Source organism: Periophthalmus magnuspinnatus, chromosome 19, assembly GCF_009829125.3.
Source record: "Periophthalmus magnuspinnatus isolate fPerMag1 chromosome 19, fPerMag1.2.pri, whole genome shotgun sequence".
Taxonomy (NCBI): Eukaryota; Metazoa; Chordata; class Actinopteri; order Gobiiformes; family Gobiidae; genus Periophthalmus; species Periophthalmus magnuspinnatus.
In genome coordinates, this window is record NC_047144.1 from 11,920,799 (window position 1) to 12,064,977 (window position 144,179).

Sequence of the window (144,179 nt, forward strand, 5' to 3'; positions counted from 1 at the left end):
TGCTTTTTGATTGGCAAGCAAATGGTTAAACCTCAACAATCTGTGAAGTTCTCTGGGTTTTTATTTTGTTTTTGGTTTTTTTAATATATTTTTACTCTGTTTATCTCAAGGACTAAGTTGAGCTGGTCTGTTTCTCACACACAAACGTGACTTCGGAGAAAATCTATCCAAAAACCAGCAGCCGCTAATATACAGTATATAGATCTATATGTAAAGACGTATATAGCCTCTGATACCAACAACCACAAAGCTAGCTATAATCGTTCACCACCACAATAACTTTGACGTCCTTTCAGATATTTATATTTTTTGTACGGCTCCTTAAAGAGTTCCCTTGCTTCACTGTGACGGTGGCAAAGGCTGCTGGGAGACGAAAAACGAAAATAGTGAGAGTTACAGGAGATACTCAGGGCCCACGATAACAGGTCTTGCTTGGGTCGGCGTTAAGCAGGTGCCAAAGACAGGATCTTCTTGTTGGTTATGAATGAAGTTAAGTCTGGAGATTTTCGTTACAAAATGTCAGACTGGACCTAAACAGGCGTTGTTGCGTGTGGTGGTTGAGAATGTGAAACCAAAGGCAACGTGGATCCACATAATAATGAGTGAAAGCAGAGGAGAGTGATCAAGTTCACCTTAGGCTACAAACCCACGGACAGTGAGTACAGTGTGCGGACGAAGCATGCCATTTACCATAAAAAGACAAGGCTGCGGCCATCTTGGATAGGAACGGCTGATCTATCTTAATCTTGCGACCAGATTCCATTAAGTCTTTCACGGAAAAACCCGGAAAACAGAGCTGGTCTTGTGCTGCCTCCATTGTCTGGTACTGAGTGACTTCTCCACCTCACAAGAGCCATAGGCAGTGGAAGAATGGAGGGCTGTGGTTGTAGCCAAAAAGGACAAGGAAATCAACTCAAGGGTAGGCTGCGTATCCCTGATTGGAATTTTAATAAGCTACTTTATATTATAGACTGAAGCAATTTCACTTCCAGTTTTAAAGCACATTTATGACGCTTTTTGCTACATTTAAAGAGTAGGCCTATCAATGACCTAATCCGTTCTAATGACATTTCCCGGTGACTGGCCGGCACGGGAAGTTTAAAGCAGACCTATTACGCGAAATCGATTTTTCAGAACTTTTAATTATAGTTGTTTTACCCTCTCGAAGTTGGATTTAGAGTGATTCGCGCATGTCTTTAATCGTTTATTTTCAAGACGCCATATTGCCGAACAATCCCCGTTTTCATGCGTCCATTGCTCTGTACTTACTGCGTTTGTCAGTTTTATTTTCTTAAGCTGTGATACGCGTAGGATTCAGGCAGCGTCGCGTAGCCATTTTGGTACAATTTTTTTTTTTTATCTGATCTGTAGCTATCCATACGACGGGCGAAGGCTACATGGCTCGTCGTGATGGCGTTTACGATTTCTAACGCAGAGTTGTTTGTTTTATTAAGTCGTTTTAGATGAATATTACAGTTTAAAATGTTCAAATTATAGCAGAATGATCCACAGGTGTCATTATTATAACTATATAGTAGATACAATTGGCATTTTTATAGTTTGGGTTTAATAATTAGACAAATATAGCCAAAGAAATACAAATTATGACGACTACGCTACAAGTTTTTGGGCAGTAGGTATCCCAAGTGTGCAAAATTTTGTCTAAACACTAATCCATTGGTTAGCTTAGCAAGGTATTAGCTACAAAGTCTCGCTCTTCTACTGTCTATGGCCAAATCAGTTTAATTCCTGTAGAAGGTAAAGTCTAAAGCAATACACGACAACTCAAATAGTGGCAGATGGTTGTATTACAGTGTGAATTATCAGTAAAGGACAATGGCCGGCACACATAACCAGTTTACGTTTTTTATTTTTATTCCAGTAACTAAACGGGACTCTTCAAAACAAAGCACATTGGCAACCGACATGCAAGGACGTACCGAAAAGCTTTAGGCGACGCTCTGGGCTAAAAAAATTCACAAACCTAAAATGAAAATCAGTTTAATAACAATAATAATAAGCTCCGAATACCTACTGTGATTTCCTCTCGCACCACCCACTCGTCATTTCACCATTCACCACTGGACCTGTCCCTTAGCCCCGCCCAGCCCACTCCCCTTGCCCAATAGCAATCCACTCCTGTCCTTAAGCACCACCCCTTTTTCACAAGCCCCTCCCCCTGCCCCGTGGGTGGTGTGACGTCAGGTTTTTGTGGTGGGCTGCTTCTGACAGGTCCAGACAATCAGCGTGTTTGTAAATGTCAATTCTGTGTGTGACTTTTCAAATTCTTTGTTTATGGTCAGGGTTTTAAAAGGCAGATATTTTTATGGTAATTGTCGCCGGGTCTATTTTACTATATATTTATGTAATAAATATGTGACTAAATTGACATCTCACTGGCTCTTTGGTCTGTTATTGGTTTTGATTCTTCAACCAGGTACAACATTTGCTGGAAGATTTTCATTAATGGACTAATAAATGAAAACACAAAAAATATCTCTGTCTCTTGAATTTTTTTTGTAAGTATTTATTTCTTCTGTATAAGGAATCGTCCAAAGCTAAAGCTAACTATGGCCCTGGACTTTAATTAGACAGATCATTCACTGTCACTATCATCGTTTATGAATTTAGAAGAGGGTCTAAACAGGTGATATCATTACTTTGGCTGAAAAGTTCCACAGTATGGCATTAAACATACCTATCTCCATGCAGGCAAGACAAGTTTTGTATAGCACAATTTGTACACAAAGTAATTCAAAGTACTTTTCAGAATAAGAAACACACTCAAATCACAATACAAACAATTCAAAACTTGACTATTCATCATAATTCATACTTAAGACAAGCCAAAGTTACAGGTCAGATCTATGGAGAGGCTACCATTCTATTCTACGCTATGCTGCTTAATGTTCAACATCTCCATGGAGACAGTCACGGTTTTGCAGGAAAGTTACATGAGCCTTTAATAGTGGCTTATAATATGTGAAAGTCATCTATACTGTGTTATTAGGTGAAGGGTATATGAATGTTACTTTTTCTTTCAAAATGTTCTAATGCGATTATCGTTGGGTTTTTTGTTTGTTTTTTTTTTAGAGAGGATTAAGATGTAAGTAGAGCAATTTCTTTGTTTTGACAGTAGCAAAAAAAAAAAAAAACCCTAAGTCGTTACTGCGCACACTGCAACAAAACAAGGCCGTGGACGACACAGTTCTTCATATTGATTTCATTATATTTAGTGACAATAAAAGCTTTAACATTGGAAATTAAACCTTATTTACTCATAAAAGAACAGCTGCGGGCGGCATTATCAAATTTACCCGAGATTAGCTTGTGATAGCCTTTAGCACAATCTCCAAATCGTTATCCAGCGATAGTTCAACTGTACTATATTTAACATTTCTCATTAAATATGTTGTGGACAGATCCTCTAGGCATGAGCGTGACCTTAATCAGTGCTTGTCAACAGCTCTGCACTTATCAGGAATAAGACGGAAAAAGCTAAGGACTTCTGTCTCATATGTTGCCATGGAAACCCTCTGATTGGCTATGGGCAATTTGTAAATAGCTGAGTTTGACTGCATTGGTAGTCATTAGTGATATATAGAATCACTTGAAGTTACAGTAGTAATTAAATAACATACTAGTTTATGGCTTATAAGTCGTCAAATACGGGGAAACTTTAAAGGGCTCGTATTACGCTGTTTTCTGATCAGTGTTGTAATGTTTCCTCATCACAAACAGACCTGGAGTTGTGTTTTGTTTCATTCACATGTTTAACACACAAATCCTGCATATTTAGGCTGAGTTCTTCACTCAAACTGAAAACACTCTGTTCCACTTTGTGATGTCATCATGTGGTAATACAGGAAGTGCTCCACTGCGTTTTAAACTCCATACACTTTCACTAGAATAATAAGGATGATTACAGTCCTACAATTTTCCATCTACTGAACTGGAGCTAAAAGGTAGATGTTAACTTGAAAAATACTGAGTCATGACATCACAAGGTGCTTTTGAGTGTTGGAGATGTTACAGACTAATAATAACGGATTACTCAAACATGTATGAATGAAACAAAACACAGCTCCAGGTCTGTTTTTGGGGAGGTAACACCATTCTAACACGGCTAAAAGCTCACAAGAGACTATTTTGCGTAATACAGGACCTTTAAGGTGTAAAATTATGCAAGAAAATATAACACCACTACCCACCTCTGACAGTAATGTGATGTAGATATCTTTATAATCCACGATGAATACTTAATCTCAGTTAGATTGGGGGCCGTCATGTCACTGGAGGAGTGGATTTGCATAATAGAAAACAATACGAGCTGCTGCAGCACAGAGACGACTCCACTGGGCTTTGGTGATGAACAGATGAGGAGTAAACAGACTTTGTCCCGTAACACCAGCCCCCGCCTCAGCACGTGTCCGGGAACTTCCCACCTGATTTACTGATACGCCAGATCGCCTGTCACTTTATACAGGGGAGATGTGTCTATTCACCTGGAGAGATACAGCTGCTGTGGAGGTAAGGAACTGTTAATGGCCCAGTGCAGAGCTGTGTGTACGGGGGGTTCTGTTTATGTGCCGTCTCTACATGAGGCTGACTCGAAGTGGTGAAAAATGACCACTGTTGGCATGGCGATAAACGATTCAAAACAAAATATGATGGCAGTCGTTACCATGCATTGAAGCGAAGATAGTTTAAAGAAGACTTAATGTGTGTTCTTTTTCTCAGGTGTTTTGTATTAGATTATAACATATATCATGGTTTTACATTTTATCTAATGTAAACCCCGATATTGGTATAAAATGGCTGAACGGGTGGATTTTTTGTACTTTAAGTCATGTTAGAATGTTGTTACGTACTGAAACAAAACACAACTGCAGGTATGTATGATGAGGAAACAACATTATAACAGATCAGAAAATAGCGTGATTTCGGCTTTAATAGAAACATATTTATTAACTTATTGTTCTAACTTACAGATGTGACCTTCCCCACACCTGACACCATAACGAGCTTTGCCTTTTTTGAACCATAAAGTCAGATTTTTTACTTACTTACAAATGAGCACAGAGCTGTGGCCGGGGGATAAGGGGTAGGTGAAAACAATCATTTTCTAAGCACTCACGCCTGCAGGTTTGAGTAATTCAGGATTACTCAAACCTGCATGAATCAATCAATATGCAACTGTGAGTAAGGAAACGCTGAAGAAACATTGTTAGCTCATAGAAGTTAAAGTTATGTAATAGCGTGTGGTTTAAGGAAGTGGGTGCACAAACCTCACCGTATGTGTTACAGGTAAACGTTTAGTTAAGCAGTCCAAAATGACACCTTTTTTGACGCTTTAGTGACAAAATGACACTATTAAACTTTGAATTTGGTACTGGCTTCTTTAATTTCATGCGGATTGGCCCTTTAATATTAACCTCAAACCAGATCAAAACTTCTACATCGCTGCAAAAGGTAATAATCTGCCCTTTCAAATTTCTAATGTTGATTTTTAATAATGTTATGACGTCTGCTCGTATGGAGTTTAGTTTACATCAGGTGTTGTTTTCACATAATGAGGATCAGTACTGCGAGGGTCAGGAAGTTAAAGTCCGTAAGCCAGCTCGGACGTAGAGGTAGCTCACAGGGCACTGGGGGAAAGGTAACCACAGATGGACAGGTCAAATAAGGTCACTCCTCCTAGGCTAACAGTGTACTCCCATCTGCTGGACAAATATCTCTACTCGATAGTTATCCGTACTTCTCCAAAACAATGGATCAAAATTATAACCGCGGCATACACGTCAACAAATACAATCTGTTTTTACTTTACATTTGTTGCACAGACATCCAGACAGGCTCGACTCCATGGGAACCGTTTTATCTGATTATCCCAGAAATCTAAAACATGTGACATTCACCAGTCCCTAAAGTTATTCCCAAAACAACATTTAAGAGTCGCATATAGGGGCGTTTTTCTCAACATACAGTCAGCCGAGTGTTGCATTAGCAGTAGTGTTTGTAGCGTGCCCTCTTTCTGATTATAAAAGGAACTACAATGCAACTCAGAAGTTAATACCATCAGCGGCCATGCACTGAGAGTAGAAGTTGGTTTTAGAATATGTCAACCCAAAACAAGGAGTTTAAGTGTCTGACAATACACTTGAGAACTGAAAAAGTAGTGCAAAAACTGTTATTACTGTGTATAAACCAACACTTATGACTATTTATATTTATCTGGAAAAGGACATTGCCCAAGTTAGCTGATTTATCATTAAATATTTATTCATTTTACCGTAGCTCTGCAAAAACCCCATAGAGATACAACTAGACAGGAAGTAGTGACGCTAACAGTGAGGTTACTAGGCGCTGTTGTGCACTGAACCTATTATCTGTTGCATGTTTTATAGTGTTAACACGTTACATTACAGAATACACAGTGTAATAAAGGCATAATAACTATTAACAAGTCCTGCTCAGTAGTCAGGTGGCCAAAGGTGCAGCACAAAATTAATTTCCTGAATGTCCTCCTCGCTCTTCACCCCCGTTTCATTCTATATTGTCTGGTAGATTTGAGCTCACAAGCCAAAAAATAACAACAGAAACATTCAGAAACAAAATGCAAAGTTGAAACAAGTTCATGTAACCACAAGCTGGCTTTTAGCTACACTATTTCCTCTGAACATTGTATGCCCATTATCCTACACAAACCAAGCCCATGTTGTGTGCACTGAGTACAAGGAAGAGGAAGTCCATAGCTTTAAGTGTCCAGGCGAGTAGCAGCAGATTGTAGATGATGGATCCATTTAGACTTCTTTAAAGCAGTGTAAAAAGCATGTAATTGGTCCATTAGTGCAGAGTGGTATAGTATGTTCATAACTGCCGGGGTGTTTCATGTGAACTGCTCTGGTCAAGTCCAACATGTGGGAGGATGCTGTTGTGGGGGCTGTGAGCTCACAAAGGCAGCTTTCCTTTCCTCCAATCACACGTCAGAATATTTGCACGGAGACCCGCCCACTCTGGTCTGTGCCCGCCCCCTTCTCTCCCGCCCTCTCCCTGTCTCCTCCATGTGTCATGCATACCCTCCCCATGCGCTCGCTCTTCATGCTTCATGATCCATACGCCGTCATAGCAGGAATTTTCCACTCTGCACAAGAACATTGAAGCCTGCTGTGCTGTCAATACCAGTTTTCGCTTCCACATGTGAAACAATGCATCTGTAGTCAAATCAAATAGTATGCATTCTATATTCTTTTGTTGTGATTGTGCCTTTTTTAAATTGCAAACACATTCACTTGTGCTTTGGTTGATTTAGCTGAACAGTGGAGCAGAAGAAAAACAACACCAGAGTCCCACAGGAGTTAGTTTGGCCTACAAAATGCATGTCCTCCTTTTGGAAATACATTCTGTACCTTAGGAATTTCACACGCAACCAACCATAACCCCTCTCCAAGTCCTTCTTTGCCCTGACTGGCCTCTCTCTTCAGCCCTGTCCTCAGCCTGTGTCGTGCATGCGCAAACACATCAATAGTCGCCGTGGCAGCGCGTACCATGTGTTCAGTATACATTAGAGGACTGTTATATAAGTGGTGGCCCGCTCCCCCTCCCACTCTTCCCGCTTGCACATACATTTCCCTGCCTGTGCTGAATCAGGTCAGGTGAGGACGGCACTGGAGAGGACAACATTATTAAACCGCCCAGTCAGTGAAAATATATACATAGAGATGAAAACCTACTCTACGCATGGAAAGTATGGGGTCTAATTTGTGAAATGTAGGAAGAGTTGCATTGTGGTTGCATGGAAAAATATATGAAAACTTGAATCTTGCATATGTCTTTAAAACTACAGGCTATGGTCACAGTGGTGTTGGTTACACTGAGCTAGTTTCAAAGGACATTTTGTCTTTCAAACGTATGGTGTGAACTTTTCTTTGGCAAAACGTCGTATTAACCTTGGCAGAAAAGCAGGTTTTATAAATTTGCAAGTGACTATTTGAATTTTTTTTTTTTTTTTTTTTTTTGCAAACCCGTTGATGACTTATCACACAGTATAACACCTAAATAAATAGCAGATCAGATTTTGAAGAGTGCAAAGGGGATAGGCTTCAAATACATGCACTAATATGGAAGGAGACGTGGGAGCGCAGACAAGAGTGGCTTCCTGAGAAAATGCCTTCCAATTTAACTTAAGTCTATATGTGAGCAGTGCATTAAAGCAGAATGGAACTTGGTAAATGTCAAAGTAATTACTGTAACAGCAGACGATTCTATGGAGTTGATAATGGCAAGATTTTTTATTTTTTTGTAGATTCACTGGTGACCAATTAATAATTATGAATCATATAAATAAAATAAAATCTTACTGTTATAAATAGGCCAACTACTTTGAAATATACTAAGTAAGTAAACATTATTTATATAACACTTTTCACAAATAAATATCACAAAGGATTTTACAGAGAATAAGCACACCAAATAAACAACAATAACAAATATATAAAAATATCAAATAGCATGGCTAAAATACTTCACAGTACGCCTTAGTATGTTGCATCCATGCAACAAAGATGGAGCACAGTCTAGACATGCAGTTTTGTTGCGTGGGCTGTTGTTTAGACCCTAGGGAGTTTCTTATTAAAACAAAGACCTTATCTGTCTGAACATAATTATACAGGGCTTAGTTGCGCAACATTAGCATATGCACAATACATATAGCACACGTGAACGCCCAGGGAAAAATACATTATTACTTAGTTTAGCAGAGATCATCGCCATCGTGTGGTTTGAATAGGAATTTTTGTCTACATTTGAAAAAAAAAAAAAGTCTACCGTTAACGTACTTCCGGTAGAGACGGAAGCGGAAGTAGTCCTTAACAAATATGTCCGCTGTAGCTTTACGTTGTTGAACAAAAACAACACTCGTGGATCATGGCTGAAGGCGGAGTGGACGAACTTTCGCAGCTTGAATATCTGTCCTTGGTGTCTAAAGTGTGCACGGAACTCGACAACCATCTGGGAATAAACGACAAAGATTTAGGTACGTGTGATTGCTGTGAAAACCGTAGATCCATGCTCCCACAACTGTCTCGGCTAACTATGCTAAAGCTAAACATCAACTTGCTATTCCACCTCTCTAACCTTGCTTCATGATCTTTTTGATTTGTAGCTGAGTTTGTTATAAGTCTTGCCGAAAAACAACCTTCATTTGACGGATTTAAAGCTCTTTTGACACAAAATGGAGCCGAATTTACAGTAAGTACTAGCTATACTTCTTCGTTAGCACTAGTACTGCTAAAACTGTAAACAGTAGATTTGTTATAACGTGTGTATTTTGTTTATAGGATTCTCTCATCAGTAACCTGCTCAGGCTTATCCAAACCATGCGACCACAATCTAAAGCCTCCACTAGTAAAGGTACTTGATTAATATAGTTTTGCTTTTGTTGTTGAAGCTGGAATCTCGTTTAACCATCTCATGTTTTATTGCTTTAGCCCCCGAGGTTGTGGTCAAACCAAAGTCTGAGAAAGACCGGCTGAAGGAACTGTTCCCGGCTCTGTGCAGGCCCAACGAACCAGAGCCAAAGGTACTAGTCATGTTTTTAACACTTGTAATTGTCTTCTGTGTCAACCAGATCTAACTTGATATTTATTGACTCTACAGAAGCTACTTGATGAAGAAGATGTGAAGATCGCAGCAGAAGCAATGAAAGAGCTTGAGATGTTTATGCCCAGTGTCAGTGCTGTCAAACCTGAAAGTAGCAAAAGCAGGTAAAGACTCGGTAAAGAGTCAGTGTGCATCATGAAATGAATACAGCTGTATGAATACTGTATTTATTTTTTAATCAGTGATTTTGACCAATGTAGTCCTCTTTATAAGCTTATAATAAAACAATGAGCAACAAATACTGAAAATAATCTGGACTATGTTGGCATAACAAAATTAGACTCGAATTTTAGACTATGTTGGGCCACCATAATCTCCTGTATTAATGGGAAACACTGTGTCTACTGTACCTCCTTACATCTGCACTTCAGTGAAGCAGCTACCAAGAATCCATACCTGGCAATACACATTTCTGCTATCCACACTAGACCACATCCACAAACTTGTTTTACCGTATTTTATTTTAACTCGGCTAATGCATTTATTTTTCTTATTTACAGATCTGACAAGAGCAGACGTCACAGCCGAAGCCGCAGTCGGAGCAGAGACCGAGACAGACACAGAGATCGGGACAGGGACAGAAGAAGACGACACAGATCTCGCTCCAGGTCCAGATCTCGCTCCAGAGACAGGGACCGGCACCGTGACAGAGAGAGGGACAGAGACAGAGACAGAGACAGGGGTAAGAGGAGGGACAAGTCCTCTCGCTGGAGTGAACGATCCCCAAGCCCCCGCAAAGAGGACAGAGAATGGAAAGAGAAACACGTGGACCGCCCCCCGCCCGAAGAGCCCTCTGTAGGCGATATCTACAACGGCAAAGTCACCAGCATCATGCAGTTTGGCTGTTTTGTTCAGCTGGAGGGGCTACGGTAAGATATTATAATTGAATACCGATTGCTATTTAAAATTTTTTTACTGAATTGGCTTGATAATTGCATCTAGCCATTAGCATGCTGAACATAGAGCAGTTGAAAACAAAAATATACTATCTGTGTATGCACAGTAGGCTATTCTCCAGCTAAGTAGTTCTGATAATGATCCAAACTCAAGCTGCTTTTGAGGTGCTAAATTTAGATACAGGGGCAGTATAATGAGTCTTATTCTTAGTGTACCTATTGTGGGGAAACTGTACAGTTGGAAGATATTGTTAAAACATAGATTATTGCAGTCATCATACACATAAGGGCTTTTAATATGTGGTTAGAAAATTTACAAAATTGCATCAAAAAAGAAGTACAGTTGTAATTAAAAACAAATTAATAACTTAACTAACAAATTGTGTGTTTGCAGAAAACGTTGGGAGGGTTTGGTCCACATTTCTGAACTGCGAAGAGAAGGTCGAGTGGCCAATGTGGCTGATGTCGTCACTAAAGGTCAAAGGGTCAAAGTCAAGGTCTTGTCATTTACGGGCTCCAAAACCAGCCTCAGTATGAAGGTAAAGAGATACAGATTTATGAAGTAGTGCAATATAATCTGGATTTCCAGTTTCTACATGAATTAACGTGATCTTCTACACTAGGATGTGGACCAGGACACTGGGGAAGACTTGAACCCAAACAGGAGGAGGAACATGGGCCCAGATGGAGGTGAAGAGACTTCCATGAGAAACCCAGACCGCCCCAGCAACCTGAATCTAGGCCACGCCCCCGAAATGGAGCAGGACGACACACTGGAACGCAAAAGGCTCACCAAGATCTCGGACCCAGAGAAATGGGAGATCAAGCAGGTATGTGTCTATATATGGGTTTCAGCTTCCTGTTATAGTCTGCATTTTGAGGACTTTTCACCATTCAATGATGGGGTGTAGTTAAAAATAGTTCATTTCTATGGAATTAGTTTAATTTTCAAGCATTCTGAAACTCATGGATATATGGAGTATATTGAATTAAATGCATTAACATTTCAAACTATACTAATTTTGTTTCTTTTTGTTCTTTCATTAGATGATCGCTGCCAATGTTTTATCAAAAGAGGAGTTTCCTGATTTTGATGATGAAACAGGAATTCTACCAAAAGTGGATGATGAAGAAGGTACATGCTGCCCTAGTTTTTTTTCTCTGTGCAATTTCCTGTATTTTAATAGTATTTGAATGGTGCATTTCTGTAATAATGTACAGAATGGTTTTACATGAATGCTGAGGTTTCAGTATATTAAAACTGCTATTCTGTCAACAACATATTGGAGTTGCTGTAATTTTTAGTGTACTAATTGTGTATGATGTATTCAGATGAGGACCTTGAAATCGAACTTGTGGAAGAGGAGCCTCCGTTCCTGAGAGGTCACACCAAACAGAGTATGGATATGAGTCCTGTAAAAATAGTGAAGGTGGGCTGTTTGGTCACTTTTAATGCTTTATCACAGAACTAATTAATCTCATGAACCAAATTTTACAAAAATGCGCTGTGTCTGTTCTTCAGAATCCAGATGGCTCGCTATCGCAGGCAGCCATGATGCAGAGTGCTCTGGCGAAGGAGCGGCGTGAGCTAAAGCAGGCGGCGCGAGAGGCAGAAATGGACTCCATCCCCATGGGCCTGAACAAGCACTGGGTCGATCCACTGCCTGACGGTACGACATTTATTACATAAGATCATGAGTAAGACACCAGCTGGTTCTGCTTAAACTCACTTTATTCAATCTAATGGTGTCAATTTAAAACATCTGCAGACTGGAAATTAGCACTTTAATATTCTCAAACTCCAGATGAAGTTTTAATCAGTTTGACTTCATATGGAATGAATGTTAAAGCCATAGCGTAGTATGCGTCACACATGTCCACAATAACAGGCCCTCGGGCTTTACTGGTGGAGATGCTTATCTGGTTTCCTGCAGAGCTCCGGATGCAAACGTCTTGAATGAGATCTGTGCTCTGCTCAGTCCAGGGTGGTCCAGGTCTATCCTGCCGTAACCCTGCAGAGGTTTTCGTTATCGGAAAGTCTCAGTCTATATTTCTCTTCCTTTTGTGCAGCTGATGGGAGGCAGATTGCTGCTAACATGAGAGGCATTGGCATGATGCCCAATGATATCCCAGAATGGAAGAAGCACGCCTTTGGGGGCAACAAGGCATCTTACGGAAAGAAGACCCAGCTCTCCATCCTGGAGCAGAGAGAGAGTCTGCCCATCTACAAACTGAAGGAGCAGCTCATTCAGGTGACTATGAAAATGTGTTTGTGATTGTAATGAGCTAAACAACAGGACTAAACTCGGAGCAGCTGCTTCATGCTCATTATCACATTTAAAAGCACTTATTTTCCTTTAGTTGTGGTTATTCACATATCTCCCATTGCCCTCTAGAAACATGCAGCTGTTCCAATGATTCGGCTCTAATGGGGCTTTTACTGTCTGTGTCCTAGGCCGTGCATGATAACCAGATCCTGATTGTCATTGGGGAGACAGGCTCTGGTAAGACCACCCAGATCACGCAGTACCTGGCCGAGGCGGGCTACACCAGCCGTGGGAAGATCGGCTGCACTCAGCCTCGTCGTGTGGCCGCCATGTCTGTGGCCAAAAGGGTCTCAGAGGAGTATGGATGCTGTTTAGGACAAGAGGTGTGTTTTGTTACTGTAAAGAAAAAATATTACTGTAAAGAATGTGTTACTATGTTACTGTAAAGAAAAAATATTGTCTAAAAGAAATGCATTATCCACATCTCTAATAATGTTATGGGCTGCCATCTTACCATCTGAATTGTGACTGAATACAAAGAAACATTTTGTATTCAGTCACTTTTTTAGTTTTTCTTAATAATTTAATTTCAACTGTATAATCCTTTCATTACATTGAGTACATGTCTGTATACTTTCTCAGGTCGGTTATACGATCCGTTTTGAGGACTGCACGAGCCCAGAGACGGTGATCAAATACATGACAGACGGTATGTTACTGAGGGAGTGTCTGATCGACTCTGAGCTGGGACAGTACTCCATCATCATGTTGGATGAGGCTCACGAGAGGACCATCCACACTGACGTCCTCTTTGGCTTGCTCAAAAAGGTAAGACATGACAAACTGTAAGACTTACTGCACAAAATTTCACTCAGTAGACTAAAATGCAATTATGTTTTTTATGACTATAAAATTGTTTGAAAACTTTACTGTAAATGGGCTCACCTCTTCCCACACCTGACTCATAATTTGTCCTTGATTTAAGATCCTTTCTGTGTGTTTTAATTATTCATAAACGTAAACCTTTTCTTGCACAAAAGTGAATGGGCACTCAAATTGTATTATAGTACTACCTATATAGTCTTTTTGGATGATTACACAGCACGCTTATGTTTTTATTTCAGATTATTTTTAATATGCAACGTTAGTATATCTAGAATATATTAATAAACATATCTCCAAAAACAATATATATATATTTTTTATATATCTCTAATTCTTGCAAAAACATGTTTGTCACTGGTTAGTTTGGTTTAGCTGAATTATTAGTTCATGTACTGGTATTTTGTCTAACCCTAGATAACCTGAAATTTTCCACAGTATAGCCTTAACTGTATTTCTGAAAAAACTAGTAGTAAACAATAGACCATTCCTAAAAATAACCTATGCCTATTGTAGACTGTACAAAAGCGCACGGACATGAAGTTGATCGTCACATCCGCCACACTGGACGCTGTGAAGTTCTCCCAGTATTTCTACGAAGCTCCCATCTTCACCATCCCAGGACGAACCTACCCCGTGGAGGTCCTGTACACCAAAGAGCCAGAGACGGACTACCTCGACGCCAGCCTCATCACCGTCATGCAGATCCACCTCACCGAGCCGCCCGGTATGTCATCCAGCAGTAGTATTTTTTTCAGTATATATTTTTAGAGGAGAGATTATAGTTACTCCTTTAGTCTCAAAATAAGTGTAAAAACAATGGATTTTATTACTTGTATTGTATGGTAAATGTAAAAATCTATACTGCTCAAAAAAGTGTCACTCAAAAATGTAATTGAATCTGCAAGGGAAAAAAATGTAATTTTTTAACCGTACAAATTAGTGTATTAAAAAAGTTCTGCCATAATCTCGGCAGAAATCATTTGTCAGTTTCAGTTTTAAATTAACTTTAAATAAAACTGAATCAACACGGTTATTGTAATAGTGTTATTGTATTATTCAAAATGGAAAGCATAAAACAAAACATGATAAATCGCCCAGAAATTCATGCTTAAAATAAAGTATAAAATTGCAAAGATTATTCCTTTGTTACTTAACTTTTACTTTAACTTTTTTTTTACTGTCCTTTTTGTAGGTGATATTCTGGTGTTTCTGACGGGTCAGGAGGAGATCGACACGGCCTGTGAAATCCTTTATGAGAGGATGAAGTCTCTGGGGCCCGATGTACCTGAACTCATCATCCTGCCCGTGTACTCCGCTCTGCCCAGTGAGATGCAGACACGGATCTTTGACCCGGCTCCTCCAGGCAGCAGAAAGGTACAGAGATTTTTATTTACTACAGTGGTATTTTTGTGTTTTTACCAGTTAGACAGAGGATGGCTCACACATCAGTTTGAAATTCACAATTAATTTCTATCATGTTTTGTTTTTTTTCCTTAAAGAGGGCGCAATACACTTCTATTCAGTATTAATCCTAAAACATAACATATTTAGATAACCATGTTACTTTTTGTTAGTTGGAAAACGCCATTTGATGTAAGGATTCAAATAGTGCCTGTGAGAGACTGCAAGATCGTGCAACAGTGCAGATTGAGAAAACCATTTAAGACATGTTTTTGATGAAACAAGATTATAACATAGTAGAAAGCAAAAAGATGATTTACATAATACCCCAACTTTAAGAAAAATGTAATATAAGTTTTAGAATCGACTGGGTTTAACCTTCCTGTTATATGCAACGTTTTTAGGGCTTTTTCCCCAGATATTATATTTTGTTTTAAATGAATTGCTTTGGTATCCATTATATTCCTTTACCACGCTGAAACCCATGGATAAGTATGTTTAAATGTATATAAGTAACCATATTATTTTCTGGATTTCCAATTTTGTGTTGTATTTTAGGTCGTCATTGCTACAAACATTGCAGAAACATCTTTGACCATCGATGGAATCTATTATGTCGTTGATCCTGGATTCGTGAAGCAAAAAGTTTACAACTCCAAGACTGGTATTGATCAACTTGTAGTCACTCCCATTTCACAGGTACTTGAAACTTCATACAGAACATTCAAACAACTATTTAGACAGTTTAACATGTTGTTGTTGTTTACACATTTTAATGTCTTCTCTTAGGCTCAAGCCAAGCAGCGGGCGGGGCGTGCCGGCAGGACAGGACCAGGGAAGTGCTACCGTCTGTACACAGAAAGAGCGTACAGAGACGAAATGTTGACAACAAATGTGCCTGAGATCCAGAGAACCAACTTGGCCAGCACTGTGCTCTCACTGAAGGTGTGTGTGACTTCTTAAAATGTATGACCTGTAGTTTGAATTATTTTTAATATTCACAAGTAAATACAGAAAAGAGGGCAGGGATAGGTGAAGACAGGAATTTTTCTGAGCACTCAAGCCTCAAATGCAGAACAATACAGGATTACTCAAACATGCATTGTAAAAGCTAAATTTAAATCTGTCAACTAGACAAAAAGTAGGAGTGAAGATATTTCATTGGTCAGACCTGGACGACTGAGGGATTACACAGGCATCAAACATGCATGAGTAATTTTGAGTAAACTAATGATTAGGGAAGACTTTTATGAGCTTGTAAAGATGTTATAAAACTCCATTTCACATAAAGTCTTGTGACACATCTGTCTTTCACTCCAGGCCATGGGTATCAATGACCTCCTCTCCTTCGACTTCATGGACGCTCCTCCGATGGAGACTCTGATCACAGCCATGGAGCAGCTGTACACTCTGGGAGCGCTAGACGACGAAGGCCTGCTCACAAGACTGGGAAGAAGGGTAAGGCATAAACACTTTTTATATAACCAAGCCATTTATTTGGTAACATTTTAGTTGGTTAAAATGCGTAAAGTTAAGGAAAATAAATGGTGTTAATGTTTCTGTGTTGTCTGCAGATGGCGGAGTTCCCCCTGGAGCCCATGTTGTGTAAAATGCTGATCATGTCGGTCCATTTGGGCTGCAGCGAAGAAATGCTCACTATTGTGTCCATGCTGTCTGTACAAAATGTCTTCTACAGACCCAAGGTAAAATATCCTTACCTAGTAGATATATGTATAAGAGATTTTTGGACAAACTGGTTTCAGTGCTTCTTTCTTTATCTTTATTTATATAGGGGAACCCAATGAGAGCATTTAGGCTCTTTTTCATGGGTGCCCTGTTTAAAATACAATACAAGCAGAAAAACCAACAAAACAAATTGGTATAGTCTATATAAAACATTAAAACAGGCGCAGGTGTGTGTATAAAAGTTTGTTGTCAGATTTTAGATTGTGTCACGAACGTATCCAATTTAACTTTTCCTCGAAGTGTTAGTTTCCACTGTAAAAGTTTCCAAGAAAACTCGCGATTTTAACAGTTTTCAGCTTGATGTACTTAAAGGCACAATTAGGAACTTTTCTAAATTTAGAAGGCCACCTGCTTTCCTCCACGGAGTTGTTTTGCTCAATTAGCGCTTGAAAAACACGGAAAAAACATCGTTAGTGAAGTCACCTTTCCACAGACCTCACTTGTAATTTGAGCTGGTTGCATCACCGCTTGAATCCACTGAGATATGACACGTGATTTGTGGAAAATTCCCAGCAGACACAACATCTCCATGGAGACAAGCAGATGGGACCAGTCAAAGTTACATAGTGCACCTTTAAGTCCTTTACTACAGAAATATTTGTGTCTAAACAAGCCAAGTTGCCACGGTACCAGCAGGGTTATAATTATCGACTTAAATTCCTCAAGAGTATTATGTGACCTATAAAAGTGCTTGTAATCTCTTTTATAGGACAAGCAGGCATTGGCCGACCAGAAGAAGGCCAAGTTTCACCAACCTGAGGGCGATCACCTGACCTTACTGGCTGTGTACAACTCCTGGAAAAACAACAAGTTCTCTAATCCCTGGTGCTACGAGAACTTCATCCAAGCCCGCTCCCTACGCCGAGCTCAGGACATCCGAAAGCAGATGTTGGGGATCATGGACAGGTGTGTAAAGAACAGACAAATAAATAACTCTCAACAGCACCTTTGCAGATCTCCTCATAATCAGATTACATTTGTGAAACCTGTTTCCAAATGTGCTAAAATATGCTTGAAGATTTCTCATAAAGGTTACACTGCAATTTTCAACTATTTTAGCAGCTTTTTTTGGTCAGTTTTCTTATTCTAAACAATATACTTTATATTCTCATTTTGCATAAAGAGCTTGGGATTGTGTTGTTGTACCTCATGCAATTTTTTATTAGCCTAATGTTAAACCAGTTGAAATCTGAATACTACATGGCATTTGTTCAATAAAATTCTATAGTGTAATGTGTTTTGCTAATGCATCTGTATGGATTTTGCACTGGGGATAACCTTGTAGACATTATATGAAACTTCACTGTGCAGCTTAATGTGGGTAATGTATTAACAGCTTGAATTGTTTTCTTTCAGGCATAAACTGGACGTAGTGTCTTGTGGTAAAGCAACGGTCCGCGTCCAGAAGGCCATTTGCAGCGGTTTCTTCAGAAATGCGGCTAAAAAGGACCCACAGGAGGGATACCGCACCCTGATCGACCAGCAGGTGGTGTACATCCACCCCTCCAGTGCCCTCTTCAACAGACAGCCCGAATGGTATGGGGAGTGTTTGTGTTGCTGACTTTTTATGGTATCACCTATAGGGATTTATGCTGCTTTAGTTCTCTAAATTCACATGAAGTTGTTTAGCTATTATTAATCGATTTTGATGTTTGTTTTTTTTTCCCCGACATTAAAACATATGTAAAATCGCAAAAAGAAACATAATAAGCGACAGATGTGATTTGTAAAATGCATAGTGTCCTGGAGGTACAAGCATGTCATTAGTCCAAATGGCTGTAAACCGTCGTAAACAAGGGAAAGATGTGCTATTTGTTGTGTTGGAAATGTGGTTTTGATCTGCTGTCCCACCAGTTTAGTTTATTTTTAGTTCAGATAATGTATTTAATCACGCCTAACCAATGACTTAATGTGATTAGAACTCGTTGGTTCCAGTTGATCATGTAATAATAATGGCTTACACTTGTAATGCACTTTTTCAAAGCCTCTCAAAGCGCTACACTATAGTCACACTATAGTGTACCAGTGGAAGCCTGGATTATTTGTCCAGCATATTTCTCTAATTATGATTTCTCATTTTGTTTTGTCTTCAGGGTTGTGTACCACGAGCTGGTCCTCACCACCAAAGAGTACATGCGCGAGGTGACCACCATCGACCCGCGCTGGCTCGTCGAATTCGCCCCCGCCTTCTTCAAAGTGTCCGACCCTACGCGCCTCAGCAAACAGAAGAAACAGCAGCGCCTGGAGCCACTGTACAACCGCTACGAGGAGCCAAACGCGTGGAGGATATCCCGGGCTTTCCGACGCAGATGAGAGGTCTATTCTTTACAATGGAGGATAGTTCAAATCTGAGAGACAATTTTGTTCTCATGACAACGCATTCTTACTATGTCTGTTTTATAAAGCAACTGTGTAACTTTTCTGATGACTGGCCTGCCATCTGTTTTCAGTGAAGGTGTTTTGCTTTGCCGGAAATGTTTTACAGTATGACGTTAAAGGTATCTTGCGTTTATTCAATTAGAGTCATGTATATAGCAAAACAAAATGCATTGAAAAGCATTTATTATCAGTGGGGTCGCCTCTCCACAGATGTAACCTGTACCTTGGCCTGATAGCGTCACCTGTTTGTCCCTATGTAGAAAAATGCCTTTGACGCCATACTGTGGAAACTTCCATCCAAAGGTATCCACGGAGACAAGCAGGTGGCAGATCCTCCAGCAGTGAAATTACACAGTGCACCTGTAATTTATGTTTGGGAGCGTCAAAGGACCATTTTATTACTTTAGATGAAAACGGTGATGCCATCGTGGTGATTAAACGTGAGGTCGTTGCTTTTTAGCTGACAGGGAGCCGTATAAGTTTTACTACATCGAACCAGACACAAAAATAAAACTTTACTATTTGTCCTTCATGCTTGAAATCCAAGGTTAGTCTGGGAGATTTTATTAGGTTTTTATTTGAGCATATAAAACGTTTTTGCATCATTTGTGCCCAGTATTTAATTCCCCTTTCACACATTTTGTAGCCATGTACTTATTATTCCCTTTTGTACTTGTAAATGGAACAATTATAGCGTCATTTTCAATGTATATAGCAACAGCGCTGGACTTTACCCAGAAAGATTGTATGATGGCCCTATAAAAAAGTATATTTTTTAGATTTATAATTTTACCATCCCTCATTTAATTTGGAAGTGTTATGAAAGATAATTGTTGAAACCCCTGATTTAAAGAGCCTAGTCCACTTTAAACCGTTACACACACAAAGCACAAAAACCCATAAAAACTGTAAAAGAATAAAACAAAAAAAAAAAGTCTTGTCTTGTTTGATTTCAGTTTTTTTTTGTGAATTAACACCAGATATTTGTTCTAATTTTTTATTTAGTTACTTAATAGCCATGATTACATATGTAGAGGATTAACCTAAGATGTACGGCTGAACGAATTGCAATTTTTCTGACAAGCATTGGAATTCTGATTAGATTTGCCTTTTATGTTTTTTTCTGTGCAGGAGAAAGGATATTTTGTTTGAAGAGGACGATTTTATGGTACTTAGGCAGGGGTCACCAAAAGGCTGTCACGAATAATTTGAGTTTGAAATCAAATGTGTATATGTATTTAAGTACTACAACTTAAAGGTCCTATATTACACAAAATTGACTCTTGTTTTGGCCTCCTCAAATATGTGTGTTTTGTTTCATTCACACATATTTGAGGAGGTATTAATTCTGTCCCTCTTTATTCTTTATTCTAGGTCTGTCTGCATCTCCAAAGCTCAAAATGCTCTGTTCCACCTCGTGATGTCATGTAGTTTTCAAGTTAACAGCTAAATTTTATCTTTCAGTTCAGTAGAGATTGTCAATTCCAGGGCTGAAATTATCCAAATGACTTTAAAAACACAGTGGAATGTTTTTAGTTTGAGAGAAGAACTCAACCTAAAATATGCAGGGTTTGTGTGTTAAACATGTGTGAATGAAACAAAACACAACTCCAGGTCTGTTTGTGACGAGGAAACAACATAACATGATATTTTTAAGTTTAATTTGAAAAGGAAAAACTTAACATATTGTGAATAAAGTTAGGATTGTCATTGGGGGGTCTGTAGTGATCTTTGGGTGGGTAAGAGGGACTGAGACACAGCGTACTTTGAGAACAGATGGATTATTTATGTTGTTGATGTACATAAAGTTCCCTATAGATTTTGCTAGGAGCCATAGCTTATCTGGATTCTATTAAATGTGATCTACAGAGAATAAACAGATTTAAACAACAGCTATGACAGTACTTTGGACCCAAACGAGCGTATTTAAAGCGTGTCTGTTTTGTGGCCTCTCTGTTACAATGCGGCAGTGTTTTTAGGTTGGACTGGAGATGGTTATCACCTGTCGGGATGAATTGACTATGACATAACCCACTGTGTCTCTATCCATGCTGTTTTCTCTGTAGCTTCAGGGCCAAGGGGAGGTTAGTGTGCTGACCGAGTTCTGCCAGCCTCTGACTCATGGTTGAGGGGAAAAACTATTTTGGAAAGTTGACTTAGCTACAGTGTGGTCCGTTAGAGAATGTTTTTGATTAGAATTGTGTTTTTAATTTTAATGCATTTAAAGGGTCTATATTGTGCTATTTTCCCGTCTGTTATAATGTTGTTTCCTCATCACAAACAGACCTGGAGTTGTTTTGTTTCATTCACACATATTTAACACAGAAACTGCATATTTAGGCTGCGTTCTTCTTTCAAACAGAAAACACTCTGTTCCACCTTGTGATGTCATGTGGTAATACAGGAAGTGCTCCACTGTGTTTTTAAACTCTATACACCTTCGCTAGAATCAATTCAGAATGGATGATTTCAGCCCTAGAACTGCCAGTCGCTACTGAACAAAAGGTAAAAGGTAGATGTTAACTTGAAAACTACCTCTTCATGACATCACAAGGTGGAACAGAGCATTTTGAGCTTTGGAGATGTGGACACACTAAGAATAAAGGATTACTCAAATGTAACTTTTTTTTTTTTAATGTTATATATGACCTTTAAAACTTTATGAAGGACTTGCTTTTCTCTATGTAGGTGTTACAATTTTACATGAAATGTTCCACAGTATGGCATTTAATCATTTGTGTATCTTCATGGAGATGAGCAAGAGGCGCCAACAAGCCAAGATCTGTAGAGAGGTAACCCCGCTCACAGTAAGAATGTGTGTAAATGTGTAATAAGGATAGGTTTAATGCCATATTGTGGGACATTCCAAGCAAAGTAACAACACCACGGATTGTTAGTTTATTAGCAATTTATCTTTGTGTATGCATATCAAAACTACTGAAATCATTTGCATTAGTAGAACAGGACTATAGCGATATTTAGTCGTAGTTTAGTTCTATTGCAAGATAGGGCCTCTGCGTGTTCCCATCTAATTTCAAGCATATTCACAATTTTACTATTGACTTGACTTGCGTTGGTAAACCGCTCTCACAAACCCTTTAGTTACTCTTATTGACTCTCCACAATCTAATTTAAAAAGCAGCTCCAGTCATGGTACAGATACTCTCTGGGGAGGCTTAGCCGTTCCCAGGCCTTGTCATTTGGCGGCCATGTTTGTGGTTAAAGCCCTTACCGGAATTATCCTCCCTGTCTGTGCCATCCACCACTCTCTCTGCTGGATATTCACATTGAGAAAGAGTTTTAATATGTGGATAAGCTACTGTGGTGTTTTTTGTTGTTCTGTTTTATGGAGTTGGAACACTGTAATCAAATCCTCATGGTACACTGAAAAGGAATAGTCTATAATGAGAAATTGTGCACTTATTTGGTTGAGTGAGTGACAGTGCGCATTACGTTGGCAAGTAAAACCAGTGTAATTTAATTTGTCTGTAATTACTTGATTAAAATAGAGCAGGCATAACTGTATGATCTTTTATTGCCCTTTTTATTTTAATCCACTGTTTCTGTCCCATTTTTATTTAATTATTTTAAGGATGTCCCAAATCGCACCTACTCTCGCTTGTAGACATGTATTTGAAATTGACAACAAATGTGTATAGGCCTATGTATTTTTAGAAGTGCTAGCTACTTAAATACCACTATTTACAACTTTAAGGTCCTATATTATACAAAATGGACTCTTGTGAGCTTTAAGCTGTGTTATAATGTTCTTACCTCATCAAAAACAGACCTGGAGTTGTGTTTTGTTTCATTCACATTGTTTGAGTAACATTTTATTATTAGTCTGTCTACAACTCCAAAGCTCAAAATGCTCTGTTCCACCTTGTGATGTCATGCAGTGGTAGTTTTCAAGTTAACAGCTACATTTTACCTTTCGTTTGTCGAGATTGTCGTAGAGATTGTCAATTCCAGGGCTGAAATTGTCCAAATGATTCTAGTGAAGGTGTATGGAGTTTAAAAACACAATGGAGCACTTCCTGTATTACCTCATGACATCACAAGGTGGAACAGAGTGATTTCAGTTTGAGAGAAGAGCTCAGCCTAAATATACAGCGTTTATGTGTTAAAATGAAACAAAACACAACTCCAGGTCTGTTTGTGATGAGGAAACCACATTATAACATAGATCAGAAAATGGTGTAATATGGGACTTTTAAACGACTGGAACTGTCACTTTTTTCTGACCCGTGAAGAGAATTAAAATGGTGAATATTCATACGGAAACAAGGAACTCTTTCATCACAACATTTGATTTCAACGGACCATAGACGTTTACCCAGACATTCAGACATTATTTTAAATGTAGCCTTAAATGTAATTATAGAAATCAATCCTCCTTCTGAATTCGATGTGGTTGAACTGGTTGTGCTTCAGTGCAGGTCCAGAATATAATTCATGGTTTCATCTCAGCCAGATCTTTACAAGGCAGATTACCATCCCCGGAGAGTACAGCAGGTGGCGTCATAGCTCAAGTAAAAAAGGTGAGTCATCATTAAAACTTGCAGGGCTGACTTGAATTTGTATTTTTTATTGAATTATTATGTATGAGATGCTGAAGGGTTTTTGGCATTTTGTAAATAATGGATATATTGGACATACCTTGAGAATACCTCATCTCCTCTCATTTGTCAAACTAAACAGCCTTGTTAGTGCTAGAATGACAGACCACTGAATACCATGTGTCAGGGGAGGTGCAACCAGTCCAGTGTGTATTGTTGTGTCCTTAAGCAAGACACTCCACCCTCTTTGCCCAGTATGAATGCGATGAAGGCATACAATTATAAAGTCTGGCTAAATCTGGCTTATTTAATGATTTGTTTTTATTAGCCAAAAATCTCATCATATTCCAGATTGCACATTGTTTTAATACATGTAGTTTAAGTAGTTTACATGGAACATTGACCTATGACCTTTATGATAGATGAATCCTCAAATAACAAACAGAAAGCAGCCAGGTTTGGTATCATAATGGGTGTTTATTAAGCAATCTCTTCAACCACAGTCATGTTTATGGATTGAATAATTCTCTTATATGAGAGGAATGCAGCTCTTAAAAACTCAAAGAAAAAAAATCCCTAATAATGAGATTAATTTAAAACAAAAAAACACCATAGCCTTATATACAAGTGGGAGGGGCCTGTGCAAGAGGTGCGTGGGGCGTCGGGGCGTATGATTGGTCGGTCTGTAGATGAGGAGGTGGGCGGGGCTAGCTTTAGTACATGTAGCCTTTGGAGTAGGGCTGCTGGGGGCCCATGGTGTGAGGGGGCTGTTCGGGGGGGTAGGACACGCCCTCGTCCAGGTGGGACAGGGGCACCGTGTCCTCTTCGTTGACGTAACGCTCGAATTCGGACTTGAGGCTGGGCCGCTGATTGTCGGGGAAGGCCAGAGAGATGAGCGCTTCAGGCTCACACACAAACTTGTAAACGTAGCGCTCCCCAGCAACCTAGAACAATACAAAAACAACGGGTTAGTGAAGGAAGAGGATTGTTTTTATTGTTATAAGCTTTTGTTTGGTTGAATTTAGTGAGACAAATTTATTAGTATTGGAATTATGATGCAACAACAGCTGGTTTAAAGGTGCACTGTGTAACTTTTCTGGCGAAGGACCCACCGCCTGCTTGTCTTGTTTATTTGTCGTTAATGTTCTTCAGTATGACATTAAACTTCCCAGGTAAGTTACAGGTCAGATCTGTGGAGAGATGACCCTGCTAACTGTGAGAATGTGTGTTTTTTCAAGGATTTATCTAAGCAATAAAACTTAACGTAACTGAGTAAATTGAAGATACGTTTAATGCCATACTGTGGAACATTCAGATAAAGCAGCATCTTTATGGAGACACGGAAGTCACTAGAAAAGTTACCTAGTTCATCTTTAGAATACTATTGTTTGCATTCACTGTTTCATTTGCAGATGTTTGAGTAACTCTTTAACTCTGAGTCTGTCCACATCTCCAAAGCTCAAAATGCTCTGTTCCACCTTGTGATGTCATGAAGTGATAGTTTTCAACTTAACAGCTACTGTTTACCTTTAGTTTAGAAAAGACTGACAATTCCAGGGCTGAAATCATCCAAATGATTCTAGTGAAGGTGTATAGAGTTTAAAAACACAGTGGAGCACTTCCTGTTTTATCACATGACATCACAAGGTGGAACAGAGTGTTTTCTGTTTGAGAGAAAAAACTCAGCCTAAATATGTAGGGTTTGTGTGTTAAACATGAAACAAAACACAACTCCAGGTCTGTTTGTGATGAGGAAATAATATAATAACACAGACCAGAAAATAGTGTGATACAGGCCCTTTAACGCTGACATATTTATTGTTACTTTACCTTTTGCATGATTCCCTTCTCGTAGTAGTAGCGCAGAGAGCGGCTCAGCTTGTCGTAGTTCATGGCCGGACGGTTCTTCTGCATCCCCCACAGCCGGGCCACCTGAACATAAGACACAACTACTTAAACTAATGTAAAAACACAGCTCCAGGGAGGTGTAATGCATACGTATAACCACAAGGGGTCCTCATTGACAAGTTAACGGCCCTTTCTCTTAACACAATCCACATGTAGAGACCAGGGCCAGTATCCATATGTATTCACTTCCTCGTAACCTATTACCACTTGAATGCAGCCATAGTCCCGCAGTGTTTTGAGTGAAATAGGAGTGATTGCAGGGGTGCCGGCACGGGCCAAACACAACACCACTTTAACACTAACTGGGACCACTAACGCTAATAGAAAATGTGTGTTAACCGACTTAAAGCTATCTCGCCTTCTAACAATTTGAAAATTCTAGTTTTCATTTTAACAATAAGTTTGAATTATGTCCAAATGAATGATTCAGTTTTAGCACGGATACGGTGCAATGTTGCTTTTAAGTTCCTTTATTTAAATTCCTTTTATTTTTTCTTTTTGCCTCACTGAAACGTCATGCTAATCAACTAAATCCATAACACATTTTGGTGAGCAAAGAGTATCATTTTCTTTGGGCATTATGTTTGTATATGGCCTGGGTTCAACTTCTGTGATTAAAAGAATATGTTAAAATTGTACTTGGAAGCTTGAACTTTGACCCCACACTACTTTGATTTATTTTTGTTACATTTTTAATTAGTTGACAGAAAATTTCCAGTGGTGGAAGGTAACAGAGTAAAAGTATAAAAGTATCTGTACTTGAGTAAAGTACAGATACTCAAAAATTCTACTTGAGTACATCTGACAGTGGATACTTTTTACTTTTACTTCACTACATTTGAGAGAAGTATCTGTACTTTCTACTCCACTACATTTTTGAACAGGACTGAAAAGCAAAAAGTACTTTTCATATGATTTGAGGGGTTATTTTTACCATGTTCGTGGTAAAATAACCCCTAAAGTTTTCGAGTTCAAGTTTCGGCTTTGAGCAAACAAAAATAAATACACAAAATTCATAAGAAAAATGAAGAAATTGATTTGTTTTGCAACTGTTGACCAAAATATGTATCATTTCTATCATGTCATTTCTCTACATTAAAACAATTCAAAACACTTAAAATCAAAATAGGTTTACTTTTTACTCTTTAAGTACATTTTTAAACTGGTACTTAAATACTTTTTTCTCAAGCAGATTATTTGATGTGATATTTTTACTTTTACTTGAGTTTTTTTGTTTTTTTTCTGCTCTAGAATCTGTACTTTTACTTAAGTAACACAACTGAGTACTTCTTCCACCACTGAAAATATATTTACTTTACTTTTTTTTTGTGCTCATTTTGTATATATTTTTTGTAACCTGCTCACATAAATGACCTCACCAGGACACAGGCAGTTACATTATCAACATTACCAAAAACTATGACAAAACACCAGCTGACCAAAGGAACAGTCCATCATCATTTTCCATGTAAAGTGCATTGGGTCAGCTGACAGTTTTGGGGGCGGGGCTTAAGCATGACTCAGGACACTACGATTCCCCCAGCGTCCATCCTATTTGATCTGTGAGTGCACTCTCAGCTCTAATTGCTCTTGTAAAAACTCCATTCATATTTAATGTACAGTAAAAGATAGTGGGAAACACACTATAGGTTTTATCTGGACTTGGCTAAAAGCATGCAGCCAACTGACTCTACCGGAGACTTAAACATCACACGAATTGTTGGTAGAAATACGAGATTTTGGGGGGCTATGGTACGATTCGGTGTCTGTATGTGCTCTTTTTTTTCAGTGAGTTTCATGTGTTGAATAATGAATGGACAGATAATGGAGGAGGGAGAGGAGACCACGAGGGAAGAGCCTGAATCACGCTTCTAATCCGAGTCAGGTTTGAACTCAGAACGTCTAAAGTACAAAAGTTCAAACGGGAATAAATGGAAAATGTATTTGAGGGACGTAAGTTAGTACGAGTGGTTTATAATTATGCTAAAGGAAAAGAATCTTATTTATATACTGTCAAATAGACGTTATAAATGGTAAATTGTCACGTTTTTATATAGCAGACACTGGGGGCCAGGTGGGTTAAGTGTCTTGCCCAAGGACACAATAAAAGCATTCATCTGTGGGAGCTGGAAACGCACCGTCAACCTTCGCTTCTATAAATTATGTTTTGATTGACACTATAGTTTGGACATAATTTGGGTTTTTATTCACAATTTATTGGATAGGAATAATTATAATCGCAATTAGAATGTGTTTAACTGTCCACCTGCAATATTTGATCAGTATTATAAACATTTAAAGTCCCTATAGCGAGTATAACCACACTCACTATTAGTATCTCAATAGTCTCAATGATTTTGCACGTAACATGTATCGTACTGTATACTATCCTGGGTTTCGAAACTAGAACAAATATCGAAGTATTTTACATTACAACTTAGGCTGAGAACGTTTTGGAGTTTTCACAATACAAAACCTGTACGTTATCTGAAGCTATACATATGATATTATACAGCAAATCAAGTATAACATTTTAAATATACTGGTAAATATGTTTTGTACTGGAATTCTGAAGCACTTTTTGCTTTAATGCTCAAAATGTATCGTATAGGAGCTCATCACATTTGAATGATTCTGGTGCTGAAACCTATATATTCATTTTTATACTATTCACACACAGAACTGGTAAAACTGAACTATTTTTTGTAATAATAACAGCAAAAAATGTATTCATTCAAAGCAAATAATCTGTATCAAGGCTTTTTGTAGAATTTTATGACTCAACATTTTAAAATTTCTCTTCATTTATTTATTATTTTTTGGCATCTAACTATAATTCATCTTTTGGTATTGAAAATCGTACATCCTCTCCCTCTCCACGTACAGAACAGGACCACAGCACATTGCAGCGTTGCCATGGAAACCTAACATAACGTTCTCTTTACCTCTTCAGGCTCGATGAGTTTGAACTCCATGCCCCGCCCCGTCCAGGCGATGAAGTGCGCGTTGCCGGGGTCGTCCAGAAGAGCCACCAGAAACTGCCACAGCTGCAGGGAGCCGCGGCGCTGGTAAGGCGTGCCCTCCCGGAACACTCCGCTGGCCCCGCCCTCCTGCTTCACCTCACCTATACACAGGGAAATACCATGTTATAGTCTATTGACCTTATTCCACCCCACGTTCCTTACAATGGAGAATTTGGGAATAGTTTCGGCGCTAAAATATTATATAAAGTAGGTTGGCTTGTGTTAAATGTTCTATGGTTATGTGCAGCAACAAGTCAACACTGAACCGATTCTCCGGAGGCTTTAAAACGGCTCCAGTCCATCTAAAACTTATTTGCTGTCAAGATCGGCAGCTCCGTACAAAATAATACAACCCAAATAACAATGGCGGCGCCCACGACAACTCCCAGAATAAGATGAATAGTGTGGACAGATGGATACATACTACTGCAACTATTACTACTCCTGTACCACTGGTTTAGACAAGTTTATTTATGACTAAGTAAATGCTCCTTTAGCATAAAGTATGACTCAACCAGTGGGAGATAAAGTACTCAATTTTGTAAAGTGAAAGTACAAATACAGAGGTAAAAAGGTCACTCAAGTAAAAGTGAAAAAAAAGTATTTCACAAAAGGGTTGTTAATTTGTTGAAGTGTAAATGTTGTGATATTGATAAAAAATGAGGCATATTTTGGTCAACAGTAGCAAAACAAATCTATTTCTTCATTTTTCATATAATTTTTGTGTATTTATTTTTGTTTTGCTCAAAGCTGAAGGTTAAACTCAAACCATTAGTCAGGATGTTTCCACGAACATGGTACAAATAACCCCTCAAATCATATGAAAAGTACTTTTTACTTTTCAGTTCAGTTCAAAAATGTAGTGGAGTAGAACGTACAGATACCTGCTCTCAAGTTTATTGAAGTAAAAGTAAAAAGTATCCACAGTAAAATCTACTTAAGTAAAGTACAGATACCTACAAATTCTACTTCAGCACAGTACTTTACCACTTGTGCTTCGTTACCTTCTATTACTGGACGTAACTTGTCTTGTTTAATCCTAAATTCGAGTCCAGTTTAGTCCTGATGTAGCTTTGGTTTAGGCTCAGTTTTAATGTAGAAATAATAAAATACAGAAAATATATGCATAGAAATAATGTCAAAGATAAAATGTATTTATTTGGGGAAACAAGATGCTGCATGACTGTGTTTTATCCCACCTCACCCTTGTACTGTAGAAACTTCATGTGTTGATTATTCACTTTTCTGACCCAAACTGAAAGCAAATATTTGACTGAGTGCAGAGCCTTGAAACTAAGATAATTTTCTATTGGAATTTAGTTTTATGAGGTTTTTAAACTAAAGGTAGACATCGTTTCATTCACTTTCAAACTCATTCAATCAGGTAAACATAGACGCTCCATAAAAAAAACAGAGATTCAAAAGTAAGAGAGAAATTGACTGAAATGTGAAAAGTAATCCTTAGTTCATCTTCCATACCTTTCTCAATGACCTCTGACCTTCCTCCTAATTTTCTTTTTTAAAACCGGTGTTGCTACACCCCCTGTAGTTGGTACAGTATTTTGTCTCATCTAACTCTACCATTACAAACTATGACTTAAGACCTCCCGTAAGACTCACATTCAGTTCAAATGCTTCTTACGTTTCGTGTTCAGAGGGAGACAAACAGCAGATGGAAGAGAGTGGGTTTAGGTAGTGCCAGGACATCTGGACGTTTCACATGCAGTGGACACAGTCAAATGCTTTCTGACCATTTTTATTAAAGCCAGTCTAATATTTCAGCTGTAAATGCCAAGATATTTGATTAAAAGGCTGCCGGGGAAATTCAGGGGAAGTTTAAAAGTAACTGGACTCCAATTTGTGTAAAATGATGTTTTTGTATGTACACACTGCCCAAACAGAACAATGCTGTAGGTACACAGTTACAGTTTATGATCGCAAGTCTAGCTATAAATAATGTAAATCTAACCATTATATTTCCTCTTTGGGCTTTCTCATAAGTGTGTTTTCATCAGTGGTGGAAGGTAACGAAGTACAAGTAGTAAAATTACTGTGCTTTGGTATCTGTACTTTACCTCAGTACATTTTACAGTGGATTCTTTTTACTTTTACTTCACTACATTTGAGAGCAGGTGTTTGTACTTTCTACTCCACTGCATTTTTAACTGGACTGATATTTCTACCCATCCAGTCACTAGCTCACCTCTATACTCATGTCCAAACCAGCTTAACTCTGACTCTACCACCAAACCCACATGACGGGCTACTGTTTCCTTATGTTATCATCTTCATGAACAGTAACTGAATTAGACGTCCTCCCTCATGTAATTCATTCTGAAACACTCCTACAACCTCCTGTTTTATCTGCAGCTTTTTAACATCTAAAAAGATTGCAAAAATCTAAGCTTTACTGTCAAAACCAAATTTAGAGAGACTCCAGCTGCAGTACATCCAGAACGCTGCTGCTCAGGTAGCAGCTAGAACCAGGAAGTACGAGCTCATGTGTCCTGTGCTCAGGTCTGTGGCTCCTGTGGCTCAGAGAATAGACTTTAAAGTAGCTCTGTGTGAACAAGTCTCTCCATGGACCAGCACCAAAGTACATCTCTGACATGTTAGTGCCATATGAACCATCTCACACTCTGTGGACTTCAGGGACCGGCCTCCTGCTGGTCCCAGAGTCAGGACTAAACACGGGGAAACATCAGTGTTTCAGTTTTATGCAGCGAAAACCTGGAACAGTCTTCCTGAAGATGTGAGACAGGCCTTTACTTTGACAATGTTTAAGTCCAGGCTCAAAACAGTTCTGTTTAGCTGTGCATGTGACTGAAAGGTTTTTATTCTGCACTCTTCTCTTAATGTTAATTTTAAGATGATTATTTATGTTTTGATTGATTTGTATTATGATTTTAATGCCTTTCTTATTCTGTAAAGCACTTTGAATTACTTTGTGTACAGATTGTGTTATACTGATAAAGTTTCCTTGTGAAACAACATGAATGAAGTTTCACTTTTAAAACCACTTCATATTTCCAATGACCAAATTTCCCCAAATTACGGTACCTAATTTTAGTTTTCAGTTTTTCAATTGACCTCCTGGATATATTTATAATCTGATTGAAGAGGCATCAAAATGTCAAGTGTTATGATGAACAGCAGTGTTGTGATTTTCACTGAGGGCCACATCAACAGAATGGTCACTCTCAAAGGGCCAGATGTAACTGTAAGACAGTAACTAAATGTAACCAAATGTAATGTAAAATAAATGCAACTACTTTTTAATCTTGTTAATTAACTGTTTCTATATGTATTACTTATTCAAGTTACAAATATTGCGTATGTATTTGCATATGAAAAAATGATATGTAACTGTGTATTTCCTGATAAACTGATATTTTAAGACAGTCAGACCTTTTAATTTAGCTTCTCGCGGGCACATGAGTTTGACACATGTGATGTACAGGGTGAAAAGAAAATCATAGTTTTCCAATACTACAAACTAAATTAGACTTTTGCTGCTAAGGCTGTAATGATACTTGAATGATAATGATACTACTGAGCGTAACTAGCAAGAAACAAGTGACCTGTTGCTGTGTTTACATTACAGGTCATGGATAGCCCCTGTCCAGAGCACTTGGGGACAACCTAAACATGAGAGTGACGCATTGCAGCTCTTCCAGAAATGAGCCCAAACTGGAGTCGCAGCTAAGTGTAAGTAAACAGAAACTGATTGGTGTTAGTGTTAGTTGTTTACTGGTCACTGGATATGTTGTACACAAGTTTAGCAACATGAGACAGTGTGCCGAGTTACTCCCAGTACTTCCAACCTAAATCGGTCAATCCTTATAGTCCCCTTATCCACTCAAATTTGTTTTAGCATCAATCACCTCCAGCGACACCGCGAAACCAAACCTACGTGCTAAGCTGTAAAACAAAGGCTCTGACTAGAATCCATATAACTTGATAGTGGGAGCTAGAGATTGGGACTAGTGACAGTATGGCTAGTGTTTCGTGATTACTGCGTGCCGACACCTTGCCAAATGGGCCACCGCGTGCGAATGAAACAGAGAGTAAAACAAACTCACCTTCGAACTTCTCTGGCACCACGCGGGAGTCGTTTTCAAACAGATAGCCTGGAACACACAAAGAACAGGGCTGTGAGTTTAAGGAGGACGGGACAGAGGAGAGGGTTAAGAATTTGAAAACAGAGCGTTGAATCGCTGAGATAGGGGGTAATTGTTACAGTAAGTATAGTTTATTGTTATGTCATGATTTTACTTGAGGAAATATTGTGTGATAATGATACAATGAGCTGTTGTACGTAGAAGTGGAAATGGTATTACATGCAGTATTATAGGCAGTAAGCGAGGTATAAAAACATGTACACAAAGTAATATAAATTGCTTTAGACAATACATAGTGTTATGTATTATTATTATTATTATTATTAGTAGTAGTAGTAGTAGTAGTAGTAATAGCAGTAGTAGAAGTAGTAAATAAAATATAGGCACAAAATATTTTAAAATAACATAAATAATAAGTAGAATGGACCCAAGACATGAATTCCCATGACAGGGTAAATAGCATCTTAGCAATATTTGTTCCTTATAATCAGTGATGTAACGTAACAAAGTAAAAAGTACTGTACTTGAGTAAAAATTTTAGGTATCTGTACTTTACTTATGTAGATTTATACACCTGAGAGCAGGTATGTGTACTTTCTACTCCACTGAAAAGTAAAAGTATTTTTTGATACTTGCTGAAATGTCTGGTGGGTTTATTTTTTATCAACTTCATAATAAAATAAAAAAAAATAAAATAAAAATAAAAACAGCTACTATTAATAATAATAATAATAAAAGGTACCTAACCAGCTTTGACTTCCTTACCCCACATCAAGTTAAAGTGCATGTGACAGATTTGTGTATTACTATTTGATGGGGTATAGTGCCTGTGGTAAATATTTATCACAGTTTTACAACAGTTAAGTTTGTGAAGAAAAGTTCAAAAATAAAAGTTATAAAAAAATACAGGAAGTAGCGTTGAGTTCAAAAACAGAATCCCTCCACCTAGGTCATCACTACACAAAATTACATTCAAAATGTACACACTAGGAGAAGACTTTACTGTCAGTTTATACCTTCATTTAACAAAATAAAGGTATAACAATGCATTGTTATATGTTGAGTAATAACTATTGTGTACCTTAGACGACGTTGGTCCTTGTTTACAGTATGGTTGCTAGGCAACAGTTATGGAATTACCTCAATGTATGTCTTATTGAAATAGAGATAACAAGGCATATACAGGCATTTAAACTAAAGTAAATAAAACTATATTCACTGTAATATATGTATTTGAGGACTACTGGACAAACACACACCCCAAAAATGTCACATCTATCTTACTCCATTGTCTACACTACAGTGACACTCTGCCTCAACAGTCACTTTGATTGGCAGAATTTCCTCTTTTTGCTGTAGGAAAAGTGTGGTCTTTTTCCATAGGTTTTGTTTATTCAGAGATTCTTGAGGCCGGGGAGAGGCGCGCTCCGAGCCAATAACAACATGAACACAGAGGACTGCAGCCAATGGAAACACACGACACTCCAATGACCACAACCAGAGACGGCGCATAGAATGGATACACACAATTAACACAATGTACACTCCAACTCTCCAAAATACAACAGAATTTAAACGCTTTTCAAAATTTCATCATAAATGTTTATATATCTGACGATGAAAAGCAGATTTTATTTACTACATGAGCCGAACGAGCACTGGAAAAGAAAGTAAACACTGCATTTTAATTGGATGTAATTTGAAATATATATTCTTAAAGGTACACTATGTAACTTTTCGGGTGGATCCGTTACCATAGAGATGTTTATGCGTTGCCTGGAATATTTCGCTGAATGGTTTTAAACTTACCTAACATGCAATAATTTTACCGAGCGGGTTTTTGCAGCTCAAAACATGCCTCCTGACTGTGAGAGCTAGGTCGCCTCTCCACAGATCTGACCTGTAACGTGGCCTGATAGCATTAACTGCTTGTCTCCATGGAGATGAAGTTAAAACCCATACTGTGGAACATCCCAGGCAAAGCAATAACATCTCCACACAGCAGCAAGAGTGACATTTTGACCATTTTTAGATTTGATTTTGGTTCATGTAGGTTTTAGTCCAAATGTATAACACAATGGGGTGAAGATTGGGAGAGACATTCGGCTAGCAATAATACCTTCATTGCTGTGTTGTGGATTTGGATAGCCATCGTTGTGGTGGTACATAGAGGGACATCCAGGCACATCTGCAAAAAAAAAAAAAGATAAAAACTTCAACGTTTTTACTACCAAATATTTCAAACCTCATATTTGACTAAACCGTACACAAATTAGTTCCTGAAAATGCTTGGAGCTACAATATGCACGACTTCCTATCGCTCCAAGGGCAAGCGTTACATTTGTCATATCGCTTCTCCTCTTCGGCTGCTGGTATTTTTAGGCTGTGAGCGAGCCCCTTCACCAGACCAGAAAAACAGAAAAGTATACAATGTCTGCGCTGTCTGGGCACATAGCAAACTGAATCCATACAGTTCACTCAAATAGAAATGAATCTTCATAAAGCCTAAAGAGAGCCCTCCTGCAAGTCTGAGCTCATAATGGACAGAGCGGGAACAAGTACTTCATGTCAGGAGTTAAGTTACTGCAAAATTATACCAATCTAATGGTAAATAGTATTATGCTAGGTCTATGTTAAGTGTAAGTACTTGAAGATTGCATTTAAAGAGATTAAGAATTACACAACATCAATTACTACTACTACTACTACTACTACTTCTAATACAACTACTACTACTTCTATTACAACTACTACTACTTCTATTACAACTAGGTCAAGGTCGACTTTATTTCTATAGCTCATTTACAACAACCTAGGTCATCCAATGTGCTGTACGGTACAAAACGATAGATAATTACAATGTGAAAGACTACTACTGCTACTGCTACTACTACTACTACTACTACTACTACTACTACTACTACTAGTACTTCTTCAACTATAGGTCAAGGTCAGCTTTATTTATACAACACATTTACAACAACCTATGGCACCCAATGTGCTGTACAGTACAAAAAAATAATTACAAAGTGATAAAAACTACTACTACTACTACTACTACTACTACTACTACGACAACTACTTTTTAATGTCTTTTTAGTCTGTAAAGCACTTTGAATTACTGTGTACAAATTGCACTATACAAATAAACTTGCCTTACCTTACCTACTATTACTATGACTATTATTTGTATCTCTCGCACAATGCTATACTACTGCCATACTGTCACTACTACTCCCACTACTACTACTACTACTACTACAACTATTAGTACTACTGCTACCACTACTACTGCAAGCATTACTATCAACTTCGCCATCAATACCGCCAGTAACTCCAATAAATGTAATAGACAATTTCTACTGGTATTGAAATAAATATTCTAACTATCTAACTTGTACTTGTACTACTTTTCTCACCCCACCCTTGGAGTACTTACATGAGAAAATTGACCTTACTAACACTGACCTCCTAACCCCACATCAGGTTTTCTCGTCTCATAAAAGGCGTGTCTCGTAATCTTTCATACATACAACTGTTTGTCTATTATCACCGTGTTTTTCAATGGCAGAAACATGATCTTAAAAAGGTGTAGCTCCACTGCCTCCAGCTCTGTACATGACTCACCGGTGGAGAATGCAGCCACTGTGATAAGATGCCATAGGGACTAATCAAAGCTCCAATCACACTGTACAACAATATCCTTAGTCTGGCACTGGCAGCAGGCCGCAGAGCACACGCCCGCTAGACCAGAGCTGGGCGAGTTAGTTAATTGTATCCTGTTTATTGTGGGGCATTGGGTGTCTTTCACATGCGACAATAGATGTGATTAGTGATGGTATGCCAATTTGCTTGTGAAACTCCAAAGACCCATTCACAGAACCGGCAGCCGGCTTTGTCTGCGTTTTGAAAAGATGAAACGGAAGAGGTAGTAGTTTCAGGTTGTGTTGTGTACGATGTGTGTAGCGAACGGGACACGCCTGTTTGAAAATGTAGTCAAAAAAATAATAATTAGTTCAAAGAAAGGAGGCGATCAGTCATTCATAAATACGCAGTGAGCCTGGACTGAATGAGCGTGAAGTTGTGGTAGCTAAATGAGTAAAAATAATATTACGTAACGGCTAAGATGTGCGTCGAGCCGATTTGATTTGTGGATGTTTTCCTAAAGCTAACGCCCGAGGTCATCGTCTATTTAGATTCTATGACAGCAGTTAGCAGAGGCGCAAAGTCGTTCGTCACTCTCTTCGCACCAGTGTTACAATACAAATGTTAAAGTTAACTTAAACTGTGGGAAAAATATCAGGTACAGAGTCTAAAACTGAAAGAAAAAAAGGAAATAGATTAAAAAATGATAATCCAAATACTATAATTTCTTGAGTATTTGCAGAAAACGTCGTATGCATGTTTGTACTGTAGTATTTGTAGTATAGAGGTACATTTTATATATACTTTTTTGAAGTTAAAGTAGTCCCTAACTAACTAAAAACTCATTGTAAATTTATAATAGAATGAATAAACTTCTCTGTAGCATCTTCAGTTTTGGCGAACGACTTCACCGCGATCAGCTAAGTGTTAAATTTCTCACTCCTGGTCCATATAACCATCCGCTGTACACTTCTCCAGCTATAGCAGCGCTTATGTTGTTTAAAAAACCCTGGCTACTCCACCCTGTGCCCCCTCTCTATCACCCCCCACCCCCCCCACTCCTCTCCTCACAGCACCGTCCAGTGAGAGGCTCAAGTTACCGCGGCGACGCTCATTTTTCCATTATGAGTTCATCTGCCTGCACAAAAAGGAAGCCACGAGTGCAACCTGAAACCTGCGCTCACTCCACTGGGGACTCTAGTCTTTCCAGTGCCCTCCATTTTCTCAATGAAATTCCTCTGCCTCTCTCTTTCACCGAGCGCATTGCACAAGGGAGGGAGGGCGGAGAGAGGGAAGGAGGAAAGGAGGGAGGAGAGGAGCGGCCGCAAGTTTAGAAAAAATACACAATTTTTTTTTCTACAAAGTGTCAGAGAGTTGAAGGGAGGAGTTTTTGGGGAGGAGGAGGGAGGGAGTGGGCAGGGTGGATACAGTGAATACATTTGTTTTGCCTTTTTGGACATTTTGTTCTTTGGTTAGCTACGCACACCAGGGAGACTTGGATTTGAAAGGCCTTCTGAGAGAGTGGAACAGATTAGCCAGTGATAGCCATAATATATCATTATTGTTTTGGGCTGACTGGGTCTTTAAATGCTTGTCAAAAGGTTAAGGAAACTTGTGATTTTTTTTTTTTTTTTTTGATGTAAGAAGATCCAATTTCACACACACACACACACACACACACACACATACATTCATACACCAATCTCCGCAGAGACTGGGGGCAAGGAGGGTTAAGTGTTTTGCCCAACAACAGCATTCATCTGTAAGTGTTGAGAGCGGGATTTGAACCACCAATCTTCAGATCAGTGGGTAAACGCTCTACCAACTACCACCTACCAACTGTCAGCACCTTGTAATTATTAAAGTGAGACAGAAAAATAAACTATAGAGCGTATAGTATAGAGTACGTGTGTCAAACTCAAGGCCCACGGGCAAAATGCGGCCCTCCACGTAATTTTATGTGGCCCGCGACAAGGTAAATTAAAGTGTATGACTGTCTTAAAATGTCAGTTTATCAGGAGATACGCAATTATACAACTACATTTTTTACATCTATGGCAATGCATAAGCAATATTTGTAATTTTATTGAGTAATAAATACAGAAACAGTGAATGAACAAGTTAAAAAAGTAAAAAATCTGGCCCTTTGAGAGCAAACATTTCGCTGATATGGCCCTCGGTGAAAATGTGTTTGACACCCCTGGTACAGAGTATAGAGATATAATTTTGGGAAAAAAAAAAAAAAAAGTGTTAATCAAAGTAATGTTCAGAGCCAGGTGTAAAATTCTTGGTTCATTTTGTTTACATAATAGATTTTGCGTATACAAAAAGTACATAACTATAGTACACATTGTGTAGACTATGGATCCACTCACCAGGTTCGTAGGTGTAGTCTGTGGGCTCCTGCTTGACCATCATGTGGGCGGGGGGAAATCGGTGCTGATGTGGGTGAGGGTGCGCTGGGTGTGGATGAGGGTGCGCTGGGTGTGGATGCGGATGGGGGTGCGGATGCGCTCTGTGCCCGTGTCCCGGGCCCGTCATGCCCTGAGCGGCCCTCTCGTACATGGGGTCCAGGTACTCCTGCTTAAAGCTCTGCTGCAGGTAGGGCATGCAGGGGTCAGAGTGCTGTCGGTGGTACCCTCCGCCTGGACCTCCTCCTCCACCCCCTCCTCCTCCGGGACCCCCGCCCCCTCCCACTCCTGTCCCGCTGCTGCCGCCGTGTCCTGACGGGGCAGAGGGCATGCGCTGGAACGCCGGGGTGGGAGGGGGGAACTGAGGGGGGCCCATGGGGTCTCCTGAATGGCCCTGGTACCTGGAGCTGGGGAGGAATAAGATGATGTTTTAATGGTTTTGAATATGTGGATGGAAATACATATACTAATTTATATTTAGAACAGTTTTTGGAGACGATTCTTCTTTATGGTGTGGTTTCAATATGATCTTTTATCATCTATATTCACTTCTACTTCTACTTAAATTTTTTTTATTGTGACAGGCCTACTTCAAACTGCAAAATATAGTGAGAAAGATAAAAAAACTGTGCTCTAATGGTGACCGTGTTTGTGGTTTTACCTTCTATAATCAATATTTAAGTAAATGATGGTGCAATTTCACATAAAGCTGTTTTTAATCCCATGTTACATTTTTTTACACTACGATCTGACGCAACTCAACATGAAGTATTTGAAGTATTCAGTATCCATGTAGGACCTGCCAAGGCCATTTTTCTTATCTTGCAGTAGTAAAGCCGTCATAAACACTCTTAGACCTAATCATTAGCAACTGACCGTTCAAACCGTCATAACAAAAATATATTATAAAATGTTTTCAGTAGAATGTTCCACCCCGCACTGTACCTGGGGTTGAGGTGGTAGCTGTTGCTAGGCAGTGGCTGCGTTGCCGGGGCGTGATTGATGTAGCCTGCGTCGGGCCGTCCGGTGGCTGCAGTGGCTTTGGGGGAGTAATGCTGCTGCTGCTGCTGCTGTGGTGTCAGGGGGGACATGGGGGTCCCGGGACAAGAGCTCTTGGCCCCCGCTGCAGCCCTCTTCTGCTCATAGGCACTGTGGAGCACGAACACATCACATATTAGACATACTGTTTTAGACCACGGCTGTCCTGAGGGCTTGTGTTAGCTTGTTTCACTCAATAAAGCTAACAGTACAGATATAGGCCCGCTGCTGTGGAATTGGTGTCAATATATCATGTGGTCAGAGTTAGTGATGGATGACCAGAGCAGCTTCAGTGTCACTATGTGTTTGAGTGTAGGATTAAAGGCGCACTTTGTAACTTTTCTAGCGGAGAGTCTGCCAGTAAGAATACTTGTTTTGTTTTTGTTCAAGGCATTTTTGAGAAACTATACTTGAAGAAATGCAGTTGTTGTACTGATTTAGACCTGGTTTAGGAGTTCTTTTAGTGATTCTCTGGTTCATAGGAATACATTTGTGAGAGAGTACCAGTCGGGCCTAGGTATGCAGTCACTGGGGGCGACGTGGGTTAAGTGTTTTGCCCAAGAACACAATGACAGCTTCATCTGTGGGAGCTGTAATCTGCCAACATGTGGGCCAGTGGATCTGACTGCTCCACCAATAATGTTTTTTTTTTTTTTATGTTGAGGGCTGGATTCGAACTGCCAACCTTCCGATCAGTGGACGAACACACACCAACTGACGCACTAGTTTCATTTCTTACCATTCATGAAATTGTCATAACAAATTGTCCAATATTACAACTGACTTATGGAATATTTTAGTCTTCAATCTTGCTAACATCTGTTTTTTTTATGGCGATTTGAAGCTGAACTAACCTGGCATAAAGGCACTGCTCTCCGCTGGGGTAGGTGAAGGTCTGCTTGTGGCTACAGGACTGACTGGGGTCTGACCCGGGGCTCTGAGGTTCCTTCTTTATGGTAACTGGAGGGCTGTGAAATGCCACTGCTGTAAAACACAACACAACAAAACCAACACATGACATTTGAGTACTCATAACATATTATTGCTTTGTCTGCCAGTCTTATTCAAAGTTCATATGGCAGGTCAGTCTGCTCATTGCACAAAAACATGATTAAGAATGAAATCCAGCCTTGTTTTTTCCTTAGTTTGACCAATTTTAGTGAAGTTAATAATTTGACTTCCTGGGCATGGACATGGTCAGCAGATGTGACATACATTGTCATACTTCCATAACTGTTCCTTAGCAACCATACTATAAACAAGGACCAAAAGTCACCAGACTTACACAATAGTTATCATTTGACAAATATATGATGATTTTGTTAAATTAATGTTAAAACTGTCAGAAAATGTGTCCCTTGCATGCATATTGTCTACTTTTTAAATAGAATTTTGTTTAATAAATGCATTTTTATATAACACTTTTCCAACCTCTAGACACTCAAGGCGCTTTACATCTAGAAACCACTCACCCATTCACGCACACATTCATACATCAGTGTACACAGACACTAGGGACGAGGTAGGTTCAGTGTCTTGCCCAAGGACACAACGGCAGCATTCGTTTGTGAGAGCTGGAATCGCACCGCCAACGCTCTTCCAGTGACGTTTATGTCGAGAGCGGGATTCGAACCACCAACCTTCGGATCAGTGGACAAACACCCTTTACTAACTTTACAACTAAGCTTTACTTCCTGTAATTTAACTTGCCAAACTGCCTCTTGAGAGATAAAAAAAAGTAGAATAAATATTTATCACAGGCACTATCCCGCCAAATAAAATAATAACTAGATTAACATAAAAACCTGTCACTTTAAGCCCTTCCCTGATGCTACATAAAGGCAAATACTTGAGTCTTGCTGGAATCTTTTTTACGTGCCAGCCAAAATGCTTAAGACGCTGTCAGCTGCACCACACCGAGGAGCGAAGGGAAGGAGGGGGGAGGCAGACAGACGTGAATAAACATAGCACTTTTTACAAACACACGTCCCTACTTATATAGGACGCACACACACAAGCTCACACACGACCGCATTCCAACCAGGTCCTCGCCCAATTCTCCTCCTCCTCCTCCTCCTCCTCCTCCTCCTCCTCCTCCTCCTCCTCCTCCTCCTGTCTCTAGACACAACAACAGCCCAACAGCCCCAGTCAAAGTCAAGGGCACTTCTGTTATTGGCACTAGTGCATGACAGAAATCTAAAGAGTAGGATTAACGCAGGTTTAAGTTCATTCATAAAAATACTTTCACTGTATCTCCCTTCTTCACAGTAAAAAAAAAATAAAAAATTAATTGAGCGCTTTGCTTTTGGTTGTCAGAATCGAAACACATCAGTGAGTGTTTGTGACAAAAGGTTACTTATACTAACTATTTCATATAACACAACACTGGATACTTTTTATTTTTACTTCACTACATTTGAGAGCAGTATCTGTACTTTCTACTCCGTTACATTTTGAACGGGGCTGAAAAGTAAAAGTATTTTTGAAGCTTTACAAGACCTCAAAATCTTTACTTTTTACTCTTTAAGTACATTTTGGAACAGGTACTTTAAGACCTTTACTTAAGTAGATTTTCCATGTGATACTTTTACTTTTACTTCAGTATTTTTTGCTCTAGTATCTGTACTTTTTCTTAAGTAACAAAACTGAGGACTTGTTCTTCCACCACTGTTGATTACATATTTGGAGCTCCCTTTGGTCATTGTAACTTCTAGAAATGCTTACTCAAGAAATTCTGAGTTTTCTCCTCATTAACAGTGACACATTTTCCTAGTGCTATATGGCCACTCCCTTTTGACGTTTTTGCTAAAAGTTGACAATTTTTGCTTTTGTTATGAAACCAAGTATTCCGTTAGAAAGGCAAATGAGCTCTTTGCTTTTGGCTGCCAGATTCAAGAGCTTAAATATTTGCTATTTTCTGATCTATTTTCTAATGTTGTTTCCTCATCACAAACAGACCTGGAGTTTCATTCACATGTTTAACACACAAATCCTGTATATTTAGTTTTCTGAGCTCTTTTTCTCTATTCCACCTTGTGATGTCATGTGGTAATACAGGAAGTGCTCCACTGTGATTTTAAACTCCACACATCTTCACTAGAATCATTTGGATGATTTCAGCTCTGGAATTGTCCATCTCTGCTGAAGTAAAGCTAAAAGTAAGCTGTTAACTTGAAAACTACTGCTTCATGACATCATAAGGTGGAACAGAGCATTTTGAGCTTTGGAGATGTAGACAGACTAATAAAAGTGTTACTCAAACATGTATGAATGGAACAAAACACAACTCCAGGTATGTTTTTGATGAGGTAAAGACATTAACTTGGCTTAAAGCTCACAAGAGTCCATTTTGTGTAATATAGGACCTTTAAGTTACGATTGTGGTAGTTTGAGCTGTGTATGAGAGTTCATTTGCAAAAACAGATATATTCCATTTGAAAAACTCATCAGAGGCTTTGCAGTTTACTCTTATGTAACTACAATACTGCCAAGAGCCAAACACATTTTTCTGCTATCATAATATAATCCTGCCTTGAGAAAATCCACTATACATTACTGTCAAAAAATAAAACAACTTTTTTGCATTTTTTTAAACGGAGATATCTGCTTTTGCCATAGAGCTTTTCATATACAAACTTTAAATATTGTTTGATACAGCACTGATCTACCAACTGATCTAGGCTAGCATGGATTTGTACATACTCTTTCTAATGTTTCACTAATACTATACTATACTATACTATACTATACTATACTATACTATACTATACTATACTATACTATACTATACTATACTATACTATACTATACTATACTATACTATACTATACTATACTATACTATTCTATACTATACTATACTATACTATACTATACTATACTATACTATACTATACTATACTATACTATACTGTTTTATTAACTCCCTTTTTCACAATTTAAAGTGGCAGTACCAGAGTTTTTTTCTTCTTCAAGTCTTGCCCTAGTGCAGATATATTGTAAAAGCAGCTCTTAGGCTCAAATGAGATGTGCTGTTTGTATCTAATAATATAGCATCTGTTTTGTTGTCCGCGAACCAGGAAGTGCGCTGTTTGCATGCTAGTTTGTGTTTGCATTACGCTGATGGCAAAACTCTGATGTGTTGTAAAAAGCACTTATAAACTCATTGCGGTTAGTAATTATGATGAGGAGCAAAAGGAGACGTTAAGATGAGCTAGTTCTGTTCCTGTTTTTTAAAACTGTGGAAATTCGGTACAGCACCTTTAAGTAAATCAGAAACAAAACTAATCTGTAGTTCCCTATTTCCAATATTGCTTACTCAAGAAATTCAGAGTTTCTATTTTACCCCTCCTCACTGAAACATTCCAATCACGTCCTATCGTCTCTGTCCACATCACCCACCCAGTGTAGCTTCAAACTGCGCCGCTGGCTTGTGTTTATTATCTGAGGGGAGATTTTCACCCGGAGAACTGTACAGGATGTTTTTCTGGTCTCGACAGGGTAAACAGGAGCAGCTGTGCACTTCCAGCTGGGAGGAGGCCTGCATGTGCGTGTGTATGTGTGAGTGGGAGCGTGCACGTGGACCCAGGGGCGCGCACATGGCCAGTCTCTTTATGTGTGTGTGTGTGCGTTCATAGTAATGTGCGCTGCGGGTGTGGAGCTGACAGAGCAGGCCACACTGAATAGCTCGGCCCAGGTAATTATATGCTCCAGTCCATTCACAAAAAGGAGAGTCTGGCTCCGCACACATGGATGGCCCCCTTTTTCAGAGAGGGAAGTTATGTGGAAAATAATTACAGCTATAGATTACACACCTCAAATTCGGATGTTTTAAAGGTGCGCTGTGTAACTTTTCTGAAAGGGATTTGCTACGTGCTTGTGTCTATGAAGACGTCATTGCTTTGGCGTTAAACGTTTCTATGTTTGCACTGGGACGAGATCCAATTTCCACGAGGCAAAACACGGGATTGGGTCCACGAGAACGAGATAAGACGAGATTTTAACATAATTCATAGTGTATAAATTAAGTGACTCGTGATTTTCGCCTCAAACATTTACGATGTTTTTGGAACTGCAAAAGAAATTTAACTTTCCAGTCTTGCCCTAACTCTTTTTGTCCAATCCAAATGTAAAAACATAAGCGGAAAATCTCACAAAGTCATTTTTTTAATCATCTTGTCTCGTGAGATCTTGTGGTACGAGATCTTTTGCGATCCATTGTCTTACTATGAGCAGGCTTGCCTCTCCACAGATCTTGTGCCTGAACGAGGTCAGAGATGTGCGTGCCATAGACTGTATATATAAATGGACATAGCTACCGTGCTAGCTGTTGTGTTCCAAATAGGAAGTGATCATGTGCGCGCTTCCGGCTTCATCGACTCTGGCTCCGATTCACTTTACATTGAAAAACTGTCACCTCATTTTCTATAACTGCAGCAGTGAGCCTCGTCATTTTGGTCTTAAAATATTCATATTAACCAACTCTACAACGTGAATGTGCGCACCTCCTCGCAACCTCTAGAGCTGGCCTACACCATACGTACTTTTCAGAGATGAAGAGAGCTGAGAGGAGCCATAATGGAAGAGGGTTTGAGGAAGTCATGTTTGGTAGAAGTTTTACGCTCTTTATTTTTGACTTTATTTGCCCAGAAAAAGAAACTAAATCTAACTGAACTGTGAGCACTTAGCTACATTTGAGTTTTATTTGAGTATCATCATTTTAGAAGCCGGTGGTGGACCCTCTAGAGAAGTTACATTGTACACCTTTATTATGTCGCTGATTACACTGTGGGATCGCTTTCCAAAATGAGAATCCTGGATGCCCTTCCCAGATCAACTCTCTCCTTTAGCCCGAGAATGTAAGAGATTAGCAACACAAAACGAAAATTGATGAACAAACACAAACTCTTGGCATGTTTCAAAGGCGAGTTTGACAAAAAAAGTTAGCTACTCCATAACTGTGGTACGCGCTACCAAACATATCGGACCGCTCTTTGCCTTCTGATCAGTGAAGTTTAACCTTTGTCGGCCCCGCCCACTTTTGCCTCTAAACGCTCCAAACCGAACTTTCTTTGTGGTAGCCCTCCTGGTTAAGAGGGAATCCCAATCGTTTAAATGGGAAATTCGGGAAAAGTTTCGCCTCAAAAATATGATATAAAGTGTCCGGTTGTGTAAAATGTTCTATGTTCAAGTCAACACCTCATTGATTCCCTGGGAGGCTATAAAACAGCTCTGAACTTATTTGCCGTGAAAATCGCCAGCCCGATACAAAATAATACAACCCAAATGGCAATGGTGACGCCCACAGCACCTTAAAGTGAATATGTTCTGAAAAATTCCTTTGCAAATAACTCAAATTCTTTCTTGTGTTTGACTATAGAACAAAGTCAGTTGCGACATCAAACTGTGCTCGAGTTATTAATAATCTAATTTAGGCTTTGCTCACTCTCCCACGACTCAGAGGCAGGTGAGGAAGTGTCAGCTTTAGCAGCAGCTCAATGGGATTAAAGTGCATTTAAGCAGATTTCCCTGTCAGACATTGCGGATCCCAGCCTCCTCCTGTCTCCTGCTCGGCTCTGCTTGTACACTCCATGGGGTGGCACCTGACCCGCTAACACTGACAATGCTAGTGTGTGCTTGTAGATTGGTATTGGCGCTTTCCTGTGCGATAGGGTCATGACCTGCAAACAAGCCTTACAGACAGTGCACACAGCTCCAGTCGCAAAGCTGATAACGCCATAGACAGCAGCAGACCTTCACTACGTAAGGTTTTTCTATTTTAGACGCTTCGGTCAACTGGACTACTTTGCGTGTGTGGGTTCTTTATCAAATTAAGAACTAGAATTTTGTACGTTGTCTGCTTATACAAACAGGTTGGACTGGGAGATATGCTAAATACGTTAGGTCATATATTACACAAAATGGACTTGTGTGACGTTTAAGACATTTTATAAAGTTGTTACCTCCTCAAAAACATACCCGGAGTTGCGTTTTGTTTCATTCACACTTTTATTATTAGTCTGTCTACATCTCCAAAGATTAAAATGCTCTGTTCCACCTTGTGATGTCATGTAGTGGTATTTTCCAACAGCCACTTTTTCCCTTTTGTTCAGTAGAGATCGCCGATTCCAGTTCTGAAATCATCCAAATGATCTTAGCGAAGGTGTACGGAGTTTAAAAATGCAGTGGAGCTTCTCTTGTATTACAAAATGACACATGAGGCGGAGTGTTTTCCGTATGAGAGAAAAAGCCCAGCCTCAGCCTAATTATGCAGGATTTGTGTCTGGATTTCTGTTGGCGTTCGCCCACTAATCTGAAGATTGTTGGTTTTGACCTTTGTTCCTACCACTGCGCTGTCACGATAAGTACTACAGTATATCGATTTCAATTTCGAATTCGCTCAATACATGACAGATGGAGCGGTAATTTTTTTTTTCTTTTACTTTTTCGGTTCTACAATGAGATTTGTGCTGTAGAAGGTGGATTCTGCTGTTTATTGGCATTCGTTTTAACAATATTGTACAGTTAGAATATGTTTTGGGGATAGTTCTGCTTTATGGTTTGGTTTCAATATTATAATTTATCATCTATATTTACTTTAGCCATATATCGCACTTCATTTTTTTTTTTTTTTTTGTATTATGACAGGCCTACACCCATTAGTCTCCATTTTCTGTGTATAATGGTGAATTTGTACGTGAATCGTTCTTTGCTATAAATGACTTTAGGTCCCCTGTAGAGGTCGAGGTCGTGCTTTTTGTTGTCTAGTAATGCCCTGCACCTTTCTGCTGCTTCATTTCACCCACACTTCATTACCCATAATACACTTTTTCTTTTTTTTTTGTCCAGGCCCATAACGCTCTTCAATTTAAACTTTCTTTCGCCAAGTTTGGTCTACATCTGTTTAACCTAAAATGTTTAAAAAAGCGAATCCTGACTTGTAAAACCATGACTGATGCTCCGATTAACTACATATTATTTGCAAACGACTCAGCTACATTTACAGGAAACAGAGCTATATCAAATATTATCAAACATTTTCAAAACCTCCATGACATATGACCATTTATCTCCATGCACCGATTCCACCATTTTGTTTAACTTAATGTCTGTGGTGTAAACGAATCCGGCTCTCTGCGCTCCAACCAGACCTCCTGTTGACTCCTTGTTAAAAGTTACATCACCTGTTGCTACAGATCTTCATATTTTATTGTTTCAAGAGGAAGCGGCCCGGTTCATGACCCCAAATGTGACGCGTGAAAGATCGGGGATGTGTTTAGAAGTGCAGAGACAGCTCCAGTACACAATCGCTGTAGCCTCTCGAAGCATTTGAGATAACGCAGGTCAGCACTGAAGGATACACGTATGATTTAATATGATAGTACAAAGTAAAGCTGTGCAATATTGAAAAAAAGACATTTAATAAACATTTTGTATTAGAAATGATGTCTGTGTGTAATCTGTCAGGTCCAGGTTGGTTTCATCGCAGACGAAAATTGAATTCTGTCAACTGGACAAAAGTTTGTTTTTTGTTTATTTTTTAAAACTTTTATCTGGACAGAATTCAATTTTCTTTTGCGATATTAGCAACTAAATCAGCTAAAATAAAAATAAGTTCACAGATGAGATTCCAGTATTGCACAAATGTGAAGGAGAAATATGTTTTTGAAAGACTATGGAACTAAGACTATTCTTTTTAATTTCAGATGATATTTTAGCAGCTTTTTAATACTTTTAATACTTTTTAGTACAATTTTGGAAGCAGTACAGTTGTCCCTCGGTATAACACGGTTCACCTTTTTGTGGTCTCACTGTTATGATGATTTTTTAGTGCAATTTGACATGCTTTCTTAGAGCGTATGAATGCGCATTGGGTTCTGCGTCCTGATTGGCTAAGGGACTGTAGACCATTGTCCATCAGTCTCCTCCGTGCCCTGTCTCCTGTACTGTACAGTGTTCAGCCAAATTTACATAAATGTTCAATCGCAGTGTGACTCTGAAGTGCTGTACGTTTGCAAGTTTTCTCCCCGACAAAACCCACAATGTCGGTGAAACGTTCTGCACCGACAAAGGTTTGAACTTTGAGAGAGTTTATACAAGAGAAATGTGAAAAAATGTTAATGCTTGTCTGAGAAAAGTGTATAAAGTGTGTGGTGAGGGGGTTTACAGCTGCAAAACATATAGAATAAATATAAAAAATGAAGCTGACTACTTTGCAGATTTCGCCTATTGCAGGTTATTTTTAGAACGTAACCCCCGCGATAAACGAGGGGCTGCTGTACTTGTACTTGTGACTGTAGTAAAAGAAAAATTCAGATCTATCAACTTTGAATTTCTCTTTTACTATGGATCATACATGGACAACTGAGGGATTACACAGATATCTAACTGTACTTTGTCGTATTCTTTCCGCCAATGTGTTCACAACAAATGAATGATTCACGCTATAATAAAAAGTAGATGCGTGACTTGTGCAAACGTGTAATTTAAACATCTTTTACTTTTGCTTGTTGGTGACTTATTGCCAATGGCTACCAACAAGTGCTACTGAAATTCTGACATCCTTAGCATCTGAACACCTACGTTAATTTTTACAAACCAGTCTATTTATGTCATAACTCTGCTTTGGATTCACGTTTTTATAACAATCCAAAGCGTCTCCTCCGCTGATAAGGTCACCGAGCTTCCTCACAGCTAACATCTTATCCCCTCCTTCCTTATTTTGCGGCATTCTTTGGCGTCTCCCTTTGACACTCTATTGGGAGCAGTTCGTTTAGGGATGACCCCCGCTATAGTCGGGCTGGAGATGTCCCCTTACATATGTAAATGTGCGCTGTTAAGGGGGAGGGCCTGGGGTGAAAGGTGATGGCCATGGTTGAGTGCTTTAGGAAGTAGAGGGATCATTACAGGAGGGGGGGTGTTTCCTATTCAACAGACGCCCACCACAAACAAATCGCAGGAGGAGGAAAAGGGAAGGTACGCCCCCCCTATACAAACACACACACAAACACACACACGCAAGCAGTACGTACAATGGTTTTCTAGGAACATGTGCGAAAATGTATGGGACTTAATGTAGGGCCCTGGGGAACTCCTTTGGAAGAATTTTAAATTATATTAAGAAGCTGTATTGAAGCGATTTAGATGTCTGCATACATAATGTCAATCTACGGATACTCCTGAACTTATGGTAGTAACGGTAGAATCCAATGGAACTTTTTAAAAATAAAGCCAGCAATGCCAATTAAATCTGTCCAAGTATTGGCAGTGGGTGATAGAATTTGTTTAAATATCTCAACAAAAAACAAAAAAAAAACACAAGCAAAAAAACAAAAAAACAAATGGAAAAACAAACACATGGGCATTTTCTTGTTTTTTATATCAATTCTGCAATTATAATTTTGTTGGGAATTACCAATTCTAAAAAACACTATGATATCAGATTATTATTTTTTTCACATGTTTATTTTATAGATTAGTTTGAGAAGATAATCTGTTTGTTGTATTTTCCCCCTTTCAAAGAAACAGTTAATAAATATAGAGCTATTTTGGAAAATGTATGGGGCCCAAGGTAGAGCCCTGAGGGACTCCTGACAACATATCTACCAACAACTGAAGCAATTTCTCTTCTTTTTAAAAATAAATTATCAATATTTGACAAGCTAGCAAGTATGTGTCTAAATATCTATAGATATATAGAACTTGTTATGACCGAAAGCGCATCTGGTGTAATACTTGTACTAAATTAATATGCAACTTAAGTGTAATTTCTCAACCTTAAATGACGCATTGAGGTAAGGGAAACTCAACTAAATCTTTTAAGCAGACTAAACCTTGAAATGAACTCCAATGTCTTATTTTAGACACACAAAATTTCCAACCATTAAAATCTTCGCCTTTGGGACAGCAGTCTTCATACAATAGTGGATCTGGACAGTCTTATGCTCCATGTTTATATGTAACTTGGCCAACTCGCAAGCGTCTGGATAATAACTCAATGTACATCAGGTCTAGTGTCAAACAAGGTGACTGGATATCGCAGAAGCAAAGGACATGTAAATACACACTTAATAATTGGACACATTGTACAAATAACATTGAAGGGACAACGCTAACAGTATCTGGAAGTCTGGTTCATATCTAGAGTGATATGAACTGTGCATGTGTAATGTTATCCAACGCGACACGTGGCTTAGCTGGCTACACCTGGTTCTGCACTAGACAATGGATCCCTTATGTGGATCAATGGAGACAAGGATGCCAATAACTAGAATAGTGTGAGGGGTTTAAGGGAAGATTTTGATTCATAAAATTTGTTTTTCAAAGTTAAAAATCTGGTGCCAAAATGGTGTGACCAGTTATAGGGAATGTGACAATGCGAGGGGTACTGCCAGGGCTGTCCAGATACTCAGATTTCTCAGGTTTAATATATGAACTTACGCAATATTGGTTTTGATACGACAATGATAATTAAACATGAACTTTTTATTATATTTATACTTTTCAACTCAAATTAGTTTGTAGGATTTTTTTTAAATATCACTATGTGTTATTATACTTTTACTATAGATCAAGACCATTCTAAAAAGATAACAGAAAGGTTCATTTATGTGATTTTTTAATGTTTCCTTTTATTTTATGTTTTTTTTACCAGTGTCAATACTTGTTCAAATAAATACAAATGCAAATTAATAATCTGATGACGAACTTTTATACTGAATCCTGTACCTGTTTTTAATGTTTTAAATTGACTTTTTTCTCAAACCCGAACGTGAAACTTGAACGTGAAAACTTTAGTCACCACAAAAATGGTAAAAAATAACCCCTCAAATCATATGAAAAGTACTTTTTACTTTTCAGTGCTGTTTACAAATGTAGTGGAGTAAAAAGTACACATACCTGCTCTCAAATGTAGTGAAGAAAAAGTAAAAAGTATCCACTGCAAAATGTACTTAAGTAAAGTACAGATAACTAAACAAAATCTACTTAAGTGCAGTACTTTACTACTTTTACTTCATTACCTTCCACCACTGTAGAGACAAAGATAAAATACTATTGTCTTTGTGGCTGGGGTTAACTTGTCCATATTTGAAAATAGCACAGAGTTATTGATGTTTGTGTCCTAAAACTACATCAGTTACTTTTTGGCTCGTCTTGCTCAAGGGCAACAGACCAGTCAGCAAACATAGATCACATCCTTCTTGGCAACAGCAACAAACCATTAAAATCCAAAGGAGAATGACTTTGTATCTGTCGAGGGACAAAAAGAGGAAGGAAATATTGATGATGCAGTGTGATCTGTTTGGAGAGTGTATAGTGCTGTTTCAATCGTGCATGGAAACATATGTCCAACATGTGTGCGAATGTCTCCGGTCACCGCGCACAGCAAAAAACAAAAAAACACAACCAAATATTACACAACGAAGCTTATGACAATAGTTTGTAAATGTGGCGTTTTCATACTTAGACCCTCGCACAATTTTTAGACTAAAAGTAGATTTTTTTGTAAGATATGCTTGTGTAAAAATGCATTGTGTAACTTTTCTGGTGGGGATTCTTCTTTCTTGCTTGTTTCCATGGAGAAAAATAAGTTCCAAGCAAAGGAGAATGACATCTCCATGGAGACGTGCGACCTACTGCAGAAAAGTTACATAGTGCATCTACTATCTTCCACTGAAGTATTTTTGGCTGCTTAATTATTATGAATGTAGGAAAAGTAACTGATGTTTTGATGTTTTTGTGATTTACGTTAAAGGGCCCATATTACACTACTCTCTGATCTATGTTATAATGTTGTTTCCTCATCACAAACAGACCTGGAGTTGTGTTTTGTCTCATTGACACATATTTAGGCTCAAGGATGGAGTATTTTTAAACTCCATGCACCTTCACTAGAATCATTTCAGTCATTTCAGCTCTGGAATTGCCAACCTCTACAGAACAAAAGATAAAATGTAGCTGTTAACTTGAAAACTACCACTTCATGACATCACAAGGTGGAATAGAGCATTTTACGCTTTGGAGATGTAGACAGACTAATAATAAAGTGGTACTCAAACATATGTGAATGAAACAAAACATAACTGTGGGTATGTTTTTGATGAGGTAACAACATTATAACATGACTTGAAGCTCACAAGAGTCACTTTTGAATAATATCGAACCTTTAAATTCAGAATTCAGTTTGCATTGCCCATTTAAACACATCTAGATAGAAAAAACTGAAATATGAACTGCTAATCTAATATAAGAATCACTAAATTATATAAAATGTTCACAAACATTTTACATAATTACATTGAATAAAACTGCTAAATAAACACATGCTGTTTTCTAACTTCCCATAAGTTTTGATTTGAAATTAATTCATATAAAATGCATGGCTGTCTAGCTTTATTGCACCATTAATATATATCAGCTCTATTTACGAACACTAAAAGGATCTATAGCGTAGCCTGCTAACCCTATTCATCCAGGAGAGGTTGGTATGATTCTTAAAAGCTTAATTTGATCTGGAGAGGCAGGCTCGTGACACAGGCCCAAGAGTGTTGCCTCCATTAGTGTCTTCTCTATCTGATTTACAGGTCAGCCTCCCTCATCTGATAATGCCTCAGGCTCCTTGAATATTTAAAGAATGGTTGTCAGATAGCTGCCAAACGAGCCTAACGAGACTGATGGAAAGTACAATCATATAAGCAGGACACAGAGCTCCACCAACACAATCTGCATTTGTCTATATATATGATTTAGTACTGGTCAACAGGATGGGCATTAGGGGAGTGCGTTTTGCAATGATCAAAGTTTCAGTTCTGCTTTCTCAATTGTGGGAAGTGTTGCGACTTGAAATCAAGAGTTTCCCATGTAGAAGATAGTGAACAAAATACTACACATATATATATATACAAATACCATTTACTACTACTATGATTGCTATTGTTACTACTACTGCTGCTAACAACGCTGCAATTACTTCAACTTCAACTTCACTTATTTGTGTCCCCCATGGGGCAATTAGTTTTACAGCAGAGAGAATACAAAAAAGACAAACACATATAAAAACATTGAAAGGACACAAAAAACAAAACAAAAAACAAAACAGTACATATTAAAAGAAAAAGATCACATAAGAAAAAAGATCGACAGGCGATGAACTTTCCCACTGCAGAAGAAATTCTCTGCTGTACTGGATCCGGAATGATACCGAGGGGCTGGAAACTCAAAGCGGTATGTAGCACTGTCCCCAGTACAAACAGGACGATAAACTCCATTGCCCCACAGCACAGCCGAGCAAAGGTGACACAACAGTCCCCCACCACCCCCAGACAAACATGCACTGTGATCTGTGTCCTGTCAAACCTATAAAACAGGCACAATCATCCAAAAACGAGACAATTTTCTCTCTGCTGCCGGTCGCTGCATGAGCATGTGCCCCCGGTTTAGTTCTGATTCAGTCCTCAGTTACTACTGCTATACACTTTTCTACTATTTTCAGTACCAATATCTAGTACTGCTGCTACTACTACTACTACTACTACTACTACTACTACTACTACTACTACTACTACTACTAAAACTACTACAACAACAATAACTTATTCTACTAACACTACTGCTGTTTGCATTCCCATCTCTCCCATAATTCTATACTACTGTTACTTCTGCAATTACGACCACGACTACTACTATTACTACCTCTACTACTACTACTACTACTACTCCAGCTTCTACACTGCTACTACTTCAACTACTGCAACAGCAACTACTTATTCTACTATTCTATACTACTGTTACTGCGATTACTGCTACTACTACTACTTGGCTACTACAACTGCTACTACTATTTGTACTCCCATCTCTCCCACAATTCTATACCACTGTTACTGCTACTGCAATTAGGATTATGATTACTACTATTACTGCTACTATTACTGCTACTACTACTACTACTACTACTACTACTACAAATATGTCTTCTTCTACTTGGCTACTACTACTACTACAACTGCTACTACTATTTGTACTCCCATCTCTCCCACAATTCTATACCACTGTTACTGCTACTGCAATTAGGATTATGATTACTACTATTACTGCTACTATTACTGCTACTACTATTACTACAACAACTATGTCTTCTTCTACTTGGCTACTACTACTACTACTACTACTATTTGTACTCCTATCTCTTCCACAATTCTAAACCACTGTCACTACTACAACCCCACCAACTACTACCACCACTACTATTCCTACTTTGATACTCCTGTTACCTCTAACCCCCCTGGAGTTACATCACTTTTAGCACCACTTTACAACCAATGAAGCCGAGGTATTTTTCCCTCAAAAACATAAGTCAAATGTACACAGAGAGAACCCATTATTTCAAAAAGTACCGGTTGAAGTATCTAGTTACCATCCACACATCTGCTTTCAACCTATCTGTCACTGTAAAGCCCCTGAAGTACAATGTGGTCTAAATTTCATCTACACCACTGGGGTCAATAACTCATAACTCTACTATCTGTAAATGCTATGACATCTCTCTTTCTCCCTCTTGTCCACTTCACTTTCATTTGTGCCACGTTTGCTTTTTATAAAACGGTCATAGACTGGTCGTAAATCTGGCCAGTTCCGTAGCTGTTTTGTGCGGCCCATACAATACATCCTTGTCCCGGGACATGTGCGCGAGGGGGACATCTCGAGAAGAGGCCGAGCTGGTGGTAATTAATCTCAACCAATATTGACTCTGCTCTCTCAATCTTTTCAAAGCCCTAATATAACTGCCCCCTTCTTAATGTTTAATGCGCGGGATCGATTTACCCGCGTACTGTTACTCAAATGATGAAACGACTTTGGAAAATTGAAAACGGGATCTCGCGCGTCTTATCCAAAACTGATAACTTAGAACGAGAGTAGTCCAGACACCTTGCGTGACTTATCAGCGCTAACGCCACATCTGCAGGTCGCGCTCCGTTGATCTCGCGCTCTCTCTTTCTAGATCCGAATCGCGGACCGTAATGCCCCTCTAGCCCCCCTTCCCCTCCTCTTTCTGCCCCTCGCTCTGATTTATCTGAGCTTTATCTTTATCAAGTCGTTTATCAATGCTCCTCATCGCGTCTTGGCTCGCGATGGATGGGTCCCGGGTCGATATGGACATACTTCGCCTCTGAGATCGCACCTTTAGTGGCCTGTGTCAGCAGGTTGGAGCGGCACCCGGACCCCCCCCTCTATTCATTATGGACCATCTCATATGTGGAGTCAGAGTGAAATACATCTATACATTATTTTTTTATATATTTGAAGTACTAGTATGGATTCTAGATGAATAACATTGGGATGAACTTGGTAAGACTCTGTTAAAAATTGACACGGCCCAACATCTTCCCGTATTGTTTTGAATTTGAATTTACCAAGCTTTGCCATCATGCCAATCAAAGCAACACTGTGGAGCATTTCAGATTTCTGAGGATACACCACTTGCTTGTATCCATGGAGATGTTGTTTTGTCTGTTTTGTCTAGAATGGCATATCGATAAAGATAAGTTGGTGTCGCCAACAGGGCCCCCCCCCCTTGTGTTTGCTCCCCCATTCACCAGTCCAGGTTACAAGTCAGATCTATGAAGAGCAGACCCGACTCAGAAGAGGGTATTTTTTAGCAATGAACACCTGTACGGCATGAAATAACTGCGAAAATAGATAAGTTTGAAGTTATAGCGTGGAACAGTCCAGGCAAAGTAATAACATCTCCATGGAAACAAACAGGTGGCTTACCCTCCACCAGAAAAGTTGCAATCTGGCTTTCTGTCTTTCTCTATTCAGAAGAACTTAAACCATTTACTTCTACTTCATGAAGCTGCATATCTCACTCCAGCTATTCTTCTGTTAAACTGTTAAGATATCAGTGCTAAATGTACATTCACATGCCATAAAGTACCACTGAGTATACTACTAGAGCCGGTCCTTTTCCTCTCTCTTCTCCGCTGGCCTCTCTCGTTCACCTCCCTAATAAAACACACACTGCCTTCCATTCACAAAGCTGTACTGACCCCCCTCTCCACCTCTCTCCACCTCTCCCTCCCGCTCCCTCCCTCCCTCTCTCCTTTTGCCCTGAGTCAACACACAGCAGTTCAGCTTTTACTTCTCCACTGGAAGCTGTTAAATGCCTATTACGCCGCACGCCTGGTCTTTAAAAATCACACTTTCATTTGATTCGATCGGGTTGAAATGACTACATTCTGTACTGAAATGGTAGAAAGACAGGCAATAAAAAGTTCTCTGATTTGCTATAGGAAACTTTCACATAGTTAGCTGGTATAATTAGCTTTAGCATATTATAGGTTTGTAAGGTAGATCATAACTGAATCGAATGTCAGAGTCAGCAAATCGCAAATGCATGGGATTCTAGTAATAGTTTAGCCATTAGCATGTTTCAGTTTACTCACCAAATGCTGGATCTTTATTTACTCAAGTTTTTAGGCGGGTCCAAAACCATGAAGATGCTGTTTTTGCCTGGAATGTTCATCAACGTAGTGATCTCCAACTCGAAATCATTGTGATATTTTAAAGGTCCCATATTACTGCTATTTTCTGTTGTTTCCTCATCACAAACATACCCGGAGTTGTGTTTTGTTTCATGCACACGTGTCTGTCTGCACCCCCAAAGCCCAAAATGCTCTGTTCCACCTTGTGATGTCATGAAGTGGTAGTTTTCAAGTTATCATCTATTTTTAACCTTTTGTTCAGTAGAGAATGGCATCTCCAGGGCTGAAATTATCCAAATGATTCTAGCGAAGGTGTATGGAGTTTAAAAACATAATGGAGCGCTTCCTGTATCACCACATGACATCACAAAGTGGAACAGAGTGTTTTCTATTTGAGAGAAAAACTAAGATCACAGTGATTTCAAGATTGTATCCTAAACCGTGTTCTTATTTCATGAATGAAGACTCGATTTCAATGCACAACCCAACCTCAGCCAACCGCTCGTCCACAACCGCCCCATTCATAAAACTCATGCGAGCGCGTAGTCTATACACTGTTTATGTACGTGCGCACGAACCCTGTCACACCAAATCAGCCCCTGAGATTTGTTGAACCATTTTACGTAAACTGAAGATGGAAGTGGCACAAATAGCAGCTCTGCAGGCTGAGAGACGGAGCCGCGTGGATGTGCTGGCACCTGGATGTTTTCACACTTTTGTTGCGTAGCAGCTGTATTTTGGAAAGTGGAGCGAGAACACAGAGGCATGTTTCTGTTTAGGGCAGAAGAGAGGAGAAGAGAAGGAGGAAAGGAGAGGAAAGGAGAGGGAGGGGCAGAGTTTACCCATCAGGCCGTGCTCCAAGAGGGGACGATCGGGCCAAACAACAGGACGGCTGTGAATTCATGACCAAGCACAACACAGTGGACGTGTCGATGAGGTTTTTGCACTTTTCTTGAGTTGCCATGTTTGGACTTGTTGACCACATATTTTCTATTGGCTTTTTTATACCTTTTTATACCCTATTGGCTTTTTAAATACCTTTTTTATACGTTGGATGCCTTGAACTACAAAAAAATCACATTCTTCCAATTCTATGTATTAAAACAACAGGCTTTATGAACTGCAAGATACTACATATTTTTAGTAGGCAGGAGTGTAGCACCTAATTCTGGGCCCCTCCCTGCACTGGGCCCTACGTAAACAGTACCCTTTACCCCCCCCCCCCCCAGTCCGACACCCCTGTTAGTAGGCTGTATTGATGTCATGATACAAAAAGTTTAAATTCAACATGAAGAAAAAGATAGTAGAAGATAATAGATAACAATTTCAAGAAAAACTCACTTTTGTTACTTATAAATAATAGTATAAAATAAAAGTGCAGATACAAAGAACACATGAAAAATCTAGTAATCAAGTTAAAGTATTAAAGTGCCTCTTTTAAAATGTACTTAAAGAGTAAAAAGTAAAAGTATTTCATGCAGATTTTAATATCTTCAAAAGTAGTGATTTTGATACAGATTTGCACAGATTTTTTTTCAATATAAACCATTTTTTTCTGTTTTTTTTTTAAATATATATATATATTTCTGTTTGCTCAAATTATGAAAGTGTTAAAATAAACCCCTCAGACTTTTCAGCAACTCTCAAACAATAATAAAAAAAATACTTTTACTTTTTAAGCCTGTTCAAAACTGTAGCGGAGTAGAAAGTACAGATACCTGCTTTCAAGTGTAGTAAAAGTAAAAATTATCCACTTAAAATGTACTCAAGTAAAGTACAGACATCTATTTTTTACTTAAGTACAGTACTTTACCACTGTACTAAACTCTATTGGTTTACAGGTCTCTTAGTTAACTCCAAAAGTCTATGGTTAGACTTTTCAGCTCAGTAACGGACCAAAGACAAACTGGAAAACCACTTGGATCCAAGACTAAACCATAAGTTATGTTTTCACTGGCAAAATAGTGCTGAAGATACTACCAACTACATTTAAGCACTGTTTTATTTCAGTTCCTTCTACTCCTTTAACCCTTTTCTACAGCCTATTTTCCCTTCATTCTTTTCGTACAGTGAGCTGCGTTCTCCTCAGACACACATCTGTAATTAGACCTCACACCAGCCCTCTGTAAATCACTGCAACTCCGGCTGCTCACAACATGTCCGCGTTCAGAACAGAGAGAACAGAGAGAGGAAGAAATGGAGGTATAGAGATTCTTAAATTCAACTAAGTTTGTCCAGAGACAGGAAGAGGGGGCGGAGCTTGGAGCAGTTTGCTGTGTTACTGTAGGGCTTTTTTTATGAATGGAGAGCGCAGGGGGGAGGGGCAGCCACACTTCCTCTTACGCACACAAGCCAGGGAAGAGATTTTGTGAATGGGTCCGATCTCTTGAACAAGTGTAAACAACATACTTGGACAAAGGACGGGGCGCTATGGGGTTTTAGAATGAAAAGTACTTAAGTGCATGTGAAGCTTGTTGCAGATTATATCATTAGGAAAAGTAGGAATAGTTAGAGTGAAATTATACATCGTGTGTGTACCTTAGAGAAATATTTGCACACACACACACACATTACTTCTCACTAAACCTAGACTAGGACTAAACCAGGCCCTAACAAAGTTTACGTCTAGATTAAACCAGGATCAAACCAGGAACAACTGTAATGTCATATGGTAACTTTTAGTAGTACAATCACTTTTACTGTACTTGAACCATGTGTAGCAGTAGTAATCGTAGTGGCCTTATTAGTAGCAGTAGTAGTTGCAGTAGCCCACTTGGAAAACATATTTACTGCCAAAAAAAAATAAAAAAAATAAAAAAATCAATCTCCATGGGGAATATTTTTAACTTTCAATTTCATTTCATGCTTCCATTTCTAGAAAGTTACTTAAGATGAGATAAGATAAACGTTTTTTTTTTGTTACGTGCACATTTCTGTTTGCTCTGCCTCCAATAGCAATGTAGAAATCATTTAAATACTGAACTAGTAAAGTAACACTTTATAATAACGACTACACATTGTTAGCCTTGAATAGATTAGGGTCTTGATAACTGTGCCACCATTTTATGAAGTACTTTCCCGACGCCTCTGCTGTGCTCCTTCAGGCTACAGATTACAGAAGATCCACTCTCTGCACTGGTCCCAACAGCCTCAGGTCTCTGCTGTCTCTGCTGTGTGCTCAAATCCCTGGAAGAAAACTATCTACCACTAATGACTCCCCAGGACACAGGTCAGCTGCTCCATGTCACTGCCTTTCTCAATAGCACAAGCACAGACAGCACTTTTAGCTGGGATAGGTCTAACAGATGTGCAGGTATGTTGCACAACCACTTCTAAATACTTTTTTGCAGTGCAAGCTTCAAGTGCACTCCGCTCCATGGGATTTTTAATATTCTTAAGTTTTCGAAAGGATTTTTTTGTATTGGTAATCTAGTCACATAAGGCTACAAATTCATACACTGATGGTGCTATTCCCAATTTCCCAAACCTGGATAAATATAATGTTTTTAATTAATTCAAATTTACTGAGTATTTTACAGTTTATTATTATTGACATTATTATTATTATTATTATTATTATTATTATTATTATTATTATTATTATTATTATTATTATTATTATTATATTTTAATGTATATTTATGAGTCTTGTGTTAAATGTAAAATTGATACATTTTATTTGAATTTATCTGACAGTAACTGGACCCCAGGAAAAAAAGTGACAGCTCCAATGGGAATAAAGATGGAATGACATCTGGCATCTTGATTTTTACTACTTTCTACATTTTATATACATACAGAAGACATCTAATATATGAAGTAAGGTATATGGAATTATGTTGTAAAGAAAAAAAGCTAAAAAGTCTTTAAAAACACTTTTTAAAAAAACCCAATTATATTCCAGTCCTAAAAGGAGCTACCCTTTGCTTTGTCGAGTTATTTAACTTTTTTTTCTTCACTACATAATTCTTACATTTGACTTCATATATTTGATGTCTTCTATATGTGTATAAAATGTAGAAAGTAGTAAAAAAAAAAGCAAAATAAATAAATTAAATGAGAGGGTGTGTCCAAACTTTAGACTGGCAGTGTAAGCAAAGCAAAGCAAACTCACTGACTGACCAAGTAAAGGCAAGTTTATAAAGCAAACAAAAGGAAAAACACATTATAGAAACAATACACATGAACAGTGAGATATAGAGTAAATAAATACGTAAAAAATGATGGACTGTCTAGGTAACAGACACTTGTCCATTATGTGCAATGTAATCCTCATGTGTCTGCTGTGGCATCTATCTACGAGCCCAATCTTCCCTGTGGCATTTTCACACTACGCAGTTGGCTCCAGTCCATGTATGTCACATATCTATAACGCTTTGTCAACCTCCATTTTCCCATCACTCACACTTTGAATGGAGATGTTTCCCTTCCGCGGCGTTAACAGCAGGCTACTGAACGCGCCCTATAAGTGAACTGTCCGTCAAATGCGTGCCCCCCTGACCCCGCGCGTCGCACCGGGGTCAATCGCTCGCCGTGCTCTGACAGCTGATTGGCTCACAGTGCAGGGGGTTAAGTAGACATGACCCCGCGTTGGCCCTAGGGTTCACGCGCACTTCCTCCCCGGGCATTGTTGGACGACACTCTGCGACGGCTGTGGTGACACGGGGAGGGGACGGTCACGTGATGTGTACGCACAAAAAAGATACAGGAAGTGCTACTGAATAGGGTTGTCAAAAGGATCGAAAATCAGATACTAATCGATATGAAAAGTAGTATTGAAACTAGATACTCATTTGAGCAAGGAGCGATTCTGAAAGGTCACATTCACGGGACAGAAATGAATCTTTCCTGAATAGATTTAGACCACAGAGACTAGTATGTGCCCATGGACCACTACAGAACCAACTGAGGGATTAAACATATAATATAAAGCCACATGGTAATATAAAAGAAAATAGAAAAATGACCTTCTATTATCGAAATCGAGTTTAATAATTTTAGTATGGTGACACTATATACTATTGAATAACGGCAAATACTCACAAAACGGCCACTAAAAACTACACAGCACATGACTAGTGCTCATTTTGTACTTGTGTTCTTATGAATGGAGAAGTAAAAATACAATTAAAAGGAGTGTAGTACCAGGAAATCAGTTAGTAAGTTTCAAAGCTCATTCTTTCGTCATTTTAAAAACAACTGCGTATGTCAGTTTTTTCACTTTAACGACTTATTTTTCATTTTAACATGCGGGGGGATGTGCATGTATGTCTATGGTGCAATGTTCAGCAGTTAAGAGACACAATCCGCACGTTAGCAAACACGCAAAAAGTCTAAAATTACAAGCGTAATCCTAAACTACTAAATCAGTATAGTTGGATTGTTAACATAAACTCTTGAGTAACAGAGCTTGAGACGGAGCAGTGCCTCCAGTTAGCATCACCTCCAGAGAATGTTGATGACATCAGCTGCAAAGTCTCAATAGAAGTTCGCACATTACTTAAATATTACATTACTCAAATATGGCTCCGATCTCTTTCCAGTTCAGTGCATTTATATGTCAACATAGTGCCAGTGAATAAAGGATTACTCCATTAGGCCCCTGTATATTCCACTACACTTCACCACAAACGGCAAAAAAGATCAGAGAGATTATTTCTGATTTGTCTTCAGCCATCCTTTGTACCATTTCAGTGCCACAGTCTTTGATAACGATGCAAAGACTTCAACTTGAATAGTAAAAAAACAAACAAAAAAACTGTTTGTCTGGACGTCCACCCAGATCCTGAGTCACTATTGTTTCGGCTTTGAACAAGAAAAAGGGAAACACATTCAAATTGCCGTTCAGTTGTGCAGCCCAGGAATTTGCTTTTCTGTTTGGCACCTTCCGACGCTCACAAAAGACCACCTTTGTACCTGCGCCCTCCGTCATGTTTTTACCGGTTTCCTGGGCTAGACCCTTTTCAGCCTTTCACATGTATGCAAATGCCTCATGGGGCGCACAATGACCATACAAATGTACTACATGACCAGGATTCAAAGGATTACTGTATCCAAATTGAGGGATAGGAGCGACCACTATGGGCCTCTGGCAATTTAACTGGAAACAACTGTCCCGAGTCTGGATTTTTACTTCAGTGCGTTAAAGGTCCCATATTACACAAAACTGACTCGTGTGACTTTTAACCCATGTTGGAACGTTGTTACGTCATCAAAAACAGACCTGGAGTCGTGTTTTGTTTCATTCGCACTTGTTTGAGTAATCTTTTATTATTAGTCTGTCCACATCTCCAAAGCTCAAAATGCTCTGTTCCACCTTGTGATGTCATGAAGTGGTAGTTTTCAAGTTAACAGCTACATTTTACCTTTAGTTCAGTAGATACCTGCAAGCTCAGGGCTGAAATCATCCAATTGATTCTAGTGACGGTGTGTGGAGTTTAAAAACACAGTGGAGCACTTCCTGTTTTACCACATGACATCACAAAGTGGAACAGAGTGTTTTCTGTTTAAGAGAAGAACTCAGCTTAAATATGCAGAGTTTTTGTGTGAACCTGTGTGAACAACATGTGTGAATGAAACAAAACACAACTCCAGGAACAGTGTATTTGTGATGAGGAAACAACACACAGATCAGTAATATCGGCCTTTAAAGTTGCAGAAGTTGCGAGAAATGATGAAATTGAAAGCTTGTACTTACAGTTTTCAGAATGGAAATCAGGAACAAATTGCTCATCGCTGTCAGGAACCTGAGCTGAAATCAACAAGAAAAAAACGGGTGAGAATTTGAGCACACGTAGTACAAGGTTTGTGCTATTTCATTACATGGAATAACATCAATTTACAGGTTTTATTGTATATTTAAGAGTGACATAATGTGATAATGATTTGACATGTTCACCTCAGACTTTTTTTTTTTTATCCAGGCTTAGAACTGGCCCCTAACATTAGATTTCATATTTTCTTGCTCAATTGTTTACACTCTACCAACTGAGCCACTGTGGCACCACTGAGCTCTTCGCATACCTTAACCTAAACCTTCCAGTAACTACAATTAAAAGAACTGAGCTGTTATTAAAGTAGTGACTCATGTCGTAACATTGTTTTGACTGTACGAAAAAAAAAAAGAAAAAAACCTCCATAAAGATAATCCATACTTGTTACAACTGCTACTATTGTGTTTAGAGTAAAGTGGCATTTAGCAAAACAAGAAAACAATTGTATCGTTTTGCAGTTTGGTTTCCATTCTGGGGCTGCAGACACACCAAACAGGCCGGTCTGGATCAGCGAGTGAGCCAATATGTCACGTCAAAATAGGGACGCGAGCCAAAAGACGTTGGGGACCGTAACCATGGAGAAGGTTGTCTGGGTTGGATCAGTTTTAAGCGTGAACATTAAACAAGAGGCAGATGGAACATGCCAAAGGAAATGGAGAGGTGAAAAATGGACTATACGCAATTGGACAAGATATTTATAAATATATATATATATGAGAATCTAGTTTTAGTCAGTGGTGGATGAAGTAAAAGTACAGATACAGAGGCAAAAAATACTCAAGTAAAAGTAAAAATATCACATGAAAAATCTACAAAGTTTAAAAATGTACTTTAAGAGTAAAAAGCATGTGTTAATTTGTTAAAGTATAAATGTAGTGATATTCATTTTCAAAAGATACATGCAGATGCAATTAACTTTTTAATGAATTTTTAATGAAGTTTATTTTTGTTTGCTCAAAGTCAAAGCTTGGACTCGAAAACTTAAGTCAGGATGTTTCCACGAACATGGTAAATATAACCCCTAAAATCATATGAAAAGTACTTTTTACTTTTCTGATACTGCTCTCAAATGTAGTGAAGTAAAAGTAAAAAGTATCCACTGTAAAATGTACTAAAGATACCTAAAAATTCTACTTAAGTGCAATACTTTACTACTTGTACTTCGTTACCTTCCACCTGTGCTGTCACTTCAGCCCCAGTTTCAGTTTTAGTTTGGCGCTTGGATATTTTTTATGCAATGGTGGTGGGTGTGTTTGTTTTACATTGTGGCGACTAAAATCTCCACACACACTCACACTTTATTATTAGATCAACAACATAGTTTTAATTTGACATATGTGTTAAAATAGGTCAAATGTTAGTCAAGTAGCAATTATGGTTAAGGTCTCTAAGAAATTAAAGTAATGAAATGTAATTCCCCAAGAAGCATAGAAACCCAACAATTGTGTGCGTGCATGTGTGAACGCATCCATTATGTCAGGTGTAATGACATAATGGCGCAGTTTGAAAATAAATACAAGACGGACCATTTTACTACAATTAGTGCTAACTCATCTATATTAAAGGGACGATATTACACTGTTTTCTGATCTATGTTATAATGTTGTTTCCTCATCACAAACAGACCTGGAGTTGTGTTTTGTTTCACTCACATGTTTAACACACAAACCCGGCATGTTTAGGCAGAGTTCTGCTCTCAAAACACTCTATTCCACCTTGTGATGTCATCATGTGTTAATACAGGAAGTGCTTCATAGTGTTTTCAAACTCCACACAACTTCACTAGTATCATTTGGATGATTTCAGCCCTGAACTTGTGAATTTCCACTGAACTAAAGGTAAAAAGTAGCTGCTAACTTGAAAACTACCACTTGATGACACAAGGTGGAACAGAGCGTTTTGCGCTTTGGAGATGTAGACAGACTCATAATAAAAGGTTATTTAAACGTGTGTGAATGAAACAAAACACAAGTCCAGGTATGTTTTTGATGAGATAACAGCATTAGAACATGGCTTAAAACTCACATAAGTCATTTTTGCGTAATATGGGACCTTTAAGTAGCATAAAAAGTCTACCAAAAGTTTTAAATCATTACATAAATTAAGCCAATAAATTAAGTCATAGCAACTGTTTATTTATTTATTTATTTATTGGATTTTTGTATATAACTGTGAGATACAAAGGTCAACGGGAGCAGCATTTACCCACACTAATCTTCCCCTTGTAGTCTGATTAAAATGACATGTCATGACATCACATGTGCTGTTATGAGTCCAGTCTCCTCAAAACAAGTTATAAAAAAACAAGTGCTCGTCTCGTACACATTCATTCATGCTCTAGTGACAGATGCCCAACCCAGGTGCTGTGCAGACATGCCACCACTGCACGCCTCTTTTTTATAGAAACCCTAATCCTTATACAATTGTAGCCTAAAGCTCTGGACTTCGACTCAAACAAACAGATTAGAAAAGCCAAAATCGTTTGACTGCCAAGTGCCAACTCCCCATGCGGCGGGTCAAAGGGTCACGGTGCACCCACTGAGCTCATGGTATATGTCAATCTCACTGTGTTAAATAGTCGCAACATGGACCCAGTGGAGGAGCCAAGATACAAGTTTGTTTTTAAGGGTTTTTAAGTGTTTCCATTCTACAAGATCACACTTACGTCATGGTAAATTGGTGGGGAAAAACTAATGCCGCTCATTAAATATTATGACCCTAATCTGGGTTATGTAATGAGCAACACAAACAAAATGGCAACAGAAATTAGAAGAGAAAGTCAATTTTAACTGGTTTTGTATCATGGAAATCAATGGTTGAGGTTTGGAATCAAGTTGTTTTAGTCGATTTATTTTTACAACAACTCATTTATTTGAAGTCATGTTGGTGCCTTTTTGTATTTTTGAAAATTTACTCCAGACATCTTTCTTGGCAGAATTTTATGCGTGACTCAGATTAAAGGTTTAAATGTAAGTATTCAAGTCGGCTTTATGGGTACACCTCGTAACTTTGCGGGAATGTTCCACAGCATGGCATTAAACGTATCTATATCTTCATAGAGACAAACAGGTGACACAACCGGGCCAAGATTGTAGGTCAGATCTGTGAAGAGGCGACCCCGTTCACAGTAACAATGCGTGTTTTTCAAGTTTTTTCTTTACAGTGAAGTCAATCAAAAGATGTGCGCTGTACCAGAAAAGTTACACAGTTCAACTTTAAGTGCTACAAGTTACTACCATAGATTGTATAAAGAAGTGGACTAAGTGAGTGTGACGTCAGCCATAGCGTTCAGCTCTAGTCAAAAGTTTGTTGAAGCTAGCAGTTACGGGGACGAATTTGCAGCCGATTTCCAACCTGGAGTATCATAGCAACCAAAGAGCCAATCCTGAGCCCCGTCCTGTCTGCAGCGCTGTGTTTTAACAGGGAGCGGTCGCCTAGCTACGCTGTTAATCAAACCTGTTGCTAACGTTACCTGGTGCGACCTCGAGGAAAGACGGCGCCTGATTTGTCTGTTATTAATGTTCCCGTCTTGACAAACACCAGGATCATGTAGAGCGAGTTTATACGAACATTTTAAGACCAAATTGATGAGACTGACAGCAGCGGTTGCAAAGAGGTGCGACAGTTTTTCAATGTAAACTGAATTGGAGCCAGAATCAATGAAGCCTGAAGCGCGCTCATGCTCACTTCCTATTTAGAACGCGGCGGCGGTGGCTAGCAGGTTCACTATGTCCATTTATATATACAGTCTATGATTACTACACAGCTGAGCTCACCTCAAATCTGGGTTTATATTGAGGTAAGAGTAAACTATTTTTACTTGTTCAAACAAAATGAACTTCACCTCTCCTTCCTCTCTCAGCAACTTGAAAATAGCCGCTTTTGCAGTATTTTCTGTAACCCCAGCCACTCTTTCCACCACAATAATGAATTTCTGACCCAGCCATCGACCCCAACGGCCTCTCCTCCGCCTCTCTCCTCCAGTCCGCTCTTCAGACCCCGACGCTCAAACAAAAAAAACAACAACAAAAAAATATATAAATAAATAAAATAAAATGAAATCATAACGAGTCCACTTTCTCTGCATGGCCACGGTCCTGCTTCCTGCACAGAGGAAACCGGATAACGCAGCATGTTCAGATAAACCCCATTGATTCCTTATGTAATATCTGCACATCCTGTCACTTACTATACGCTAATAATGTTAAGGCTTTTTAACTTTGTGCCTTTGGGCCAGAGGGGGGAAGTCAAGCGGTTGCGTAAGAGCGACGCAGAGCAGAGGCCAATACAAAAGATCTGGAGATGTGCCGATTAATCTGTTTCTTTCAACAAAACAGAGCATGTCAGACGATAGGAGAAATACATGATTTGGATTGTCTTTCTAAAACTAAAAAGTAAGTTTACTTTCTGTGTTTTGGGAGGGAAAAGTACTTTTACTATTACCGAGACTATTTCATATATTTTAATTATATGTTCTTCAAAATAGTAGTTGCCTTACAAGACTTTCACAAAATTTCTGATTTGAGAGAACAAACAAAAAACTGGTAGAGAACTGGCCTTATACAAAGAAACAAGCAAATGCATAAATGCCATTAGACTCTCCATCTTAAAGCTACACTGTGTAACTTTTTCCCTACAGTATGGTATTCAATTTGTTTATACAGGCAAAACAGTAACATCTCCATGGAAACAAGATGACAGACCCTGCATTATAAAGAGTTATTAGTGCTCCTTCATAAAGTAGTAGCATTAGTAGTAGAAGTAGTAGTAGTAGTAGTACTTCAGTTCAGTTCAGTTCATTTTTGTACAGCCCAAAATCCCAACCGCAGTAGACTCACAGGATTTAACAAAATTGTTGATTTAACCAACAGAAAGTTTGAAAATCCAATAATAAAAGAGCCCGGTCAATAACAGACAACTTATGTAGTTATGTAGTAAGTTACAGTTGTACTATATAAAGAATTCTCCAATATTCCAAAATGTTGCAGTATTAGTGTAGTGAGAGAATGTAAATTTTGAGCACTTTCACTTCCCTTATCCTGCAGCAGCAAACTGTCATACTTTTACTCAAGTACTCATTACGTGTACTTTTCTCACTTCTTTTTCCTGGAACCTCTCGAAGGGCCTTTTGGACACAAGTCGGCACACGACGCCAGCGAGCGCGCTTCACTTCCAGGCACCTCGGATGACTTTTTCTTTTTTTTTTACTCTCAGCGGGAGACGAGGGGGCGGAGTCTGAACCAGCCAGAAGTCATATAAACCAACAGACAAGACATGACTAGCTCTGAGCGGGTGCCATTCACTCCTTTACCCTTCCGTTCTGCTTATAGATGCAAAGAAAGAGCAAAAAACACATCCCCCCATCGTAGCGTTTTACTATCTGAATCCCTCACAGGCGCACACAGTCATCAAGAGGCCTTTCATTAATGCAACAGGAAAGGATAGGGTCTTAGCAAGCCCCTACTTATACGTACATTCACTTTGATACAGTTTACACGTCAATCTTTTGGTCATGTTTGACTTGTTGGCTAAACCGTAAACACAAAATTATAACATGCGAAATATATAATCTGAAAGGTGAACTACTGCGTGTAACTTTCCGCTACCTGCTTGTCTCCATGGCGATGTTATTGCTTTGCTTCGAAATATTCTAAAATGGCACTGAGCTTATCTCTATATTTCCATGGAGATACGCAGGTGCCAGCAAAGCCAAGCTGCGGGTCAGATCTGCGGAGAGGCAACCCACTCACGTCACATCTCGAGGGATTTTTGCAGCAATAAACGCCTCTAATTTAGTTCAAATCGGATACGTTTAACGCCATATTGCTCATTTAAAGTAGTTCAAATACGCTCTCCGAATGTTTAAGAATAATAAAATAAAATAACATGTCGATTGCATTTACAATAGTCTATTTCACTACTAATTTCTAGATTCGTGGACACCAGTTTCGTCAACATTCTAGTATAACTTCACATTTCAAAACTTCATTCTCTTCTTTCTAAATCCACTGCACTCCACTGCATTTGGATAATGGTTTTAATAAATCAATAAACCCAAAACAACTGAATAACAACTACAAAACATCTCTACCCTCTTCCCGGCATCAAAAGTATTTTAACAGGAGTAAGTGTCTCTGAGGGTGGCCCCGTGCCAAAATGTGTTAATTCAAATGTGCCACTGCTGCTGCTTCTTCCATTGTTTTGTTTTATGGGCTGGAGTCTTTGTAGCTGGTGTGAAGTCAGTTGGCTGGTTTTCTTCTTGCTGCATTAGAAAAGGGGTGAGAATTCTGACAGGGATACAGCAGAGCAGCTATAAACCAAGCCCTGTAAATTGTATCAGCGACGGATCATGTTTACTGCTGTCATATAGTACTGTAACGCATGAGGCAAACTGGAAAATCTTACGTTTTTTTAAGCCAAAAAAAATAGTTCAACTGGTTTTATAATAGTATTTAGATAAATACATGGAATGGGTTGTGTTAGGGAGGGCATCTAGCATAAAAAGATCAAAATATTAGCCATGACAGAATGAATAATACACAAGAACACATAGAACACAGTGATTATGAGTTGTACTTTTCACAAACACAGTGTAAGATTGGAGACAGAATCTGAACTGTTACCGGGGCCAACCAGCTTTGCTATGTTCCAGATCAAGATAAACGTAATGGGTTGTGTTAGGGAGGGCATCTGGCATAAAAACTCAAACTGTTAACCATGACTACTGCACAGTAAACAACACAACAACACAGACGACTATCTCGGTGCTGAGTAAAATGGAACAATGGTTTTGGTTTGAGTGTTGTCACTAGATTATAGTTTCAAAATGTACTTTTCACAGCCACAGCACAAGATTGGAGACAGAACCTAAACAGTTTCCAGGGCCAATCAGGACTAAACCGGCTACGCCAAGACATGGGGATTGTCAAAATGCAATCTTACGAAAATACCAAATCAAAATGGCAAAAAAGAGTAAACAAACTGTAATTTTCAACTATAATGCACAAATATTCCCTAGAAACGTCCGGTTAGCTACATTTCTTGGTTAAAATGTATCGCAAGTTTAGATTTTATACAAAAAATGTACTTGATTTCTGCTAAAATAACATGTTTTTAACCTGAAATCCAGCAATGCTCAACCAGGAGTTCAAAAGTCAACCAAAACCAACCACTCCTACTTATACAACAGTGCAACGTAAGCAAATATTACATTCAAACAATTACATTTCTACCAGTTTATTACATTTTCATCACAACGGCTTTACCATATAACGCAAAACCACGAAATTTCACAATCTTCAGAAAATCTTACCCCTCATAGCACAACTCCCTAATACCATTTCACCTCTCCTGCCTTCACTTCACACAGGGTTGATAATGACATTGGACACGTGCTGTTTTCTACCCCGCGTCCTACAGTGTAATTACTCCATTAGGTTTCACGTCATCACTGCTCTTATTAAGTCTATAGCTGACAATTGCCTGCGACTCGGCCCCTCTTCCACTGCAGTGCTCCTTTTGAGTGACACGGGCCGGATTGCATGTTTGTTTGGCTTGGCTCTGGACTGGCACGCACCGCAACATGGCCAAAATAGGGCACGCACAAGAGAATAATGAGTCTCTGTGTATGTGTGTGTGTGTGTGTGGACTGCTTTGGGTTATAAAAGTGATTGTAAATTATGAACCTACATAGAGGTACATAGAGGTATTTGACACTTGCAAATACCATAGTCTACGCTTCATTTTTGGGGGGTAATTGCAATGGAAATACACAAGTCTCTGGATTGGGGTTGCGTCAGGGAGGGCATCTGGCATTTAAAATGAAAAAAATCTAAATATTAACCATGATGACTACACAGAAGACTATTGTGTAAAGGCTGAAGCAGGACCACAGTTTGAGAAGCGTTGTCAAGTCCGATGAAACAATGAGTGATTACGAATTCTACTTTTTTTTTTTTTTTTTTTTACAATAACAGCACAATTTTTGGGACAGAACTTGAACTGATCTGAACTGAACTGTTTCCCAGGGCCAATCAGGACTAAACCAGCAAAATCGAAACTTACAAAAAAACTACATAAAAATGGTAAAAACGCATAAACAGATTTCAGATTTGCAGACACAGATACATTGTCACAGATGATATTTCTATAAGACAATATTGCAAACCCAATTTTGCATTTCTTTTAAAATCTTGCTACTTCCACGCCAAACCCACTCTATTTCACTTCTGCTATTTATACTTAGATTGCAGATGTATGCATAAGGCAATATTGAAAAAATGGCAACCCAAATGGACCCAAAACATGTTGTTAATCCTAATCTGCAACACTTTACACCACAACAGGGCACAACCAAATTGATTCTCATGGTGTAGATGTGTACCACAGCATTTTTTTTTCTATTTCAGCTTATTCGTGTAAAGCACTTTAGGATTTTTGTCTGTGAAAAGTGGTATACAAATAAAATTACCTACTTGCTATGGTAAAATTGCAGTGATCAGATCTGGACTCAATCTTGTAATTTGGGGTCAAATACTTTCCCATTGTCAAACCATCACATCAGATATTCAACCACTGGTCCTTTTACATTTTCCCCATGTCAAATTGTCATCTGATACCTCAACAAAACCTGTAAATGCTCTGAATGGCTTGCTCCATAAGCATAATTTGAAAGCAGGTCACTGTTATATCTTAAAAAAAAAAAGTCTAACCTTCTGTGAGCCACGTCTCCTGGAGTTGGCTTAAATCCTGGAAGAGGTCTGTTTGGAAATGAGAAAAAAACGGGTCAAATGAGCTGATGTTCATGTAATATTTAAACTTTAACAGGTCAAAATCTGCATGCGTGCGGTTGTGTGTTACATAGCGCATAGCGTTAACATGTCAGTTAATGAGGCCACGGGGCTGACTTTTGCCTGTACCTTCGGATTCCTGAGGGGGTAATTCTGTGTCCATGTATTTCCTTTTCGCTGCCATCAACAGTCTATTTAGGGGTCCATTTCCTTGCGACTTCTGCAAAACGCATACATGTTAGAGAGAGAGAAAAAGTGAGTCTCTTAAGGCATCGCGTGCGTCAGGAGAAGTCAAAACAACAGCGCTGAATACACGTTTTTTTGAAAGTTGAACAATCACGTTATGGTGCGAGATGTTTCTTGAAATCTACGCGTTGTGCATTGCAAACAAGCTGCTCGGAAATCAACATATTTGTGGAGGCAATCTTAGAAAAACAATGTGCGTTTGTGCGCGATAAAGTGACCATTTGGCACACTCCGGACTCCGTTAGCTTTGTGCGAAACTTCACGATAAATGCAACTGTTATAGCGCTACGTTTACATTGCACAGTTCAACATTTCACTTTAAAATCAGATAAAATGCTTATATTTTTTCGTGCACACGCGTCTAAACTACGCAGAGAAAACCAAAGCGTATGACATAGCGCATAGAAAAAGCATTGAATTCATATACGCACATTTGCTAAAGTGTAAGGCACTTGTTGGTCCAAATATCCATCCATCTTATAATCCATCCCGTTAGCCGTTCGTGGTCATTTAGGCTGCTGTTGGGAGTTGAAGACCAGTCCACGCAAAGTCCGCCTTGCACCGCGCGCACACACCAACGCCACTGTGAGGAGACGCAGCGCCGCTCGTGAATGGGCTGCGTGGAAGCTGCATACATAATGAGCCCCATTCACAAAAAATGCCGAGAAGGGAAGTGATGGCGAGTGATTACCCAGCGGGCTGCAGGCGCTCCACGCAAGCCCCCTTTCGTATTTTCTGTCCTTTCTCATGGATAGAGACTTGTTTTGGAGTTGTAAGTTACTTAGTTGCGCGCAAGGTTAGAGGTCTATTGCGGGGGAATGTTAGAGAGTTAGGGGTAGTCATTAGGGCGCAGATAGGATAGCAAAGTAGGGCTGTGGTTCACCTCACAAACTAACTAAAATATGCTGGCTAAATGCAGCACTTAACCATTTTACGCACACATTGGCGAGCCTTATCCAAACGCCATTTTACGCATTGCCACGTCTGCCCACTTTGTAAGCATGAAGGAAATTGCTTACTGTACAGAACTTGACCAAAACCAGATGTTGTGAACGCACCTTAACCAATATGTTGCGCTCTTGGTTTATGTTTTGACTGGAGTGTTTGAGAGTTGAGAGTTTTGGGAATACTTTTCAACCACTGCCATGTTAGTTTAATGCAGAATGTTGCTTTGGGATGTTATTCCAACTCGTTCTTCTCAATCTTTCCCCAGTGAAGCCCCGTGATTGGATGATTTCCTCTTTCAAGGGCTCGAATTTCGTTGCCTTTGTCCCCGTGAATACACAGACTTATGAATGAAGTCTGGCTCTCACTCTCTGCGCCAATCAGAAGCGCCAAATCCTGAGTCTTAGCAACCATGGGCGGAGGTTACAGTCGCAGTAACCAATCCCCTTGCGCCTGTTTTATACTGGATTTTCTAGTTGTTTTTCATTCACAAAAAGGGAGAGAGGGAAAGTTGGGGAGAGAGGAAAAAAAAACTTCCATTCATAAAAACTTGCCCTGGCACGAACGTCCTGTCATGTTTTTCTTTTCCTGCCCAGACGCACTCAAAGTTTGTTTACGTGGTTGCATGGTCCAAACTGGCCACGTTTACAAGGCAACACGAAGTTTTAAAAGAAAGGCAAACTTTTTTTTTCTATCCAAGCGTAATCTGACGTATGTAGGTTCAGTTGAGCTTGTGGTTCTATCTATTTTGCGCACAAAGACCTAACTTTCTGTAAAACAAAAGCTAGTTATATTACACTTCCCTGTAATGTCGATTCTCTCTATGTTTAATGACACAGGAAATAAAGTTGATCTGGAGTAATCAGATTGTAAAGGAGACATTTTAGGCGCTACACTGTCTGATATTGTCTACACATGGCTTTCTTCCTCTCTTTAGATCCATTTTGATTTCCATAACAGGTGATGGTCTACATGTGTTTCCTGCTTTAATGACATTTAGATGCAAGTTTAGATGAAGGCAGAGGTCTAATGCTGCAGCTCAGGACAAGCTCAAGCATGGGTCAAATGTGGATACAAGTACAGTGCTGTCAACTAAACCGGTCTGCAGTTCTATAACCAGTTTGTTTAGGCTACTCTTGAAAGTGAGCTAGGCTATATTCAACTTGAAGGTCCTATATCACGCAAAATTGACTCTTGTGAGCTGTAAGCCACGCTAGAATATTGTTACCTCATCAAAACATACCCGGAGTTGTGTTTTGTTTCATTCACACATGTTTGGTTAATCCTGGGTTATTAGGCTGTCTGCATTCCCTAAGTTGAAGACGCTCTGTTCCACTTTGTGATGTCATGAAGTGGTAGTTTTCAAGTTAACAGCTATGTTTTACCTTTAGTTCAGTAGAGATTCGCAATTCCAGGGCTGAAATTATCAAGTGAAGGTGTATAGAGATTAAAAAGTGGAGCACTTCCTGTATTATCACATGACTCCAGGTCTGTTTGTGAGGAGGAAACATTATAACATAGATCAGAAAACAGCGCAATGTGGGCATTTTTAAACTAAATAAAAATGTTTAGCTTGATCAAAACTATTCTGACCCTTTAGTGTAATAAATGTATTTCCCAGAAGTGACCAGCAGCTTATTAGGTTGTCCATGAAGGCTCTTTTACTTCTTTTTTCTTACATTGTTTTTGCTCGTGTATCTCTATGGACATTTTTAACATCTGGCCGCAAACGTTAAGTATTTATCATTTCATCCCAAGCTCTATAGTCAGTATCTGTGATGAAGGTAATATACATAGTAGACTATTGATTTAGTAGGTTATAAAGAACATTTCAAAGTATATTTCCACTCTTATTCCAAGCATGATTGTCGGTAGCAAGACAGGTTGTCATTGGAGATAGGTTTGGTAGCCTTCACTGCGTACTGTATAGCATAGATAGAATGTCACCTATGAAGTCAATGCTCAGAGAACTTGTTTTTGAAAGAATGTATTCCGAGAAGTGCTAAGTGGCAGGTTGACGATGTGACAAATTGGCTAACTGCATTTGCTTTTGTCTAAGAAGCTTATAAAATTAAGCTAGAGACACTTAGAAGCCAAAGCTTTACAGTTCAACGCAGAATGACATTTTAAAAAGGTTAGATATCTTGGTAAACACTACGTAAATGTTCATAGTATTAGTTTTGTCATTCCATGTGACTTTCCTAAGAATCTGACTCCATCGTTCGGTTCGGCTTGGCTTGGAATTTTTGTTTTATTACTCATCTTTCTATCCGAATCTCTAAACTACTGTGGGGGCACCAGCTACATAAAAAATAATACATTCGTGATTTTTATTTATTACATGTTCACAGACTCTGCCCTTAAAGTGATGTCAGTGAGATTATTTATTTTTTATATATATATTTTTTTTTACCAGCAGATGTGAAACCTGTTTCCCCCCTCCCCTCCCTTGGCCTTCAGATCAGACAGCAGTAACGCAGACATCATCTAGTGGTGAAGTGTGAGAATACAACAGGGGCGTGTCAACCAGTCGAATTACAGATGTTGACTAAGTCCTTATTTAGTCTCGCTTAACAGTCGCCATCTTCATTATCAGGCCCGAGAAGGAGAAAAATACAAAAACTGCCTTGTAATTCCCTCCTGTAATGTTTTATAGTTCATTGGATTTTCATAGCGTCTACACCCTCCTGTCTCTTACACTTTGACCACTCTGTCTCCATAACTAGCACAGTAGAGGCTATAATAACATTTGAGGCATCCATCAGGCCAGCGCAGTGTGATCAATAAGCACTTTGAGTTCGCTCCACAGCTGCTCGGGACCTAAAATGTCTCCCCTCAGTCTGTGTCAGTACTTATCACTCTGCTGACCAAGCTCACATCTACTATATACTATTACAATACATCCAGCCGTACCATTGGGCCATGGCATGTGGCTATACTAGAATGAAATATAAAGAGTTTATGAAGAATTATAGTTGTGGAAGTGGGTGTTTTATTCATATTTTTTAATCTCTTTGAATGGTAAACGGTCATATTTTTATATAGCGCTTTTCCACCTTCAAGACATTCGAAGGAACCACTCACACACACACACACACACCCACACACACACCCACACACTGGGGGCCGAGGTGGGTTAACAACAACAGCAACAGCATTCGTCTGTGGGAGCTGGAATAACACCGCCAACCTACGGGTCAGCGGACAAACACTCTACCAACCAGTAAAAGTACTGTTGACTTTGGCTGCAAATAGGTAGAGCTTGTAGTAATTGTATAGAGAAGTACTATTGCAGCAGGTTTTTGTTTTTAGACTGTATTAAGTTTAATTTACACTTTATAGTCCCAGTTTTCATTTATCGCTGGGGCAATCTGTCAGGAGCGATCGTTGCCACAAATAGACTGTATATAAATGGACGTAGCTAACCTGCTAGCTGCCCCGTTCCAAATAGGAGGTGATCATGGGCTGCGCTTCCGGCTTCATCGACTCTGGCTCCAATTCACTTTCTATTGAATAACTGTCACCCCTCTCTCCATAACTGCTGCTGTCAGACTCATCATTTTTCTCTTAAAATGTTCCTATTAACCCACTCTAGATGATCCTGGTGGGCGTTTTTTTTGGCTATTTTGTCTGTAAATCTAGCCACCGTTAACCGCAGATTTGATTGACAGTGTTGCTAAGCATTAACCTCAACTGTTTTGCTCCGCATTGGGTCTTTGGTTGTTATAATACTCAAATATGAACTCAGCTCCAAATTCTCCCCTATAGCTGCTAGCCTCGATGAGCTTCATTTGGCTGGAGTCGAACGCTATGGGTGACGTCACGCTCGCTTAGTCCACTTCTTTATACAGTGTATGATGCCACAGTGCTGCACCCGGGGGACCCATCTTCAGATCTTGGTCAGGACTACCTCAGCTCGATGACTGTTCCTACGTATTTTGTGCAAGCATCAGCTCTTTCCATAGTGTAGCTTGCATATTATATTTCTACTTGCAAGTCTTTGTCAGGGCTACTGGTCCTTACTGTATCTAATTCAGGGAAAGTCTATACCATATCGCTAGCATCTATACACGTTATTTATTTAGCAAAACGGTGTCAAAAATTGGTTTAAAAATCTAAAAGTATTTCACGAAGTAGACATTTCAAGTCCCTTTTCTTTCCCTGCTTTGAAGCGCGGTGGCAGTTTGCAGTTTGGTCATTGGCTCGTCTTCAGTGTGTGACAAGTATTAGGTTCACTTTGTACTGACAGGTTCACATTGTTCCCACTGCGTCAGCGGCTCTGTGTACAAGAACTGGTTTAAGAGCAGCTCAGATGAGAGGGAAGCAGCCTTTGTAACTGTGGCAGATCTGTAAGCAAATCACAACATCAAAACAACTCGGGTTTCACTGTTTGTCATGTTGCGTTTTATTAAAGGTTAAATGTTTGTGAAGTTCCACTGTCTGAGAGGCTGTAAACGCAACTGCTGTCAGAATCGCTATCGTGAGAAAAATTACAATCGGCTAACCACATTTTGTACCTCTGATACGATTCCAACCTACTTCAAGCCTGAATCGAAACAAACGAGTGAGGTGCATGAAACATATTATTAAATAAGCAATGCAATAGATAGAAATGTGATGGTGAAGGAGAAAATGGACAAGGCTGTTGGTTGTACTGTGGTAGAAATGAAATAAAAATGAGTTTTATCACACTTCCATGGTTTTGTAGAATAAATTAAAGTAGTTTGAGACTTGGAAGAGGAGGCATGAGGCAGGAGTTCTAACGTAGGAGAAGTATATTTACCATTAGTACAGGACCTGGAGACATGAACCCTTAAGACATTGCGATAGTCCTTTCCAGTCTAGTTCAGTCCAGTCTGGCTATGCTTCTATTGTAGGGAGTATTATACCTCTGATGATGTATGGTGCTTGGAAACTGCAAGTTTATTCCGATTCTCAATAACATCTCCATTTGATACTAGCCAGTGGAAGTACCCCCACCAGTTAGCTTTAAAGACCACATATAGTGTTTGTGTCGCTCTATAGCTATAATCTATCGCACCCGTGGATCATTATGTTATAATTTGCACATTTTAAATCGCAATATTAAAGAAACAAATCCACTGACTTCTGTGTTATAAAACTGCGGTGCCCAATGGGAGCAGACGTCGCCGTAAACGTGATCACAACAAAGAGTCGGCACCTCCTATAAATAGCTGCAGATCACACTAATGAGTAGCAGATTTTTTCTTAATTTCTACCAAAATGACTAGCCAATGCTGCCAAATCTTACATGTAACACTGACTAAGAAAATTAAATGGAAGAACGGAGTACTTACCAAGTCGTGGAAAAACGAGGATTGATCGGCAATATGGCGTCTTGAAAATAAGTGATTAAAGATCAATCAATCAATCAATCAACATTTATTTGTAGAGCACTTTACAACACTCAAAGTGACCAAAGTGCTTCCCAGTAAAATCAAATTAAAACAAGTTAAAAAGTTAAAGATGGCTCAAACATGCACGAATCAATCACAGGAAGCAACTATAACGCGGTTCAGAGCTCTGATAATTTTGCATGATAGGTTTGCTTTAAGCTTGCAAAGGACCAAATATGTTAACTGCTCGTGCTGGTTGATGTCAAAAGTCTGTTGTCAGTTGCTAGAAATCTTTGAACTATTTATGAACTCATTGTTTTAAGAGGAACAGTGGGACTTATATGCCCTTCCTGCACCATCTGGAAAAAAGGCTCACACTGATGCTCTGATTTACTGCTGTTTTCGATTTAACTTGAACAATTTTAATGTCTCTTTGTGATCAAAATAATATTATTACGCAAAGGCCCTTAATTGACGTCCTACCCTTTCCTGTGTGGCCAATTTGTATCTCCTGCCTCCTGTCCTGCCTCCTGTCCTTGAAATACTAAGAGCTGATAGACCTATTCGTCACAATACACAACAATACAAAGCTAAATAAGTTGACAGAATCACATATGGTTTGTCTGTCAAGCATATTTTAAACCAAAAAGCGGATTTGTGACAGTCAATTGACCTTTCATCTTTCCTGAATCACAGTAAACACCTTTATCCTCATCCTACCTCCCACATATGTTCCCTGCCAGATCTGTGCTCACATGATTTCCTGGATTTTGGTTCACACCTCTTCTTGTTGGCCTTTTTGCTCCAGGTCTTACGATTGTTACTGCCTGCTGTGGATCTAACCACACACACACACACACCCATACACACACACACAGACACACAGACACCATCAAACGATTTCCCACAATGCAACAGCCCTGAGGAATTCCTGGCAGTGATGATGTTCAATCAGGGGAAGGCCAGACGACCCCCCACATTTCACTAACGGGAGCACCAACCTCAACTGTACATGTGGCAAATGAGGTCATCCTAATTTCATCCTAACGTCTGTGATACTTAAGTATAAATTCAGTTACTTCAACGAGTACTTTTTAATTTCATTCAACTTCAAAGGTGTACTATGTAACTGTTCCGAGGGAGGATCTACCACGTGCTTGTCTCCATGAAGATGTAATTCGTTTGCCTTGAATTTCACACATTACAGCACTTAAATTTTGTATCTCCGTGGAGACAAGAAAGTGACATCACCAGGTCAAGTTACAGGTTAGATCTTTGGAGTGGCAAGCTGCATGTTTTTCAAGTTAGATGCAATAAATTACCTGTAACTGAATAAGAAATCTCCATGGAATCAAGCAGGTGGCGTACTGTCCACCAGAAAAAACATGTTTTCTAACCATAAACATATATATAATGCTTATGTCGGCTCTATATTTATAATCTATGAAACCCGTGGATCATTATGTTATAATTTGCACATTTTATAATCGCAATATTCATCTAAAACGACTCAATAAAGGAAACAAGTTCACTGATTTTCGATTTAGAAAACTACGGTGCCCAATGGGAGCTGACATCACCGTAAATGTCATCACAACAAAGAGCCGTGTAGCTGTCGGGCCCTCGTATGAATAGCTGCAGCTTGTACTAAAAAAATGACTACACTGCGGCCGAATCCTTACACGTATCACAGATTAAGAAAATAGAATTGGAGAACAAAGTAAGTACAGAGCAGTGAGCGTACACCGGTGACAGGAGAAAGCAATATGGCGTCTTGAAAGTAAGTGGCTAAAGATTGCTCAAACATGCATGAATCAGTCCATATAAAACTTCTAGAAGGGGAAACAACTAAGCTCTGAGAAGTCGCTTTTGTAGATCTGCTTTAATACAATTTGATCAACGTTGGCTCAAGGGTTAAGCAATCAACCAATAACTTCAAAGTTTATGGTTCACATCCCCTCCTTCCCTTTCTATCACTGTGTCACTGTGCAAGACCCTTCATTCACCGAGCCACAGGTAAAGCAGTCTCTCCAAATTTGACCACCATTTTGACTGTGTGACTGAAGCTGTAAAAGAATATATCAAATAGTGAAGCAACCCTGAGTTTCTTGAGTATATACGTATGACTTTTCTCCTTTCCTTGCTTCTCATTCTCAGCAGGGGCCAGACCGTTGCTTGGATGCGTCCGTGTGTACGTCCACAGTCAGGAAATGTCAACGCTGGCATGTGATGAGTACCCGCGAGCCAACCCAACGTACCCCCATAGCCACCTGCGCCGGGTACCCTCTCTCCCATCTCTCGCCATACACTAGAGCGCTTGTTTGCTCGCCAGCCCGCTCCTCGCCATCGCCCCTGCTCTGCGCGCCTGTCTGGGCCTCTGTGGACTTGTGAAAGATCAATCAGGTGAGCACAATAGCATTTATTGGGCTGTTTTTGGAGCGGCGGTCGGCCTGTCGGAGAGGCCGTGCAGCTGCATTGGCCCAGCTGAGCGCTCAGGACCAACACAAAAGACCAGTATGTGTGTCCGCGACGTGAGAGCGGTCTCAACCAACCTCTGCTCCAACAAGGTTTTACTGGGGAATTTCTTGTACGTGCTAACCAATATTTGTGGTTTTATTTATCAGTTTTATTCAATTAATATTATCAATTTATTTTGCTTTTCATGTGAGGGGAGATAGGGAGTGTATATTTGAGCCTTGTTTCCATTTTTTTTTTACTGCAAAAGCCAAATAAACCGGACAGAACCTGAAGGAGCTGTTCTCCATTTGCTTTATGTAGTACAGTACAATTAGTTTTGCCGCCGACAGATATAATGTAGGGTTAAAATGAGACAGCTGTGTTCCATCAGCATGTAATTATAAAGTGTTTTTATCCTCGGTAAACCCGGGAATAAGGCTAGTGCGCTGTTAGCATGCTAGTTGTTGTTGAGGAATAACTGCTTACAATGAACTATTGCTTTTTACTCAATTATAAGCCTTTAACCTTATCATCCCCGGTCCAACTGCCACATTTTCATACGTTTCTGCGACGGGGCAACAGTAGCTCAGTTGCGTGTTTGTCCACTGATCCGAAGGTTGAAGGTTCGAACCCCGCTTGCGACATAAACATCATTGGTAGAGCGGTCAGATCCACTGACCTACAGGATGACAGCGCAATTCCAGCTCCCACTGGTGAATAATGTTGTTGTTGTTGTTGTGTCCTTGGGCAAGACACTTAACCCACCTCGCCCCCAGTGTCTGTGTACCTGGTGTATGAATGTGTGTGCGAATATGTGAGTGGTTTCTTGATGTAAAGCGCTTTGAATGAAACCTTGAAATTTGTCATTTATCATTCATTGCGAGATAAAGCCAATGCCTCGGTGGAAGTCTGCGCTCATGGCTTCCCTTCCCTTCTGTTTGGACATAAGAAGTAACCTAAGAAAAAGATGTTTAAATGTCATAAATGTCTTAATGCACATGATACTTTCTATTCATGGTATAGACCTAGTAGTAGTAGTAGTAGTTGTTGTTGTTGTAGTAATAGCAGTAACCATTAGCCCCTAATTGTTCTGCATAGTCCATTTACCATCAGAATCTAAATGTATACACAGACACAGTGGCCTAGTGTTGTAGTGGACATTGTTGGTTTAATGGAGGAACACAGAGCATCTTTGTATGACTTCTGCTATTGTCGCCACCAGGCCCCACTCTCCAAGCCCACCATTCACAAACCCCTTTTCTACTTTATCACCATGGTAATTTGAGGGCACTAAAAACCCCATCTTATGTCATTTATAGTGATGCAGCTGGTTTGTTTATCCAGAAAGGGGGAATACCGAGAGGGTGTACCGGGGGAGAGAGGGGGCGGGGCCGGAGCCTCCATCAAAACCTCTACTGTTGCATCAAAGGCCGGATGTGTCAAAGGCTCTAGTCAGTGTTTTCTGAAGATGTCGTTTTATGAATGGGTTTGAAATCAAAACAAGAATTACTACCGAGTTATTTCTGTTGCTGTTATGTCAGAGTATTTTTACATCTAAGAACTTGTATCCTTTGTGATGTAAACAGTGTGGTGAAGTCATTGCGAAATATCTACTTTGGAGGTTTAAAAAATCGTGCTCGTATTTGGCTTGGTCGCAATGGAAAACATGAAGCAACTTGACTCTTCAAAATTTAGTCAAGTCCAAATTAATATTCAAAATAGATTAATGGTTAAAGGTCCTATATTATGCAGAATGGATACCTGGAATTGTGTTTTGTTTCACTCACACATGCTTGACTAACCCTTTATTATTAGTCTGTCTACATCTCCAAAGCTCAAAACGCTCTGTTCCACCTTGTGATGTCATGAAGCTGTAGTTTTCAAGTTAACAGCTCCTTTTACGTTTAGTTTAGTAGAGATTGTCAATTCCAGGGCTGAAATTCATCCAAATGATTCTAATGAAGGTGTATGTATGTAGGAGCACTTCCTGTATTACCACATGATGACATCACAAGGTGGAACAGAGTGTTTTCTGTTTGAGAGAAGAACTCAGCCTAAATATGCAGAGTTTGTGCATTAAACATATGAATGAAATAAAACACAACTCCAAGTATGTTTGGGATGAGGAAACAGCATTAGAACATTGATCAAAAAATATTATAATATGGGCCCTTTAAATTAAAGCTGCACTGTGTAACTTCTTCTTGTTTCCATGGCGATGTTATTGCATTGCCTGAAATTTTCCGCAGTATGATATTACACTTATCTATCTCCATCAAGACAAACAGTTGATAATATCGGGTCAAGTTTCAGGTCAAATCAAGGTGTTAACAATGAAACACCTGTGATTGAATAAATGCAAGATGGACAAGTTTAATGCCATACTCTGAATTATTCCTAGTAATTACTGCCAGATTCACCCCCTGAAAAGCTACATATTGCTGCTTTGTGTTAATGTTTCAAGACTCCGTTACTTTCTATGTCTGATTGAACTAATTATATGTACCTCCCAGTATAACAAATGCAATTCTCTCTGTTCTACACCATGAAAGTACTTTTGGCAGTACTCACCATGTAGCAGAACTTAGCATGACCTTGTACTGTTTAAACCTCTTTACAACATTACACGATATCCTGTGTATTTAATGTGGTCTGTATGATTCATATGAGGTGGTTGGCAGTTGCTGTGTTGCGTGGTGCCAAGACTACTACAGTGTTTGGTTTTACATGGAAAGAGCGGGCTTATATAATCTCATATGTACACAGTGGTACCACATCTTAGCTCTGATTGCATTACAGTACAGCAAACATTTCAAAGAGAATAGTGATCAAGTCAAGGTTAAGAAAATAAAAATATACTGCAGTACTTCCCTTACTACTACTCCTTCTGCAATTACAACTGTAGTACTAGTACCGTACTCCAACTACTACTTTTGAGGACCATCTGCCAACAGCCACCTCTTTTTATGGGTTTTAGTCACACTACTTTTTCCTGTTATGTACTCCATTTTGAAGACCATCTGAAATATATAGTTATTTAGTTTTGAATTGTTAATTGCTGTGGCAATTTTTTATTACATTATTTGTCACTCAGAAACCCACAGGTACTTATTTCACATACTGTCATTATCCCTTATTTCACCCTTCTTTTTCTTCATAAAATCAACATAATGTAAAATGATATACTGCCCTGGAAAACCATCATACTGGTTAATGTGCTGTGATGTGATGTGTTGTTTTTTGTTTTCCAAGTACATTATTGCAGCTATAGGAGTTTAAGGTATGACATAATAAAAACATTATCCCATTGGTCTCCCCCCTCTCCCCCTGTACCCTGTCCCATGTCTGCACAGGTACTGTGTGCTGTGTGGGACCTGTCGGAGTCGGTCCTGTTTGGAGCAGTGACCTCATGTTTCCATTGGAGTAGTAGGGCAGTGTAAAGGACACCTTGGACATGGACGTCATGTTTACAACACAAGCTGGCCAATGTACACATGTACTAAACCACGTTAACAACACTGGCTCATTTGGATAATGAATGTTACTGTAATTAACACTAAAGGTTTGTGCAGATGGGTCTGCCAAGTCTTTTCTCTGTGGAGATGGTATTGTTTTGCCTAGTATGTTCCATAAAGTGTTAAGCTTATAAAGTGAATTTATTCCCCAATTCAGACATAAAAGTAGGAAATATGAGGAAGCACTTCGTATCCAGTCCACCTTATCTTTACAGGAAGAAAAACCTGCTTGGGTCATGTGTATCTGAAACTCAACAGTAACTGTTCATGGGCTTCAACTTCCTGTTATAGATTCAAAGACTATGCAAAAGATGAAATATTAATTGCTATGGCAATGGTTCTTTGAAACCCATGAATAGTATTTAATGGAGACACTGTGTGCAGTGTGAAACTATCAGATTTTGTATGTTTGTTTTGGGAGCAGCTGGTATGTAAGAGTAATAGTACTTTAATATTTATTTGAAACTACTCTGGGGGAAGATTAGATTAGATTAGATTAGATTAGATTAGATGAGTCTAGATTCAGTATTTTCATTACTGAATGATCTGTGCCATATACACACATGTATTTTGTGGATGGTCTGAATGATGTTTATGAATGAACAAACACAGTCTTATAGTAAGTCTGTGAGCGTGACTACACTCACTCACCCATAGAGCCACACAGCACTAACAAGTTACACCTGTGTCCGCCAAGAGCTAGACTGAGCAAAACACCTCAACTGTGCCAAACATGCAGTACCGAGTACACAAGAGTACACGCAACAAGTACACAAAGAATTACATCATATGGTCCACGGGCGCTTTTCGTCATTCTTGGTTTTTCTGTGTCTCCGAGGGGCAAGAAGATCACACTTTCACACACAAACCAGTAATGAATCAGTGGGGCAGTATATGGTACAGTGCAGTTTTCCTTGGCCCATTTGGGGATGACATCAGCGCGTCCTGGGTTACTCGGACTCCCCAGTGTACCGATGCCTCTGATAAGGACAGGACAGCCACCGGTGCAGGGAATCTCATTACAACAAAAGCAATGGATCCCTCCCTCCCTAATAAGTGACGTGCCACTTCTTAGACAAAGCTCGAGTTCAGAGGAATTATATTGTATTGCATTGTTTGAGTTTTTGGAAAGTTAGTAGAAAGGAAAGGGAGAAGGTTACGCTCCATAGGGATACTGAGAAGGTCCAGGGCCGTATAGAGACTTTTTTTCACTGGGGTGGTCCAAGGGCGGCCCCAAGGCTGATTTTTGAGTCTTTAGGGCTGTAAGCAATGTTTTTATTGAGAATTTAAAGCTTACATTTCTGCATTAATAATTTAACATGATATATATATATATCATGTTAAATTAAACACACCCACACACCCACACACTTTTTTCATTGCACTGGTCAATCATAATTATAATTCAATTTGATTTAACTTTTTCTTATCAAGTCACATAAAGTACTTTCAATATTAAATTCATGACTTTTTATCTTTCCCATTTAACCGCACAAATGATTCTTTTGAAGACTGAACTTTGCTCCAAACCAGGATTGGCTCTAAACCTCTCGATTCAAAAGCTACAAAAGCGACAGTAGCTCAGGTGGTACAGTGTTTATCCACCGATCCGAAGGTTGGCAGTTCAAATCCCACTCTCAACATAAACATCATTGGTTGCGCGGTCAGATCCAGTGAGCCACATATTAACGGTGCGAATCCATCTCCTACACATGACTGCTGTTGTTGTGTTCGGGTGCCATGAAGGCGGAAAAAATATTAAAATATGATCATGTGGACCTCAGTTTGATTCAAATTCGATGAAGATCCCAGGTGTGGCCTCTGCTGTCCCTGGCCATTTTACGTCTCAAGTCCAGTTTCGTTCAATTCTAAGGACAAAGACGAAGCAACGTATATTTATTTTTGTTCTTGTGTATGCCACTATTATTTAGTGATAGATTTTATAATTCACACAATGAGAAATATGCATTATTGTGTGGCACATAATCAGGCTTCATTATGTCGGCACTGTCCTTTGTGTTAATGGTATTTGGAAAAAAAAAAGAACATGCGTCATATATACAACAAGAACAATAATTCAGCTTTTGTAAGTTGTCACGCCATGCAAGGAAAAAACTGTTTGGAAACTCGTCCTATTTTGGAGCAGGCTAGCATAAAGAATGAGAATTATGCTAATACACTAATACAACTTAAATACTACTCAAAATAAAACTACTTCTACTACTACTGTCACGTCATCTGTTTTCTTCTGTTTATCCAGGGCAGGGTCAAAGGGGCAGCAGTCTAAACAGGGACTCCCAGACTTCCCACACCCCAGACACTTCCTCCAGCGTCCTTGATATTGTCCCTCAAGTTACTTACTTAAACGTGCACTATGTAACCTTTTTAGTGGAGAGCACGCCACCTGCTTGTCTGCACAGAGATGTTATTGCCTTGCCTTAAGGTCCTAAAGTATGTCATTACATTTATTTAAAAAAAGTAGTCCTATTTATCATCAAGACCTGTTTTATGTAATCTGCAATGAGAACTAGGACAGTACTTCTCTCACCCCAGCTTCTCTGTTACTATCCCTTATTTTATAACGTGTTTTTGATACATTTTGAAATGTCCTCGCTAAAGATTTATTCAAAACGGGTGTTAGTATGTAAGGGGGTCCGAAACCTCCATCGTTTTGTTTGGAAATTTCCTCAAACTGGCATCAAACTTTGAAATCTCCATGGAGACGAGCAGCAGACAAGCAGGTGATTCCAAACACCTTACTACGGAACATTCCAACAAGTCACGTATAGTGCACCATTCAAATACACTTTTTACATGTGTCAATAGTCCAGGTTTTAACAGATTATGAATGAATAAAAACATTGTAAACATTTCCTGGAGATGCTGCAGGACTCATCGTCGTCTTCTCGCTCGTCTGACCCTTTTGTTTTGTCACAATAACAGCTAACGTCTACACGAGGAGACCCTTTAAGACTGGACTGGTCTTCACTGAGGTCCACTGACCCAGAAAACAGGTCTCCACGTGGACAGGAAATGATAGCAGCCAGCTTCAGCTCAGTTGGAATGTGCCCTGAAAACACAGCCGCTGATGGAGTGATACGAAATCATCTCCATAATGCCAACTTCATAAAGAGTGTAAACCAGTTTGTGCGTTCGTGTGTGTTCTCACGCTGTGTGCTGGGGTGTTGTTTACAGTTGGTTCACACACATTCCTCTCATATGTGCCGAATACAAGAGCTCAGAGCAGGTGGATCAGGTGTCTCTTTCTCTCTCATCTTCTCATGCATCTCCAAGGGAAAGGCACATTCTGAAATCTGATATTGTTCCTCAGCTTATTTACTTAAACGTGCACTATGTAATCTTGCCACTTACTTGTCTGCACGGAGATATTATTACTTGGCCTCAAATGTTCCACAGTATGGCATTACATTTATTTATCTTGTGCAATAGCAGGCATTCAAGTTCAAAAATACTCTCCACAGTTCTGATCTGTAACTTGGCCTCATAGCGCCACTTTCATGTCTCCATGGAGATAGGTGAGGGATCATACTGTGGAACATTTCAGGCAAAATTACATAATGCATCTTTAAGTAAATATAAACTAGCAGTAGGGCTGTTTTTACGGTAAAAAGTGTGTTTGTTCCCACATCAAATCTCAATGGGGACTAATCTCACCTGGGACTAAACTTAGACCTAAACCAGAACTACACCAGAACTACATCAGGACTAAACCAGAACTACATCAGAACTAAACCAGGACTACACCAGGACTAAACCAGGACTATGTCAGGACTACATCAGGACTAAACCAGGACTAAACCAGAACTACATCAGAACTAAACCAGGACTAAACCAGAACTACATCAGAACTAAACCAGGACTAAACCAGAACTACATCAGAACTAAACCAGGACTAAACCAGAAGGCAAGGCAAGTTTATTTGTATATCACAATTCGTACACAAAGTAATTCAAAGTGCTTTACAGAATAAGAAAGACACAAAATCACACAAATCAAAACATAAATAATCACAAATAATCATCATAAAATTAACATTAAAACAGAAGAGTGCAGAATAAAAACCTTTCAGTCATATGCACAGCTGAACAGAACCATTTTGAGCCTGGATTTAAACATTGTCAAAGTAGAGGCCTGTCTCACATCTTCAGGAAGACTGTTCCAAGTTTTAGCTGCATAAAACTTAAACGCTGATTCCCCATGTTTAGTCCTGACTCTGGGCACCAGCAGGAGGCCGGACCCTGAAGTCCTCAAATTGCGAGATGGTTCATATGGCACTAACATGTCGGAGATATACTTTGGACCTAGGCCATGGAGAGACTTATACACAAGCAGAGCTGCTTTAAAGTCTATTCTCTGAGCCACAGGAGTCAGTGCAGAGACCTGAGCACAGGACTTATGTGCTCATACTTCCTGGTTCTAGTCAGGACCTGAGCAGCAGTGTTCTGGATGTACTGCAGCTGTGTTAAGGCTCGTTTGGAGAGGCCAGTGAGCAGAACGTTACAGTAGTCTAACCTACTGGAGACAAATGCATGGATAAGTCTCTCTAAGTCTGGCTTTGACAGTTTACCTTTGATTTGTGCAATGTTTTTTAGGTGGTAAAAAGCTGCAGATGTTATTGATTTGATGTGGCTGTTAAAGTTCAAGTCTGTCCATTATTACCCCTAGATTTCTAGCCTGATTTGAAGGTTTTAGAGAGAGAGACTGGAGGTGACTGCTGACACTTTCTGTATGTTTTTGTGGCCGAAGTTATGACTTCAGTCTTGTCTGAGTTTAGCTGGAGAAAGTTGTGTTGCATCCACACACTGATCTGTTGGATGCAGTGAGTGAATCCACTGGTCCATATTCACCTGCTGCCAGTGAGACAGATCTGAGTGGCATCTGCATAGTTGTGGTAAGACACATTATTGCTGCGTATTAACTGGCCTAACGAACTACAGAACTACATCAGAACTAAACCAGGACTAAACCTGATAATAAATAATATTGCAAAGTTTATACCAAATATCTACATCAGGGGTGTCCAACTTTTTGCAAAGAGGGCCACATTTGGTGAGGTGAAAATGTTTAGGGGCCGAATATTCAGCCTGATCATTTAATATTAAATGCAAATTAACTATTTAATTATTTTTGTACACGTTGAGAGGAACCAGTTGAGGTGGCTCGGGCATCTGCTCAGGATGCCTCCTGGACGCCTCCCTAGGGAGGTGTTCTGGGCATGTCCCACCGGGAGGAGGCCCCGGGGAAGACCCAGGACACGCTGGAGGGACTATGTCTCTCGGCTGGCCTGGGAACGCCTTGGGGTCCCACCGGAGGAGCTGGAGGACGTGTCCGGGGTGAGGGAAGTCTGGGAGTCCCTGCTTAGACTGCTGCCCCCGCGACCCGGCCCCGGATAAGCGGAAGAAAATGGATGGATGGATGGATGGATGATTTTTGTTTTACTTTTTATTTATTTATGGCTTTCACCTTTCCCTACATTGTTTCTGACCCACATTTTTCAAATCTAAATTTGTCAGTATTTCCGGTAAAACAATAGCACTGAAATACCTCTACACATATTTCTACAATGTGCAAATTCCCAGGCTATCATCTGCATCCTGATCTGGCACCCGTATCATCATATTCACCATCATTACATTCTTGTATTTCCTTTGATGCCCTGTGTTTGAAAAGTGTGCACTGTGAGCCCTGCAGTGAACAGTATCCTGACAGTGTTCATACGATAAGGGAGGGTCACTTATCCTGGACGTCTCTCATAACCATTACATAATCCTGCGATGCTAAATAGGTCATAAAGTGCAGTTTCACATCTAACCTGTTCGGACACCTCTGTCACGGATGCAGGCCTAGCTCTGATTTCACGTGGGAATCAATGAACAGATAAAGAAGAAGAAGAAATGATAGTGTGAGTCAGCGAGTGGAAGCGTTGCTCGGTAACACATTTTGAATTACAAATATACGATTTAGGATTGAAATTTTAAAAAGATGTTGATTTGTCGAGGCCTCCTTCCCCTCTCCGCTGGCTGAGGTCCCACCGGAGGAGCTGGAGCTGAAGTGTCTGGGGTGAGGGAAGTGTGGGAGTCCCCGTTTAGACCGCTGTTCCCATATTATAACATTACTGCTACTGTTGTGATTGGGGCGGAGTGGTTTCAGTGCCAGCTTTTTGAAAACCAATAAAAACAGATTTATTTTTGAAATGAAATAAATACATTAAATAAAATAAAAATGTAAAAAAACAAAAACAAATAAGGTCTGAGTAAATAATAATAAATACACAATTCATAAGAAAAAATAAGACATTAATGCACATTGCTGCTGTTGACCAAAATGTGCACCATTTTTAAACCAATATCACTACATTTAATACTTAATCAAAATCTACGTGAAATGCTTTTGTATTTATTTATTTATTTGAGGGACAAGTATGTAGGCCACATTAAACATAGACAATATAGCTCATTTGCAACCAAGGCTAATTTTTACTCTTTTAATATGGTACTTTCATACTTTTGTTTAAGTTTTTTTTCTTTTTTTTTCCATGTGATGCTTCTACATTTACTTGAGTATTTCTTTTTTTTTCCTTAAGAGCTGCTTTTACTTTTACTTGAGTATTTTTTCATGTTTTTTTTCTACATTTACTTGAGTATTTTTTTCATGTCATGCTTTTACTTTTACTTGAGTATTTCTTTCTTATGAGATGCTTTTACTTTTACTTGAGTATCTTTTTCATGTGTTTTTTCCATATTTACTTGAGTATTTTTTCATGTCATGCTTTAACTTTTACTTGAGTATTTTTCATGTGTTTTTTCTACATTTACTTGAGTATTTTTTATGTGATGCTTTTACTTGAGTATTTTTTTTTTCTTATGAGATACTTTTACTTTTGCTAGAGTATTTTTTCCATGTGATGCTTTTACTTGAGTTTGTTTTTTACTTGAAAATTATTATTATTATTATTATTATTATTATTATTATTATTATTATTATTATTATTATTTATATATATATATGATGCTGTTACTTTTACTTGAATATATTTTGTTATGACATGGTTTACTAGATTTTTTTTTAATTTTTTTTATTTAATTTATTTTTTGACCTATTATCTGTACTTTTTCCTTAAATTACCAAACGTGAGTACTTGACGCTGCCATATACACCGACACAAATCTCTCCCCTCATGAGCAGGTCACCCTTCTCTAATCCATCCGTTTTATAGATCCCATTAGCTAAATATGTTTTGTGAGTTGTGCTATCACATTACGTACTTGAATACCTTTTATTATCACGCAGCTACCGCATTATCGCTGCTGTTAATTCAAAATGCACTTTCTGGCACAAAGGAAGCCCCAAACCGAACAAAGCGTGCAGATATAGTAATATGTTTATAACTGCAGCCGCACTCTTTCCATTTGGCACACTGCGCATTCACACCGCACTTTAAGAGACAGCAGATGGCGAGGTGATGGAAGAAAAGACTAAGATAAGCTTTTATTGAGACGTCCCCGGGCAACACGCTCTGCTCCAGATAAACCCACGTCCTCTTTCCTTTGAGTCAATATTTTAGACGGAAAGAGCTGGGAATAATTATAAACAGGGATATGGTTGAACTAAACATTTTACACTTTATATAAATGTAAACTAAACATGATTCGAACTGTGTGAAGACCTACGGAAAAATAATGAAATAAAACGAAGGAAGAGAGGAGCGAGAAATGATTAATGTCGTAGTGACGGACGCCATCTTGTGGTTGGATGCGGTAATGCAGCACAAGGCAAATTCAGCGTATTATTCTTGGAAAGTTTTCTTTCTTTCTTTCTGTCTTTCTTTCTTTGTTTCTTTCTTTCTTTCTCTCTTTCTTTCTTTCTGTCTTTCTTTTTGTCTTTCTTTCTTTCTTTCTGTATTTCTTTCCTTCTGTATTTCTTTCCTTCTCTCTTTCTTTCTTTCTTTCTGTCTTTCTTTTTGTCTTTCTTTCTTTCTTTCTTTCTTTCTTTCTGTCTTTCTTTTTGTCTTTCTTTCTTTCTGTCATTCTTTCTTTCCTTCTTTCTTTCTTTCTTTCTTTCTATCTATCCATCTATCTATTTGTTTTTCTTTCTTTCTGTCTGTCTGTCTTTCTTTCTTTATTTCTGTCTTTCTTTTTGTCTTTCTTTCTGTCTTTCTTTCTTTATTTCTGTCTTTCTTTTTGTCTTTCTTTCTTTCTTTCTTTCTTTCTGTCTTTCTCTCTTTCTGTCTTTCTTTCTTTCTGTCGTTCTTTCTTTCCTTCTTTCTTTCTTTCTGTCTCTTTCTTTCTGTCTTTTTTTCTGACTTTATTTCTTTTTCTTTCTTTCTGTCGTTCTTTCTTTCCTTCTTTCTTTCTTTCTGTCTCTTTCTTTCTGTCTTTCTTTCTTTCTGACTTTCTTTCTTTTTCTTTCTTTCTTTCTTTCTTTCTGTCTTTCTTTCTGTCGTTCTTTCTTTCTTTCCTTCTTTCTTTCTTTCTTTCTTTCTTTCTTTCTCTTTCTTTCTGACTTTCTTTCTTTCTTTCTTTCTTTCTTTCCTTCTTTCTTTCTTTCTGTCTTTTTCTTTCTTTCTTTCTTTCTTTCTTTCTATCTGTCTTTCCTTCTTTCTTTCTTTCTTTCTTTCTCTTTCTTTCTGACTTTCTTTCTTTTTCTTTCTTTCTTTCTTTCTTTCTTTCTATCTGTCTTTCCTTCTTTCTTTCTTTCTTTCTTTCTCTTTCTTTCTGACTTTCTTTCTTTTTCTTTCTTTCTTTCTTTCTTTCTTTCTTTCTTTCTATCTATCTATCTGTCTTTCCTTCGTTCTTTCTTTCTTTCTTTTTCTACTTTTAATACTGTTTCTACCAATATACTCCCACTAATACAGCTCATCATAATCAAACAGCGTCTCATAGTACAAATCATAGTTTTTAGTCGTAGTTTAGTTAGTTTCATAGTTTTATCAAAGTAATAAAAAGATTCACACACCTTTGGTTTAGAGCAGACGTCATGGCAACAATGATCAGTGATATCATTAAATATCCAGGTCTATAAGGACCAGTCTGAATCCACAGATGGGTCTGTTTATTTTACAACATTAAAAGCCAAAGTTAAATGTGTCAACTGGACAGATTTCATGTATGTTTAGAGATACTTCATTATGCGTATTCTGCAGGCAAATATCTTGGGATACTTTACATATATGCAGTGGTAGAAGGTAAAGAACTACAAGTATGAAGAATTTTTTAGGTATCTGTACTTTACTTAAGTACATTTTACAGTGGATACGTTTTACTTCACTACATTTGAGAGCAGATATCTGTACATTCTACTCCACTACATTTTTTAACTGGACTGAAAAGTAAAAAGTACATTTCATTTGATTTGAGAGGTTATTTTATGAGTTTGTCGTAACATCCTGACTAAAATTTTCAAGTTCAAGCTTCAGTTTTAAGTCAAAACAAAAATAAATACACAAAATTCATAAGAAAAATTAAGAAATTGATTTTTTATTGCTGCTGTTGACTAAGTGCATCTGTAATATTTAGACTCTGGTTTAAAGGCGGTGTCAATAATGATCAGTGATATAATTTCCTAGTAGTAGTAGTAGTAGTAGTAGTACACAGGCCTATAAGGACCTGCTCAAATCCATAGATAGGTCTGTTTACTGTGCAACAACATACATATAAATGAGATCATATATTCCATACACCTTTATTTGGGGAGTATGTGTACGATAGGAGTATTAGTAGTAGTCAGTTTGTTTTTTTCGTCGCCGCTGAATGGAAACAGTGACGTGTGCACTGGAGTTTTGAAGGAAAGATAAACATTAGCTGTTACTGTAAATGGGGCAGTTATATTACAGTTATGGGAACTGTTTGATCTGACAGGATTTCCCATCATGCATTGAACAGTTTATATAAGGCTAATATCATGACGTGGTCCTGATAAATTAATAAGAACAAGGATTAATAATAATCTACAACATGATAACAGAAAGTGAACATTTCTATGAGTCTTGATGCTGACAGTGTACACTAGAGGGGGCCAAAGTGTCATTTTTAGCAGATGGTCAAATTTAAAAAGCTCAGATGAGGAAGTTTGGGCAGAGTAAAAATGAACAAGAACCTGAACTTTATATTATTCTTCAAAACGTGAAAACTAAAGTGACATGTAATGAAATACAGTAACCCTGAGATAGTTTTGGCTTAGTAAAAATGACTTGATGATGAACTGATCAGGCAAATTGAAGGTAAAAAGTTACTCAAGTGGAAGGAAAAGTACCACGTAAAAAATCGACATAAGTAAAAGTATTAAAGTACCTGTTTAAAAATGTACTTAAAGAGTGAAAAGTTAAAGTATTTCACACAAGTGTTTCTAATTTAAGAGTTAAGTGTAGTGATATTGATTAAAAGATGATACATAGTTTGGTCAACTGTAGCAAAATAAATCAGTTTCTTAACTTTTCTCATGAATATTGTTTACGCAAAAACTTGAACTCGTAAACTTTAGTCAGGATGTTACCACAAACACGGTAAAAATAACCTTTCGAATCATATGAAAAGTACTTTTTACTTTTCAGTCCTGTTCAAAAATGTAGTAGAGTCGAAAGTACAGACACTGCTCTCAAATGTAGTGAAGTAAAAGTAAAAAATATCCACTGTACCTACAAATTCTACTTAAGTACAATACTTTACTACTACTTTTCGTTACTTTCCGCCAGTGTAAACATTATATAACTTAGATTGTTGATGCGCTGACCTGGGCGTTTAGGTGGTTTTCATATTTGAGAACGTGCCAGTTTTCTCTATTGATCACATTGTACTTTGCCATGAAATATCCAAAAGGTAAAATCACAAATGTTAAACCTGATCATTTCACTTAATACTAGACCCAAGAACTCGCTGTACTACAAGACAATCAGCATTTTAACAATATTCACTTTAGCCTCGTCTGTATTAAATATTATTGTCCTATAGAAGCACACTCAAGAGGACATTTTAATATTTCACTCAGCCTGTTACTTTCTTTGCTTAGATTCAGCCCAGTGACTTTATTCCATCGCAGACGTCGCCAATTTTTTTCCTCAAAGTTACCCCTGCGATTGTTACTCTTCCATTTGACTGATTTTCAATGCGGCGCCTCACACTTCAGCGGATCATATAGGTCAGGAGTACCTAGCTGGAGGAATAGTGTGTATGTTTTACATTGTGGAAATAGAAAGTTGAAACCATACAGTCTCCATTATGAAGATAGATAGGTTTTAAGCCATATAGTGGAATATTACAGCCAAAGGAACAACATTTCCATAGAAACAAGCAGGAAGAGCTAAGTAAGAGTCAGGTTTGTGGAGATCCAAGCCCACTCACATTAAGGATGCTTGTTTTTCTTGAGTTTTAAGTACAGTAAAACATCCATAATGAAAAAAAAAAAAGCTTTTATTTTAGAAAGTTACATACTATGGCTTTAACACTCAGCAAATAAGTGATTGTATTGAGTGACCACTTTGTCACTTTAACTACTTTTTGATTAAGTTGCATTTTTTATTTATACAGAAATTACGTATATACAGTAGCACAAACATTTAACTAGTTTTGTTATATTTAGCACAGTTCAATGTACGCTTTCCCTGTGCTGTAAATTCCTCGCGCTCACCGCTAAAGGCTTCTGTTTCTTGTCTTTCAGATGAATATTTTCACCAGACCGTAATAAAAATAAATCTCTTAAAGTCCCAAATTATTCCATACAATAAATCAAAACAAACGCTAAATAAAAAATCACCTCCAGCTGTGCGCATACATTACTTTACGTAATCGCATTTTTGACGGGGTTCCACATGGCTCAGTCTTCGCTCCGATGCACTTTTCAACCATAGATCAGTCTCTTTCTTCACCCGTCTACAATTCGGTCTGGGTTTGACCTCTGGGGAACAAAACAGACGACCCCATAATGATGTCACTTTTCAAAAACCCATCACCACCAATTAGCGTACAGCCCAAGGTCGCGATAAACGCCATACACGAGCATAATTAAGAAATAAGCTAGCGTAAACATTGTAACGCGATATCTTAAAACCCATTTAGACGCGGCCGTGGAATAAACTGGTCTTATTGCATTTGTCAGCTCTCTTAAACTGATCGGCCTGCTGAAATATCACACAGGGGATGAGTGAAATCTTTCCTCTCTGACATAAGAAAGTACTTGGACAAAAAGCAGGTAGAGGGGTTGTTTTTTGGGACAGGCCTCACCAGGGTCCTGAGTGGTGGGTGTATAGAATAACAGGGAATAACAGGGCTCTGGTGTAAATGACAGATTGACAGAAGCACGGCGTCTCAAATAGATCGCTCTTTTTTAATGAGAAAGTGAGAAATGAAGAAGCAGAGCAGAGCAGGTCAAGGGATATTGATTTCAAGAGCGAACAGGAAGTCCACACAAATCTTATTACTGTCATCTGAATACTGGAGACAGGACTCGGTTTCAGACGGTGTTGTAGTGTGTCATATTTTATACAAAGATTTAAACTTTATTGATCCAAGAGGACACTAGGACACAGTAGCTCAGTAATACAATAAAAATGTCAAAATGCAAGTAAAAAGAAAAAATATAACTGTTATAATAAAATGGGAATACAAGAACGTTTAGCGATAGGAACGAATATTGAAGATTTGTGTTTGTGGAATGTAAAATCCAAGAGAACTTCAAACTTAGACTTGGACGGATGAAAAGTAATGATAAAAAAGTGTATTAACTGTACAAATGTTGATGAGGAACATTCATAAACGTCATTTTCAGTATTGGTTTGCAATTAAAACATGCAAATTAAAGAGATTACAGTGTTATACAAGCGGCTAAAACACTACGCAAGTGTTTAAAAGTAAGTGTGACTGGATTTAGGCATAGCGTGTGCGTTTTGAACTACGCAAAATATATATTAAAAAAACACAACTTCATGTGTTTTGGCAGTGCAACAAGGTGTCACCATTTTAGGATACTTTGGGCAAAGAAATGGGGAAAATATTTGTCTACACACTACCAAGAACATGCATAATGATGTATTTTGGGCAAACCACTGACACACACATCATAAAAAACGACTATTATTTAATCAAGATGTTATTGGCAGCATAAAAAAAAGCCGTTACACGCAAATGGCATAAGGAAGACGCCCCCTATGCTTGGCAACTGGAAGGACATTATGTAAGAAATTCACGTTATGGAGAGACTTACATATATGTTAATGTTACAAAAAGAAAAATATGAGGAACACTGGGAAAAATGGACATTGTATTTAAATGACAGCTGACTGATTGTTCATTGTTCTAATGTTATGTCTTTTGAAAACATTAAAATATAAGTTAAAAAAACACAACTTACCTGATCTCTGAAATATATTGTAAAGTGTTTTGTGCAGGAAATCACACTTTTAAGAGCAAGTCAGTCAGGTTTGAATACTTTGATATACAGTACTTGTTATACTACCTATTTAAGTGAACTTTTTTTTTTTTTTTTTTGCATTTTTAACAACTAGATTCCGTCTTAATTCGCATTAGATAGGTGAATAACATTTACACTTATTCTTTGTAATGGTTTTGTACAATATGTTTCTATACCCTCTTCATAAACGTAGCGTGCCAAACCAGGCCACAGCATCAAGAAAACAATCCAACTGATTCCAAGCCCAAAACCTCAGTTAAAACACTCTTTGCAACGATCTAATTTTATTTGACGGCAGTTTCATATTTTTATGTTATCAAGCACGCTCATGACTTCCTTAAAGCGGGGGTGTTTTTATGCGGTAACTGCTAACCCATAACATATTTAGATCACCGTGTTACCTTTTATTGTTTTGAAAATGCTATATTCACCGAAAACAACGAATCCCCTTTCTTTGCTCTCTACGCTAAGTCACTCCCCCTTCAGAGCACCGTCACAATACAATCAGCGTGCATCCCGTTAATTAAACTACCGCACATCGCTTCAGGTTTGTCAAGTTGCTGCGTGTAGTTTTGTATCATGTTTGTGTATATTTATGGAGAGTTGTCATGTGGGAGCGTTGGTGACGGAGGCTTGTGGGCGGAGCTTTGGACAAAATCTTACAGTTAACCGTAAGGAGGGTTCGAACAGAGCCCAGGAGAGATCGCTAAATTACTGAAACATGCATGGATGACATCTATAACCTCTTCACGCATGTTTTTGACCAGGGAACAACGTTATAACATGGCACAAAGCTAAAAAAAAAAAGGACTTTGCATAATACTCCCTCTTTAAAACCTCTTGTTTCCGACTGTGTTTGTGCTTCTGTCCAGAGCGGAGGAATGCAGATTTACAAGCGTCCTGGTCCGTGCAGATGTGGAACCAAAGAGCAAGTGTTATGGCGTATCCCCCGGTGGGTCGGTCCACCTCCTCACCCCTCCCTCACCCCTCCCTCACCCCTCCTCCCTTCCCCCCATCCCGCGGTGCTGTTGTGGATCTGCGTGCTGCCTTCCCTGCTGGGTCTTGCCTGTTTATCTCTTCCGAAGCTCCTGTGATTAATGGGACCCTGAACACATCGTCTCCTCTTGCTGGGAGCACAGCTGAGTAAACAGGCCAAGCGGGACACTACTGCTGCTGCGCCTGTCTGATCCCCGGCATGAGGTACACTGCCCACCGGGAGGCTCCCATGAACAGGTAACCATAGCAATTAACAATTCAAAACAAAACATTATATCTTTTAAATGGTTATCTTAAAAATGGCACTATATAAAAAGAGGTCAAAACCCATGAATACTACAGTACTTTACAGATAAACAGTAACAGAGTCAGTTTTTTAAGGTCCACTGTGTAGCTTTTCTGAGGGAGGTCACTTGCTTGTCTCCATGGCGATGTTGTTTTCAGTGGTGGATGAAGTACTCAGTTTTGTTACTTAAGTAAAAGTACACATACAGAGGCAAAAAGTTACTCAACTAAAAGTAAAAGTATCATATTTACGTTTAAAAATGTACTTTAAGAGTAAAAATGCTCTCAAATGTAGTGAAGTAAAAGTAAAAATCTATTGTACAATCCACGTAAGTAAAGTACAGATATCTAAAAATTCTACTTAAGAATTGTACTTTACTACTTTTATTTTGTCACCTTTTAACACTGGTTGTTTTTAGTGCTATTGAAAAAAACAAAAGCAATTTAAATCTCAATCCGCATGGGGTCGCCTCTCCACAGATCTGACCTGTAACTTGGAGAAGTAAGGCGGCATACTGTTGAACATCTGTGGCAAAGCGATAACATTTCCAAGGAGACAAGCAAGACAAGTGCAGACTCTTCACCAGAAACGTAAAAGTAAAGTAAAAGTATTGTGAAGTAAAAGTATTGTGAAGTAAAAAGTATTGTTCAAATACTGGAAAATTTTGGTGTTTATCAGTTACATTTGTTACTGGTATTTCATTATTTTGTTTTCACATTTGTAAGATCTCATTTCCAGCTGTTTTGAATCTTACGTATTGGATATCAAATATTAGAAAACGACAAAAATAACTATTTAAATTGAAATAACACATTCATAAAAAACTATCAGTATTTTACCGTGCTTATCACAACCACTTCTGTGTCAATGTGTTGCTTATGTTGCTGCATTTGAGTGATAGAAAACTCAAAATTGTTCCCAAAACTGGCCTGAATTCAGACAGTGATGCAGCGGTCAGGTTGTAAAACACTTCCTCTCTCCTCCCGGTCTTTGACATGTGCTGCACAGACATAAAAACACAGATGGACGCCTCATGGCCAACAGTCAAACACACCTCTTTACATGATGCCACTCTAGAAGTCTATAGAAGTCTGTGCCAAGTTCTTCTGTCTAAGGAATACATGCTCTCGACCTACTGTTTAGGGACCACCTTCTAATTTAAGCTGAAAATGCCCCCACAGCCGTGTTTGAGTAGCCATTAGAGGCAGAAGATAATGACTTGAAATAATGTTTACTATTCAAATAGATGTTAAACATGCTAATGTTTTTATCCGGACAAACTATTTTACTTTAGATAATACTTACTTCATAAATAATAAATAATAATATTAAATGATAAATCGTCACATTTTTATATAGCGCTTTTTCAACTTCAAGGCACTTTACAAGCATTTTGCATCGAGGAAACACCCACAAACACACACATATTCATACACCAAAGTACACAGACACTGGGGATGAGGAGGGTTAAGTGTCTTGCCCAAGGACACAATGACAGCATTCGACTGTGGGAGCTGGAATCGCACCGATGTTTATGTTCAGAGTGGGATTCAAACTGCAAACCTCTGTATCAGTGGGCAAACACTCTACCAACTGAGCTAGTGTTGCCCAAATAAATAAATAATTAAATTAAATTAAATTAAATTAAATTAAATTAAATTAAATTAAATTAAATTAAATTAAATTAAATTAAATTAAATTAAATTAAATTAAATTAAATTAAATTAAATTAAATTAAATTAAATTAAATTAAATTAAATTAAATTAAATTAAATTAATAAATAAAAAAAAAATAAAAAAAAGTCCAGTTTTAATAATGTTCCTTTTGAAGATAAAAATAAGTTTATGCAAAGTTCACATGCGCTGTATCCTAGTAGCAGAAAGACATAATACCAAAAGACTCTTAGCTGCCCATATTTGAAAGTAATCTTTCTTTCTGTGACAGATCTACGGGATAAGTATGATTTGATAAAAGTATTTGGTAATTATATGTAACAACTCCTGACCATAAATACACAGCATTCAGGCATAAATATCTGAATGTTTGTGGCATGAATCACGTCTGGCCCTATCCACACACGAGTAATACCACAAGCTGATCCCAGACTGTTGGCAGCTCGTCTGCCATTAATCTGCTGATCTACTGACAGCATCACTGATGAAAATGATACATGCATTATACTTAGAGAACAACATCAGAAGCAACAACCATTTAAAACTAATTCATACAGCTATCAGTCGCAGAGTTTTAAAGGTTCACTGTGTAACTTTTCTGGACTCCATAGTATGGCTTCAAACTTATTTATCTTACATGTATTCAATGACAGGTGTTCCTATAGCTAAAAGATTTGGAAAGTATGCATTCTTATTGTGACCGGGCTGGCCTTTCCACAGATCTGACAAGGTGATGTCACAGATTTGGCTCCTTGGAAAAATAGCCAATGTTAATGCCATATTTTGTAACATTGCGCAGTAACATCTCCGTCTAGGCATAGATGGTACCTTCCTCCCAAAAAGGTACACAATGAATCTTTAAAACCAGAGGTGACTACAATGAAACTATAACAATGCCTTTATTTTCAGACACAAAAGACTCTGGGGACAAGGTGGGTTAAGTGTCTTGCCCATGGACACAACTACAGCATTCATCTGTGAGAGCTGGAAGTGCACCGCCAACCTGTGAGTCAGTAGATCTGACCGCTCAACCAATGATATTTATGTTGAGAGCTGGATTCGAACCACCAACCGTCAAATCAGGGAACAAACACGTTACCAACTTTCACCCATTGTGGTGGCAGCTACTTTTCAACCACGTCTCAATCCAATACCTCAGTCTCTTACTTCTACCATTTGTGTTCAAGTATTTGTTTTGACCTGTTGTAAAAGGTTTATTTCTCTTCTCAGGCTGCGGTGTCAAAAGTTACGCTCCAAACTCGGCAGGGGGGCTTTCTCCACTAACGACCTCGCTCCAAGTTTCACGGCTCCTAACGGCGGCCATCTTGGAACGTCCCACAGGTGAAGAGACTCTGTTATCCCATAAAACGGTCTCTTCACTTTTGGGGCCATTTGTCCATAGGCATTTCCTCTGTGTAGGTTTGTCTGTGTTTGAAAGTGCAGGGCGTGACACCCCAAAACACCAGCGTGGTTAAAAAGATCACACCGAACCAGTTGGAAACGTTTAGAGATGCTTAACGGACATTTGTATTGGCAAAAGTGCTTCAAATAACTGCTGTAAAGTTGAGTTTTTGTTCAAATCTCTGTTGTTTTTTTTGGAGTAAAACACAAAACGCGCACGTCAATAGTTGTGTAAGCCGTAATGTTAATAATGTTAGTCTTTTGCTAATGTATATGCTAGTGTCATGTTGCTAATTACCATGCTAATTAGGTGTTGTAGGTTTCACCCTTTGAAGTGATGTAGGATAGAAAGTTAGGGTAGAAATGAGACCGCTCGCATGCTAATGTTTGTTAGCATTACCGTGACAGCTAAACTCCACTCTGGCTTCTGGGCATTGTGAAACATCCTTATAAAACTCACGGTAGTCAATAATTAGCTCTGGATGTGAAAGTGAGAGCTCATTTTGGACCACTGCAAATGTAAAAATAGCTAATTAGGCTGGTTAGGCTAATGTATGGCTGGTACGTAGACTAAGGGTGGACTAAGGGAGTGTGACGTCACCCATAGCGTTCGGCTCCAGTCAAAAGAATCTCATCGAGGCTAGCAGTTATAGCGGCGAATTTGGTGTTCCATATTTGGAATTCCGACCGTGAGTATCATAGCAACCAAAGAGCCAATCTGGAGTGAGGCTGTTGAAGGTAACGCCCCTTCTCGCCCTCAACGATGGTCTAGGAGGGAGCAGGCGCTTAGCAAAGTTGTCAATCAAACCTGTTGCTAATGCTACCTCAGGGAAAAAAGTCAACTGATTTGTTTGTGTTTAATGTTCATATCTTGATTTACGAACACGATAGCAAAAAAACAGCAACACCCGAATCATCTAAAATGGGTTAATATGAACATTTTAAAATCAAAAAGACAAACCTGACAGCAGCAGTTACGGAGAGAGGGGTGACAGTTATTCAATAGAAAGTGAATTAGAGCCAGAGTCGATGGAGCCGAAAGCGCCTATGCTCACTTCCTATTTAAAACGTGGCGGCTAGCGGTTTAGCTATATCCATTTATATATACAGTCTATGGGCTGGTATAACAAAGTGCATTTGTCAAAAAAGTTTTTCTAATATGTTCTTCAATGTCTTGGAGTTGTCGTATTCTTCCCCAGTCGCTTTGACAAACAGACCTTGCGTTTGAATGATGAGCGGGTGAATAGGGCAGTCACTGTGTCCTTTAACTGAAGCGATGTAATGATAATTTAAAAATATATCATTTCATTTAGTTTTTCTTTTATTGTGGTAAAGCACTCATGAGTCAAACTTCAAAAATCAGTCAAAAACATTTCATAGCATGTGTGTAAATCTGAAAATGGTTTACATTTCCAAATAGCTTCAACCCTGTTTTATGTTTACCCCACCAGCCCATGCGAGTTCCCATGCCCTACTGTTCGTGTGTGCCGTATATCTGAGTGAGTGCTGGTACTTAGCTGCGGGCGCCAGGGCATGTCTCTGTGAGTCTCTACCCGGGATCCGTGTGTGTTTTTGGGGCAGGAGAGCAGAAGGTGTGGGGTGAAGGATGGGGAGCCAGGAAGATGGACAGCCTTGAAGTGGTGACATGGGTGAGGGTCTGTGGGCCTATGGGAGCGCACAGAACAAAGTCAAACGCAGGAAACCCGATACTAAAAACTACACTTCATTTAATTTACAGTGGGTACTACTGGTAGATTGATAACATCCATACTGCATGAACGTATGTGCAGTACAGGCATGCAACCTTAAGGGCAGGTACGGCATCTTTATCTCTGCATCGCAAGTAATTCAAGTCAAAATGTTATATCTTTTGAATAGGGTTGCCAAAAGTATTGAAAATTGGATACTAATCGATGCTAAAACTGGTCTCGAAACTAGAGCAAGTATCAATACCACAAAGGTCACATTCATTGGACAAAAATGAACCTTTCCTGAATAGCTTTAGAATGATCTTGAGCTGTATCAGAACATATAAGACCACATAGACCAACACCCTCACGAGAGCTCCTCTAGACCCCAGTCCGCCATACATCTCCATCTCAAAGCCACTAACCACTCCTTTGAAGATACTGAGGTTCAGATCTTAGCCAGAGAAAAGAAATAGTTTGAGAGGGGAGTTAAAGAAGCTATTATTGTTAAGAAAGACAATCCTCCCTTGAACAGAAATGGGGTCCTGAGACATAATTTATCTCCAATTTATAACTCCATCCTCAGACCCAAAGCAAACAAAGAGAAGAAAAAACAAACACACACTTACACACACAGATATAAAGCCACGTGGTAATATAAAAGAAAGTACTATGGCTTAATGTTTAAAATCACATTCTGTTGTCTAAAGAAAGAGAATCGCTATTGAGTCTATTATTTAGTACCAAAATGAAGCTTGAAATTTTAGTATCGTGACAACACTACTTTTGATTGAGGAAAATCAGGAATGAATTATTTAAATCTGTAAATTCTTGCCAAATATCTATGTAGTCAGCCTTTTTTTTTCCATTTAAGAATCGGTCAAATAATACAGTTTTGTAGGCTGGGTCCTGGCATAAAAAGCCCACTTGCTTGCTAAGAACTGTACCAGGTTTTATTCATTATTAATAAATAAATAGATCGAATTGAATAGAAATTTGGATAGAACTGCGTTGCTTTTTGCATTGCTTATTTTTTCAAATTCAAATTTGACTGTGCAGTTGCTGCACTGAAACTATCACACCTGCTTATTTACAGTTTCTATTTGTTGGCTAAGTCTATTGAACTACACAAGTGTGAACTGTGAGTCATATTTTGCATAATCGTTCAGGGCTGTAATGGGCGTCTGCACGGCTATTAGCGTACTGGCTCGCACTGTTGTTTTCCTTGTTTTGATTTAGGTCTGAAGATGGAGTTATAAATAGCAGATAAATTATGTCCACGCCCCTCATAGCTGTTCAAATATAGATTGTCTTTCTAAACAGAAATGGCCTCTGAAGTCACCTTTTTAATCAACATTTATTGCTTTGATTCTTACCTATAACTTACCTAGTTCAACAGCAGAACGTTGCAGTGTAGCGTAAACTGCTACACTGGCACTACATGCATTCATTCCGCAGTGAAATATACCTTTACTTTCTGAACGTGTGCTGGCTGCAGTCTCTAAATCTTATTCTGGAGTCTTGTGCACTACTGTGGGAGGTGGCAGTGAAAACCAGCTGGCCTGAGGTTGGACTTAGACAGCCCCAGATCCTGTTTCGTTTCAAAGGGAGATATGGATAGTGTGTGATGGGGCATGCTAGAAGGTGTTGTTGTGATGTAAAACGCCTTGTGTATGTTTGCGTGGCAGATACACATTATAAACATATGTAAACGTGTGTAATTGTCTCCATCCTGCAGTAATGGCTGTGTGGATAGATGAGAGTGAGTGGGTTGCGTCGTATCATGTGGTGTCTGGGTATTGTTATGTGCAAATGACTGCGGGGTTGAATGATCTTGGCCAACTATGTTACTGCCTCTAGTACACACGAATACTTCTTATAATGCAGCTCCTACAACGATGTTATTTTTAGCAGTATGAGCAACTTCACAACCAAAATTACATCTAATCCTACTATTACTATTATAACTACAACTTCTTCTACTCCTACTACTACTATGATTCTACTATACTCCAGTCCAAAACAAGTTTATTTATGTAGAAAATTATTTTACATTTAATTTATTGTAAATCTCAGGCCCAATTTCATTCTATTCAAAATTGCAGATCTGAGAAGCCTGGCCTCTTCATACATTCTCCTATATATCGTGTTATATATAGTATTTAAATATTTTTGTTGACTTGAAGCACTTTGGTCAGCTGAAGATATTTTAAATGTGCAATTGAATAGTGACATTTCCACCTTAAACAGCTATAGATTATATATTACTTGTTGTTACAGTTAAACTTTAAAGCACCAAATATATCCTGTGACCTGGTGTCTGTGTTTTTGAAATAACAGCGAGTAAGTACAGAGCTGTGGGCGGGGATAGGGGGTAAGTGAAAACAGACATTTTCTGAGCACTCAAGTCTCAAATGCAAAGCCATATAGGATCAAACATGCACGGATACAACTGTAAGTAAACGATTGACGAAGGAACCCCATTATAACATGATAAGAAGCCTATGCCCCCTTTAACCCTGACTGCTACTAACTTGTACCAGTACTACAAATAGGCTAAAACAACGACAACGTCTGCTAGAGGTACTTATACCACAGTTACTCAACTACTCTTAAATATATGTTGAGTGCTAATAATGCAGCTACATTTGCATTATATAAAGATTTAAATTCTTCTTTGTACATTTTGTTTGGGACAGCTCTACACACACGTAAACCGAGCGTCTAATGACCTCCCTGCTGCAGTAACGTGAGTGTGAATGGACATGAGAGAGAGAGAGTGCGTGGGTTTAGCATCTGGCCCCGTGTCTGCGTATTGTTCTACGTCTGCTCATGATCGCGGTCTGTCTGTCTGAGCTCCGCCTCCCTGGGGACCCCCGCCTGACGATCTTCCTCCTGCTTTTATCCAGGAGTCCGGCCTCTCTCTGGTGGGACGAGGGGGGATACAAACAGACGCGGGAGCATTCGTGAGGCCCAGATCCACGCTTCCTCTGAAACTTCCAGCGCCGCTACTTTCCTGTCCAAATTCCACAGCCGTGAAACTTTCCTGGCAGCGTTTCAGCTCGGAGCACAGGAGATAGAGGAGGGGAGAGGGAGCCGCCCTGCCTCACACCCCCACAACAATCCACATATGATTGATTGAATACTGCGACTTCAAAATAATATTACGGAAGTCCAGGAAAACAGTAGCCAAGTGACGCTTACCTATTCACGTCATCATTTTTTGTAATGTCCAATCGCATCATTTTACTACGCTTACTTATACTTTTACTTTAGTATTCTGCCAATTTACTGATAATGTCTCATACTTACTCCCAGTGGTGGAAGGTAATAAAGTAAAAGTAGTAAAGTACTTAAGTATATTAAGCATTTTAAAGTGGATACTTTTTGAGAGCAGGGATTTGTACTTTCTACGTCACTACATTTTTTAACTAGACTGAAAATAAAAGTATTTTTATGATATTTTGAGTTTATTTTTAACATGTTCATAGTCTGAGCAAACAGAAATATACAAAGGAAAACAGCTAGAAAAAAACAAAAAAACAAAACAAAATTCAGCCCAAATCTTTATCAAAATCATCACATTTGGAGCCTTTTAAGACCTAAAAATCAAGATGAAATACTTTTACTTTTAACTCTTTAAGTGTGTTTTCAAACAGCTACATTAATACTTTTACTTAAGTAGATTTTTTCATATGATACTATTTACTATTTTTTTTGTCTGGTATCTGTACTTTTACTTAAGTAACACATCACTCCCTACTCCCCAGCCCCTCCACTATTACATCTGTTACTTCATTATCAAAAATTCAGCTGCTAAATTGTAAAAAATAAATACATAAAATATATAAATACATAATAATAAAAAGTCTATATTACATCGGCATATATCGGCAGCTGCAGTACACCAGAACTTCATTTATAAATCAGAAACTATATCAAAGACACGTTTCTTGGTACTGTAACTTTGAAATAAAACCCCATTTTTTTCTCACCGGTCCCGTACCATAAAAACAATAAATCAGTTTACTAGAATACTATTTCTGCCAGTAGTACTTTTTATTGGCTCTGCGACTTTAGAATATCTTTAAATAAATCGCATACAATATTTTTTACTCAGAAAGCACACTACTTTTTTTTTTAAAAACATCCAATTATCCCCCCTGCCCCTGTCTCCCCGGGATATCCCAGACTGGTGCCCTTGTTTTCTACCTTAAATAAAGATATGACTTCATCCCTCTGATCAGGTTACTGTCTGAGTGTCTACTGCTTTTCTCACAAGGTCAAGGCGAGGGCCCCCAAAATGCACCCCAACCCCACCCCCCAATCCACCCCCACCCCTACCCCGCTGCCCCGACGTGTCCTACCCCATCCACTCACAACTCCCTCAGATATAAACCAGGGTTAGATTAGTGTAAAGTAAATATACAGTCTTGATGATGCTGGTGTAGTTCTAACGTAAAAACAAAATGGTGGTTCATGTAGAGGAGGACAGCTGAGGGGGAGTGGGTGCTACCGTGTTGCACAGATTGTCACTTTCTCACTTTCGCTGGGGTGTGCCCGAGGTGAGTGGGATACAGCTTTGGGAGGATATATGGACAATCCCAAAACCACATCTGCTGCTCAGTCTGGAGTCGGAATTCTGTTTTGAACGAACCAGTGCTTTTAATAGTTTGATTCAATGTGATGTTGAGTAGAGTCTTGATCAGTTATATCCAAGGATTGTATAAAGAAGTGGACTAAGTGATTGTGACGTCAGACATAGCGTTCGACTCTGGTCAAATGAAGCTCCTCGAGATTAGCAGTTACGGGGACGAATTTGGAGCTGACCGCGAGTATCAAAGCAACCACTGGGAGTGCAAGTTTAGCAGGGAGCGGGCGCTTAGCAACGCTGTCAATCAAATCTGTTGCTAACGCTAGATGGAGCGATCTTGGGGAAAGAAGGCGCCTGATTTGCCTGTTATTAATGTTCATATCTTGATTTACGAACACAATAGCAAAATAAAAACACCAGAATCATGTAGAGCGGGTTAATATGAACATTTTAAGACCAAAATAACAAGGCTCAGTCAGGTTATTACGATGATTTCCCAAGTTCTCATTGCTCGGTTTACCTAGAAGGTCATTTACGTGGACATTCCTTGCATCATATGATTGGTCCCTTTGTTATGCGTATTGTCGTTGATAAAAAATACATTCAAATTCATTCCTGCAAACAAATTATAATGGACAAAAACTCCATCAGTAGAGTGCTTGTCCTAATCTGAAGGTTGACAGTTGAAATCCCGACATCGTTGGTAGAGCGATCATGTCCACTGATCCACAGGTTGGAAGTTTGGTCCCAGCTGCCTCAAAGGAATACAGTTGTTGTGTCTTCTGGCAAGGCACTTAACCCAGCTCGCCTGCAGTGTCTGTGTGTACACTGGTGTATGAATGTGTGTGTGAATGTGTGTGTGAATGTGTGTGTGAATGTGTGTGTGAATGTGTGTGTGAATGGGTGAGTGGTTCCTTGATGTAAAGCCTTAAACGTGAATGCCTTGAAGGTAGAAAAAGCGCTACTGAAATGTGACGATTTAAAGTCAATTCTTCGCAACAATCCCCCATTTTTTTTATACAAGGATTCAAATCTGTGTAATTCTGATAAATCTGATTGAATGTGAATTGTCTGAGAACTTCTTTAAGCTGACAGAAAAGCGAGGAGAGAAGGTGGCACATTCTTGTGTCTGCCCTTTAAACCCTAAACCCTAAACTCTGTGTAGGGCCTTGAACTTTCTCTTTGTCACCTTCCTCCTGCATTATCTTTTTACTATCCCAAATCCCTGCAGATTTAGAGGGCACACCAGCTGCTTGGACTTGTAAAAAGCTGAGGAGGATTGATGAAGACAGAACTGTGAGTGTGAGCGTGTACGTGTGTGCGTGTGCTGATAGACCAGGCTAAATAGGAACAATCTGGACGTCCCATGAGAGGGATGAGAGAATCAGTGAGAGAAAGGACGTGAGGAGGAGAAGGAGCTGAATAGGAAATATGAAATAATAGTTTAAATCAAGTCTAATTGTTCGGCTGGAATTGACACTCTAAGGCTCTTGAATGGACGACAACCTTTGTACTTTATATATGAGTATATATGTTGAGTTCCCTTGATAACAATTATCCAAGGAAGATGAAGTGAAGGATAAAACAATAGTTCCCACTGTCCAGAGCTGGAATTGGACCACAACCACATAAGACAACCACTATACCACTTCAGCCTGCTTGAAATGTGTTGACTAAAAAGTTCTTATATCAGACTACAGTATAGGTCTGGACCTGGCCCTTGCACACCTGTGGCGGAAACCCCTTACGCTGCTCATCTGGGGTCAGTGAGTCTCCTGACTGCAGGCCACAGTACCAGACCTTCCCTCCCCTCACACCCCCCTTCCCCCCGTCCCTTGTAATAACTGTCGTCTGTGGAGCTGAAAGGTGATAGTTGGGTAGGAGTTGGTTCACAGTCAGCGCTTGTGGACGGTGAGACTTCCCTTTGAGACTGAAGCTATGAAGAGGTGATGAAGACTCAGCGTCTAGTTTGAAAGAGCTTTACTAAAAATGCAGTCATCTTTTTTCGTTTTTTTTCATTGTAAATCACAATATTGAGCTAAAAATGAAGTAGAAACAGGTTAATTGGAAACGGATTTTCAACTACTTGTTTTTACTGTTGAAAAAAGTAACATTTCTGAACCCTATGTAAAGCTTGGAGTCAGAATTTTTGGAATAATTGCAAAAATGAGTGGAGAAACAGACATTGTCTAGGCACTAATAATACACCATTACTGAAATATGCATGAATCACAATACAACTTTGAGTAAGCTAATAATGAGGGAACACTATTAAAGGTTATAAAAGTTAATTTTACAAAAAGCGTCCATCTTTAACCCTGTAAATTCTGCGAGTGGCGTCACCCACAGCGTTCAGCTCCAGTCAAATTAAGCTCATCGAGTCTAGCGGTTATAGGGGCGAATTTGGTGCCGAGTTCCACAGTTGGAATTCGGACCACAAGTATCATAACAACCAAAGAGCCAATCGAAGCGAGGATGTTGAAGGTAACGCCCCTTCTCATCTACACTGATGGTTTAGCAGGAAGCACTTGTTGCTAACGCTAACGGGAGTGACCTCGAGGAAAGAAGGTGCTTGATTTGTCTTGATTTGTCTGCATATGAACATAATATGAAAATTTTAAGACCAAAATGATGAGCCTGACAGGAGCAGTTAGAGAGAGGAGCGACAGTTTTTCAGTAGAAAGTGAATTGGAGCCAGAGTCAATGGAGCTAGAAGCGTGCCCATGCTCACTTCCTACTTAAAATGCGGCTGCTGGCAGGTTAGCTATGTCCTTTTATATATACAGTTGATGCTACAGATATACTAACTGCAGCTAATTAAGTAAGCTAAATATACATTAAATTAGGATTTCCATTTTGAGCAGTTGATGTTGATGTTTTACAGAAAGGTGGCATCACAGTACGTACAGGGTCGACCAGGTGTTTTGCCAGGGGTATGAGAGTTCCTGTTCACTTTGGGACTGGATTAAGAAATAGGATCCAGTGGTGGTGTTGGCAGCAGCTGTCCCGGGACCCTCTCATGTATGGGGCTGTTTTTGATGTGGGGGTAATAGCCATAACTGAGGGGTAGCTTGACAGTAGGAAGTGTCGGCACACAGGGAGATTAATGTCTTAAATGGCTGACTTTCAGAAAAATCTCAGACGGGATGTTTTTGTACAAGAACATGTGGCAACTTGAGAATACTATATGCTTTAGACATTAAAGTAGTGGATGGTTTAATACATGACAATTGGCTTGTTTGGTCAAATATATATCATGTTCTTATGAGCAAAACATAAAGCTATCTTTGAATAATTAAAAAAAGAAAAAATAGGTTATATAATGATTGTTCTCTTTATGTAAAATGCACCTTGATTGACATTTTCTTACTATGCTACTTGCTGTATACTGCTTTTTCATAAAAAACAGTACAACAGTACAACTAGAACTGTTATTGCAACTTTACCACAAATGTAAATTTCAAACAGTCAAATCAAGTTCATTGAGGCTAGCAGACAGGGACAAATTTGAAGTCGAGTTCCATGTTTGGAATTCAGACAGCGAGTATCATAGCAACCAAAGAACCAATCAGGTGCGAGGTTGTAACACCCCTTCCCATTTTAAGACCAAAGTGACGAGTCTGACAGCAGCAGTTACAGAAAGAGGGGCAACAATTTTTCAATAGAAAGTAAATTGGAGCGTTGTTGAGTTGATGGAGCCAGAAGTGCACCCATGATCACTTCCTATTTGAAATGTGGCAGGTTAGAGGGCACTGTTCCCTCTAAACTGCGCGCGTGCGCAATTGCGCACTGCTGACACGGTCTCCGCGCACAGAAAAGTCGAACCGGAGTTGAAAATAAAATAAACACACAACAATTCATTCTGCGCTATTTTTCAGTGTGAGTCAGTGAGTGTGACCGGGGACGAGCTGCTCCAGACAATTATGTGATTCACATACGTATTTGTGCAGCTTATCTACGTCATTGACAGGCTCCTCACGCGCCGCTAGCAGAGTTTTAGCCGATGTGGAGTGAAAACTCGCTAATGATGCTAATGATGCTAATGATGCTAATGATGCTAAGTGTTTAGCCCCTTAATGTTCCGACGGCCCGCCCTCGGGCGCACTGTTACTCACTGTTTTGTAGCAGTTTTGCGTTTTAAACATGACGAAACGGACAAAACAAAGGAAGTACGCGACCGAGGACACTGTGGATGTTTGTACAAGTTAAACTAGAGGCATCTCGGACCCGGAGTGGTTCGTGGACCCGAGTGAAGATCTCATGATGGACTGAGGAGCAGAGGACCTGATGTGCTGATGGACCGGATGCTGTTCCTGATCGGTAAGCGTGGTTTATTCTGCTATTAGCTTAATTGTGGGTCAAATGTGTATTATGTGTAATCATTAGCATTAGCTAATGCTAATCAATGACAGAACTAAGGACATAATGACAGAAGTTGGTCCGAGCGGGACTCGATCCTCCAACCTCTAACCACTGAGCCACTGTAGCAGAATGACTGTCACACTGTACAATCATGTCCAGTGTGTTCTTAGTTTCCAGTGTGTGTGTGTGTTTTTTTTTTTTTACTGTTTGCAGTGTGTGGTTTGTAAATATATATTTATTTTGACCCATACCACTTGTTGAATATATCTTATATACAAATACACATTATATATTGTGTTTTGATATGTTATATAAATGTACAGTAATAGAGCAGCTGTGCAGATACAGATTCCTCTCAGTGTGTGTTGGTCATTGAATATTGTCACTAGTTTATGAGTTGTAAAAATCAAATGATCGTGTCATATACTGAAAAAGAGTTACCGGACTGTCTCCCAGACACAGTAGGACAATCTCACTCAGGCACAGTAAAAGCTTCACACAATGGCTTATACTCATAATACAAGTCAGAGCTTTATCATAAAAATGTGTTTTCAACATTGGAGTTTACAGTTGTCTTGGTTTGGTTGGAAGCTCATGTTTTGCCATAGTTAAAATTAAATATTTATACTTCCAATAGCATTAACATACTACACAGGTCATGAGCAAGATTTTTGTCATTTTCATTATATAAGTGGCTAAAGCACTTAATTAAAAGTCTTATAACAGAAATGTAAATGCGGTAAATTGATTCTTTTAATAAACCATTTAACTTGGATGGATGTGATGCAGCATGACCACAGTGCACACGTCTGATGTTGCTCACACTGGTCCATGGGACGCTCAGGGAGTTTGTGTGTTTGCTCAGACTCGTGAGAAATTAGAGGGAACATTGTTAGCAGGTTAGCTATGTCCATTCAAGTATACAGTCTATGGCTATAACAAGCACTACCAACAACTTCAACTAAGTTGTTCTAATTAGATTCTAAAATTTGTTTGAAAATTGGTTAAGGTTAGAGAGTAAAATTATTGTTTTCAGACAGAGTTGTTTGCAGAGCAGTATTCCAGCAGTGACCACTATCCACACATGGTCCCAGGCACAGCTCTGTTGTTGTGGAAAATCAGCTGACCCAGTGCAGAGGACACAAACAGTGAGGTTAGCTGATCTGGTCCTAACTTCATACCATAGCATAATGTTGGTAATTATTTCATCTTATTTACTTAAAGGTGCACTATGTAACTTTTTTGATGGATATTGCCATGAGGATGTAATTGCTTTGCCCGGAATGTTCTACAGAGGGTAATTAAACTTACATATCCATGGAGACAAGCAATTATCGCCATCAGACCAAGTTATAGATCTGTGGAGAGAAAACATCGCTCATTGAACGCTGTTGATGTTGAAAGTTTTTCCAGGGCATTTTTAGCAATAAATGCAAAATGCGTTTCATTACTGTGGAACATTCTAGACAAAGCTTAATAAGGTCTGAATGAAGCACACTGATATCTTTATTAGCTCCGTACCTCTGTTCACTTGCTCTGTAGTTTTGCAGCCCATACTTCATAATCTTTCACGACACAAAAATAGCTTCACTGAGGAAACTATTTCATTGGCAGACCAAAGTGGCTGCTTCCGTTACATTGATTCCTGGCCCTGCTCCTTTCATGTCCAACAGGAATTACACTTGTTTGGAATTTCAGGGAGTTTTTCGGAGCGCGCTTTATCTTCCGCTCATTCCCTCTGCTGTGCCCTGTCCTGGGAGTTCAGTTTAGCTTAGACTCCCAGAGAAACTAACACAGAATGACCCTGGCCTGCTAACAATGACCACACACACATACTGTTATGTTTTGGTCCCATGTCGCCCCCCTCGTCCTCCTCTCCTCCTCCCCCTCTCCTCCTCCTCCTGCAGTGGGACCGTCCCGTGATGGATAGCTCCAGTATGGTTGATAGCTCCAGTATGGTTGGCGTGTGCGATGGCCTCTCTGGACTCCCGCTGTAGACCGTTGGGATTTGGCCTGTTTTCATTCTGGACAAGTCCAAGTCTCGAGTCAGCAAGTTCACGCTTTGACAGAAGCTGCCTTTTCCTGGCCTAGAACAATCATACTTTATTCATGTGTTTTATAATAGGTGTAATCACTGTCATTTCCACCATTTTTATGTACTACTACTACTACTACTACTACTACTATCTACCTCAGTATCTGTGGACCTGCTCAGAGTGTCCACTACCAAAATATCAGTAACAGTCATTTGGTTTGGTCCAAGTTTGGTCCTGGTTTTATCCTTGTTTGGTTCTGGTTTCATCCTGGTTTAGTCCTGGTTTGGTCCTGGTTTGGTCCTGCTTTGGTCCTGCTTTGGTCCTAGTTTGATCCTGGTTTGGTCCTGGTTTGGTCCTGGTTTGGTCCTGGTTTGGTCCTGGTTTGATCCTGGTTTGGTCCTGCTTTGGTCCGGCTTTGGTCCTGGTTTGGTCCTACCTTGGTCCTACCTTGCTCCTGCTTTGGTCCTGGTTTGGTCCAGTTCTGGTCCTGGTTTGATCCTGGTTTGATCCTGGTTTGATCTTGGTTTGGTTCTGGTTTGGTCCTGATTTGATCCTTCTTTGCTCCTGGTTTGGTCCGGGTTTGGTCCTATATTGGTCCTGACAGTTAGTTGTCTTGGTTTAGTCCTTGTCTTAGTTCCACGTGGTGTACTCCCAATTTTGGAATAGACAAAGTTTTTAAAGGAAGGCAATTGAAAGACTCCAGTTCTGAAATAAATCTTTGGGACAAGTTTTTCCATTCTCAACTATGTACCCGATTGGACCAAAAGTGTCTGAGGCTGTAGCTTCTTAATGGTTCTCATCCAACCAAATACCAGTGGTGGAAGGTAACAAAGTACAAAGTTGTAAAGTACTACACTTAAGTAGAATTTTTAGGTATCTGTACTTTACTTAAGTCAATTTTATAGTGGATACTTTTTACTTTCTACTCCACCACATTTTTGAACTGGACTTAAAAGTAAAAAGTACTTTTCACATGATTTGAGGGGTTATTTTTAGCATATTCGTGGAAACATCCTGACTAATTGTTTGAGTTCAAGCTTCGGTTTTGAGCAAACAAAACTAAACCCAAAAAATTCATACGAAAAATTAATAAATTGATTAGTTTTGCTACTGTTGACCGAAATATGTAAAAATTTTTAAATCAATGTCACTATATTTAATACTTTAACAAATTAACACTAGTGAAATACTTTTACCATTTAGTCTTAAAGTACATTTTTACTTCAGTAGTTTTTTTTAGATACTTGAGTAACGTTTAATCTCTGTAATTGCGTACTTCTTTCACCACTGCCAAATGCCTTTTAAAATGCATTGGTGATATTTTTCAGTGTGTATTTTTGCTCGAGTAGCTTTTTTTTAGCTCCTTTTATCAAAACTTTGCATTTTGTAAGTACATTTGAGGTATTATACACCAAAAATCTGCAAAAAAAAATCATACATAGTTATTTTTTCTATGGCATTTTGGGGGTTAAAACAGAAGCTAGTCTCTATTTCAACTGATTTTCATTCCCCATACTCGCTGGGATACAGAACAAACCTGGGGCTGTTGAAATTTCATCGCCTCCTCACGCTAACTGTGCCAACGCGCTAACATGTGTGCTAGCTTGTACGCGCCACACGGGACCTCGGAGCTGCTTCTCACTTTCAGGAACGCAGAGGTGTCACGGGAAGTCAGCTCCCACTCCGCTGGGTGTGCACGGGACGGGGGGGGGGGGGGGGGCATCTGGAGGACGGCTGCTCCCAGGGCCCTAATCCTGAGCTTTAGCGAGCGGAGAGGGAGGGCTGCGCTGGAACAACCACGGACTTGTTCCTATAATAATGTAATCTATTGGATGGATCTGAAAATAGGGTTTAGGGAAGTTGACAATCTGGCAGTGCGTTAAAATGACCTCGAGATTGTAACGCTGACCTTATGTAAATGGCTTGACTTAAGAAGAGGAAATTGGTAGTAAAATTTAAACCGGGCATTCATTCATAACTCTTTAAAATATCTGATTGTAATGCGTATATATTATAAAGATATGTATGTTCTTTTGGCATTTAAACACCAAAATCAATCATTATTCTCCTATTTGAGTACAGAAACTGCGCAGTCTGCATCGTTCTTCGCTCATCTTCAAAAACTATAGTGTCTTGTAATCTCTTAAAATAGATATCATAGATCATTAAACAAAATTACAACAAATGTTTATGTTTATTAAATATGAGACAGTGCACATTAATCGGCATGTAAATGTGCCAGAGTTAGACATGCAAGCTAATTTTCATGAGTAGTTCCATTGGCAGGTTGTTAAAAGACAGAAAACATAGGCACAAAACACTGAGTCCATACACATCACAAAGACATTACAGTTGTCCCTCACTGTATCGCAGTTGACTTTCGTGGCCTCGCTGTTTTACAGATTTTTTTGTGCAATTGTGCATGCTTTTTTTATTTACAGTGTATGAACCTGCATTGGGTTCTGCGTCCTGACTGGCTAAGGGACTGTAGACCATTGTCCATCAGTCTCCTCTGTGCCGTGTCTCCTGTACAGTACAGAATGTGTTCAGACAAATTTGCATAAATGTTCGATCACAGTGTGACTCTGAAGTGCTGTACGTTCGCAAGTTTTCTCCCCGACAAAAGCCACAATGTCGATGAAACGTTCTGCACCGCTAAAAGTTTGAACTTTGAGAGTGTATAAAGCACATTATAGACCTGTGTAGCTCGCATAGACTTTTATTCTTTTTTTAGCAATAAGAATTATCTAAAAAGGAAGTATCAGCATGTACTTTTGCCTTTTTTCACACAATTGGCTCTATTTTACATATCCATCTGTATTTTTCCTTTGACGCATCGAATAATTGGGAAAATCCACGTGGCATCTGCTCTCTCATTCGTCGTCTTCGAAGGACAACATAAGCAGATTACCGCAAGGACAGTAAACAATTTGAAGAGCCCCATGCGTTTACTTTGAGACGCCATTTGAATTTAAATGAGAGAACAATTGGTTATGGTAATGCAAAGTTACGGTAATGGAAAGTCCTCAACTGCGAGTCTATCGGCGACGATAGCATCCGACGCAATAGGGTTAAACAAGAGAGAAATGTGAGAAAATGCTAATGCCTGTGTGATAAAAGAGTATAAAGTGTGTGGTGAGGGGTTTTACAGCTGCAAAACATATATAATAATTGTAAAAAAATAAAGCTGACTACTATTTTCTGAACGTAACCCCCGCGATAAACGAGGGACAACTGTAATCATCTGTGAAATACAAAATATTTGTAAAATTAGATAATGCTAACAACACACAGTACACAGAATGAAGACAACAGACAAAAAACACAATCTCACAACAGGACAGAGACGTTTTGTTTGGATGCTGAAACACAGATAGATTAGTCCACGTTATGCTCACATGTCTGATTGTCCAGAAGCCGGTCTTTCTCAGATCTACTAAAGCTCTGGATGGAAGTCACATAGGGACTAGCATGGACTGAAAAAAAAGTCTTTCTAAATGGGATTTTACCATCTCCTCTGCTCGAGTGTTTGTGTTTAATCTAACCTGTACTATAAGACTCTAGGTTCAGATGTTTTGCTTCTCATCATCCCTTATGCCATAATTGTAACATGTAAACTCCATTGAAACCCCGGACCTTCAAACCCCACTCTGCCCTGAAGCTTTTGCACAGTAGTACACGCTCCTCGCTTGAATTGAGTTTGTGGCTTCTGTGTGCGTGTATGCACAAGTTCATATTGCTTCCCTTTGGAGAGGAGCCAGGACATGGAGGTGGACAGAGTGTGGGCGGGTGTGAAGAATTCTGACATCATCTCTCCTCCTCTCCTCTCCTCTCCTCACCTCTCTGTCTGTCTGTCTCCTCTCTCTCTATTTCTTTCTTTCTTCCCTGCTCTCCTCTCCCTTTCTTTCTTTCTTTTTTCTGTCTCTTTTCTCTGTTCTGTCTCTTTCTCTCCCTCTTATTGTTAGTCTCTTCTCTCTCTCATTTCTCTTTCTCTCCCGTTCCTTTTTCTCTCTTCTATTTTTCTCTCTCTCATATTGTTAAAGTCTCTTCTCATCTCTCTCTCTGTCTCTGTCTTTCATATCGTTAAAGTCTCTTCTCTCTCATCTGTCTTTCTGTCTCTCCCTTTCCTTTTCTCTCTTCTATTGTTCTCTTTATCCCCTCTCTCTTTCTCTTCTCTCTTCTCTTCCATGTCCTCTCTCTTTCTCTTCTCTCTCTTCACCCCCATCCCCTCTCTCTTTCTATTCTCTCCCTTCACCCCATCCTCTCTCTCTTTCTCTTCCCTCTCTTCTTTTCCATGTCCTATCTCTCTTTCTCCCCTCTCACTTTCTCTTCTGTCACTTCTCTTCCATTTCCTCTCTCTCTTTCTCCCCTCTCACTTTCTCTTCTCTCTCTTCTCTTCCATGTCGTGTCTCTTTCTCCCCTCTCTCTTCTCTTCCATGTCCTCTCTCTCTTTCTCCCCTCTCACTTTCTCCTCTCTCTTTCTCCCCTCTCTGTTTCTCTTCTCTCTTCTTTTCCATGTCCTCTTTCTCCTCTCTTTCTCTTCTCTCTCTTCTCTTCCATGTTCTCTCTCTTTCTCTTCTCTCTCTTCACCCCCGTCCTCTCTTTTTCTCCTCTCTTTCTCTTCTCTCTCTTCACCCCCGTCCTCTCTTTTTCTCTCTCTTTCTCTTCTCTCTCTTCACCCCCGTCCTCTTTTTCTCCTCTTTCTCTTCTCTCTCTTCACCCCCCGTCCTCTCTCTCTTTCTCCTCTCTCTTTCTCTTCTCTCTCTTCACCCCCGTCCTCTCTCTCTTTCTCCTCTCTCTCTTTCTCTTCTCTCTTCCCCCCCGTCCTCTCTCTCTTTCTCTTCTCTCTCTTCACCCCCCCGTCCTCTCTCTCTTTCTCTTCTCTCTCTTCACCCCCTGTCCTCTCTCTCTTTCTCCTCTCTCTCTTTCTCTTCTCTCTCTTCACCCCCGTCCTCTCTCTCTTTCTCCTCTCTCTCTTTCTCTTCTCTCTTCCCCCCCGTCCTCTCTCTCTTTCTCTTCTCTCTCTTCACCCCCCCGTCCTCTCTCACTCCTCTACACTTGACAGCTCCTCCATTGTATTGTTCCAGCTCTGCGTGGGCTCCCCAAGGCTCCCCATGTGTTAGAAATCATCCGCCCCCGTGCTCCCGCCTCAGACCGCGGCCCGGGACGCTCGCTAACGCTGTGTAACTGTAGCTGAGGATAGAGAGAGAAAGAGAGAGAGGGTTTGTGATGAAAGACAGCAAACGCAACACACGCCAGGCCGGAGGTACACAAAGCACACACGCGCACTCAGACACACACAAGAGCCTCGCCAAAGGGTTAAACACTGCATTTTGTCATTCCATAATTTGTCGAAGATTTTTGTTGGATTTAGTCACGGTTTGTAAAGACTTCATTTGGAATAATAACTCTATCAGAGTACGCCTTTATAATTTATATTTTGGAGCATTATTTTTACTTGTTCGTGGTAACATCCTGACGTTTTCGAGTTCAAGCTTCGGCTTTGAGCAAACGAAAGTAAATACACAAAATCCATAAGAAAGATGTATAAATTGATTTGTATTCCTCCTGTTGACCAAAATATGTTTCATTTTTTTTAATCAACATCACTACATTTAATACTTTAGGAAAATCTGTGTGAAATACTTTTATGTTTTACTCTTAAATTAGCTTTTTTCTGTGAGCAAACTTGAGGTATGATACAACTTGGACAGATTTGAAGACTTCTACTAAAAAAAACTGCAAAAATCATACATCCTAGCAAAATTTTCTACAGCATTTTGGGGGTTAAAACAGACAACTTATTTCAACCTATTCTGTGCATTAGTGAACTGCAACTTCATTATTCTAAGACATATTCTACATTTTTGTGTATTTTTTGGTTAAACTATATGATACGTGGATTTTGTATATTATAAAATGCAGTTTTAACCTAAAATGATTTAATAAAAAATAGAACCATCAACTTCCTGTTCAAACGTTTATAATGACATTTGACTGTAGCAAACAGGGGATTTTCATGTTTGTTTTTATTGCTGAAAAAAATGTACACAGCATTTTTAAGCCTACAAGTATGACCCGGTATTCTAAATGTTTTGAAGACAATACAGGATTACTCAAACATACATGAATCAAAATAAAACTTTCAGCAAGCTATTATTTTATTGTATTAGCTTTTACCATTATAACACGGGTAAAAGCTAATACAAGTTGATTTTACATTTGTTCTCTTTAATGTTTACTTCATTATCTTTAAATAGAGTGATAGATATGATAGATAGATTTAATACAGGACTGTCCAAACTACGGCCCAGGGGTCAAATGCGGCCCTCAGATGAATTTTTGTTGGTCCTCATGCCTCCTACTAAACTGGCCCTATTAATCATGAAGATTTTTTTACTGCAAATTGAAGAGATTCTACCACTATAACCTGAATAAAATCATATTCCATTGTGACACAGACCTAAAAATAATCTTCCAAGTCTTATTAAACGTACAACATCTCTATCAAACGACACTGGTCTGTGGCCCTCCGCTTCAAATATGTTTCTGTATGCGGCCCTCGGTGAAAAAAGCATGGACACCCCTGATTTATTAGAAAATGAAATTACCGCATGATATAAATTGCTCTGTAGTTGACATCAGCACTATAAAACATGTGAAATGCTGGTAGATCACGTTTCTTTCAAAGTGAACATGGTATTAGACAGAGTGAGCCTTTATCAACTTCTGTTTTCATCATAGTATTTGGTTGTAGCAAACTGTTAAAGGTCCTTTGTTATGCAAAATCAACTCTAGTCAGCTTGAAACCATGTTCGAATGTTGTTACCTCCCTAAAAACAGACCTGGAGTTGTGTTTTGTTTCATTCACACATGTTTGTAAAACTCTTTATTATAAGTCGGGCCACATCTCCAAAGCTCAAAATGCTCTGTTCCACCTTGTGATGTCATGAAGCTGTAGTTTTCAAGTTAACAGCTACTTTTTACCTTTAGTTCATCAGAAATTGTAAGTTCCAGAGCTGAAATTATCCAAATTATTGTAGTGACAATTCTGTATTACCACATGACATCACAAGGTGGAACAGAGTGAAGAATCCAAACTATGCAGGATTTGTGTGTTAAACATGTGTGACTGAAACAAAACACAACTCCAGGTTTGTTTGTGATGAGAAAACAACATTATAACATAGACCAGAGAATAGTGTAACATGGGCCCTTTAAATATGTATTAACATCTCCATGGAGACAAGCAGGTGACACGTCCAACATAAATGACTATAAAGTGATATCACCAATCGACACACAAAATTCGTAAAGGACAAGCCTAAAACACCAAAGCAGAGGATTGGTCTACACTCCTCCAGATGTTGTCCTGTGAGTGAGCGCAGGTTGGCAGATGTGCTCACAGTTAGACATAAGATACACAAACAGCTCTAAACACTTCATACACAGTCACGCTACAGACGGAGAGATGGAGAGATGGAGAGACCAGAGGAGACGGATAAAGATCTTGTTTTCAACCCACTTCTTGCTCATTCGACAGATTATTTGTTCGGAAGGAGCCCAGACCGGGTTGGACTGGCACAGGTGAGGATTTGGGTTTGGAGCGACCACAGTCCACAGACAGGACTCAGAGCTGTATATTTTCACTGGAGCGTGGATCCATTGTGTGGCTGTATCTGCAATTATTCAAATCATCTGCAGAACAGCTGAATCAAACACAATTTGCAAATATTTGGTAATGTGTTTCTTCCCGTTCTTCCAGATGGCTGGGAGTTTTTACACTAAATGGATTTAGCATGTACACATGTTACAATGTGGATATGATGCCATTTACAATCATTATTATTTCGTGTACTTCTGACCTAACAGTGCGCTCTCAGACAATAGTGCCTTTCATATGTGCACAAATATTTTAATGTGCTTTTGGAAATTTACTCTCTATGCAGAATGTTTCAGACTGTGCTCTGATGTGGCAGAAAACAAACACATCAGCTTGTCTTCATGGAAATATTATTACTTTGCCTAAATGTCCCACTGCACGGCATTAAACTTACCTTTCTCTATGAAAACAAGCACTAGGATATGCTACTAGTCAGATCTGTGGAGAAGTAAACCCGCTGACAGTATGAATACATGTTTTATAAGTCTTTTTTGCACAATAAGACACCTGAACATAACATATCAAACATCTCCATGGAAACTGGTGGCAGAACGACACCAGTAAAGTTACATAATGAAGTGCACCTTTCCAAATATATATATTCATGCATTATTTCTATAGAAACCTACTACAAAAACAAAACTAGAGTTGACCCACATTCAAAATCTATTTAAAAAAAATCAAGTCCTTTTAACAAATGTAATTAGACGTTTTTACTTTAAATTAGATTTAGCCACAAAATGTAACCTATTACATCAGCCGCTCTATTCAAACAAAACTCCACATATTTAGTCCGATCCAACACACCAGCAGTGGAATTTAGAGTACCCCTGTGTGATTCTTTCCAAAGTGGAACAGGCCTGGCTCCAGACCGTCCCGTCCACAACAGGACCATAAGAACTGCCCTGCATCGCCCCCTGCGTCCCCCTTGTCCCCTATATGTCCCACCTATGTCCCACCACGGCCCTCCGAGACTCCCTTTTACATTTAACATCCATCGGAAACCCTTACAGGAAGTCTCTGATAATTTAAAGTTGTCCGGCTCCTCAGACTTTGGCCTGTCTTTGAGCGAAGATTTATAACCCCTCCCGGAGACCCTAATCACCGGAGACAAGGGGAGTTGGCGGGGGGGAGGGGGAGGTCTCCGGCACCCACAGCAGGTATACATGCAATGCTCTTTTGGACATGACAAATATTTCAAACTACCATGCATGTACTTCGCGGTATTGTCATGGGAGGAAGTGCGCAAGACGTAGCATGCTTCCTCTTAGCTTTCTTGCACTTCGGTGGGTTCTGGACGGCATCTGTATTTGAGGACTGAAAAATAGATTTGCAGGTGGGCTAAAATAACAATGAGCATGACAAGAAAGAGAGGATGCAAAGAGTTGGATTTCTCTAGGGGGAGGTTAGGTTTGACGAAGAGCAGTGGATGGGTCATGTTTTGCGCAGGTGAGCCAGACATGGCCGAAGTAGAAATGAACAGAGACTACGGCGATGACAAATGAGAGTAAACAGGTTTAAAATCGGACGTTGTTCCTGTTCGGGATCTGTCTGAAACGGCATCGCGCTGACAGGAGTTCTGATGTTACTCAAAATGTACTGGATTATGAAAAACACACATCTCTTGTCAAGTCAACTGCAACTGTTTTATACTGAACTATCAAACCGGACGTATTACATAAAATGGACGTTCTCGAGCCTTTAACCTTATTATAACAGTGTTCCCTCAATAGATTCCTGCCTGTTTGAGTAATCCTGTATCGTCCTGAATGTGAAATATTGTATTAGATATTATATAAGAATAGTTTAAACAATGCACTGCACAAACTTTGAGTAACTTTGGGAAGCTATGTACCAACGAAATACATTTACCTGTTGTGTTTTCTCAGTGACATTTGTGAATGAGTCGGCTCTTTTCAACGATTCCTTATTGTGAACAGCTGGATCCAGATCTCATTTTTTAAAAAGAACTAATTTTCATGCGTTTTCATACTGATTAACGTTGATCCAACACCAGAATCAGCACAGAAGCAAAGCAGGCAACACGAGTAAGAGCTTCATGCACAAAAAAAAAACATATCTGGAATCGAAATAGCAGATAGATTTTTGAATTATTATTTCTGTAGGACAAGGGTTTATTTAGATAATGCATAATTTCAAAGGGTAAACACTCTCCCACTCTCAGTTTGAACCATTTTAAACAAATCTGAGCCTTGGTTGATTAGTTTGTTATTCAAATTCATTCTCACATTGGCTTCTGTCATATCAATAAATAAAAAAAGAGCCAGTCTTTTGAACAGCTCTTTGAAATTAACGGATCCAAAAGATTCGGATCCCGTAAAAGAGCCAAAAGTCTCATCATTACCAAAGACGAGTGGGTCTCAAAGCGTGTCCTGTCTCCCCGATTCTAAAGCTTGTGATTGACAGGTGGATTACCCAATCAGAGAGATGCACGCTCTGTTAAAATGCTAAAAACATGATGGCTTACATTAAAAAAGAACAAAAAAACAACACATAGGACTGAAGGACATTTCTGTAGAACCAACAATCGAAGCAGTTATATATTTTGTTGTGAATAGTCTATGGTCCAATTGTAAACCCTTCTGCACTAAACAGAATGTAGAATGACTGGCTGGTCAGGGAAGCAAAGAGTTTTTTATGTTGGTTAAATAGATCTGTTACTTTAATACACATCTTATTAAATTGTCCTGTTGTATACCTTCATTGCGAGATAGGGCACACCAACTAACTCTCTTCAAAAGTGCACAGAAAATCAAAAACTAGTAGTGTTAAAGGTGCATTGTACAAACATATTTAAGGCAAGGCAAGTTTATTTGTATAGCTCAAAACCTTTTCAGTCATATTTATAGCTAAACAGAACCGTTTGGAGCCTGAATTTAAACATTGTCAAAGTAGAGGCCTGTCTCATCTTCAGGAAGGCCGGTCCCTGAAGTCCTCAGAGTGTGAGATGGTTCATGTGGCACTAACATGTCAGAGATGTACTTTGGTGCTGGTCCATGGAGAGACTTGTTCACACAGAGCTGCTTTAAAATCTATTCTAAGATAAGAGAACCTTTATTTGTCTCACAATGGGAAAATTCCATTGTTTCAACACAAAGTCCAAGAACAGCAGGAGAATAGAAACATGCAATCAGGATCAAGATATTTAACAAACATTTACCCCTGAACAAAAAGACATATTTGATCCAGTTCAAGTCCGCTGCACCAACTGAACTCCACTCGGATCTCCTTCCAAATCTTTAAACACAGCTAATAAAGTTAATTTGTATATTATTTCAATCTATTGGTTTAATCTAACAGCCAAAACAGCATGTCAATTCAATCCTTCCCTGGACACACTTCCTCCGGTTCCTTTTTTCTTCAATAATATTTTGAAGTTTGGATTATGATCGGCCGTCTCCCAGCAGTCTTCCTCCATATTGGCTTGTCAAGCTTGTAAAAACAGTCTTTGATGTGACTGGAGTTCTCTGTCCCAGGACAAAATAACACACATACAGAGATATAGGGGGGTAACAGTGGGGTGTGGGGTGGGCTCGGCAGCAGGACCACCCCATGCCTGGATTTGGGCGCTCACCTCTCCCCAGAATGACCTTCACACCTCCGGAGATCCATCAAGTTATGTCCTGCCAAGAAACTGCAGTCAAAGCAGAGCAGGCCGGGTTAGACAAATAAAAGAGGTGGTGCACAACATGCTGCTATGAAACCTACTGATTGAAACTGTAAGTCAAAATTATTATTATTAAATTATGTAAAGCGTAAAGTAAAAACCTAAAATTTGCAAAAATACTTTTATATCAAGAAGGTAAAATGTGGGTTTAGCTCGTTTGAAATCTGTGTCACGTTTTAGTTGGAGTTAGTCGGCAACTTATCGTCTTCACGGAGAGGTTTTAATGGTTTCCCAAAAATGTTCCACAGCTTGGCATTCAACTTAAAATATTTCTATCTTTCCAAGTTACAGGTCAGATCTGTGGAGAAGCGAGCCCGCTAACAAAGGATACTTATTTTCATGGCTTGTTTTTGAAGAAATCCAAGATAGTTTAAAGATCGTTTAATGCCGTATCGTGGAAAAAAATTCCTGGCATAGTGATAACATCTCAACGAAGACAAGCAGGTTGCAGAATCTCCGAAAGAAAATACGTTGCGAATCTTTAGAGCCAGAATTCTCAAAATGATAGAAAAGGGACAAGAAAAGCTCGACAACAACACTATATGTCGCACGAAAATTGACATGTCTTGAAGTATTGGCCGTAATTTATGTATTCTCTTCATAAAATCAAATCGAATGTTCCTTTATGTCGTTTAAAGTTTGTAATTAAAACCCGTATAACTCGCAGTGGAAATGTGATGTTGTTTCATCACATTACTCACCACTGGACAGGCTTTTGAATGGGAACACTGAGGTTTGGCTGCAGATGTGTTCCTCCATATTGCAACATATTTAGCCCTCTGCATCCATGTCTGCTCGCCTCTATTCTCCTTTAAACATGTACTTTTAGTGGCCATACAATATACTCGTTGACAGCTCATTTTGTACTATGAAGTCACCCAAATATTTTCTTGTGGTCGTTGCTGCACTAGCCAGTCTATTTTCTTATAACCCATCACGTATTTTTATTTTCCCTGTCAAGGCCGTTTTCACCGCAAAGTTATCCATTGCGTAACTTTCTTTTGACATCCAAGAAGCTAATTATTTAATCCGAAACTAATAAAAATACACTGGAACATCTGCGTTGACACCTTCGCAAACGGTAAGCGAAAGGCTGGGTCGGATTTTCAGGTTACGTGGACGCGTTGGCAGTCTCAATCATCCCGAAATCACAACACGAAATTTAATCTAATCCCAAATCCTGGCCACCCGTGTGCTTTTAAAAGATCCCTCTATGGTGCAAGAACAACATTCCTGCTTCATTGGTTTACACTGCTGGATATTAATACTATCATTACAATTGGACATGGTTTATTTTGACTACTATTACCACTAATACAATAATAGACCTTAATAGAGGCTACAAGTCGAGGGGGGCAGATTTGGAGTTGTTCCACCCCCTCGCAGCTGCGCACGGGGGCCCGTCGGGGTCAGGCGTACAGTAACACTTGACCCCAAACCCGATCCCCCCCTCCCATCACGGGACGTCCCAGCAGTGGTAAAGGGCAGTAACCTCTGAATGCTTTGTTTGGCTGGTCTCGAGCGCATATAGACGCACCATTGTAAAAAACCCGGGACTCCCTTGCGTTGTTTTCTTTGGGAAGCAGGAAATTGGATGACTGGCTACCTGCTAGAACAACATCCTGCACTTGAGAAGCCGTCTTTTCACCCATACCCACCTATTATTTCCGGTTTCCATCATACGCAAGTGGTCAGGCGGCAAAAAAGGGAGAAAGCAAGAGACATTTTTATTTTTTTCCTCTGCTCGCTGCGTGGGTTGGTCTCCGTTCCAGTCCGGTTGAGATCAAATTGGCCCCATCCAGATGCTTCCGTTGAAAATAGCTCGGTGAGGCCAAATATTTCAGGTTTTTTTTTTTTTTTTTTTTACAGAGTGACTCCACCTCGTCCAGGTTAGTGGCCCTTTGTGAGTGGGAGGGTGGAGAAGGGGCAGTGGTGGTGGTGTTGTGCAAAAGTGAATGTTTCTGTTCAGGTCCACTTTCAGCCCTGTCAGTGGTTGTCATGGAGGTTTAGACCTGCGACGGTGATCCGAGCTAAAACGCCGCGATAACCATTTCCTTTAAAATATCATGTTATGGAGTGTTTATGAGGTGCGTATTCTTCCCCATGTTCAGAGCCAGAGTGTAGACTTGGAATAGGTGACAAGAGCAAACTCATGTGGGATAAATGTATATATGTGGCATACCAATTAATTTTAATTTTAGTGTCTACGCTTTAGTGTCAGATCCTCTCAGTCTTTCAGTTTAAGACTAGACTAAAAACCCACCTCTTCCCCCTGGCATTTAATACGAGCTAGACAGATATTTTGGTGTTTTATTATATTTTCCTATGTATAATGTTATTATGTTTTGTTTTTTTTGGGGGGGGAAGCACTTTGGTCAGCTGAAATTGTTTTAAATGTGCTATATAAATAAACTTGAATTGAACTGAATTAGCTTCTACGCTGAAATAAGACTCAAAATGACATTGACAAACAAGTGTACATATCCGTTCCATTAGTAAAAGCTGCACTATGTAACTATTCTGGTGATTTTTTGCTACCTCCATGGAGATGTTATTGCTTTGCCTGGCATCTACCACATTATGACATAACAGTTTTCTCCATGGAGACGAGGCCAAGCTGCAGGTCAGATCCGTAGTCCGTATATATAAATGAACAGAGCTAACCTGCTAGTTGCCACGTTTCAAATAGGAAGTGATCATGGCTTTCGAATCCATTGACTCTGGCTCCAATTCACTTTACATAGAAAAACTGTCACCCCTCTCTGTTTAACTGCTGCAGTGAACCTCCTCAGTTTGGTCTTAAAATATTCGTATCAACCTGCTCTACATGATCCTGTTATATTTATTTTGCCATTGTATCCAGAAATCAAGAAACACCCCCACAGGTTACCATCAGCAGCCTCTCTCTGGATTGGCTGTTTGGTTGCTATGATACTCTCGGCTAGAACTCGGCTCCAACTTGGCCCCTATAACTGCTTTAGCCTCGATGAGCTTCATTTGACTGGAGCTGAGCACTGTGGGTGACGTCACACTCACTTAGTCCACCTATAATTTAATAAATGCATTATAAAAAAGTTTAATGTCATACCGTGGAACTTTTCAGGGAAAGAAATAACCTTTAACCATAATTTACTCATTCATGTCACTGAATTGCTTTTGTGAGAGGTTCAGATATTCAGATACTGTTATAACATGAAGTCATTCTGTGTGAACTTTATATTTGGAGTTTGATTTTTAGATTTGGAAGACAAAAATATGTGACATTAAACATTGACATTTAAATTATTTTTTTCAGCCTGTAATAATCCATGAAATGTTCCAAGTAAAATACTCATCAGAAACTCGAACAATGGCCCCAAACTTTATACTGATGACACATTTTAACCAAATTGTATCATTACTCGGCCAAAAACTTGTCTGTCTTGAACCAAATTTGTTCTGTTATAGTTTTATCCAGTGAATCATCAGCCCCACTTTTGAAACCCTCCCCTTTAACCAGTGCACCTGCTCCTCTGTTACACGAGATCATGCCCTGTTTCCATCATGAAATCTAAGGCTTTGGAGGAGCCCGAGACTTTCCAAATTGGAAAAGTCTGTCCAAGAGTGAAAGGAAATATTCTCAATACAGCTCATAATAGCAGATGAGTTTGGTTTAGGTTGTTTTTAAAGTTCTAAAGCACATTTGAAACTGACTGCGCCCACGTTGGTGCTTTTTAGCTTCCTCTCACTCAATTTATTTTACAACCTATCTGGAACTATTATGGAAAACCTCTAAGTTTGAACGCACGCTCTGAAATTCATCATGTAAAAACTATTAAGATAAGATGAGAACTCTGGCTTATGTGTGTCTTACAGTGGGGAAATTACAGTGATGCCAGAGAAGAACACACTCACACACATAAATAATAATAATAATAATAATAATAATAATAATAATAATAATAATAATAATAATAATAATAATAATAATAATAATAATAATAATAATAATAATAACAACAATAATAATAATAATAATATGCAACAATAAAAATGTAAAATAAATGTAATAATTTAAACAACATAAAAATACCTAAAAATATGCCTATTAGGACAAGTAAGTGTGTTAAATACAAAACCTTTTACAATTTTAGCTCAGTTAGTAATACTGCTCTTTTATGTTGCTATTACTATTGCTATAATAACCAATAAGCCTTTAAGTTTCCAAGTAAAATTACTTTAAAACTATTGTGAACTGTATATTTCTTCATATATTGTGTATAGCAGTGATGGAAGAAATACTCAATTTTGTTACTTAAGTAAAAGTGCAGATACTGGAGCAAAAAAACAAGAAACAAAAACTCAAGTAAAAGTTTTAAATACCTGTTTAAAAATGTACTTAAAGAGTAAAAAGTAAAAGTATTTTCTCAGATTTTATCTAATAATGCTTCAGATGTTGTGATTTTTATCAGGATTTTTGTCAGATTTTGTTTAAACAGAAACAATTGAACCAGTTTTTTCCTCACTGTTCTTATTTGTATAGTTTTGTTTTGCTCAAACTGTGAACATGATCAAAATAAACCCAAAAGACTTTTCAGCAGGTCTCAAACAATAATAAAAATACATTTACTTTTCAGTCCTATTCAAAAATGTAGTGGCGTAGAAAGTCCAGATACCTGCTCTGCAATGTAGTGAAGTAAAAGTTAAAAGTATCCACGAAAAGTGCTTTACTACTTTTACTTTGTTATGTTCCACCATCCCTCTTAAGTTGCCCATTAAGCAAAATATAGACAGGATACGTCCATTATAAATCTGTTAATGCTTCTATAATGTGTCTTAATAATAAGTGTCCCGGGGGCCTAAAGAGGAAGATTACACACATGAGACTTCCTATGCATCCTAAACTGAAGCCAACGCACACAGAGCTACTGTAACACTCAAACAGATAGAAAAAAATGCACAAAAGAACACATATTTCTTATCATATACTGCAGCTAAACCCAACCATAATGGACAAAACACATGCACATGAGCAGAGTTACAGCCCAAACCACAAATCGAAACATCAGTCATATGTTGCATTTGAACAAAATCATCAAGACATATCCCCCCGTTTTGCATAAGAAAGATTTATTCTCTATGCAGAAACAGACATCTGTATTTGATCACTATTCAAAATGTATAAAAAACATCGAAGGAAGAAACATAAAAATGGAATAATGAAGGCACTTTAGTTTGGCAAGAGTTTGTGCAAGATGCAGCCGGCTGTAGTCACAAAGATGCATTCAAAGACGTCTGGTTTAATTCCAGTTTAAAATGTCCAGAAACCAGAAGATAATAATATTTACAACATAAAAACGTGGTAGAAATGTGTTCCTCATTTTTATCCTGATCTGGAAAATAGTTCACTTCTATCATATGCCATAACACTTTGCCACCAAAATGTGCGTCTCGGAACCAGGGTTACGTTTGTGGTTACTTTTTGGCTTTGACAACTTTGTGATTCAAAAATATGGTAGTGGTTAAGGCTAGTGGTGTACCCCGCCTACGGCCCACAGTCGCTGGTATAAATGCCTTTTATTCCAACAAGATTAAACATGAAAATTAATGAAAGTTTTATACAAGTTATATCGGTCTTAAAGTTGTCACTGCGCAGCAACGACCTAACCAGGTGAGGTATCATTTTAAAAAACTGGCACAATAATAATAAAAATGTCAACAGTAAAACAAATAACAGTCAAATATTTACAACAGATTAAAGATACACTATGTAACTTTTTGTGTGGAGGCTCGCCCACCTTCCTGTCTCCATGGAGATGTTAATGCTTTGCCCAGAATCCTGCAAAGTATGGCGCTAAACGTAACTACCTCAATGGAGACAAGAAAAATAACACCACTAGGTCAAGTTACAGGTCAGATCTGTGCAGAGGCGACCCCGCTCACAGTAAGAATGCATAGTTTTCAAGCAACAAAAACGTCTAAGGCAAAGCAATAATATGAGATAAGCAGGTGGCAGATGCTCCACCAGGAAAGTTACATAGTGCAGCTTTAAAGCAACAAATAGTGGCCTTGATTTCATGTAAAAAAGTCTGAGGAACGTCCATGTTTTGTTGCATACGTGTCTCCGTGTGTCCCGCAATGTGACGTGGATGTTGTTATTCCGAGCTGGGGGATGCGGCAGAGTCTATGTCGTCATTGTCCAGTTCGTTTGGAGATCCAGACTGTCCTCCTTTCACCCTCTTCCATTTCATCCTCCTGTTTTGGAACCATACTTTCACCTGGAACGCAGTAAGTGTACAGTGAATTCATGAGGAAGGATCATAAAGCATGTTTTTGTTATTTAAAAGGGCTGTACCTGAGTTTTACTGGATTAAAAATGTGAAAAACTAGTTCTATATAAAGTGTTTGCAGTGGTCCAAATGCATTCCTCACTTGCCTAATGTCTTCCTCGCATCCTAATTAGTCACTGTGATGAGTTTATGAGACTTTTTACAACTTTATGTACTAGCCAAAACCAGTGGTGGAAGAAGTACTCACTGTTAATTAAGTAAAAGTACAAATACCAAAGCAAAAAAAAAATACTCACGTAAAAGTAAACATAAAATTATCACATGAAAGATCTACAAAAAACAAAAAAAATCTAATAGTATTTTGCGCATATTTTGAGGTCTTAGGCTGCAAATGTAGTAATTATGATCAAGATTTTGTTCAGCAGAAACTATTGAAGCCATCGTTTTTTGTATTTTTTGGGAGGGTTGCTGTTTTTATTTGCATATTTTTGCTTGACTTTTCAGCAGGTCTCAAACTATAATAAAAAATGCTTTTACTTTTCAGTCCTGTTCAGAAATGTAGCTGAGTAGAAAGTACAGATAAATGTCTCAAGTGTCGTGGAGTAAAAGTAAACTGGGTCCATTGCCAAGTAAAGTACAGATATTTAGTACTTTACTACTTTTACTTTGTTACGTTCCCCCATTGGCCAAGATGTAATTACATGAAAAAACTGGGTACAGACCCTTTCACTGTTATTTTTGAACAGTATTTTTCCTTACTGCTATTGGAGTACTTTGAGGCAGGGGTGTAGTACAAAATTCTTTATGCTGGGTACAAACCATCTAGGTGAACCCACACTACATGTTGTACATACACGTTACATTACGCATTGGGCCTGGAATAGACAAAACTCTCTTTTTATGTAGTTTCAACTTTCAAAACTGATCCATTACAATGACACATTCGCTATAGTCTTATTGTTTTTCAATCAAACATGGCATAAACATTACAAGAACATAGGTCACCGGCGTAAATCAGTGCAGTTTGAAAAAGACCATGGACTCTAGAGGTCCAGAGAAACCTGGAGCTGTTCCTCTTCCTTGTGCTCGCTACCTGATCCATGGGTTTTGTGGTGCGTTTGTAACAACATGTACAACACAGTCAGCAGAAAAACACACAAATAATCTCTGTGAAATCTCCCCCATCGTCCTGAGGATACGAGCCGGCTCTGTGCTTTTGGATACGAGCCGGCTCTGTGTCTTTGGAAACGAGCTGGCTCTGTGTCTTTGGCTTGAGATAGACGAGAATTTACTGAAAAATGAAACTGACTGAAAAATAAATCCATGCATAATTTCAAGTAATGGGTCAAGACCAAGATGTGCATCGCTAGAGGGTTTATGAAAGTCAAAATCCGGGTTAGTTGAGGCTTAAATATTGTTAAATGCATTGGTGGAATGTAATGAAGTAGAAGGAGTAAAGTACTGTACTTACGTATACATTTAAGGTATCTGTATACGTTTTACTTTTACTTCACTACGTTAGAGAGCAGGTATTTGTACTTTCAACCCTTCTACATTTTTAAAGTAAAAGTATTTTACCAGCTGAAAAGACTGAGGAGTTCTTTAACACATTGGTAGTCTGAGTAAACAAAATATACAAATAAAAACAGACAGAAAAAAAGATGGATTCTATTGTTTCTGTTTAACAAAATTCTGCATAAATTTGTATAAAAATCACTACATTTTAACATCTCGAAATCTTACTTTTGATTTTTTCATGCAATATTTTAACTTTTACTTGAGTATATTTTTGCTCCCAGAATCTGTACTTTTACTTAAATAACTGAACCGAGTACTTCTTTCATCACTGTCTAAATGCAAATTATGTTTGTAGTTAACATTGGGGACTAAATGAAATGCCTGGAGCACACCGGCTTACATTAACACACAGTATAGACAGGCATAACTATGCTTTTTTTTTTTCTAGAAAAATACTATGACTTTAGTAATGGTACAGTTTGTGGATGGAGAAACTGATAACTTCAAGAGAAATTTTTAAATCCAACAAATTTGAAAATGTGCTTTTATTCGGTCGTTCTGCTTCTAGCTAAGTGAAAAGACGGCAGTAGCCCGGGACGATGTAGGATGAGGCGGAAAACCCCAGACAGGCTGCAGAGGGATCGAGGAGTGAGGATGGGACCGGGATTTGGGAATGTTTCGGGAATGTCTGCGTGTCTCTGTACTGATATGTGTGTGTATATGTGTGTGGGGGTGTGTGTGTGCGTGTGTGTGTGTGTGGGACGGAACGCCTGGGAAAAGCATTTAGGAGCAGACAGCAGCAGTATGTGTGGTCAGTGTGTGGCAGTGTGGCCCGGGACCAGGGGGGAGGAGTGGGAGGGGAAAAGAGAGAGGGGAGGGGGGCTACATCCGAATGTTATAATATATGACCACAAGATTTAGAGTGGAAATTTACATATTGCAAGTTAATATGATGTAACAATTCTGGAAAATTTCAATTGAGTAGCATCAGGTTGAATTTTGTTGTTGATAATCTTACCAGGCATATGAAATATAACCTGTTTTTGACAAGTTTAAATGTAGTCAGCAAATATATTTAAGTGTCACATCATGTTGAAGATATTTAAAGTTCTAAGCTGATCGTCTGAGTCAATACACTTGATGTTTACGCCAGGAGCTGGATTAGAACTGCTCTTTCCTCTATATTTAAAAGGTACACTGTCATTTTTCAGGCTGGGGACACTTCACCTGCTTGTCTCCATGGAGATTATATTGCAAAGCCTGAAATGTTGCACAGTATAGCATTAAACTTATCTATAAGGTTTATTTAATTGCAGCAGTTTTTATTGCTAAAAAATACAATCCAATACATGCATTCTTGGTGAGTTTAAGTTTAATGCAATACTGTGGAACATTCCAGACAAAGCAATAACATCTCCATGGAGACAAGCAGGTAGCAGACTATAGTTTTTTCACCCATACTGGCTGCTAACGACACAAATACAGCGTAATAGGAACATAATTAAAAACTGTATTGATCACATTCATATAAATAAAAGCATCTTGTTCACCTGTCTCTCTGTGAGGTCCAGGTTGACGGCGATCTCATAGCGCCTCAGTCTGGTCAGGTAGTTGTGGTGCGTAAACTCCGCCTCCAGCTCCCGCAGCTGCTCTTTGGTGAAGGCCGTGCGCTCCTTCCTCGCCTTACAGCTAGAGTCCACCTTGAAACTGGAATCCTGCAGGTCTGAAAATAATAAAATATGATCGGTAAAAATAAATATAGAAAAAAATGTATATAATTTTACTGTTTTTCACTTTTGTAAATTTAGACTTTTTCCTCTGGTATATTTGGTATCTTTAAATTGGTAAAGGCATCAGCAGTAGTGGTTGTAGTTGTAGTGTAACTCTGTGTACTTTTTGAGAAAATATTCAAATATAATGTAAGTTTTTAGAAATAGCAGTATTAGTAGAAGTAGTAATAGTAGCAGCAGTCTTCATAGTAGCAGTAGTAGTAATAGTAGTAGCCTAGTAGTAGTAGTAATAGTAGCCTAGTAGTAGTAGTAGTAGTAATAGTAGTGGTAGTAGCAGTATTAGTAGAAGTAGTAATAGTAGCAGTAGTAGTAGCCTAGTAGTAGTAGTAGTAAGGACAGTCTTGGTAGTAAGCATGGGCCTAGTAGTGGAAGTAGTAATATTAGGAGTATCAGTAGCACAACTGGATTTAACTCACCAAATACTTTACTCTCACAAGTCATCATTCCACATCTACTTTTACTTTTAATACTAGTATAGTACTTTCAGCAGTACTTTTACTCCTTCAACCTCTGTCACTAATACGTTTTTAATTGTTTAAGATTTATTTTTACAACATATTTCAGAGCAGTACTCCAAAGACTTTAATGAGAGCCCTCGTATAGTAAACACAGCAGGTTGTAAGTGGACCACCCAATCACTTACCCTTATGTACTCGGTCACTACTAGTACTTCTACTTCTACTGCAATATATACGTAATATGTTTTATAATTACAACTACATATGCCTTCACTTATTTTGTCATACTTTCAGGTCATAGCTAGCCTCCCGTGTCTTGCGTACAGGTCCGAGGACACATAGGGAGTACATTACAGCAGGAATGCAGCGGAACATAGTTAAAAAGTCTAACAAAAGAACAAAGGTGACCAGGATGTGTCCAAGGCGCAGAGCTGGGAAAGGCTGAGCGAGTGTCTATGCATTTTATATAGATATGAAGGGCTATGCAGAAATGTACGTGATGAGTAAACGTGTGAGAAGGGTCCAGGTCAAACTATATAGAAAATTGAACACATGTCACTACTGAGTTTTGTGGTCTTTTTCCAAATGCAATAGAGGAATATGCAACTGTACCAGATGTGATTTTTTATAAATATATTGCACAATCTTTTTGCAATTTTCATTTCAGATGTGCTCTATATTTTTGGATCATATGGGATTTTTTTTTGTGCCATTTACAAAGAAGAGGATACAATTGATTTTGAATATGCCAATGGTAACTTTTGTGTTAGTTTTTATACATTTTAAAGGGATTATATGTTCACATTTTTTTATATCATCTCATAAAAAATATTTAAAATTTTGCATTTATATTTATATATATATTTTTTATTTTATTTTTATTTTTTTATGCAAGACAGACAAACATAGTGACAAGTCATATGTAGTGCTGACAAGTGATGATAAGACATAACAAGACATAACATGGTTTATAGCCGTAACAGCTATTTTCAATTATATGTGACAAGTTTGTGGTGTGTAAGTGTGTTGGACATATGGGTGTGTGTGTGTGGGGGTGTGTGTGTGTGTAGGGGTGTGTATGTATGTGTATGTGTGATATTTCCATGATTTTGGAGGGGATAAGGTGGGGCAGAGGAAGCAGAGGAAAATGCTATGCTAAGATATAGAGAATGTAAATCGTTGAAAAATAAATAAATAAAATAATAATAATAATAATAATAATAATAATAATAAAAAATAGTTGTGATTGGTGAAGTCAAGTTTTTTTGTTTTTTTTTCTCAATACATAGTTAAGTAGAGGTTTATACAGGTGCCATATAGACTTTGTGTTCTCCACTGTTTCTCTTCCATAGTCCATACACATTGTACTGTATCTTCATTTGAAGCTATAAATACCAGTGGAAGTTCTTGCTAACGTCTGTCCCCAGTGTCTAAACGCAGGGTGTTTTGGGTAACACTTGTGCATTGGTAGCGACATGAGCCGCTGATGTAATCGCTCGAAAATGGTCCTAATTTGTCAAAAGTGAGAAGTCGTAGCGAGTCTTTGCCAGAACCCAGCTCCAGAACGGGAACTGGGAGTGGAGCAGCTAATCCAGATGTGTCCAGACACACGTGCGGTGGTCACAGACTGAAGTACAGCTGCAGACACGGGAACGGGAGGGGCTAGTGTTTGGTCAGAGCAATGCAATGTAATGATAATACGCTGTATTATGTGGCAGAATGACACTTAAAGGGCCCATGTTACACTATTTTCTTATAATTCTGTTTCCTCATCACAAACATACCTGGAGTTGTGTTTTGTTTCATTCACATGTTTAACACACAAACCCTGCATATTTACGCTGAGTTCTTCTCTCAAACTAAAAACACTCTGTTCCACCTTATGATGTCATGTGGTGATACAGGAAGTGCTCCACTGTGATTTGAAACTCCACACACCTTCACTAGAATCAATTGGATGATTTAAGTCCTGGAATTGCCAATCTTTACTGAACAAAAAGCAAAAGGTGAAATGTGGCTGTTAACTTGAAAACTCCCACTTCATGACATCACAAGGTGGAACAGAGCATTTTCAACTTTGGAGATGTAGACGGGTGTAGATAAAGGATTATTCAAACATGTGTGAATGAAACAAAATGCAACTCTTGGTATGTTTTTGAGGAGGTAACAACATTAACACGGGGCTAAACGCTCATCTTTACTTCACCAGGATCAATCACATCATTAGATTTGCAACATGTTTTCAGAGTTACTTCAAAATATAAAAAAACAAACTATTCACCAAGATGAGTTTATAATCTCATTTCACTGACTAGAGACCAATAACATAATAACAATCACTGGCATGTTAACAGTGCACTTCTCGGAGGATAAAATGCTCTATAATTAGATGTAGACAGTCTCTTTTACAATATATTTACTCAAATACATGGACAAAACCTGGTACAGTTTGTTGAATGTCATAGTCTCTGGCCTAGAAAGTGAAAATTCCAAACATGGGCAGGTAGTCACTAGCATGCAAATGTGGAAATGTAAACCTGGTTATAATATAAACTGAGCCTTCCTTTATATTTGGGTTTAGTGCTAATAGCTTCATTGGTTCACTTACTAAAAATATATCTCTATAGGGGGCAGAGGTGGTACTTGAGTAATATTTTATTGAAGTAACAGTACAAGATTGTTTTTGGTTACTATTCCCACTGTGAGTAAGTCTAAAAGTGACAAAACCTTTATGTTAACAATATGAAATGATCTGAACATCTGTGTTTCTTGCACTGCTCCTTCAGATATGATTTAATTTGTCTCATTTTTGTCTATACTTGAGTGATTTCTTGGACCTCTACTTTGCATTTCTACTCGAGTAACATTATTTTGAAGTAACTCTTAGACTCTTAGCCGCTCTAACATCCCTGGTATGCAGAAGCAGGTCTCTCAGTGTCCAGGTGTGGCGTTAGGCTGGTTTTACACATGAACACCTGGCAACCCACACCCTCTCCCTCACAAACAGAGCTCCATAAATATGCCACAGCACAGCCAGAGCCGCAGCCGCACAGCAGGACTCTCTCACAAACATTTGGTCCTTTTTAAACCCAGACCCACAATGCACTTTGTCTTCATCAGCGTCTCAATCAGAACATAATTAGCGTGGTGTAAAAGTCATGGTTTATGTGGCGAAGCTAACTGTGGTTTTTGGGGTGTTTTTATGAAGAAAAGTGACTGTAGTTTCAGGTCAGTTAGAGACAATGAAAGTATAAGTGGCAGTTTTTAAATTTTAGGGAACTTATGAGACCCTGTACACATATTTTACAGAAAAGAACAACAATTGGAAGAATTTGAATTAGCTCATTTCAAATTTCAAGTTTTAATTTAACTAAACTTGCCTCGTGGTAGATGCTTTGTCAGTGCATCTATGTTATTCTAAAGTTGTAATATATTCATAGATTTCAGGCAAAGTAGTAAGATTTTGTGAGGACCTTCTCCCATTGAAAAGATATAATATTTTCATTTAAATTGGTTAATTGCTATGGCGACGGAGGACAGCTGCCATAGCTTGAAACCCATGAAGACTTATGCGTGTGTGTTTTATACATTGCACATAATTGTACTTTTCAAATCTGGCGTATTCGTGATTAGATTATCCAAAAAAATTAAGAATTTACCCTGGAACTAAAACATCATTGAGCTTAAATTTACTGAATAAACATTTGATTTCGAGCACTTTTTTTTTGAACATTAACGCACCTTTTCATTCATAGCTAACTTTTTTTTCCCAAAATATTGTATTTTTCTGCGGTTATTCCCTCCCACACCACTTCCTCCCGCCCCCACACAACTTGATATGTCCCCCATTTTCCTATTGCACCACTTTTGTAAAATTGCAAGTGTAGCTCGCAGCTGATATCAGATCCTGGATTGAGTTACTCTTTTGGCGCACATCCACGCACTGAAGCCAAACTTAAAGAAGCACGCGCAAGGTATATAACGCTCGCCCGTGTGTAAAGTGGATGCTCGGGGCCATTTTCCTAATTTATTCTGTTCTAACCCAAACCAATAGACCCTCAGTGGTATTTTTTTAATTTTTTTGTCCAAATTTGGGGGCTGATGTAGTGGTCAGACCGGTTGCATGTACTGAGTGGGAGATTGTGTTACAGCTTAACGACAGGAAAATGTCAATGGAGAAATATGCGGGAGGTGGGCTAACAGCTAGTGATTTTAGCAGACGCGGCTTGGCCTGTGTTCAGTGCGTGAGCGAGGTTACAATAAGGTAAGGAGCGAAGAGAGGGTCTGACCCCCCCCTTTCCCCCCCTCTCCCCCACCCACCTCCCCATCTCCCCTCAGCTCAATTAGCCCCGTGTTGTTATAGAGGTAATTGGACAAGTTGGGGGTAATCAGTTATGTTTATACTGTGGGCCGAAATGTTAATCACACGAGTTTTGAGGTGGAAGAGTGAGAATCGATAAAACACATTCAGATATTTTAGTGCATTTTTTGATAATGAAGTACAACAGTGTTTAAATCGTTTTGAATCACGTCCAAAGACGAGTAAACGGTTAGCGATGATTCAAGTTCTCAAGCATCATGGTTAGCCTATTTTGCATTTTGAATTGAAAAATAAAAAATAAAAAAAATTGCAGGCTTTTATTTCAGTTCAGATAAGATAAGTTAGAATATTTTGAATTTTTTACTTTTTTTTTTTTTTTTTTTTTACAATTTTTTTTTAGTCTGTTTTACAAGCATGCCAGCTACTTCCTACAAATTCTGCTTCTGGGGGAGTTTTAGGTTTAAGTAAATTTCAAATCATTTCAAAATCACTGCAAACCCATGCAATCCAAATACAACTTTTAAACTCCATATTTGTATTTTCGCTGTATAATTGTGCGTACTGTGTTTTAACTGCAGTATAAAGCCTGATATTTGACCTCACATAGACTAGCTTACTGTAGTAAAACAATCGCCTGCATTTCCTCAGAATCCAGGTCACAGTTCATCTCATTAATCATCAAGTCCTCTCCGAGTCTCTGCACAATAAGAGGATGCTGCTGCGGCTCGACTGGCTTCACCCACTCCCCTTTAACACAGAGATCTGCACCTATGGAATCTCATTAATGAAACGTGATTTGGGAAGTTACATCCTGGTCTATTGTTAGTTTCTATTTGATGGTACTTCTTAAAAATGTTCTGTTACGTGCGAGGTTTGTCTGTGTTGGCACGGCAACACTTTATATATGTACAGTATACGATTGAGTCAGTGGTGATGGATGTGAGGTTAGTTTTGGCGCTGGTGGAAGAAGTACTCAGTTTTGTTGTAAAAGTACAGATACTGGAGCAAAAAAAACAAAAAAAATAGTAAAGGTAAAAGTATGACATGAAACAATCTAAAAGTATTAAAGTATTAATGTACTTAAAGAGTAAGATTTTGAGGTGTTACGAGGCTTCAAATGTAGTGATTTTGATAAAGATTTGCACTGAATTTTGTTCAACAGAAACAACTGAATTCATATTTTTTCCCCTTACTGTTTTTATTTGTATGTTTTTATTTGCTCAAGCTACGAACGTGTTAAAAACCCCTCAAACATTTCAGCAGGTCTCAAACAATAATTTAAAAAAATACTTTTAGTTTTCAGTCCTGCTTAAAAATGTAGTAGAGTAGAAAGTACAGATACCTGCTCTGAAATGTAGTGAAGTAAAAGTAAAAAGTATCCATTTAATCCATTGGTATGTCTCATCAATGTCAATAATTTTCAGTATATTTACAGTCAGATTTTGCTTTTTAATTAAAGAGACGATAGATTCTAAATGTGTTTCTTAAAATCAAGGGCAGAATTAACAAACTAATATTTTGTTGACTTTAAATTAACCTTTCAAAGTCTTGCAAATGATTCTCTACCATTATGTAAATACGCGAAATTTGCACTTTGTACCTTGAACTGTGACTAACAATCTGGGACTCATTGTGAATCATGCAGCATTTGAGATAAGAAAGGAGTATTACTATAGCTTCACCATCTGAAAACGATAGGATTTTAGATTTTTACTAACAATAAGTGATTTTGTAGCTCCCTCCACTCACCTGTAGCATCTCTCTTTCTTTTATTGCTGCTTTTCTTGTCCGAATCGCCGGACGCTGCGCTCTGGGGCGAGTACTCCCCGTCCAGGCACCCCGGCATCCTGTCCACACTGTCCATCTCCGGCCCCCCGCTGCCCCCCGTGCCCACCACCGCTCCCACCCCGGCCCCTGCCACCGCTCCTGCCGAGGGGGCGACAGGTGCGCACGCCTCGGGACCCCTGGAGCCGAACTGCCACTCCGCCACCCTCTGATACCCCGCTTGGGTGTCGGTGGGGTAAAGTCTGTCGTCCCGTGGGTATGGGGTCGGTACCAGGCAGGAGCTAGGGGTGAAGTCTGCGGTGTAGGCCAGGAAATCGGGCTTCTGGTGCAGGGTGAAGGGTGGTTGAGGTTGGTAGGGTGACTGGAGGTTGACCTGTCCGCCCGGGTGATGGGGGTTACGCATGCACCCCCAGATAGCACTACCAGGGTGGGCGCTCCGCATGCAGCTACTGGCCGGTTGATCCATGCTAGAATACTTGTCAAATGTCCTTTAATTTTAAGCAAAAATCTCCACAAAATTCAGTTGTAGTCAGAAATTTGGTGGGTTGCCAGGTTGAGACCACAAAAATAACAATCTTATCCCAACTACTTCTCTAAAAAAAAAAGTCAAATTCTCAATTATGGTCCAAATTTCAAAAAAACAGTGCGTTGACAGATCATAAACTAAACCTTCTTCATCTCATCCGAATTTTGACGCGTTGCCAGGTTGTGAAGTTGTCTTTCGCCTC

The 144,179-nt window shown here is 39.0% G+C and overlaps 3 protein-coding genes across 3 annotated transcripts in view; 1 reads left to right on the top strand and 2 right to left on the bottom strand.

The window, feature by feature from the left end:
* The first annotated feature begins 8,830 nt into the window (after positions 1-8,830).
* dhx8 (DEAH (Asp-Glu-Ala-His) box polypeptide 8) lies at positions 8,831-20,144 on the top strand. Its single transcript, XM_033984854.2, has 23 exons — positions 8,831-9,034; positions 9,164-9,249; positions 9,339-9,411; positions 9,489-9,580; positions 9,658-9,764; positions 10,161-10,529; positions 10,951-11,095; positions 11,180-11,386; positions 11,604-11,691; positions 11,889-11,986; positions 12,079-12,226; positions 12,627-12,808; positions 13,012-13,206; positions 13,466-13,651; positions 14,222-14,432; positions 14,901-15,082; positions 15,668-15,808; positions 15,899-16,054; positions 16,430-16,567; positions 16,684-16,812; positions 17,565-17,761; positions 18,212-18,391; positions 18,949-20,144. The coding sequence occupies exons 1-23, from the start codon at positions 8,926-8,928 to the stop codon at positions 19,166-19,168; spliced, it is 3,639 nt and encodes a 1,212-aa protein (XP_033840745.1). The 5' UTR covers positions 8,831-8,925; the 3' UTR covers positions 19,169-20,144.
* Positions 20,145-24,250: 4,106 nt separating this feature from the next.
* etv4 (ETS variant transcription factor 4) lies at positions 24,251-73,885 on the bottom strand. Its single transcript, XM_033984856.2, has 12 exons — positions 73,658-73,885; positions 73,110-73,200; positions 72,903-72,950; positions 64,116-64,169; positions 40,794-40,923; positions 39,847-40,050; positions 38,866-39,308; positions 34,965-35,033; positions 32,807-32,854; positions 28,647-28,825; positions 25,624-25,725; positions 24,251-24,737 (listed from the first exon to the last, which is right to left on the bottom strand). The coding sequence occupies exons 1-12, from the start codon at positions 73,712-73,714 to the stop codon at positions 24,507-24,509; spliced, it is 1,656 nt and encodes a 551-aa protein (XP_033840747.1). The 5' UTR covers positions 73,715-73,885; the 3' UTR covers positions 24,251-24,506.
* A 58,542-nt stretch (positions 73,886-132,427) lies between these two features.
* meox1 (mesenchyme homeobox 1) overlaps positions 132,428-144,179 on the bottom strand; it is an 11,863-nt gene continuing 111 nt past the window's right edge. Inside the window, exons 1-3 of the mRNA XM_033984860.2 lie at positions 143,416-144,179; positions 136,648-136,820; positions 132,428-133,567 (exon numbers count right to left, since the gene is read on the bottom strand). The exon at positions 143,416-144,179 is cut by the window's right edge and continues 111 nt beyond it. Coding sequence (XP_033840751.1) covers positions 133,445-133,567; positions 136,648-136,820; positions 143,416-143,917 — 798 coding nt within the window. The 5' untranslated portion in view covers positions 143,918-144,179 and the 3' untranslated portion in view covers positions 132,428-133,444. The remainder of the gene's footprint in view (positions 133,568-136,647; positions 136,821-143,415) is intronic.

Coding starts and splice junctions, on each gene's coding strand:
- dhx8 (XM_033984854.2), top strand. CDS start 8,926: ATGGCTGAAGGCGGAGTGGACGAACTTTCGCAGCTTGAATATCTGTCC. Junction 9,250..9,338: donor AAAATGGAGCCGAATTTACA/GTAAGTACTAGC, acceptor TTTTGTTTATAG/GATTCTCTCATCAGTAACCT. Junction 13,652..14,221: donor TCTTTGGCTTGCTCAAAAAG/GTAAGACATGAC, acceptor TGCCTATTGTAG/ACTGTACAAAAGCGCACGGA.
- etv4 (XM_033984856.2), bottom strand. CDS start 73,714: ATGGATTATAAGATGGATGGATATTTGGACCAACAAGTGCCTTACACT. Junction 73,201..73,657: donor TGCCTTACACTTTAGCAAAT/GTGCGTATATGA, acceptor TGCGTTTTGCAG/AAGTCGCAAGGAAATGGACC. Junction 40,924..64,115: donor TGATTTCCATTCTGAAAACT/GTAAGTACAAGC, acceptor TGTGTTTTACAG/CAGTGGCATTTCACAGCCCT.